The 144,179-nt window shown below is 37.7% G+C and overlaps 1 protein-coding gene across 5 annotated transcripts; it reads right to left on the bottom strand.

Annotated features, from left to right (window-relative positions):
• Nucleotides 1-26,881: 26,881 nt before the first annotated feature.
• On the bottom strand, nucleotides 26,882-141,568 carry MON2 (MON2 homolog, regulator of endosome-to-Golgi trafficking). Of its 5 annotated transcripts, none has more exons than XM_057704095.1 (35): nucleotides 141,150-141,567; nucleotides 127,803-127,866; nucleotides 118,988-119,115; nucleotides 117,852-117,983; nucleotides 113,218-113,347; nucleotides 111,255-111,352; nucleotides 110,037-110,162; nucleotides 105,734-105,928; nucleotides 96,386-96,510; nucleotides 95,883-96,019; nucleotides 94,960-95,113; nucleotides 89,417-89,652; nucleotides 86,916-86,997; nucleotides 86,160-86,344; nucleotides 85,263-85,375; nucleotides 84,805-84,909; nucleotides 84,374-84,454; nucleotides 84,222-84,295; nucleotides 84,042-84,132; nucleotides 77,642-77,743; nucleotides 76,413-76,523; nucleotides 74,516-74,691; nucleotides 72,198-72,360; nucleotides 68,694-68,987; nucleotides 65,202-65,400; nucleotides 58,170-58,801; nucleotides 53,451-53,594; nucleotides 52,834-52,851; nucleotides 52,412-52,540; nucleotides 49,467-49,657; nucleotides 47,356-47,416; nucleotides 46,092-46,215; nucleotides 42,809-43,016; nucleotides 40,673-40,755; nucleotides 26,882-27,574 (listed from the first exon to the last, which is right to left on the bottom strand). In XM_057704095.1, the coding sequence occupies exons 1-35, from the start codon at nucleotides 141,258-141,260 to the stop codon at nucleotides 27,411-27,413; spliced, it is 5,166 nt and encodes a 1,721-aa protein (XP_057560078.1). In that variant the 5' UTR covers nucleotides 141,261-141,567; the 3' UTR covers nucleotides 26,882-27,410. The 5 variants fall into 5 exon arrangements, with proteins under 5 accessions (XP_057560078.1, XP_057560081.1, XP_057560079.1 ...); XM_057704098.1 differs by lacking the exon at nucleotides 141,150-141,567 and adding an exon at nucleotides 122,321-122,402 and having other exon boundaries at nucleotides 127,803-127,847; XM_057704096.1 differs by lacking the exon at nucleotides 52,834-52,851.
• Nucleotides 141,569-144,179: the final 2,611 nt, after the last annotated feature.

Below are 144,179 nucleotides of genomic sequence, written 5' to 3'. Positions count from 1 at the left end.
GTATGGTAAATCAGAGCATCTCCCAGGCCTCACACAGTGCTCATGCCCAACTGTTGTTGAAACCAGTTCTTCAGAATAAGTGGTCTAATTTATCTTATCCCCATACAAGCTAGGATACTGGAGGAGTCACATAGTGATCCTCATTAATACTGGTTAAATAAACAAATGTGTATTTATGTAAACATATTCACTGACTCACAGAATTACACAAGCACATTTATTTTCCAAGGCAAAATAATTCAGGCAAAACTGCCCTCCTCTTTTCCAGGACCCCTTCTTTGAAAAATTCTCTTCCTTTTAGGTTTTCTTCTTCCACACTGCTATTGACTTTAATTTTAGTTAGATTAGAATCCTCTACAAAACGCTGGGGAAGAGGAGACAGAAGATACGTTTGACCTAGGCTCCAAGCTTCACAATGGTCCATAACATGGAGAAGAGCCGGACAGATGTTAGCACAGTGTTCCACACATATGACATCCCTAAAAGACGGCCACTCTAGTAGAAAAGAACATGCATGTCATGGCTTGAGTACCAACCTAAGGGTCCTTACCCAAAACAGACTCAGGTGGCCTACAAAAATGCTTGAAATTTCAGCTAACTGCGCAGGGTAAACACTGAAAGTTGCTATTGCAATCACCCAAGTAAAATGTTTGTGTTAACACTTCAGTATTGTTCATGTGAATTACCCAGTCAATCTCTGAGTCTTTGAAAGCGTAAGGTAGGCAAGTTCAGAGACTGGATGACGGTAAGATGCCAGGAGAGTCTGGAGTGTATGGAGAGGTTGGGGTGGAGGAGGGGGTGGAGGGGCAGAGAGCCCTGGTGAGGGAGAAAGCAGCCTGAGGGAGCAGGATGCCAGGAGTAAAGACAGTGTCACAGACAGGAAAGAGCGTGATAAAGGGAACGAGCATTTACAACAAATCACCACACACCAGGCAGGCTCTGTGTTTGGTGTTAGCATATATTAAAATATGAGATTCAAGGTGACAGAGAATTTTTGTGCTTATTTACAGTCATTCAAGCTACATTCAAATATATTTTCTGTTGTTTTATTATTTGATTTAAAATTACAAAAAAGGGGGGGGGGGAAGCAATGAGAATAGTACCTCTTCCTAGAGGAGAAGTACCGTTCCTCTCGGTCTAAACACCTGTGAACTAGAGAGACAAATTATCTGTCCCCTACACACCCAATACACGCGGTATGGCAGACAGGCAAAGGATGATCACTAGAAATCCTCCCGTTCAAAAAGGGAGAAAACAAAAGGCCCGCGGCCGTCTCTCACCTGCACATCCAACGGGGCACACGTGTTGCCACCGCCTTCATTAGGTTCACTTCTGTTGCCTGCAATGACTCTCCTCAGGTCTGGGCTCCGTCCTCTGAGTTTTCTTCCTACTCCATAAAACATTTTATAGACTATTTCAAGTTCAGTAGTTTGATGAGCCTGATGCCTGGCTGTACAAGTTCTAAGGTATTTCTACAATTTAATTTTCTTAAAAGCTTTCTGAGTTTCCTATGAATCTTATTGATCTCACTGGGGTTTACTGCATTAGACATACAGCAAATCTTGTCTACCTGGGGCTCCCTGTAAGGCATCACCTTAAATTTTTCTGTCTTAAAGCTAAGGATTAGACTGTGAAATTCTTTATTATCTCCACCATGAGAACTGTGAATTTGATTTTTGTCCTGAGGCCTTTCCTCACTTTGAGAATATTCTCCTGCAAGAGATGGGTCATCAGAAAAGAGTTTTCTTTTCTAACCCAGCAAGTCCTGACCTTTATATATTTCCTCAAAATTCTGCTTGAAAACTGAGTAATTTCTTCTCTAGCTCATTATTATCTGTATTTCATGACATCAGCTAAAAGAAACCAGTTGAAACTTTAAAACTTTAGCTTGAACACTGTTCAGGCTGATGCATCAGCTCATTAAGTGTTATTTTCTATTTCTACATTATCACAGGCAACACTTTTATTAACAAGAGCTTTTCCTTCCACTTTAATACTTTTTTCCCTCACTTTCCTTTAAGCCCTACTGACAGCTTCAAGATCCATCAGACGTCCGCTGCTAATCTCCTCAAGGCCCTTCCAACGTACGTGGGCAGCTCCGCTGCAAAGCCACTGCCACGTGTTTTAGGTTTTGTTACGGTAATAGTCCATTTCCAGATTCCAAAGCCATTTCCGGTTATCTACTGCTATGAAGCAAATTACCCCAAAAACTTTGGCTGAAAACAATAACCACAATTTTATTATTCTCTCTCATGGTTCTGGGGCTTTCCTGGACGTGCCTACGTGGTTCTTGCCTGGAGCGTGTCATGCGCTCGTGGCCGACGGTAGCTGGTACTGGAGTCACCTGGGACTTGCTCGTTCACACGCACGAGGCTTCGTTAGGGAAGACTTCACATCGCTCGGGGACGGGCGCAGCTGGGCTCTCCAGACATCTGCCCAGGTCTGCGTGCCTCCCCGTGGTCTCTTCAGCACGGAAACTCCAGGGTAGCTGTTCTAGCATGGCAGCTCGGAGCTCCAAAACAGGAGCAGGGAGAAGAGGTAGCGGGTGGGGAGAAGAAGGATCACCTTTTGTACTCCTGTTCTCAGAAGGCACACCGTGTCACTTCTGTCTTGCTGAGGCAGTTACAAACACCACCAGGGTCGAGAGAAGGGAACATAAGACTGTCGTCACAAATCTGAGTGAGGACGGTCAGAAGCAGATCAAGGGTCACAAACATTCAAACATTTTATTCTCCAAGAAAGACCTATTTCTTTCTTCACTTATTTGGGGCGGGGGGGAAACCACGTGTTCCACCAGGATAGCTACGTTCCAAAGCAGAGGTCAGCAGACTGTGGCCTGCAGGCTAAATCTGGCCTACAGCCTGTGAGCTGAGAATGATTTTACATTTTTATAGAGGGAGGAGAAGGAGAAGAAGGAAGAGGTGGAGGAGAAGAAACCAAAGGAGGAGAAGCAGTAGTGCAAGCAGTAGAGACCGTACATGACCCACAAAGCCTGAAATACTTAATACCTGGCCCTTTACAGGAAATGTTTTTGACCCCTATTCTAAAGCACTTTCAAATGTGTTTTCATATGTTACTGTAGATCAAACAGCAAACATATTGCTAAGATGGTTTTAACATATAAAGTTGCCTCACAAAAATAGATACAATAACAACACAGGATCTTGCCCGATCAATTATCCCTTTGCTATCATATATTCAATCCTGAATCTCCACATTCCCTCTCATTTTTCCTCTGTCCACCTATCAACATTCTCATCTCCTCAATAATAAGCAATCCTTCTTCCCCTACCACCTCCTTCAAGTTTTGTGTGTGCAATTTTCTATCCCCTTGTGTAACTTTTCTCCTCAAAAGACATAAATTTCTTGTTTCTAAAGAACAGTCAGAAAGGCAGCCTATGGAATGGGAGAAAACATTTGCAGATCTATATCTGAAACGGGGTTAGTATCCAAAATACATAAAGAACTCATACAGCTCATTAGCAAAAACAAACAATTCGATTAAAAAATGGGCAGAGGATCCAAATAGATATTTTTCCAGAGAAGACATACAGATGACATGAAACAGCACTCAACATCATCACGCATCAGGGAAACACAAATCAAAACCACAACAGTTTTCCCTGGTGGCGCAGTGGTTAAGAATCCATTTGCCAACATGGGTTCGAGCCCTGGTCTGGGAAGATACCACATGCCGCAGAGCAGCTAAGCTCATGCCCCACAACTACTGAGCCTGTGCTCTAGAGCCCATGAGCCACAATGACTGAGCCCATGCGCCGCAACTACCAAAGCCCACGCACCTAGAGCCCGTGCTCTGCAGCAAGAGAAGCCACCCTAATAAGAAGCCTGCACACTGCAATGAAGAGTAGCCCCCGCTCGCCGCATCTACAGAAAACCCACACACAGCAATGAAAACCCAATGCAGCCAATACATTAAATAAATAAACACCACCATGAAATATTACCTCACACCTGGTAGGATGGCTATTACCAAAAAGATAAGAAATAACAAGTGTTGGCTAGGATGCAGAGAAATGAAATCATTGTGCACTGTTGGTGGGAATGTAAGCAGATGCAGCCACTATGGAAAGCAGTATAGAAAAATTTTAAATAGAGCTATCAGTTCCAGCAATTCCACTGCTGGGTATTTATCTGAAAGAAATGAAAACATATACTCATAAAGATAATAGGAACTCCCATGTGCACTACAACATTATTTACAATAGCTAAGATATGGAAACAACCTAGGTCCTCATCGATGGATGAATGGATACAGAAAATGTGGTATATATAAATACAGTGCAATATTATGCAGCCACAAAAAAGAATGAACTCTCACCAGTTGTGACAAAATGGATGGAATTTGAGGGCATTATGCTAAGTGAAATAAGTCGGACAGAGAAAAACAAATACCATATGATATCACTTATATGTGGAATCAAAAAAATAAAATTAACAACTGAACTCATAAAAACAGAGAACAGATTGGTGGTTGACACAGGCAAGGGGTGGGTGGTAGCCGAAATGGGTTGAAGGTCGTCAAAAGGTATGTACAGACTTCCAGTTATAATTAAGACATGGGGATGTAATGTACGGCATGGTGATTAAAGTGAACAATACTGTATGCTACTATTTGACAGTTGCTAAGAGCATAGATCTTAAAAGTTCTCATCACAAGAAAGAAATTGTAACTGTGTGGTGATGGATGTTTACTAGACTTATTGTGGTGATCATTCTGCAATATACACATATACCAAATCATTATGTTGTACACAGCAAACTAATATAAAGTTATATGTCAATTACATCTCCAGTAAAAAAAAAAGAACGGTCAAAACCCTACTCTTGTAGGTCACTCTGTTTTCCAGCCTCTTTGTCTACACCACCATCTGCGCCTCTGGTCCCACATGCTAACATCTATATTAGACCATATGTTCCTTAAAATTCCATGCCTTTCCGTGTACTCATAACTTCTCCCATGTTGTTCTTATATCCAGAAATGCCTATTTCTTCTTTCCTATCATACTGAAAACACGCTTACTTCTCATGTCTCTCGTACTGACCCCCTGTCATGATCCTGATGGAAACTGACTGCTCAGTGTTCTGCACCCCCAATGGCATGCTGCTGTACCTGGATCCACAGAGCACTTGTTCTTTCTTGCTGTTTAGAGCACTTGTTTTATTCTGTTTTGTTATTTATATACATCTATTTCCTCAACTAGAAAAGCTCCACGAGGGCAGAAGCTATTTCTTATTCATCCTGATAGCTAGCAAATACACAAATTTAGTGAGTGAATGATTCCAGATCCTTTTTCAGTTTTCCTGAACAACCAGGCTTTTCCCAAAGTTCATTCAGGGGTGCACCCTCGTGCTCCAGTTGATCTCTTCCTGTTCTTGCTCTTACAGCTTTTCTATTCCCAGAGCTACTAAATTCTGGAAGAAATCAGCCACGTTCTTCCGAACAATTTTATGGCCCCAGTTTTACGATATCATTTTCTTAGTACTTCAAAACCCCATCTGTCCCCTGACGACTTTCCGCTTAGCCTCGCTCAGCTGCGTGTGTTTCATCATCAAAACGCCTTCCAACAGTTTCACACTACACAAGTCACATACACACCTATAGCATCACCACCTTATTTTTCTTGCTTTAGAAGAAGAAAAATTTTTTTACATTAAAAATATACAGAAGACCTGCCATCTTACTGCAATCACTTACCTTTATACTACATCCAACTAACTGTGACTTTTGGAGAGGTGGAATATTATTTTTTGCCAGAGTCACATAGAAATACATGGAAATTATTCTATTCATTGGGGGTAAAAAAAGAAAAAGAAAGAAAGAAAGAGGCACATGATAAGGAAAAAAGATGGATGTTGGACCAAAACACCCAGAGGTCATTTTGGAACTTGCACACTATCTTTTGGGATAACATGTTTTTTGGGTGTGTGACTTCCTGGGAATGGTGGAGTAAAGCTGGTGGAGGACATTTCTGCTTCTTGAATCCCTATTTAAGGTCGGACTTGACTATTGCTGAACGCCTAACTGGTGAAATGGTGGCTCTGATTCCTTAGCATAAAAATGGTAAGGACAAACTCAATTAACAAGGGGTCATAATGCAGAATCTGAAAGAATTTAAGGAATATTCAGTCAATTCAAGCAAAATGAACTCAACAGGGCTCACGGATAGTCACCAGAGCATACTAAAGATATTAGAAGTTGTAACATCTATAGAAATAGTAATTATCATTAATATAACTGAAGTCCCAGGATTAAAACAGAAAATGCCTATGTATGGAGTAGGTAAGATCATAGCTAAATTCGAAGTCTAGAGCTAATAAGTCCAGATACAGGTATTTCCCAATTTTTCAAGGTTCACTTTACCCCACTTTGCTTTTACCTAATGGTGGCCTAAATTAGTACCTGTTTTCACTAACCAAAAGAAATCTGAAACGGATTTTCGCTACAAAAAAGAAAATTGCTTTTTTGCTTTAAACCATTTTGGCTTATGAAAGGTTTCAAAGGGAAGCTCTATTTTTGTTTTGTTTTGAAGATCCAACAACTCTATTTCCTGAAGTTTGCAAAACAATATCCACTATGTTTTGGTCCTCTTCGAATCACATCTCACCATCAGTGATCTAAAATGGGGGAAGCTCTATGTTTGGATAGCAGGGGAAACCAGCAGTGGTTCAGTAAGTATGCTCAAAGTAAGAGGTACTAAATTAAAAAGCCATTAGTTTTTATTTTAAAGTATGCACCCTGTTTAACAGTGACGATATTTCTAATTTCAAAGACTCCATATCTGCAATAATGCTTTAATAAACTTCCCTTTGGTATTATTACATCATCCACATGCATGTGTACGTCCCGGCACACAGGAGGCATTCAGCAACACGAGGACTTCCGTGCCAGGAAAAGGGAAAATCACTGCTTTTCAAATACCACATGCTAACGCACATATATGGAATCTAAAAAAATGGTACTGATGAACCCAGGGACAGGGCAAGAATAAAGATGCAGACGTGGAGAACGGACTTGAGGACACGGGGTTGGGGGGGTGGCAAAGGGGAAGCGGGGACGAAGTGAGAGAGGAGCACAGACATAGACACACTACCAACTGTGAAATAGATGGCTAGTGGGAAGCTGCTGTGTAACACAGGGAGATCAACTTGATGATGCGTGATGACTTAGAGGGCTGGGATAGGGAAGGTAGGAGGGAGTCGCGGGAGGGAGGGGATATGGGGATATATGTATAAATGCAGCTGATTCACTGTGGTGTACCTCAAAAGCTGGTACAAGAGTGTAAAGCAATTATATTCCAAAAAAGAGCTTAAAAATCGTTTTTTTCAAATCTAAAGCAAATTACTGGGTTTTTAAAAAATTTTTGCAGTGTGCTAATATATCCAAATCAGGAACAGCCCTGTTAAATATTCAGATTATTAGATTAATAATAGTGCTAACTGCAGCAAAGGAAACCATAAACAAAATGAAAAGACAACCTCCTGCATGGGAGAAAATACTTGCAGATGATGTGACTGACCAGGGCTTAATCTCCAAAATATACAGACAATTCATACAACTCAATAACAAAAAAACAACCCCATCGAAAAATGGGCAGAAGACCTAAATAACACTTCTCCAGAGAAGACATACGGATGGCCAATAAACACATGAAAAGCTGCTCAACATCACTAATTATTAGAGAAAGGCAAGACAAAGCCGCAATGAGGTGTCACCTCACACGGGTCAGAATGGCCACCATCAAAAAGTCTACAAGTAACAAATGCTGGAGAGGGTGTGGAGAAAGGGAAGCCTCCTACACTGCTGGTGGGAATGCAAGTTGGTGCAGCCACTGTGGAAAACAGTATGGAAGTTCCCCAGAAAACTAAAAATAGAATTACCATATGATCCAGCAATCCCACTCCTGGGCATATATCCAGACAAAACTATAATTCAAAAAGATACATGCATCCCCTATGTTCACTGCAGCACTATTTACAATAGCCAAGGCATGGAAATAACCTAAATGTCCACTGACAGATGAATGGATAAAGAAGATGTGGTACATATATACACAATGGAATATTACTCAGTTATCAAAAAGAATGAAATAACGCCATTTGCAGCAACATGGATGGACCTAGAGATGATCATGCTGAGCAAACTAAGCCAGAAACAGAAAGACAAACACCACATGATATCACTTCCATGCAGAACCTAAAATACAACACAAATGAACATAGCTACGAAATAGAAACAGACTCACAGATAAAGAGAACAGACTTGTGGTTGCCAAGGGGGCAGGGGGTGGGGCAGGGAAGGACTGGGAGTTTGCGGTTAGCAGATGCAAACTCATACAGGATGGATAAACAACAAGGTCCTCCTGTGTAGCACATGGAACTATATTCAACATCCTGTGATAAACTGTAATGGAAAAGAATATATATATATGTAATATAAATATATATATCTGAATTACTGCTGTACAGCAGAAATTAACACGACATTGTAAATCAACTATACTTCAATAAAATTAAAAAAAAATAGTGCTATATGTAGAAACACAATCAACTAATTGCTAAGAGTTAAACATATATTAGTAGGAACAAGGTATTCTACACTGATAAAATATACAGGCTGTGATTGTTAAGAAAAAACTAAGAAATAATTTTTTGAATAAAAAAACAATGCCAGAAGAATTATTACAGCTAATCATTTAAAATGAAAAATACAACTAAGCTTATTGAAAGTAGTTCAAGCCAAAACGTAATTTTTTCAGTAAATTTCTTTAGCTTAGAATACTTATTTTAAGAATTTTTTTTAAAAAGTATGCTATTAACAAGGCATACTTCTAAGAAAAAACTATGGAACTGGCAAAATACCAATATTTAAACTGGAAGGTTATTAATAATTAGAATAACATTAAAGCAAGTATTTTACAAAGTACTTAACAGTGCCGGTTCTAAATACATCCCTTTTAACTTCTATCATAATTATTAGGTTTGATTATAATAGTTTATTTAAACAATGGTATCCCTGTTGTGGGCATGTGTGAACTTCCATTGTATTACTCAACAAATCTCATCGAGATATCAAGGAAAACAGATTGACGTGCAAAAGAGTTCAAGGAGGTATTTCAGTAGCGGTCTGGGTGGACACCCTAAGAACACTTGTTTACCCCATCAACCTCTGTGTGATTTTGTATGGGTTCTCATTCTTCCCTTTGGTTCTCTCTCACCCTTTGGTTTCTCTTGTTTTATTTGCTTATTGCTTTTAGTTTCTATCGTGGAACATTCTAAATGTACACAAAAGTAGACCAGTATAAAGAGCCTCCCTGTACCCATCACCCAGGTTCAACAAATACCAACACAAGGTCAGTCTTCGCCCACACTTCCACCCATAACATAAAGCAAATTCTATACATCACATCTTTTTATTGGCAAATTCTTCAGTATGCGTATGCTAAGGATTAAAAAAAAACCACAATACCATTATCAAAAATTAACAATTCTTTAACTTCAAATATTCGGTCAGTATTTAAATTACTCCAGTTGTCTCACAAATATTTTTGCAGTTGGCTTTGATCACATCAGGATCCAAACAAGTTGTATACTTTGCAATTAACTGCTCAATCTATTTAAGCATTTTAATGAAAATGAAAACACTAACTCAAAAAGATACATGCATGCCACGTATATACCATGTTCACTGCAGCTTTATTTACAGTAGATGAGATATGAGGGACTTTCCTGGTGGTCCAGTGGTATAGAATCTGCGTTGCAAAGCAGGGGGCGCGCGTGGGTTCAATCCCTGCGTGGGGAACTAAGATCCCACATGCCGCGGGGCAACTAAGCCTTTGTACCACAACTACTGAGCCACAGCGCCTCAACAAGAGAGCCCACGTGCTGCAAACTACAGAGCCCACACATCACAACTAGAGAAGAGAAAACCCGCATGCCACAACTAGAGAGAAGGTTGCACACTACAACCAAGAGTCCATGCGCCACAACAAAACATCCTGCATGCCTCAATGAAGATCCTATGTGCCGCAACCAAGACCCGACGCAGCCAAAAAAAAATTAAAAAAAAAGATATGAGAACAATCCGTGTCCACTGATGAATGAATGGATAAAGAGGCGATCTATGTATATACAATGGAATATTATTCAGCCATAAAAAAAGAACGCAATCTTGCCATTTGCAACAACATGAACGGACCTCGAGGGCATTATGTTAAGTGAAATAAGACAGAGAAAGACAAATATCATATGTTCTCACTTATACGCGGAATCTAAAAAAAAAAAAGGGGGCAAAAAACAGAAACAAGCTCACAGTTACAGAGAAGAGGTCAGTGGTTGCCAGAGGCAGGAGGTGGGAGGTGGACAAAATGGAAGAAGAGAGTCCAAAAGTATAAACTTCCATTTACAAAATCAATAAGTAATGGGGATGTAATATGCAGTACATTGACTATAATTAATAATACTGTACTGCATATTTGACAGTTGCTAAGAAAGAAACTATTAAAAGTTCTCATCACAAGAAAACAAAATTTGGTAACTACATACGGTGATGGATGTTAACTAGGTTTATTGTGGTGATCACTTCGCAGTACACACAAATAGCAGATCACTTTGTTGAACACCTGAAACTAATATGTCAATTACATTAAGTGTGAAAAAGCAAAGAATGGATTGAGTATGCAAGGGGTACCTGAGCTAACAAGAGGACAGAGAAAAACGGAAGAGTCATAACTGGGGAGCAATTAATTAAGAAAAAGATACGGGAGGGAGGTTGGAAACTGCCCCAAAGGGTCCACTAGGTACGGATCCGAGTCCAGAACATCCTGGGTGCTATCCAGAGGGCTGTCAGTTACCGCTGTGAAGGAATTAGATGCTGACACCAGTCATCACTTCATACGCAACATTTTGAAGACATGTCCCTTAACTCACAGAAGTTTTTCCTTAAACTATAGAGTATGTCTGTGTGGATACACAGGGACCAGAAGAAAAGCATCAGAGAATAATAAAAAGTACATAAAAGCTCATTACTCTCCTGTCCATTCAAGATCTTCTTGGTTTTAATGTGATGTTCCTACTCATCTATACCCTATGTTGTATGTCTATTACAGAGCTATAACGAATTACTACAAGAGCTGTGATTGTTTTTAAAGTCCACGTTAATCTATAAATTCTCCTCCCTTTTTTCTTGCAATTTACTTAAAAAAAAAAATCAGGTCATCTGTCTTGCAGAATTTTCCAGTGTGGATTTTGCCAACTGCATCCTGTGGTGGTTTAACACGTTTCTGTGTATTTTAAATCTCTTATAACTAGCTGTCAGATCTAGAAGTTTGAGGAGAGTCAAGGTCAATTATTTGAACCTCACGGATGGTGTTCTGCTCTTCTGTGGCGTCACCTCAGCAGGCCCAGAATGTTTAGTTGTCTGTTCCTGTAATGTTAAGATTGTCAGTGGTTTCAGGTGTTGTCAGCCTGATCCTTGCATTAACTCACTCCCCACCCAGCATTCACTGAGTAGTTTAAACGGCCACGGAGGAGCCCCCGAGTTTATCTCACTAGCTGTCGCAAAACGCTGATGTCCTATTTCTACCATCCTGTTTGTATTTTTAAGCCGGAATTATTTTATAATGAGAAAACCTCCCTCCCAACTATGTAGTTACCCTGAGGTATAGTTTGTAGGAGGCAGGATAAGTATTTGACTCTTTCCTGTACTCCGTCCTGGCAAGGCTCATAACTGGCTCTCTGCTGCCTGTGGCATTAAAAGAACCCCACACTTCTGCTCTAGAGAGGAAAGATGTGTGAGGGCAACGCAACGCCAGACTCACAGTGCATGCCTGCTTCTTTGAACTCTCACAACACTGAGGATGTACATCCCCAAATGTAATGCCTGGCTATCTCGTGGAGAAACCTAAAGGCTGCACAACCAGACATTACAGCTGGTGATACTCTACTGGCACTAAACCATTACGATTGTTTTTTATAACAAAAAGCAACGGGAAAATGCCTTACAACACATACACACCACCACGATGCCACAAGCGGTCCTGGAGCAAGGGTCTAGAGTAGGCGCCTGAGGGGAACCCGAGTCTGAGAGCAGCCCCAGTGGCCTGTGGGTGTCGTTCGTTCCGTGTGCGTTATTACCACGGACAGATGTGCTCCCCTTTGAATACACGCTCCACGAAGAGCGGAGACTTGCCCACTTCGTCTGCCTGTGTATCTCCAGCGCCCGCTACACAGTAGGTACTCAATATGCTTGTTACAGAAATAAAATGAATAAAATGGGTTTATCTGCAACATACTGATTCTGCATGAGTTTCAGTCACTAAAAAAAGAAAAGGCATATATATATATATATATATATATAGGATTCTTATTCTCATTGACAATTAACCTAGTCTTATTAAACAAACATAAACTTAAAAAAATAGGAAACTATGTTTCCATTTGCTTCTGTATTTGTGTTTAGAGTTTAGTCAGCTCTTTCTGCCATCGTTTGGGGGCAACATTAAGTCAGTGTTACTGCTACTATGATTAGCCTGTGCCCCGCATTTACACACTAATGCTTTGCTGTTTAATAAGGGCTTTAAAGTATACTGTGTGCAGAATACGGAAACAGCAGCTTCTAAGTCTTAATATTTTTTTATTCAAGTTCAAAAGTGGTATGAAACACACATAACTGTAGTTTGTTACTCAACCACAGAGCAATTAGAGATTTTTTCATTTACAACAGAAAACAGTGTTACAACTACACGGATGATCTAAACTGCCAGGGTCTGTAGACACTTTTTAGTTCCTAGCTTACTTTTTTGTGACATTTGACACTCTTTGGCCTTCTGAAAAGCCTTGACCTTCACGATAAAACACTTTCAATTATATCATAATGGAACTAACACTCTCAGTTACATTCGAAACCTGGCTAAAGGCAAACTGTATATTTTCAGAAAGTGTTGTTTGGGGTGGAATAAGAAGAAAGAACTGGAAACTTACCCTGTAAAATCAACACAAGACTCCTATCTTAGGTTTGTTTGTTCATAACCAAATCTGCACTGCTGGGTGTCAAGGGTGCCGTTTAAAAGGATCCTATTCACACATTTAGTGCCCAAAGTCTGTGTGGGCACAACTCCATCACATGTGAACAAAACAGCGCTTTTAAAGAAAGGTAACTGTAAAATGAAAATCTAACAACAACAACAAATAACTCTCAATTTCAGATAAAAAAGCACACTCTATTCCATGTAAAATAGTATTTTTCTTAAATTCAGAAAACACCTCAACATACTACAGTGGATAATACAAAGCTATCACGTAAGCCAGCCAGAGTACGACTGAACATCAACCACAACTGCAATGCTCATCTCCAAGACTCCAATTCCGCTTTTAGAATGACCACTGGAGGCTACGGCCATACCACCCTGAACGTGCCCCATCTCCTCTGATCTTGGAAGCTAAGCAGGGTCGGGCCTGGTTAGTACTTGGATGGGAGACCGTTTTTAGAATGACCGCTGGAGGCAACAAACATCAAGACATCTCAGTCACAAGATCTATTCTAAGTGTTCCACACTTCCCTCCTCTCAGCTCTTTCACTCACTTTTTCTTCTGCCAGGTCTCAAAGGCAACCTAGGTCACTAATGCTCTTCTTACCTGTCCACACTGTGATTCCTAGGCAGATGAGGCTTTATCTTTCCTAACTGCACTGACCGTTGGGGCACTGACCTAGCTTATACAATTATTCTGCTTTCCCCATGGTACCTAACAGGGATATGTTAACAAAAACACTTAGTAAATTGTGTTAGACATTCAGACGACTTTAATATCTGTGCCTGAATTATCCAGATATCAGTGGCTCCAATGACTTTTTTGATTTTATGACAATGGTCATAATTCTCCTCTTGGGTATTATCAACCTGGCCTAATTCACTTTTGAAAGTGACTGTCCTATTTTCCATTTGTTGCAGAAATTATAAAAGGAGTGTTCAGTGAAGGAAATAAAGCAGTACCTCTCTTGTCGGTCCCCCCCCCCCCCCCCGACTATGGAGGGGGTGAGGTGTAACATACAAAAGGGAGAAAGAATGGGTAGTTATGAAGAAATCTCAGCCTTCTTGGCACCTAGTTTCCAAACACTGAAAAGCTAATCTCCGCTGTCAGACTCCTCTGGCAAGAATTCTTTGGGGACCACGTCACAAGACACAGTGTCTTGAGTATATCCTGGCCCACCTACCAAAAGGCAATTTTATGTTTAAATAGCTGATAAACAAAGTTTTTATACGTAAGATTAACAATCAGGAATTCTGACTTTGGGGCATGAAACAAAAACTGTTCCTCAAGAATCTTCTCCAGCTGTCCCATACACAAAATTAACATCTGTATTTCCAATAACTGAGGATGACATTTACTAAAATGTTATTACCGTAACTCAGCTTTCCTTTGCTGCGGTGCTTATTGAGGACATCCAAAATACTGACTTATCCTTTCCCATCAGTGGCTTTTTGCTAATACAAATAACCTAAATGATTCACAACAGAGCAACAAAAAAGTTAACTGGGCCAAGTAAATGTCAAAAGCATTAAGATTGGAAAGTTGCACTTTTGATACCGCAAACTCATCTTGTAGGAAGCTGTCAACAGTAAAAACGTTCAGTAGGTAATTTTGATTGGTGTACAGATATGTAAAAGTGAAATTCAAAAGTGAAAGGCTAATTTTTAATATTAGAGTAGAAATGTAACTATGATGCTAAAAATAAGTTGGCTGGGGGCAGTACTTTCTCTTGTAATTTAGCAAACGAGAATATAACGTATGAAAAGTAACTTCATATCCAACAACTCAAGATGTTCCTGCTATGTGGGCAATATATAGTTTGGGATGAAATTTACTTTAAAAGCAGAGGATAAACTATGAATAGTTTATCTGTATACTTCAGCTTCCTATCTGCGGACCCTTTAATGTTCAATGAATTACTGGCAGAATCTGTAATACTTTAGGGTACAAATTAACAACTGTTGATCCTCTATAAAATGTTAAACAGTGTTGTGGTAAAGATGACCGGTCGGATGAGGATTAGCAATGGGTGGCTGAATGGAGTGTCTTGGAAAATGAACATTGTTATATAACTACAGTTAGAATTTTATTAGTTTCTCCATAATCAAGATTGACATAGCACCCAGAGAATTTCAGCATTTAAAAGAACTGGCACTTAATAAAGTCCTTAATTTACTTTGCTCTTTGGCATCAAGAACTCAAACCCAAAGGGTCCGTGTTCAAATATTTTATGCATTTTAAGATTCAGCATAAGGTTCTACACTGTCCTTCCCACAATGAGGCACCTCCATCCAGATGAGATCAGATCAGGGTTCTCTCTCAACGCTAAACCAAACCAGACCAAGGCACAGTTACTAGATCTCTTTTGAATTATGAAAAGCATCAAACTCCTACTGAAGGGGACAAAAAGAATTCAGTTGGCTTTACAGTTTTTTTCCTGCTTACATGTGCCTTTTTCTTAGTAAAGAACTGCCTTTTTTTCAAGTATGCATCAAAAATTAAACCACAGCACGTCTGTGATTACATCACGTTTGAAATTACTCTGCGCAAATCAAAACCAGATCAGTTTTCTAAGAAAAGTACTAAAACTTACCCCCGATTTTTCTCAGTGAAATTAAAATTTTAAATATACAATCCTCTTTTCCGCCCAGACGTCAGGGTATTTACAATATCAAGTGATTTCATTCGTTTTCCAAGATACATGTTCTTGACGGAAACGGTATCTTCCTATTCGGAGCCGTGGTCCCTCACACATCCAAACGGGCAGTGTTAGGTTCACACTCCACGTACCCAAAAACCACACTCTGAGCTCCCACCCAGGTCCTTTCCCCCCCCCAGTGACGTCAGGATGTAAACGACTGCAAAACACCAGGCGGAGCACAGACTGAAACACCCCACCCCACCGGCAGCAGAACCTCAGCCCCCGAAGTCAAACTAAAAGAAAGAAAAAAACCAGCACGACAACCACAGCACACCGTATACAGAATTTATTGGCCTCACACATGAAAAAACATCTCCACAGCGCATGTCCCTACCCACTCAACCTTCTCACGCGAGGACCCGCACACAAAGTTTACCCGGGAACTTTCCACGGCCTGGGGTCGCCCGCTGGAGACGCGTGGCCCGCCCGCGGTCACACGGCAGCGAGCGGACCCGCAGCGCGACGGCCAGACCCCCGCGGGCCCGCAGCCGCCCGCCGCCCGCCCCGCGCGCCCCCGCCCCGCCGCGGCTCCGGACGGCGGCGCCCGCGGCGTCTCGGCGGCCGCGTCCCGTCCCGTCCCGTCCCGCCGCAGGCTTCCCGCGCGGCCCGGCGCACACGGGCGCGGCCCGGCCGTCGTCGCGGCGGCGCTGAGCGTCACCGGCACTAGCAAGGCAGTAGCTTGCGCAGTTATCTCCACAGCGGGCAGTGTCACAGCCCGACCAACAGCACAAACTACTACCTCAGCCAGGGCCGGGGTGTCGGGCCGGCGCCGCGCGGCTCCGGCGCTCCTCCGCGCTCCCTCGGCCGCCGACGCCGCGGCCCTTCCCCGCCGGCCGCGCCCGCAGCCCCCGCCCAGCGCCGCGCCCCGGAGCTCCCGGCGTCCCAGCGGCGCCGGAAGAGAGGAGGCGCAGGGCGGCCCCGGCGGCCGCGCCCCCCGCCGCGCTGAGGGGACGCCGTCCCGCGGGCCGCTCGGAAGCCGAAAGCGGGCGGCAGAGGCGCGGCGGGCGCCCGCGGGAGCCGGACAGTCCCCGAGAGGCCGCCGCCTCCCGCCACGTCTCCGCGCCGTGCCGTCCGCGCCCCTCCCGGCCCCCGGCGGCGCCGCGCCCTCCTCGCGAGGCCGGCTCTCGGCGCGGGAGGACGCCCGGGCGCTTCCCCACAGGCGGACGGCGGCCCGGGCCGCCCGCTCCCACCCGCCGAGGGGAGAGCCCGCGCCCCTTGGCAGGAGGCGAGAATGAAACAAAAGCCCCGTAAGAACGGGCGCCGGGCCGCGCGGCGGCAGCGGCGGCGGCCTGGCGCGCGCTCCGCGGCTCCAGTGTGCCGGGCGAACCATAGAGCTCCCTTAAGGAGGCTCGCGCGCTGCTCCCGACCACGTGACCGCCCGCCAAGCCGCCCCCCCCCTCCCCGCGCGCCGCCATCTTACATCCGGGGCCGAGGCGGCGGCCCCCCTCCCCGCCTCGGCGGAACTCGACGTGTGACGAGAAGACCGCCTCCGCCGGGGGCCCCCGGTTCCACGTCCCCGGAGCGCGGGGGCCGCGGGCCGCGTCCCGCCGTCCGCTTACCGGGGCAGAGGGGAACCCCTGAGGTCCCCGGGCCTCTGCCCCCGAAGAACATGGCGGCGCGGAGCGCCGTCTGAGCGGACACGTCGCGCTCGGGCCGGGCTTTCAAGGTCCCGGCGCCCCCTCCGCCTCCGGCAGGGACGCCGCCGCCCGCGCTCCGCCTCGCGGCGCTCAGGCCGCGCTGAGGCGGCGCTGCGGCGGCGGGAGAGCGGCGCGCGCGCGCGCGGGGAGGCGGGCTTGCGGGCGGTGCGCCTGCGGGGGCTTCAGGGGCCGCGTGCGGGAGGAGGCCGCCCGCCGCCAGCCTCGCCCGCCCTGGGCCGGGCCGCTTCCCTCCTGCCCCCGCGGCGAGCTTCTCCGTGACGTGGAGTCGCTGTGCAGTTAGACACGGACGTTTAGTGAGACGCGAGCTTCAGCCCAACGAGTGGCTTCTTAGTGTGGGTCGGTCCCCCGTGCGCGCACACAGCACTGTTTATTTGAACGTCCAGTCTGCGGGCGTCCTGTAGCTGCATCTGCTGAATCTGGCATGACTGCAGACTACACCCATTGCGCGGCGTGCGCGCGGCGAGTTGGGTTTCTTTGGGGGCAAGGTGAGGACCGGGGCCGGGGCGCCCGCACCCCGGGGCGCCCTGAGAAGCAGCTGGGGGGGCGGGGAGGAGCGGTGTACGCCTGTTCGTGGTAAAGGAGAAGCCCGTGCCTCACGCTCAGTTTCGGTAGCGGGTTTCTGCTAGTCCCGGGGAGCAGACGGCACCACAGAGGGACGCAGCGCTACTGTAGATCCGAGGTCACGGGAGGGTTGGGCTCCGAGAATCAGCTCCCGGGAACACCCGTCGGAAGGCCTGTTCCGCCCATCCTCCCAAGCACAGAGGGCCTCCTTGCCGGTCTCCACCCTGAACTCCCTGCAGGGGCAGCTGCACGTGTGCTTTACTCCTCGTGGTAGAGGTAGGTGGCAAGTACCCATGGCAACTGCCAGTTTACAGTTGACAACTGTCAGTCATCCTGTCCCTGGAAATTCAGACCAGGTAAGGAAAGTAAGCGACGGAGGAACTGAAGAGTGTGTTCAGACTTGACACGGATCGCACGCGGAGACTTCGATCCCTTCATGAAGGCCGGAGGGCTGAGGTCCAGACTCCAGACCACGCACAAGGGACATCCATGTATAACTGCTTTTTGGAAAGTAAGTTTTCTGTTATTTAAACCAGCACAATCTAATTTTGATAACACCGTCCCAGCCAAACAATCTCATTGCAAATTAAAGATGACGTGACACTGGGTTTTCATTTCTATCCTATATAGTATTGGTGATGGGACACAATTTCTCGAACAGATTTTCAAAATAAAAAGCATCCTGGCTGACGTGTTCCAAAATAAAAGTTGTAATATGCGAATTAAAAAAATAAACTGCACTTGGTTTGTTTGGGGCTTTTCTTTTGGCGGTACCGCTCAGCTTGTGGGCTCTTAGCTCCCTGACCAGGGATGGGCACCGCCCCCCAGCACCCACCCACAGCCCTGGGCAGTGAAAGCACGGAGTCCTAAGCACGGGACCATCAGGGAGTTTGTTCCAATATACTTGGGTATGCTCACTAGCTGGCCGATCTCAATGTCATGCTTGTTGTAGGCATTTTAAAGCAACTGCTAAAGGTAGTTTGCCTGTGATGTCCAATCTGAACTACTTCCAATTAACAACATATGTATTTTTGTATATAGCAAACATACTTGCAATTAAGTGCCTTACTTGACAAAGTATAAAACTGACTGCATCCCAGTGATGCTCAGCACAAAGTCTGTGGAAACGTCACGAACAGTTCCATTATGATTCATACCAGCTTGTTGCGATAAGCAGTGATTGGGCTACCACGGCCATCATTCGCCGCTCCTCATTCACTGTGCCGTGGGCCGTGTTATCCTCCACCACAGCAAATGTCATTCGTCATAATAGTACAGATAGTCAAATGGCCTGCAGTATGCATACATTTTATTTCAGCAGCAATAAAATAAATTTAGTCATTACACTAATTGTATCAGATTCCTTTCCACAATTAACCTGTTTTTGACAGTGTCGACACCAATGTGTCATTCAACTTTCTTTTCCTTCATCTGTAAGATCTAGAATCATCCTCCTTTCCGAATGCGAGCACACTGTTCGTCCATCCTTCACCATGACCGCACAGCAGAAAAATTGCAACAGCTTCCTACCTTAGCTTTCCCTACTCTATATTCCTTCCACTTCATCCTGCTTACAACTGCAAGTTTATCTTCCTTAGTTTCATAATATACGCCTAAAAATAATCACTCCAAACTCCTGCCACCTCAAACCTAAATTACTCTGCTTGGCTTTCAAGGAATTTCATGAACAGGCCTCAATCCCTTACTGCCAACCTTGTTTCATACAACACATCAAAGTACACATCAGTTTCCTTATTGCCTCACAGATCTGCCTTGCTCACATTATGTGTCTTTATCTGAAACACCCTCCAATGTCCTTTGGACCCATCCAAAACCTACCTAGCCACCAACGCCCATTTTAAGTTCTGTCTCTACCACTGAGCTTTTTCATTTCTTCTGAATACTAACTGCAATAATATCCTGAACCACAGAAGACTAGCTAAGGTTCCTGATATTAATCTGTACCAGTCTTTCAAAGTATTCTGCACACTTGTTAAAGGTTTGTATTCCCTGCAAAACTGTAAACTCCATGAGGGCAGAGACTAATCTGATGCCTAACACGTTATGGGAGCTAAAATGTTAATGACACATGAGTACATATAGTCTTGCATTTAGTATTATTTTATGTATGGGGTTTCCTCAACTAGCTATACACCCCCGAGAGCCTCCAATGACTTCTGTCCATAGGCAAGGACACAGTTATAAACACACACACAGTAGATTCTTAATATGCTGTGGTTGTCCAGTAAAAGGCAAAAACCCAATCCCTTTGTGCGAAGGTATAGGTTTTCTGCCCATTCCTTGAATGACTACCAAAAGTTTTTTGGTTGTTTGTTTGGTTTGGTTTTCTTTTGTTTATGTTTATCCACCAGTTACCATATGCCTGGGACAGTTCTTTACAACACTCCTATTTAAAATCCTAATAAACAACCCTATTGAGTTAAACACTGCTATGAACTCTATGTTATAGATGAGGAAACCAAAACAGGTTTATTAACCCAAGGTCACACATCTAGTTTTAACTAACAGTGCTAGAATTTGAATCTAGGAAGTCTAGCCCCAAACTCTGGGCTCTTAACCACTAAGCTGTTGGTTATATATAACCTCTTATAACAAACTATAAATTAAAGAGATGTTTTAAACTCTCCTGGACCAAATAAAAAACCAGTGCAGCTCTGGAGGTCACAGTCATTAAAAAAATATTTTTTTCACAGTATTCCAAAGTTCTCTGTTAAGCTCAAGTGTTTTTGCCCCAATGCTTATTCAAAGAAATAGTAATTGTCTAAAAAGCATTTTCAGTTTATTTCAGTAAAGCCTGGATTTTGACGAGTGCAGATCTTTTTTGTAAAATGTGAATCTAGCATGGTGTGGAAAAAAATGCTTTTCAAATGAGATGCTTTATTCACGGACTTCAGCTGTGTGACTCTAAGTCAGTCACTTCACCTGCTAAACCTTGACTTCCCCCTCTGTAAAATCAGTATAATTAATACCTTCCTTGCAGGAATTGCTGTGAGACTAACAGGAATAATATAGGCAAAGCCCTGGCAGACACATACTAGGTCCTCCAGAAATGACTAGAAGTTAGAAAAATTATTATAACTACACCCGACTTCTTTAAAGACTATGGAGGAATCTTTCAGTATCATACATTTATTACACAAGCCAGGTTTTCAAAAAATAAATTTTAAAACAAACTATTTGTCTTTGAGAGGAGGAGGGATGGTCTGGCATTGCTATAGGTAGGCAGTTTCAAAATTAGCCTAAGTTAAAAATAAATAGGAGTGATCATAAAACAAAAGAGGTAATTAAGAGAGTCTAATCCAGATGAGTATTATGTTTTTTCCTTGACCTAAAATTTTAACACAAAGTTGTGAATCATCTTTCCTCCTAAACTGCTGAGGGATAGTTCATAATGTGCTTCTGACTGGATATTCTTTTCTCCTTTTTATATATTAACAGCTTCAACAAAGGTCTCAAACACACATCTCCATTATATTTTATGAGTGTTTCCAAGTTCATGCAAATGTTTGAATCACTTATGAAGTCTTTAAACAGAGTCAGTGACATGGGATGTCACTGAAGTGTTGAACCTCGTGGGGATGAGGGTGCAAAGTATATGAAAGGAAAAAAAATAATTTCTCAGATCTGAAAGTAAATTCTCAAAGTGGTTATGAATTCAAGTTATACTGAGAAAACTAGTACTGCTGGAACATAATTAAAAACCTAGAATCATGCTGAGTGGTAACTGTAAAGCAAATTAAGGATCTATGTAATCACAGCTATAACTATGCAGTTTTTGTGAAATATCTATGCTAGGCCACAAAGAAAATTTGGGTTTGAGGCCAAGAGTCTTTCATGATTATAATACATAACTGATACATCTCAACAACATAAAAATTGCAAGGAGAAAGCGTAACAGCAGCAGCATTACTTTCAAGAACTGTGTCGGGAGCTAAAAAAGAATCTCACAAAATTAGATAAATATATCCAGTCTGACATAAACACCATATGGTAACTGCCTTAAGAGACAGGAGTTGTATGTTATGTGTTAAAATTATGACACAGAGGTAGTAAAAGCTGGAAAGCAAATGCAATTTGCACAGTTGGGTCTGAAGCCTAATATTTTATTTTTCTAGATAAAGAGAATAAAAGTGCAATATTATAGCTGTGGAATTTTTCTCCCATCCAGTAAAGTTTCAGTGAAAGGAGCAGTTGGTATTATGTTGCAATAGTTTCCCAAATAGTGGCCTGGTTTAGCAGATCTTCCCGGTTGCACTATTTATTGAATGTTTAAAATAAAATTTAATATAAGCACATTTGCAGCAACTGAAAATGGTCTCAAAATTCAAGGGTAAAATAACTTTCTTTTTTCTGAGGGGTTAGAATCAATCCCACAGTATAATTAAGAATGTTTCAACTGACCTCTGTAAGCATCAAACATATGGATACCAAATACACCCAAGAAAGACTTGGAGATGATTGCTGTAACATTCCAGGTCTTCTATCAAAGAATACTTCTTTCAACAGAAAAATAGAGCTGAAGTATATGGGCAATATACTGCCTTAAGTCCTCCTTGAAAGTAGGCACTGTGCAACTATTATAAATCAACAAATAATGCTTAGATAATATGAATATAAAACAGTTCAAAGTATTTGCCTCCAAAAACAAATAAAAAGCGCCCCCGCGAAAAAAAAGACAAGAAAACAAAAACTCATGTAAACAGATTTTAAAGACTCCCTTTTGAGAAAGTGGTATAATCTATTTACATAAGTTATTGTTCCCAGTTTAGCTGCTGAATTCATCATATGTATAGCAATCTCATTTTGTGAGCATCCTGGCTGCCGCATCCTGTAGATTCTGAAAGATCCTAGGAGCTATAGCTACAAATTATTTTAACTTGTTCAGCTATTCTGAAATGGAAGGGGGGCTTCACCTTTGCAAAAAAAGCAACAGTGGCGAAAGTAGAAGGTATTTCCAGAGTTTCATTTGATAGAAAGGTGGTTGGCAGTGGTTCTACTACTATTAGCTCTGTTTCTTCTGAACAGATATAGGTGAAATCAGAAGAAAGGCTGGAAGAAAAGAGGCAGAGAATGAAAGAGAAATGAAAAGAAGAAAAAGAGAAAGATTAGGGGAGGTATAAGAAAGGAGATAAGGTAAACGGCACTTATAAAAGGAGAAAAGGGGAGGAAAATATATAGTCAAAGATCTCAATTAATAGTACCGTAATAAATTTATCGAACAACTACACTAAGAATGTCATTACCAAATCAACTCAAAATTCAAAATACATAGTTTTCTCTAAAGAGTAAGTAACTCATTGATTATCATCTCTGTCTTAGAGATAAGAAAACAGAGGCTTTGAAAAGTTAACATGCTTGAAAAATAAGAGGCAGTCTCAGCTCATCACTGCCTTACAATTAGTTAGGATTACTAAGAAAAGGAACACAATAGCTCCTTTAAAGAGAGCCAGCACTGCTAGTGCATTCAAAATTACTAAGTTTGTAAGAAGTTGATATTTATCTAAATCCTCTGAAATAGTTTTTATATATAAGATAGACATGACAACTTTCTTTCCCTATCTATAAAAACCCTTCAAATTGAAAGCACTACTCTACTTACCAGAGATTTAAAAAAAAAAAAATTTAATTCAAGTGATTCTGAAGCATTAAAAATTGCTTTCCCATAATATATAAATTGGTACCACACCATGCAGTATGAACTCCTGGTTCTTCTCATGAATGGTTAAAACAAACAAACAAACACAAGAGCAAAATTTACTCTAATACTGTAGATAAATACACCCCTGGCAACACTAAGCACAGTAAAACATGGTGCTTCACACAAGATGAGCGTATCTGCTCAAAAGGCCAAACCTGGTAAGCAGACATCTGGAGAGCACACTAGGCTGCTGTCCGTGCTTTCATGAGACCATTTCTGTCTACATCTGTGGTAGTTTTCCATTAAAAAAACAAACAAACAACAGTAATCAACAATACTCTCGGCCTGGACATGGATTAATTCTAGAGGCTTCTAAATCTCCACGATTAGTTTCTACAGCATCGCTTCTCGGCCTTTTGGCTAAGATCAAGTGTAGTTTCTACAGCAATCACAGGGAGATGGGCTCCTGAAAGCGCTGTGCTCGGGCCAGCCAGATGCCACGTCGCCTACGGCAGATGCCTGAGGAGCTGGTTGCTTGTCTGAAAGAGTCTACGTTTGGGAAGAACATACTAGTCATTATCCAATAACTACACTGTCACCCATGAACACAAGCGTGAGAGGGACCCCCACGGACACTCCTGAGCTGGCGCTCAGACCCAGCGGCTGCCGAGGACCGGAGGCGCCCCCGGCGGTGATGAGCAGCCGCTCCGTGACAGCGGGAGGGCGAGCGGGCCGCTGGCCCGCCACAGAATCACATCAGGTGAGCATCATTCATCAGAGAAAACTACACATGCTGAACTGGTCACCGCTTCCTTCTGGTACTACCCGTGATTTAAGGAATACAGCAAGCAGTGAATCGATAATCATACGGGGAAAAATAAGCAAGAAATAACATAGCCGTTAATATGATAAAATTTAAAATGAAAGCAAGTGAAAAGTAGGTCTCTCTAGGCCAGACGTTTATGCACCTACCAGGCTCCTAATAAATGACTGTTACAAAAGCATGCAGTGAAACTAACAAAACTTTATCACTAGTTTTTATAAAGAAACACTAAATAAGAAAATTACAATACGACCTAATTCTCTTCCTCTTCAGCATTAAGGAAACTAAAAAGTTATTCAGGTTGAAAATTAGTTTGTTTCCTTTTTAATGGAAAAAATAGTCAGAAAAGGACTCTAATCCAATTGCTGGCATGTGCCAGTTGTCCAGCAACCTATACAAGATTGGCCACTGTCAGCCACAAAGAGTGATCACGTGAGGCTTAAAACTCACTGTATTTATAATATGTATCCCAAAGGACATTATTACTACTGTTTCAAGGACTAGTCATAGCCTCAAGTGTGCTATAAAATGGTCTTAGCTTTGGGAGCTTCCTTTTTGAATCTCCTAGCATCTACTGTAGTAATCTCACTCAGCCCAGTTCTTCTAGTAACTAAAGAATGCAATTCATGCCAACAAGACAAAGGCAATGTGGTAACCCAGGGATCAGGGTATTTTAAAAAATGCAGCCTTGACTCAAGGGAATGAACACCTAGTAGTGATTCAGGGGGTGGCAAGAGATGTTCTGGGAGGAAAGACCTGTCAAATTGTACCACGAAGCGGGCAGGCCACTTTGCTTGTCTCTAAGACTGGGATGATTACCACACTACACGGTATTTACAAATTCAGCATATTTATGCCTTTTTTTCTTTCTTTTTTATCTGTAGGGCATGGTCCTAGTATTGAAAACTAATACAATGTTAGCTAAAACTACTCAGTTTATATAAATATATGCTGCATATCCCTGACTCACATTTAACTTTCAATAGAAAATAATTATTTTGATTGCAATTGACCTGTTATTTTTCAAGAATAGACATTTTTACTTCATGTAAATTCATGGCAATATTTTTAACATGTTACTGAATTGGAACACTACCCTTCTTACTCTATTTCAATACTTTATCAGTGATGTGCAGATTTTTCTAATTCCCAGTTTAACATATACAAATACAGAAAATAAACTAAATACACAGATTGAACTTTTTTTTAAACAATTTTCTTTAAAGAAATGTTGAAGATAGAATCTAGGAAATACCATATTTTACCTTAATTTTTGATGAAGTTATGAAATAGAAATTCATTAATTAATGTAAAGAAAAATAACATCGCCTCAAAAAAAAAAGACCTTTTTACACGTTTACAGATAATAGTGCAAATTAAATATACAATTACAACAGCCTCAAAACTGTATCTAATTCATTACTCAATTCTAACATCCTCTCATATTTTATAATTATTCTGGAGAGGCTGAAATTTATAAATTCTATTAAAATCAAAGGCCTTCCAGAACACTAAAATAATACTAAGACCATTATAATTTCTCGTGAATAACCATTTTTTAAACATCTTTGAGTCTTCACGTAGATAACTATGAAAATGTAACTCAGAAGAAAAATATACCATAATCCATTAAAGAAAAACTACAGTGAGCTGGTTCAGTCAGGTTTTTAAGAAATAATTAAGTTAGTGTGTTCAAGAGCACTTTTTTTCTTTACTAAGATAGGAAAGTGAAACAAAATTAGCATTTTACTCCATGACAGAAAGTTTACTGTGCTTCTGAATGCCTCACTATCTCCAAAAATACACTTCTCGTTGGTTTAGAATACACACGTATTTTATATTTGTGGGTTAGCATAGTTATTTTCTTCTTGATAAGATATTACAAAATGAAGCGCTCAAATGAACAAAACCTCACAGCAAAATTTTAGGAAATCTAAAATCATCTTGCCTGGGTCATATTTCAAAGACAGTGATCAATGTTGTTAGTCAGTGGGGGAAAAAAAATCAGTAGAAATACAAAATACAAAAAATCTTTAAAATCCAGACATCAAATATAAAAAGAGACTGACAAGTGAAATCTGGGAGAGATATTTAAAGAAATGAGGTATGATGGAATCATAGTGCTACAATTTATCTCAATATATTAAGTTTTAATAATAAACTATACTTCAAAATTGCAAAATCAGCAAATCATAAACTATCTGCTGCTGTGTTTCCATGACCTTTCTAGTCAGATGTTTAATAGTCACTAGTAAATACATTTAAATTAAGCATTAAGCTAACTACATGATCATATATGGTAAGCAGATCTGCCACTTAATAAGGCAAATAATAAGTAAAAATGTAAGCAAACAATTTGTATTAATAATAAATACAGCTTCAAGCATTTAACATTATCAATATTTAAAAAATTTAAACAATAAATGCAACCATTTTATACAGAACTGTACCATTTATTATACACACAAGTATATCAGTTCCCTTTGTTTACAAAGGCTGGTTATAGACAATATGGAATGTTACAGTACCATCTTGCATAAAATTTTAGTACAGTTTTGTACTAGAAAAAGGGTGCAAAAACACCAGCCAAATAAATCTTGACTAAATGAAATATCTTTTCTTTCTTTTTAAAAAGTACATCATTAACACATACACCACAAACTGTACATAAGCTCACTTTTAAATCACCAATTGAAGGTATGGTAGCAGGTATGTTATAGTATTAACCATCTCTCCCATCAGTTTAACTTATTAAAGGCTTGCACTGCTACTCATTCAGGAGCCTTTGTTGACAAGTAAGCTTGTAATGTGAATTACTTAACTCAGGTAAATACAACTTAAAGGAGGCCAACAACAGCTGCCAAGAGTTAATTTTAGTAAGAAATGTCCTTCTCACAGAAAATTCACTGAGGAGCGAAGCATTTTTCATATATCATCCTTCTTTAAACTTATTGTAGCTGGTCAAGATTCTCCATTTTGAACTTTGGATGCTGGTGGTTGCATGAAATCCTTAAAAGGAACTAGAGCCTCTTTAAGTGCAGAGCAGACTTCTGAAGATGAGCAGGTGATACATTCTACTAAAGTTGGGTATAAGGCAATCACTTGTGCCCAGGTATTTCCATCAACTGTAACAGAAAAAGTATAAAACTTCAAAAAAGAGTGGATGGAAATAGCAGATTATCCAGTTAGCATAAACACAATTCTTTAAATACAATGCAAAAAAAAAAAAAAAAAAAAAAAAGAAAAGAAAAATGGAGATTTCACAAGCTTATACCTTTTCTTTCTTTAAACTCTGGAAGACTTCTTGCAATATTTAATAAGGTATGAGGGGAAAATATAGGATTAGTTTGCACAATCATCAATACCACCAAATGTTATAAAGTACATTTTAAATGATACTTCAATTTGTGAAGGTCTTGGAAGCTCACAAAACAACTTAGAATAATTCAAACTTTTGTCATTTTCAGTGTAACAGCCAGAGAAGAAAGTGTACTTTTCAAAAACAATTAGAAAACAATTCAATTTTTTGTGCAGTTGTATGCTAAAATGTATATATATCTTAAATTATTTTCCTAGTGATGTCCTTAATAGTGATTTTAACTTCAAATGACCACACACAGATCCACTCTCATACTGCTTGCAGATCTCTGCTGCACGCGACTAGATTTCAGCCAGTGCAGGGAGGGGCACGCCTGCCTTCCTCATTACTGCCATGAGCAACTAGTACAGGTAAATGCTATTTGGTGAGTGGACAGAAGTGCTATACACCACAATTACTCTGTGATTTCCTTATACTCTGAGATCACATACGACATTCCTATTTTCCTATAAGTACTGTGCATACTGTTGAGAGTGCAATACACAATAAAACCTGAAGACAGATTTGTCTCAGACAGTATATCGGAGGCAGTGCAGGATAAAAGAAAAAACACACATAACGAGCTTTGGTTCTGTTTTTCACTCCAATTTACTGAGTGTCAACTAAGAGTTAAAAACCGTTCTGAAATAAGGTAGTGCTGGCTATCCTTGAACAAGTCATATAATTTCTCATATTTCAACATTCACTATAGAATAAAGGAATGAGGTTCTCAGACTAGTATTCTTCAAATTACCTCTTAAAAATTGTGATGGTCAAGTAAGTTTGACAAATGTACGTATTACCTTCCGTATGGGGGATTCATAATTCACATGAATTTATTAAAGTCTACAGTAATAGAATAGGTTTAACTTTTATCCAATCCAGGCTTTCCAAAATTAATTTGATTATGGAATTTTTTCCCATTCAGTATCTACTGACATTCCTCATCATTAATATTCATTCCTTAGTATATATCTTGGGAAATGCTCAACTGTTCATTTAAACTCTTCTCCACCCAAACAAGGGCTTCCTCAGAGTGGATGTGGGAGGAGGAAAAGGGGGTGGGGCTGATGAACACTGTTGAGGGAGGGACTGTCAGGCCGGAGCTGTTCTGCTTTTATCTGTTTCACATGCTGGAAATGCATATCGGATTTCATCTGTGAAAAGAATTTTGCTGCTTAACAACAACAACAAAAAAGAAACATTAAAAAAACCAGTGGGGACTTCCCTGGTGGTCCAGTGCTTAAGAATCTGCCTTCCAACTCAGGGGACACGGTGGGTCTGCTCTCTGGTGGGGGAACTAAAATCCCACATGCCGCAGGGCAACTAAGCCCACACGCCTAAACTACTGAGCCGGTGCACTCTGGAGCCTGCGCGCCACAGCTAGAGAGAAGCCCACACACCACAATGAAAATCCCACGTGCTGCAACAAAGACCCCGACACAGCCAAATAAATATTAAGAAAAAAAAAAACCCCAACAGCCTAAGTACTTTAAAGTCTGCTCCAGCTATTGTCTATAAAACTTTCCACTAATCACTTAACACAAGATTACAGAGAGAATTCTGGGAAATGGCAAAGTATTAAGTACCTGTCCACCCACCTAGACAATCTGTCTACCCACCTAGGTGGGTATCTTCTACCTAGACAGCAAACAAACTGGCAGAATCTGATGCAACTGTTCTGGAACTTTGGAGTCTACTAAAGGCTTGCAACTTCCAGAGGAAGACTCCGATAGTACATTGCAGTTAATTTCTGTCCATCTAAGGCTTTAGCACAGTAGCAGCTACCCATCCCCCACTCTAGCCATGAGGTAAGCAGCTGTGCAGGTGTTCCTGTAGCAGCAGGCTAGGGTGGGAAAATAGGACCCTACACTCCAAGTATCAGGGATCTCTGTTCTAATTGCTACTTATGATTACAGAGGTGCAAAGAGGCTTCAAGAACAAAAGAAAAAACAAATAATTCAGAAGTGGGAAAAGGACTTGACTAGACATTTCTCCAAAGAAGATATACGAATGGTCTATAAAGCGCATGAAAAGATGCTCAACATCATTAATCACTAGGAAAATGCAAATCAAAACAACGAGATACCACCTCATGCTTAGCAGAATGGCTACTATAAAAACCAACAGAAAACAAGTGTAGGTGAGGATGTGGACAAAACAGAACACTTGTTCACTACTGGTGGGAATGCAAAATGGTACAGCCATGGTGGGAAGCAATTTGGTGATTCCTCAAAAAATAAAAAATAGAATTTACCATATGATCCAGCAATTCCACTTCTGGGCGTACACTCAAAAGAACTAAAAGCTGGGTCTCAAAGAGATATCTGTACACACATGTTCACAGCAGCACTCTTCACAACAGCTAACACAAGGAAGCAACCCAAGCGTCCCCCAACGTATGAAAGGATATATAAGGATATACACAAAAACAATGAAATATTATTCGGTCTCAAAAAAAGAAGGAAATCTGCAAGATATTAAAACATGGATGAACCTTAACAACATTAGCTAAGTGAAATAAGCCAGTCACAAAAAGGCAAATACTGTATGTTTCAACTTAGATGAGGTACTCCGAGCAGTCAAGAGCACAGAGGTGAAAAGCAGAATGGTGATGACTAGGGCCTAGGAGAAGTGGGGAGTGGGGAGTTATTGTTGAACGAGTACAGAGTTTCAGTTACAAAATGAAAAGTGTTATGGCCATGGAGAGCGGTGATGGCTGCCAACACTGTGAATGTATTTAATGCCACTGGAAAAACGGTCACCATGGTAAGTTCTGTTACATGTATTTTACTGTGATAAAAGAATTTGGGAGGGAGAAAGAAAAGTTGCCTAGGTTGGCAGCCATCTAGATTGGCCCAGACAGTCAACTGACCAAATTTATTCTTGGTTTATTACCGGAATATACAAAACTACATTATTTAAGATAACATCTTAAACTCAGGGGAAGCTACTCAAATTTCTTAAATTAAAACATGTTTTAAAAACTAACCATAGAGCTTCATGGGCACTTTGGACTTAACTATCAAAAACAATGAAAAAGCTGTATGTATTGATATGGAAGAATCTCCATGATATTTTATGAAGCGGGAAAAATGAAGAGTGTTCAAAACAGCAGGTAAAACATGGGGCTACTATGCATCTTTATTCGTGTTAAAAACTGGGGGCGTATTGGAGCATAGCAGACTTCTGAACAGCACAGGTTTGAACTGTGTGGACCCACTCACACACAGTAAACACGACAGTGCTACGCAATCCCCGGTTGGTTGAATCCAAGGATGCAGGACCCCGGATATGGAAGAACCATCTAAGTCATCCATGGATTTCTGACTGCTTAGGAGGTCAGCACCCCTAACTCCTGCATTGTTCAAGGGCCGACTATATATGTATTTTGTATTTACATAATAAAACTTATAGAAGGATCCACAAACTAATAAAAATGGTTGACTATGGTAATGTAAGAGCTGGGCAGAACCAGGGAAAGACCACTGTTCCCTGTTCCTCTTTCAATATTTTTGAATTTTTGAACCATGTATATATTTACTACCTATTCAAATTTTTAATTAAAGATCAAGTAAGATGCTAAATAAGTCCAACAAATGCCTCCATTCCCACTAGAAAACCCTAAAACAAATAACAAATGTTCTAAACAAATGTTGGGTGAACACTAGTCCCAAACCTTGTAGCCATCCCCTTGAATTAATTTTGGACTGGCTAAGAGCAGTCCAACATATTTCTGCTGGGAAGGCCTGGCTTTCTCTAAGTTAGCTTCTTTTTTTCTGTTTCTTAATGAAGCTTATCATATGATTTTAATATGTTATTATATCATCATCATTTATGGTTATATTTAATTTAAATCTTCACTTAATATGCCCAGAGGCATAATTCAAACTCTCTTAAACAATTTTTAACATTAATTAAGTAGATCATCTATCATTACTACACTGCCCTACCCATGGCCCATTGACTTTGTTGTTAAAAAAAAAAAAAAAAGAGGTTACTGAGTTTTCCTTTTCCTTCCCTTTTCCTCCTTTATACAAAATTCTGGTTACATTCTTGACAACTATCTAAAGATCATAAAAAATAATGCAAGTACTATGCACTGAAATACATTTGCTGTAATTAACACATCTATAGCAATAACAAGAAAAATCCAGAATTTCCTATTTCTTAAGTATTACATATTCCTAAGAATCAAATTCTATCCTGTGACATAATAAAGATTTTACTGGTCTCCAGGAAGTCAATGCATGGTTTCCCTCTCTGAAAAATCAACCAGAACATTTTATTAAGATAACTCAAATTTGAACTTGATGGGATAAATTAAGGACATTGTTCCAGAATTTTTCTTAGAAATTCTACCACTTCTTTTGAGTTGAATATACACAAGTCTACACCTCTTAATATTTAGCATAATACACTTTCTAGGCCAAAGTAACAGTCAGTGAACTGTGAAAACAGAGAAATATGTATTTAATGATAATAACAAGTGATGGGAACAAATATCCTGGGACTTATTTACTAGGCATTTATTAGGAACCTACTTTTTTTCCTGGGTATTAAAAGCAATGCTACTTAAAGCGTCAATCTGCTAAGGTGCTTGTGCCAGAATGTAAATAAACACACTTCCTTCTGTAACAAAGTCTTGTATAAAAAGTCAGCTGAACCACAGTGCTCAGTGACACAACTGACATATACTCTGATGTCAGCTCTTTATCTTGTCCTGGACCAGTGACAAGCTCTTAAGACCAGTGGCTGGTCCAAAAACAAAAACAAAAACAATCAAAAAACCCCACACACTTTGAGCAGCAGTGTTGTAAAGGATTCAATATAGAATAAAACATGGTTCAAAAAGCCTGTCAAGAAGTTCACACTTTTAAGATGATAAATCAGTACAAATGCAGAATAGAAGCCTCCTACCACCCAAAAAGGTCAGTTCTACATTAAAAATATATAAAATATAAATTATCTACATTCAGATCAATTTACTTTAAAATAAAACCCAACCAGACTGTGACGTGAGTATCATAGCAGTGTGAGAAGCTCCCTTTGTCTCTTCCCTTCAATCTATAACTAGTAAAACATCCATAACTCAATAAAACTGTCTGTGCAATATACCAGGATTGCAGAGAATTCCACACATCTGCACAACTGTACATAAGAGTGGATGGACTGGGAATTCCCTAGTGGTCCAGTGGTTAGGACTCCATGCTCTCACTGCCAAGGGCCTGGGTTCAACTCCCGGTCAGGGAACTAAGACCCCACAAGCAGCGTGGCCAGAGGAGGCTGGACCAGGGAAACAGTGGAGGTGGTGCCTGCAATCAGAGATGCCCAGCCACAGCAGCTAAGCCCGCAGCCTCAGAAAACCCAGTAGTGGCAGGGCAGGTGACACACATCACTCTGGCTTCTCGGCCACAACCGTGGCTAAGGCTTTGCAGAACTAGGCAACAACAGGGCCTGAGATGTCACCCCTCTCGTCACGCAGGCACATGTGCCTCTGGCCCCACAGCAGCAGCGTCCCTGAAACTGATAACCCTGGACGTGGCAAAAGCACCCAAGACCTCAGCTCCTGACCCCATCCACCCTCTCTCCCCACTGCAGTGGAGCCAGGAGCATGGACCCACCAGATCCCAGATGTGGTGGAGACACCTGCTATCCCAGTGCCCTAGGCAGCGATACCAGTGACAACAGTGACACCAGCAGCAGCAAGGTACCAGCAACCCCAGAAGCATAAACAGTGACAACAAGGGCACCAGACAGCACCTCTAGCAGAGGCAGTGGAGGGTGCAAAGTGCCAATTCTCAAATATAACCACTGGCAACTCAAGTAAGAGAAACCCAAAACTTGTACTATAGTGCCACCTAGTGAAAAACAAAAGAAAGGCCTCTAATTACTAACGTTAAACTGTTAGAATCAAATAAAATAGAACTTTACTAAAGAAACAATGTATATGTTACTTCAAATATACCAGAGGAACAACTCATCAAGCACCATGAAAAACCAGAGCAACATGGCATTACAAAAGAAAATGACAGTTCTCCAGAAACCAAACTTAAAATTAAACAATACTGCAATCTAAATGAAAGAATTCAAACTAGCTGTCGTAAAGAAATTAAAGAAGCTACAAGAAAACTCAGAAAGGTAGTTCGATGAGCTTAGGAATAAAATTAACGAACAGAAGAAATATGTTACCAAAGAGACTGAAACTCTAAAAAAGAACCAAACAAATTCTGGAGCTGAAAAACTCAATAAACCAGATGAAGAATGCATAAATAAGAACATATGGGAAATAAAGCAGACCATATGGAAGAGAGAATTAGCTAGCTCAAAGGTAGAAATCGAGAAATGATACAGGTAGAAGAGGAAAGAGAACTAAGATCTAAAATCATGAATAAATTCTATAAAAACTATCCAACTCTATTAGGAAAGGTAACATCAGAATAATGGGTATCCCAGGAGAAGGGGGTAGAGAGTTTATTTAAAGAAATAATAGCTGAGACCTTCCCAAACCTGGGGGAGGAACTGGATATACAAGTCCATGAAGCTAAGAGAACAGCTAATTACCTCAATGCAAAAAGACCTTCTCCAAGACACACTATATTAAAACTGAAAAACCAATGACAAAGGAAAAATTTTAAAAGCATCCAGGGAAAAAAGAATGGTAACCTACCATTAGGTAACTCATTAGACTATCAGCATATTTCTCAGCAGAGAGACTGGAATGACATACTCAAAATGTCAAAAGATTAAAAACTATCAGCAGAAAAAGAAATATTTAATCTATGAGACATTTCATACAGACATCAAGGTAAACACAAAATATAAATCTAGAGCAGAGATACAAAACGCAAAAAAGGAGAAAACAGAAAAATGTCATAAAAACTCAACAAACTAAAATGGCAGAAACACAAGGAAAAAGAAACAATGGAGGACTTCCTAGGTGGCGCAGTGGTAAAGAATCCGCCTGCCAATGCAGGGGACACGGGTTCAAGCCCTGCCCTGGGAAGATTCCACATGCCATGGAGCAACTAAGCCCGTGCGCCTAAAAAAAAAAAAAAGGAAGAAGAAACAATGAAGATATAGGCCAACCAGAAAACAAAAGATAAAATGGCAGTATTCAGTCCCCATCCATCAATAATCACCCTAAATGTAAATGGGTTGAATTCACCAATCAAAAGACAAAGAGTGGCTGGATGGATTAAAAAACAAGACCCAAGCACATGCTGCCTCCAGGAGACTCACATCAGCTCTAAAGACAAACAGGTTCAAAGGGAAGGGATGGAAGATGCTGCTCCGAGCATGTGGCAGCCAAAAGAAAGTGGATGTAGCCATACTCATATCAGACAGAGCACACTTCAAGCCAAAAGGGTAACAAGAGACAAAGATGAACACTATATAATGATAAAAGGGAAAACTCATCAAGAAGACACAACAATTATTCATGTACATGTACCTAACACAGAAGCACCAAGATATATAAAGCAATTATTAATAGATCTAAAGGGAGAAACTGACAGCAACACAGTAATAGTAGGTGACTTTAACACTCTACTTACAGCAATGGATAGATCACTCAGACTGAAAGTCAACAAAGAAATAGTGGCCTTCAGTGAAACATTAGACCAGAAGGGCTTGATAGATTTATATAGCACATGCCACACAAATGTACCAGAATACACATTCTTCTCAAGTGCACATGGAACATTATTAAGAAGAGACCATATGTTGGAGCAAGTCTCAATAAATTTAAGAAGACTGAAACCATATCAAACATCTTTTCCAATCACAATGGTATGACACTAGAGATCAACTACAAAAGAAAGCTGGAAAAAAAATCACAAATATGTGGAAACTAAAACACATGTTACTGAACAACAATTGGGTCAATGAAGAAATCAAAGCATATATTTCAAAAATATCTGAAGACAAATGGAAACAAAAATACAACATTCCAAAATCTATGGGATGCAGCAAAGGTGGTACTTACAGGGAAGTTTATAGCAGTATCAGCCTACCTCAAGAAACAAGAAAAATCTCAAAAAGTCTCACCTTACACCTAAAGGAATTAGAAAAGAAGGACAAATGAAGCCCAAGGTCAGTGGAAGAAAGGAAATAATAAAGAGCAGAGCAGAAATAAACAGAGGCTAAAAAGACAACAGGAAAGATCAATGAAACTAAGAGCTGCTTCTTAAAAGAGATCAAAACTGAGACACCTTTAGCTAGACTCACTAAGGGAAAAAGAGAAGGCGCAGATGACTAAAATCAAAGACAGAAGAGGAGAGGGGCTTCCCTGGTGGTCCAGTGGTTAAACCTCTGTATACTAACACATATATATGGAGTCTGAAGAAATGGTACTGATGAATCCAGTGACAGGCAAGAGTGGAGACACAGAAGTAGAGAATGGACTGGAGGACACGGGGCTGGGGTGGGGGGGCGAAGGGGAAGCTGGGACGAAGTGAGAGAGTAGCACAGACACAGACACACTACCAACTGTAAAATAGATAGCTAGTGGGAAGTTGCCGTATAACAAAGGGAGATCAACTTGATGATGGGTGATGCCTTAGAGGGCCGGGACGGGGAGAGTGGGGGGGGAGTCACGGGGGGGAGTCACGGGAGGGAGGGGATATGGGGATATATGTATGAATACAGCTGATTCACTTTGGTGTACCTCAAAAACTGGTGCAAGAGTGTAAAGCAAATATATTCCAATAAAGAGCTAAAAGAAAAAAAAAAAAACAACACTCTGTACTTCCACTGCAGGGGGCGCAGTTTCAATCCTGTTTGGGGACCTAAGATCCCGCATGCCACAGCATAGCCAAAAAATTAAAAATTAAAAAAAGAGGGGAAATGACAACAGATATCACAAAAATAGAAAATATTATAAGAGAATACTATGAACAGCTATATGCCAACAAAATGGACAACCTAGATGAAATGGATAAATTCTTAGAATCATTCAATCGTCCAAGACTGAATCATGAAGAAATAGGAAATCTGAATAGACTGATCACTAGCAAGGGGACTGAATCAGTAATAAAAAAACCTCATAAAAAACAAAAACCCAGGACCAGATGGCTTCACAGGTGAAATTCTACCAAACATTCAAAGAAAATTTAATATTAATCCTTCCCAAACTCTTCCAAAAAATAGAAGGGGAGGGAATACTTCCTAACTCATTTTACGAGGCCAACATCAACACACCAAAGTCAAACAAGGACAACAAAGAAAAAGAGACTTACGTGTCAACATGTCTGCTGAACATAAATGCAAACACTGTCAACAAAATATAAGCAAACTGAATGCAGTACATTGAAAGGATCATACACAATGGCTAAGTGGGATCTGATCCAGGGATACAAATTAATTTCAACAAATGCACATTAATCAACATGATACAGCACATTAACAAAATGGATGAAAACCTAATGATCATCTCAACAGATGCAGAAAAAGCATTTGACAAGATTCAACACCTCTTTTTCTGATAAAAACTCTCAATAAAATGGGTTTAGAGGACTGTACCTCAAAATAATAAAGGCTATATGACACACCCACAGCTAACATCATACTCAATGGTGAAAAACTGAAAGCTATCTCTCTAAGATCATGAAAAGGACAAGGATGCCCACTCTCACCACTCTCATTCAACATGGTATTGGAAGTACTAACCAGAGCAATTAGGCAAGAGAAAGAAATAAAAGGCATCAAAACTGGAAAGGAAGACGTAAAACTATCACCATTTGTGGATGACATGATTTTATATACAGAAAATCCTAAAGACTCCACCAAAAAACTGTTAGGAATAAATAATGACTATAGTAAAGCTGCAGGGTACAAAATAAACACACAAATCTGTTGCATTCTATACACTAATAACAAACTATCAGAAACAGAAATTAAGAAAACAGTCCCATTTACAATCACAACAAAAAGAATAAAACATCTAGGAACAAATTTAACCAAGGAGGTTAAAGACCTGTACGCTGAAAACTATAAGACACTGGTGAAAGAAACTGAAGAAGATGCAAAGAAATAGAAAGATATTCCAAACCCATGGACTGGAAGAATTAACATTGTTAAAATGTCCATATTACCTAAAGCAACCTACAGAGTCAATATAATCACTATCAAAATCCCAATGATATTTTTCACAGAAATAGAACAAAAAAAAATCCTAAAATTTATATGGAACCATAAAAGACCCCAAAGAGCAAAGCAATCCTAAGAATAAAAGTACAAAGCTGGAGGTATCACACTCCCTGTTTTCAAATTATACTACAAAACTGTGGCAATCAAAACAGCATGGTATTGCCAGCAAAACAGACACACAGATCAATGGAATTCAATTCAGAGCCTAGAAATAAACACATATATATGGATATTTAACTTACATCAAAGGAACAAAGACCATAAATGGAGAAAGGATAGCCTCTTCAATAAAAGGTGTTGGGCAAACTGGACAGCCACACGCAAAAGAATACAATTAGACCACTATCTTACTTATCTTACACCAGACACAAAAATCAACTCAAAATGGATTAAAGACTGAAACCATAAAAATCCTAGACAAAAACACAGGCAGTACATACACTCTTCCACACTGGTCTTAGCAACATCTTTCTGGATATATCTCCACAGGCAAGGGAAAGAAAAGCAAAAATAAATAACTTGACAGTGTATCAGACTAAAAAGCTTCTGCACAGCAAAGGAAACTACCAACAAAATGAAAAGATAACCTATCAAATGGAAGAAGATATCTGCAAATCATTATATCTGATAAGGGGTTAATATCCAAAATACATAAAGAACTCGTACAACTCAAAAACAAAAAGACAAACAACCCTATTTAAAAATGGGCAGAGGATCTGAACAGACATTTTTCCAAAAAAGACATAGCCAGATGGCCAAAAGGCACATGAAAAGATTCTCAACATGATTAATCATTAGGGAGATGCAAATCAAAACCACACTAAGATATAATCTCATGCCTGTCAGAATGATTATTATCGAAAAGGCAAGAAAATAACAAATGTCCGAGAGGATGTGGAGGGGAAAGGGAACCCTCATACAATGTCGATGAAAATGTAAATTTGTGTAGCCACTATGGAAAACAGTATGGAGGTTCCACAAAAAATTAAGAACAGAACTACCATGTGATCCAGCAATTCCACTTCTGGATATTTATCCAAAGAATACAAAAGTACTAATCCGAAAAGATACATGCATCCCATGTTCATCAAAGCATTATTCACAATAGCCAAGATATGGAAACATCAATGGATTAATGGCTAAAGGCGATGAGATACACACACACAATGGGATACTACTACTAGCCATAAAAAAGAAGGAAATCTTGCCATTTGCAACAACATGAATGGACTTTGAGTGTATTATGCTAAGCAAAATAAGTCAGATGGAGAAAGACAAATAGTGTACAATTTCACTCATATGTGGAATATTTTTTAAAAAAAATAATAAACAAACAAACCAAACCAAAACAAAACAAACGCACAGATACAGAGAACAGAGTAGTCGTTACCAGAAGGGAAGGGAGATGGGGAAAGGGTGAAATGGATAAAGGGGGCCAACTGTATGGTGACGGGCAAAAACTAAACTTTTGGTGGCGAGCACACTACTGCAAGTGTATACACAAGTAAAAATATAATGCTGTACACATGAAACATATGTTATAAACCAATGGTACCTCAATAAATAAAGTAATAATAATAAACCACAATGAGGTATCACCTCAAACCTGTTAGAATGGTGTTGTCAAAAAAAGAAGAAATATTAAGTGTTAGCAGGGATGTGGAGAAAAGGGAACCCTTGTGCCCTGTGCATGGGAATGTGATTTAGTACAACCACCATGAAAAACTGTATGGAGGATCCTCAAAAAATTAAAAATAGAACTACCATATGATCCAGCAACTCCACTTCTAGGCGTATGTCCCCAAAAAAGGTAAACAGGATATCAAAGAGATAGCTGCACGCCCATGTTCACTGCAGCATTACTCACAATAGCCAAGACACAGAGACAACCTAAGTGTCCACCAGTGGGCAGATGGATAATGACGTGGTATGTATGTGTATGTATATTTATATACATTTGCAAACACACACACACAGCAAAATATTATTCAACCATGATGAAGAAGAGAATCCTGCCATCTGCCACACTGGGACGGACCTGAGGGCCTCATGCTAAGTGAAATGTCACACAGAGACAGACAAATACTTTACGACGTTGCTTATATGTGGAATCTGAAAAAGCTGAACTCACAGAAACAGAGGGTAAACTGGTGGTTGCCAAGGACTAGGAGGGTCAGGGAAATGGGGATATTGCTCAAAGGGTACAAACTTCCAGGTAAAAAATGAATAAGTTCTGGGGATTTAATATACAGCATGGTGATTACAGTTAATAATACTGTATTATATACCTGCACGTTGCTGAGAGGGTAAATCTTAAATGTTCTCACCACAGGAAAAGAAATGGTAATTATGTGACATGATGGAGGTGTTAGCTAACACTAGCGGTAACGTACTGCAATAGAAGTGTACCAAGTCAACAAGCTGTGTACCATCAACTTAATACACTGCTGTATGTCAACTACAGCTCAGAGCTGGGGCGGTGGGGGCGGTGGGGGTCAGCAAAACCCGTTTAAAATAAAGGAAAGATGACAAAGTAATTTCATTCAGTTGACAATCCTAATGGACTTGCTGCTCTGCTGTCATAAGGCCTAGAGAAAAAAAAACCCTTATAGCTGCTATGCTCCTAAAATTCATTTAACTTAATAGTCGTACAAAAATACAACACAAATAGAACATAAATATTATGTTTAGAATAACTGAGTTTCTAAGCACTTACCATTCTCAGGCTGAGTTTTTTTAAGTGAATCAATGAGAGTACTGACTGCTTTTAAAACGAATATGATTTCTGTTACTTGCTGCCTGAAAGAAAGATGGGAAATTATTTCCATTAAGATTTTAAGATTTATGGTTATTCTAAGTTATCAACATTAAAATGGGGGGAAGGCAATCTACTCATGCAAATCTAAATTTATTTGTAAGATATTTCATGTTTAACTACTTAAAATTAAAACACTGTATAAGATATGTTTTTAAAACTTCTACAAAAGTTTTCCTTTTAACTAATTAGTACAAAAAGGGATTTGCCAAAGCTTAAAGGGAAATAAAGATCACTATTGCCCACTGCACATATTTTATCATGCTGTTAAAAGTATCTTTAAAATTACAATAGTACTTATTTAACTTTCTAAAACAACAAATAAGAAATATGCTCAAAATCAACCCCAAGGTGACATTTTTTGGAGATAATAGCAATGAAGAATGAACTTGGAGTAAAGGACCAACAAGAGTAGTTTGATTTCTTTCTCCCCGCAGAAATATAGCTCTTCTGCTCTACAGTCCTCTCCTACATCCTTCTCCTGGTATGAATCTATAAGATTTCCCTAATACTATGACAGGGTACTATTTCAAGCCTCCCTTTGTAAGTATACAAGTATTTTACTGTGTCACAGTGTAGCTTTTTAGAAAATAATGTAATGATACTGCATCAAACACAGGATGATACAATATAACAACTATAAATAAGACAATTTAAAGCAATAAACACTTAAAACACAAAAAAATGGACAGTTGCTTTCTGAAGTCAAATAATATCTTATACACTAAAAAAAAAATTCCAATCAAGGCAAGTCTATTACTGCTTTTCCAAGTATACTTCAGAGGTCAATTTTAATAAATCAATTTTCAATCATGACAATAATCAAATTACTAACATCTGTCTTCGGAATGTTTTTGTATAAAATCTATTAGGAGGTATAATTTATGTTCTAGAATTCAAAATACAGTGGACCCTAAAAGTAGAAATACAAATGGCAAATAAACATTGGTAATTAAAAAAAGAAAAGAAAAATTTTTTTAAAAGCAAACTACTATGTGGCTATTTTTTCATTCATCAAATTTTAAAAAGATAAAATAAGTGATAAAATCCCAAATAATTTCAAACTGCTAAAAATTGAGGAAAAAGAGTCATGTACTCCTGGGAGAATGTAAACTGATAGATGTCTCTGACAGGCAAATTGTAATACATATCAAAACCTTTCAAAATGTCTGTATCTTTTGACAGGTCAAGCCCAGCTCTGGAGATTTATTCTAAGTAAATGAGAATGTACACAGAGACTCAGGGTTAGTGACCTACCTCTCCAATGCAGCCTTACAAGATGGGACCCACAATGACTTTCCTAACTCTTTCTGACTTTGACGACTTTGTCTTCCACTATTATTTCATGTTTGCTTCATTTGCTTTGCCGTCAATTCTAACTTACACATTAAAAAATAGATTGGTAACACAACCACAATTTATGACTATTTTTTGATGAATTCTGATATATACCCCAACTTTGATTAGCCTTGGCTTAGCAGAAGGACCTAGAGCCCCTTCAACTGGCATGGCCTGACTAAATGAGAAGCAGATCAGTTTAGGTACAAGGGCTTAATTAAGCAAATTAGATGAAAAGAAGATCTAAGACATGACTAGATGACTTACAGAGAAACCTAGAAATGAGTGTAAAACAAACTAGGAAATTCATAAAGTATGATTAATCTATTATTTTCTCTTAGGGAGATTCACAATCATGTGTTCATACAGACCCACAGGTCCTTACCCAGAAATCCTTGAAAAGATATATTTTAGAATTCATTTTTTTTCAAATTCAAATAAGTAATTTGGTATATATATATCATATATTACTTAACCTTTATGTGTAGTCTGAAAAAGCACCCTGTGATAAAACACATGAATATATCTGCAGCAAAACTTATGAATATTTACATTGTATGGAATAAATAAAATTATACACAGCCTCAGGCTAAGTTCAGGTCACTTATGAAAACACTTGATTTCCAGAGCTTTTAAAAATTATTAACTACGACTGTATTTCCTTCTTTAATTAAAAAAAATATATATATACACATATACCTTGGAAGGGGGCATTTACCACTTAATCTTTCATCTTCTATATAACGATGTAGTACATCTTGAGACCTCTTTAGGAGCACTGAGAGTGCCATTCGTGAGATGTAGCCTTCTTGAGGTGTTGTGACTTTGTTACTGAAGGAAAACTGTAGCAGTGTTTCAAAGCACATTTTAGAAAATTCTTCTCTCAGACGAATATCAATCTCTGCTTCTGTAGAATTAATAAGGTTTGATGGTTAATACAAGGTTAAATAAATACACCTTAATGACACAATTCATAGCAAACTAGGAACAGAAGGAAATTCCTTAACTGATAAAGAGTACCTATGAAAAATGGAGAGAGAGAGAGAGAGAACAATTTTCTCCCTTTCAGGGTCAAAAACAAGGCAAGACCACCCACTCTCATCACTTCAACATTTTTCTTGTCTTGGTCTTTTTATACACTTAAACAGCACTATAGAATACCTCTCAATAGTCTTCCACATGGTCAAACTTGAAATAATCCGTTTGTCTGTTTCTTTCTTTTTTTCTCTCGGCAACATCTTCCCTGGACCCTGACCTCTGTTCCACTCTGGACTAGTTGCTCTCTGGACATGCTGTCCAGTTATACCCTGGAACTAGTCTTTGGCCTAACCCTGCGAGAGTTTTTATTCTCTCTTGTGTTATAGCTTACTTTTCTAGACCTCACGCTTTCCCTTTTCTTGATTTACTCCTTTGTTTTCACAGGGCATTTTCTCAGTACCTGAGAGAAAGTGAATGGGAAGTAAAAATTTTGAGACTTTCATTTCTGAAAATGTCACTTTACTGTGGTACTCAAAGTATGGTTCCTAGCAACATCAGCTTCTCCAGAGAACTGGTTAGAAATGCAAATCCTCACGCCTCATCCCAGACCCAGTGAATCAGAACGTCTGGGGTTAGAGCCCAGCAATGACTTCCCTCCAGGTGAGGACAATGCACACTAACATTTGAAAATTACCATTCTACATTTCTCACTTGGCCAACAGTGGGCCGAGGTATAAAACTCCACGTTAAAAACCTTTTCCACTTATGACTCTGAAACCACAGTCTCAATGTCTTTGAGCAGCCAGTGTTGCGACTGAGAATTCCAATGTCCTTTTGATACAACTCTCTTGTGTTTGAATTCTTTTTTTTTTTTAATCTTATAGCATCTTTGTTTCTATTATTCTAGTATTTCATGATGACATGCCTTATTTGTGAATCTTTTTTCTTTCACTATTCTGGGTACTGAGAGACCCCTTTTAATCTGCAGATTTATATCTTCAGTTTGTTTCTTTGATAGTTTCCTCTCCTAGCTTCTCTCTATCCTCTCTTTCTGGAAGACCTATTGTCAGATCTTAGATCCCTTAGATCCATTTTATTTCTTTCTTCTCATATTATCCACTTGTTTGTCTTTGCTTTACTTCTGGGTTATATTTTCTTAATGTTTTCTTCCAGCCCTTCATTGAACAAATTTTAGCTATTATATTTTTAGTTTCTTTGAGCTCGTTTGTATTCTGATTGTTCCATTTTAATAGCACTTTTCTTGTTTCATGAATGTAAAATCTTCCATCTCCCTGAGCATCCTAACTATATATATATATATATATATATATTTTTTTTTTTTTTTTTAAATAAATGTTTTCTATGGCTCTGCATTTTATCTCTTTCCTCTCAGTTTCTTTCACCTTTGCTTCATTTGTTTTGGTCTTTCCCTTTCGTGTTGGAAGATTTCCTCAAACATATGTGAGCTTTGGCTGTCAGATCATACTTAAAGAGCAGGGGACCAAAAAAAATAATCACTGGAACCTCTGTGTTTATAGGTTGGTCTTGTTTATCAGCAAGAAAGACTTTGTATGTATATGTTTAAAGAAAACTCCAAGTTAAAGCTCGGAAATTTGTGTCCGATGGTCAAGTCACTGGAAGAATGTACATGTACCTTCTTTATCTTGGTGCATTTAATATTATAAATGGCAAGAGGTATCATCAGAAAACTGCTAAAAAAAGTATACGTGGTCACTCGGTAGTCCCTGTTTTTTTTTTTTTTTAAATTCATTTATTTATTATTTTTGGGGGGGAGGGGTACACCAGGTTCAATCATCTGTTTTTATACACATATCCCCGTATTCCCTCCCTCCCTTCGGTAGTCCTTGTTTAGCTTAGAATACTTACATATAATTATAAATATGGTTCTTAAAATGTATTTTATAAAACATGTATCTATAATTTTTTAATATTCTTAATAAAATGTTGACTACATTATGATACGTGGACTTCAAAATTTTTTCTGTGAGGCTCTAATATTTTTAAACCTGCACTTTACCATATTAATTTTTAAAACTGTCTGGGCTAGGAGAAAGAACCAGTTTGCAAAGTAAGCAGTATCTAGTGCTCAAACTGTACATATAAAAGCTCTTTAAAGTGTTAACCATGGTTTAGTACAATTTAGTCACAGCTCCAGCAAATTCTGAGGTCTAAGGATATACATGGCACAATTTAGAACTTTTTAATCACCTCATCAAAAAAATAACATCATAATGCCACAATTACATTTAACACTTGAGCACAGGTTTTAAGAAAAGAAATAACAGCAAAAAGCAACTTACATCTTATTTCCCAATAAGGTGGCATCAAAAGAAACATGTGGTTCTTTTTAAGGATGAACTTTGGTCTCCAGCCTTAAGATTGTGGGCAATTTTTTTCAACCCATTTCCCCTCTGTAATACAGTAGAACCTACCCTCACAGAAATGTTGTGAGGAATGAGATTAATATTCTAGCATAATACCCTGCACATTGTGGTCACTCACTAAATCTTAGTTCCCTTAACAAATGTTAAGGCTTTTAAAAAAAAATTTTTAATGGACTAACTGCAATTTATAGTCCTGAGAGGTTGGTATTAATATCTTTATTTTACAGATGACAAAACTGACACTTAACCAACTACTAAGTTAACCAACAAATTAACCAACTACTAAGTGGCAGAATACACACACACACTCATTACATCCCAATAATCCACGACTTCACAAAACTGGCAATTTATGTCAGCCAGCAATGATTTACGTGGATTCCGTAAGCGCTTTGCAACTTAACTCACCACACACAATTCACAGAACACTTACCACATTCTCCCCTCCTAAAGCTTAATGTTCCACATCATATTCTTAACCATTCTCCTGTTTACATTTACCACAATTGTAGGAGTGAACATTTCTAGTAGAAATCAGCTTCTTCAAAATACTTCAATACTTATTAACATATAAAAAAAAAATCACTGAAATAACATACCTGTAAATGAAGATGACTGAGAATGTATTGATCCCTTATTAAGCATAGTCATTATCTGACCAACAAATTCCTTAGGAATAAAATTGGCATAAGGTAGTATCTCGGTGCTGATAAGCTGAACTACCTAAAACAAAAAAGGCAAATTCAAAGGCTTTTTTTTTTTCTTGAAAGAGACTGACTCAAATGATAATTTCTAGAATAAAATTTAAATTTTATTTTAAAAGAAAATCAGTTAAAGAATCTTTCTTAATAGAAGTATACAAGCATTTTAATGTTAATACGCAGGATAATTAGTGTTTCCCTCATTTGCCTTTATTACAAAATGCTCAATACTATAAACTGTTTCTTATACGACAACTTTAATAAATTTTGATCTTCAACATGATAAGTGCAAAGAGAGCTCTGGAGAAAAAAATCAGCATATGAAATATATTCATGTTAGCATAAAATATCTAAAACAGGATTAAGAACAAGATTTAAATCACCTTTTAGAACCATAAAAATGAGCTATTAGAAAGTAAAGTTATATTCATTTTTATTAAACAGCTTATTTCTAACATATAATGTGTTTTTTGCCTTTTGATGAAAAAGAAGAAAAATTTAAAGAAGAGTTTTACAAGAATTAGAGCAGTGGGACAAAAGGTAATGTTCTGCATCTACACATCAATATGATGCCTGTGCTTTCTATGTAATTTATTTGATTTGATATATTTAAAAGCTCCCCTATCCCACTTAAAGGGAAAAAATAAAAACCCCCCCAACAAAAAAATCCATAACCAAAAACTACTTTTTTAAATTCCATTTGTAATCAGCAAAATATATTCTTTAAAAAAAATTATTTGCTTCTTCAGCTGGTTACAAATAGAAAAATCTGAGCAACATACTGATGAATTTAAATACAAACATCTGATTTGTCAAACTATAAAGTAAGCTCTCGAATACATGCTCACTGACTGACTTGTTTTACTAAATCAACTGCTTTTTAAATTATTAAATGCACACCACTAAGTATCTAGTCAACATGCACACAGCACAAAGCTAACAAATATAAGGAAGTAATTTTTTAAATGTCACTGCTTTAAAAAGTAAACTTTAACCTCTGTGAGAGTTTTAACGCTTTTAGGTTCAAGCTCAACCTATCCCTTTATTGATTGATTGATTGATTGATTGATTGATTGATTTTTAGCAATTTTACAGTTTCAACATTTCTACTATTTGGTTTTCATAAATGGTCACAGGAGAATGTGTTAAATAGCTTTCTTACCTCAACATCAATGCTTTCATTTCTTTGAAATTCTTGAATAGAGAGGTTATCTGGAGGTACACTAAAAAAATAAATGAAAGATTTGATTTTTAAAGGTAAACTATTTCCCGAAAATACAAACAGAAAATAAATGAACAGAATTTGAGTATCAAAAAGATATATTTTCTCACCCAAGTTAGAACATTATCATTTATTTAAAAGAATAGTATTTGTAATTAAAGTAATTAGTATAAATGACTAAGCTAATTACAAACATGAAATTCTAGCTACAAAAATAATTGGTCCAATCTTGAACTAAACAAAACCTGTAGAACTAAACTTCTTTTAGCACTATGAATGAAAAACTAGAAGTAAAGATACCATCAGCTGGAGTTAACAGCAAAAATTACCACTGTGAATTCACTTATATTGCCATTGATCATTAATTTGTAATAAATACTATATACTAAATATCTTTACAGTAAAGGAGAACATCTGAAAAGAAGAGGATTGATTCAGACTTTCTAAAGCAGAAAACTGTTCCAACAAGATGAGAATAAATCAACAGTTCTGAGAGAACCAAAGCAAATTCTAGACCCTGTGGCTCAATAAGAATGAGCAGTAAAGTTCTATTAAACTTATGAAACAATGAAATATTAAGCACTTAAAAACAGCTGAGAATAGGATGGTAATGATTATTACAATAATAATGACAGCAAAAATTAGAGAGCCAGCCACTGTACTAAAGAGCTTATTTATATTACCTCCTATGTTGCAAAGTAACCACATGTATTATCATGAAATTGACAGAAGAGGAAACTGAAGTTTCCAATGGCTAGTAATATGACCAAGAACACACAGTAAATAAATGACAGGCCACAATTTGAACCTAGATCTACATGATATTTGAACCTAAGTTCTTCTCTTTTATAAAAGTTATATATGTAAAAATAGTATTATCATATTTAAATTTAGAGGTACAGTATAGAGCTTTGTATCTAGGGCTATTTTTGCTCTATTTGGTGTTATCTGGTTTCTCTAATTACAGGTATTAAAATACACACACACGCAGACAAATACTGATTGGCTAGCTATTGTACCAATAAAGAAAAGCTTTTCAGGAACATATTATTGGGATCACATATCAGAAACACTGAACTGTATTTTTAAAATGCCTTATAATGAGGGAAGGGAGTAGTACACAAAGTTGAAAGGTTCACTCCTCCTAACCCTAAGGATCAATAAAATCAGGAATTTATTCAATTGTGCACAGCTTGAATATTCTGATCTCAGAACTCCTTGTTTATTTATTTTAATTTATAGTTAGTATCCTTACTAGATATTGTGAGCAGAGCAAAAAACTTTGGTTGAGCTTTTAAAAACACAGATGATTAACAGAATTTACCCATAAATTATAAAGGGTACAGCACTACAGCAACCACTAGCCACCCATGGCAATGTTGAAACGTGGTTAGTGGGACCAAAGAACTGAATTTTCAATGTGACTTAGTTAATTAAAATTTTAAGTTAATTGTAGTTAGTGACTGCTGTATTAGATAGTACAGCTCTAGACAGACTGCAGCAGATTCCTCATTCAAAACATTACATATTCCAATTATCCTATTCTCATTCAACGAGGGGTCGAAATAGCATCCTTAAGATACACCCTCGTTTGGAGAGTATACAATGAAAATTCCATTCTTCTTTGCAAAACTTAAACATCTTAAAGAGCTGTTCATTACTATCAATGATCTTATTTATTCCAAAAAAACCCCCCTGAGTTTCTGAAACTGTTTTTCTCTTGTAATGCTAAATGGGCATCAGATTTTTAAAATGGATCTTTTTAGCTTCAACAAATTAAAACCATGGCTCCTTAATTACGATGCATTCATGTGATCTTATATATAGACTTCTGTCTTACAACCAACAACACTGTAAAGAGCAAACATCTCCACTGCTCACAGATAACGTACCCAGTGGATAAACGCCTAATCCATTTGTTCTTTGTACATAACCCAGCAATCTTAAGTCAATTACCTTGTTAATGAATAATGAGAAATACTGTTTTTAGAGCAATTACAGGTATAATCTTCTTGAAAGACTCTCTTAACTGTAAAAATAAGTAAGCAGACCTTTTAGTAAAGAGAAAGTCTTCAAACGTGTGGGCTAGTTCTGGCCACATACTGTCAAATTTTCCAGAAGAAGCATGCTGCCGGGCAACAGGTAGCCCAATAGAAAGGACTTTGAGGAGAGAAGATACTGCTAGTTTCCATGTGCTCTCAGAAGGGCAGGAGTACTTCAAACTGAGAGGAACTCTAAGAGTCTGTGAAAATAAAGACAGTTTAAGATAAGTACTAATTAAAACAAATACACACAATTTTAATTACTTAAAAAAAACTATAGCTGAGAGTATCAAATAACAACATAGGTATTTTCATTTTAAATAGGATGTTATTTTCTAGAAAGACCAATTCTCAGACATGGTCCTCACATCATATTGCCTACAAAAAGATCCTTCTTTTTTTTTTTTTTTTTTTGGGCCACCCTGAAGCATATAGGATCTTAGTTCCATCACCAAGGATCGAACCAGCACCCTGGGCACTGAAAGCATGGAGTCCTAATCACTGGACCACCAGGGAATTCCCCAGAAAGATATGCTTATAAGTCCTACATCCATTTTACAAACAATGACCCTGAATAAGAACTGAATAATAACCTTTCTGAACCTTAGTTTCTCATCATAAAAAATAGGGATGTTTTCTGAAAAGTTAAGAGTAGGAAACTCACAATTTTGCAGCTTCTCTAACATGATGTTATAAAATTAGAGCACTCTGCCATAGTTCGCCTAGCAGAAAATAATTGACTGATGGTGTTTCTCCCATCCAAGACAGATCAATTCTGCTCATATTATTTCACTAATGGTTAGTTAGGTAAACATGGCCTAGAGCATCGTTACGTTGAAGTCTTATGCTTTATCTTGAAAATCTTTGAATTTTATATTCTATACACTAACATTTTAATGTATTTTTTTTCCTTTTCCAAATAATTGAGAAAAACTGATAATTCAAAGAACGTGGTTTATTTTCTCTTTAACCCTTGACACAGCACAGCATCTGAACTAGGTAGTGACTAAAATATTGAGACTTACTTTTTAATTGGTCAACTTCTGAAACAGGTTGCTGTTAATCATTAAAGACCTAATTTGGTGGTTCAGAATGAATTTCTCTGGTCATAGTACTATCGAAAAACTAGAAGGCTAGACTGACCAAGCTATCACAGTGAGGCATCGCAGAGCACCACCAATACATAGTTTCAGCACCCCATCTGATAATGTGCCTTGGGGTGAAAATTCTGCTTTCATATAAAAATTCTAGTCTGAGAATGATAAAGAATAGAAGAGATACACGTTCGTATTTTAATGTTATAGAGTGAACATAAAACCTGATCTCATCATCCTCCACACAAATTGTTAACTGAAGACTCACTCACACAGTGAACACGTGAACCACTACATATCAGCATAAAACGGGCCTCCACTAACAGATAATCAGCATACCCAGAATCTCTTTATCCCTTTCCCCTCCCCACATCTGACTGGAAACTAAGGTAAAGAGATGATTAGTTTATTAAGCCAATCAATCTACTCCATTTCTCTGGCCATAATCACTGGTTCAAGAGTGGGCATGGGCCTAAAGCTGGTTCACTTAATTTTAGTAACTTAAGAAGAAGAATCTGATACACACACACACCTGCTAATGACATGTAATCCTACAGCTATGAGGAGAAACATAGTTATAACACAGTCAACCTCTTGGACAGCAGAACAGGGAGAAAAAAATTTGGTTTTTGATGACAGTACTGAACCACTGGATCAACCAATCCTAAAGCCCTCTCTCTATCTCTGGATTTTCCAACTAAGCATGCCCCGTTATTGTTAAAGCTAGTCAGGGCCTGAACTTCTGTCACATGCTAAATTACACACCAGCCACTCTGAATTAACATGTGATAACTCAAGGTGAGATAAATGAAAAGTATGATTTACTACTAGATTAATATTTTACCGATGCCAAAGGAATGTTAAGCACAGCAGATACATTTGACATATATTTTTTAAATATTTAAGCAACTAATACAGAGACTGGCATATAGTATACACTCGGCGAATGCATGTGGAACTGGAAAATTCAGTTCTTGCTGTCACGAAGCTCATGATTTTTGAGGAAGTAAGAGCCTTGTCCAATTAACCACAATACAATGTAGTAAGTGGCATCGAGAACATGTTCAGGAGTACAGAAAAGCGATTATTTAATTCCTTTAAAAATACAAACTGATTCGTGTCACTCCTCCATGTTCAACTCTTCGATGGTTAAAGAATAAAGTCTGACTCTTTATGATGCCTTATAAGACCCATAGCCACCTTTTCAGACCTATTTCAGGCCTTGTCACCTCCCTAAGTGGGATTTCTCAACATTGCTTTAAAATTTTTTTTTATATTTATCTTTTGTTTTGTTTAATTGATCCATATCTCCTCCACTTTGCTGGGTCCTCCTTTTTCAAATGTTACTTGTGTTGATCCTTGCCAAGGTCCCCTAGGCAGTTTAGTAATTTCCTTGTCTACTGATGGAAGGGGAAACCTAACTTTTTATGCAACACTGACTACTTGGCAAGTATCATTAAATGCCATGTATCAACTGAATCTCTTAATGGTTTAGCCATAAAATTCTGTATTGATATTATCCTTCTACTACAGATGAGAAACACTCTCAGGTTCACTGGCCCCAAAATCATAGAGTATCCTGTCCTAAGAAATAAGATGCCTACTGTCTTGTGTGGCAACATTTAAGAATCATAAAAAAATCTAATGCATACTTTAAAATATTTTTCATTAAAAAAACCTTCTCATTTTAGAAAAACGGCTTCCTAAATAATGTCCATGAATGTTGAAGAAAAGTCACTATAAATAATAACAAATTATATTTTCCATTTATCTTAATATGTGATACTATATTATTACCTAAAGAGAAATTTCAATAATACTGTCATCATTAAATGAAAGTACAGAAATTTAAAAAAATACCTTAATAATATTCTGGAGTACTTTCTCATTCACCACTGCTTTGTGACAGGCTGTTTTTTGGTATAAATCCACAACTACTTCTAAAGACCTTTCAGCAAATGGTACGTAATTCAAGGCTACCCATTCCGCCTAGAAAGTAATATTTTCACATAGAGTTAAAATAAAAATGAGATTAAATGATATCATATTGTTTTCAAAGCGAAAGCTTCTTTGTCTTAAAGTTCAGGCCTTGGTTTTAGGTCAGATTATATTACATGCAAAGTTTTCAAAGAGAGATGTACTTCATGAAAGAATAATTTTCCAGCCAGGCAAAAATTAATACTATCAGAAAAAGTACATAGAGCATTCTACCAAACACTGGGAAAGATGTACTTTATTTGTTGCCAATAGGTTAGGACAATTTTAGGAAATGTGTAACTCACCGGTGCAAATAGTTGGATCTATTGTGATTCCATTGTGTTGCAAGACAAATAGAATGAGAAAAGTTAATACACATTAAAACTACTTTTCGGACCATGTAAAATTGTAATTTTATGTTGAGTGAACAAAATCAGCATGTGCATGCAATCAGAAATTTACTTTTCCCCTAAGCCAAAACAAAGTTAGAATCTGCCAACTGTGGCTATAAAAGTCTTTTGTGTAAAATCCAACTACATTTCACACCAGTAGTAGACAACTTCGTATTTAGCACACACGGATTTCTTCATCTTGTATTGCAGGTATCTCTTTTAGATACGATTAGGCTTAGGGATTTAGAAGCCATTTTATAGTGGGATGAAGACACCAAGAAAGGAACTTTGAAGAAAGTAACATGAAACGCCAAACTTTCTGGAGAACCACTTGGGAAAAAAAAGCAATAAACAATTAAAAAAAAAAAAGGGAACACAGAAAAGGTCTTTCAAATAGTGTTTCACTGTTAACAGACATATGAAAGTTTATTTGTGAATGAAAACTTCCAAGATAATCAAAGTCCATCTTCAGTGGAACTGACTATAAGCCATGAAATCTTACAGAGTAAATATAATTTATAGCAAATTACCTGATTATATTTTGCATTTGCAATGTGTTTTGTTTCCAGCTGTCCATACTGTGGAGGTTTACAGGAAAATTCTACAAATGCCAGTAACTGGTCGAATATAGCTGGATACATTATCTGCATGTTTTCTGGTCCTATACAGATGGCCTATAAAAACAATATATGAAGAGCAGAATGCATAATCTTACCTCCATTAAGTTGTTTACTGTATATGCTTTTGTTTAACCGAAGAATCTTAAAGACTGTCCTTTTTTACATTAAGTATTATACAATTTTTTATAAGTCCTGAAGGACATTTAAACAATTTTAAACTACTACTGAATAAAGTGTAGGCTAAATGTATTAATCAGCTAAAAGAACATTTTTTCATTAAGAGTGTGACTTACTACTTGGCAGACTAAACAAAGGGCAAGCACTTAAAGAGAAGTCCCAGGCAGTTCTGAGGTTCCACAATCTGATCATTTGTTCAGTAATATACCCATCAGACCATTTACAGTGCTTCACCGCCCAAGATGACCTTGACTTTTACTTAAGTGATGACATTAATTCATTGAAATGACAGCTGATTCCTGCATCATGCCTGGTCCACAGACTTTAACAAATAATCACGTTCATTACAGTGGGGAAAATAAGTCATGAATGAAAATGTGTTTCTAAAAGAAATGTGTAAAGATTATTAATTTTTTTAACATGGCAGTGTATATTTAGTGTATAATGTATCTGAATATATGGACGATTTAAAACAAGAAAATTTTTAAAATTTAATAGAAATTAAACAATGCTACAAATAATTTCATAAAACAGAGAATAAAATACATATTCTGACACTGCAGATTTTAATTACTTCAAATATGTTGAAAGTACTTAAAATAAATCTTAGTTTTTATTTTTTCTAGAAACAAAAGTGTTTTCTCCTCCCATCCTTTCACATTTTCCTGCTTTAGTGTTCGTTTTTCTCTGTGGGAAAAATATTTAATGATATAAGTTATGGAATATCTAAAATATATTTGTGCTTTACAAAAGAAAAGGCATGATCATTCTACAGCTGAGGTACCTTCAAAATACAAAATCAAAATTCAAAGCATTTCAAAATTTTAAGGAATTTCTTTAAAAAGATATGCGCAAAATTTATATTTTCATGCCATCATGGCTTTTTCAGTCTGTCATATGATAGACTAGTTTTATTTTCCCTCAGAGAAGAGGCATCCATTTAGCTTTCACTGAAGTTCTAGATAAAACTATCCTGAGATACAAAGTATATGAGCAAAGCGCTGCCCGTATGTACGTTAGACTATCTTACAGTTACAGCGTGAAAAACGCAGAATACAGATATCTAACGCCATCTTTCACTACTTGGTTCCTTTTCTCAGAAACAGTGAATGGAAACTTAAAAGGTATGCAGCCTAAAAAACTGTCTCTACTAACAACTTCTAATAGGTTCATAGTCTTCTTTATTACCTCTTGCTGAGTCTTAACTCTCAGAAGTTAACAAGTAGTAATTACTGTGGAAAAGATATAATTATCCTAAATGAGTTCTTTTACTTTCAGTGACAAAGAAGCAAAGAAGGGAGGGAAGGAGGGAGGAAGGAAAAGTCTGTGTGGAGACCTCAGAAAACTAAGGATCAAAATTCTTCTAGAAATATTTTAGCACCAAATAATGACCTAGATTAAAAGTTTCGATTTTCGGTGGTCCGTATAAAAAAATAAAACAAAAAATACTAATAGTGTTACAGTTGAATTCTTGGGTCTTAATATGCATAATACGGAACCAATTTTTTAATTTCTTTGTAACAAACTTCATTTAAGAAAAAGTTATTATTGGCTTTTCTTTAGTATTCTGAAGTTGATCAGAAAAGTCTACAGCATAAATCTGGTGACAGATTTTAGTCCAAAAGCTAAGAATCAATAAGCAATCTGGACAACAGTTTCTACTAGTCCTTGAAAACTGTGTATGTGAAAACAAGAAAAGAAACTGGACATCTAACCTCTGACATGGTTCAAGGTTTCTCTTATTAAGTTATTTAAAATAATTCAGTCCATGCTTACCAAGTTCTAAGGCCTTTGCTAGAGAGTTGGATAATGAAGATGGCGACAGCCAACGTTTATTGAATGTTTAACTGTGCCAGGCACTAAATGCCTTACAAATACTATCCCACTTGATAGGAAAAAAGTTGTAGACTTATTTTCCTTTTATAGACGAGGAAGCTGAAGTACAGAGAGATTCAGAAACTTGTCCCTATTAAGCAGAAGGCACCATTCACATAGGAGACAGTGTCTCCTGAAGTACCACTCCAGCAGCCTTCATCACGGAGGCAGATATGGTATCCAGCCATCTGATTTTAGGAAGTTTAGCAATAAATAAGACAGACGCAGTTTCATGATCTCAGAACTTAGGGAAAGCAGATAATCAAATTCTCAGGTCCCCCATGTATGCCAAAATATCTTGGCCAAAAAAAAAAATTTAGCCTACATGACTAAATCATTTTGGTTGGGAACTAGTGATTTGAAAACCAAAAGGAAAAGACTATGACCCTGAAAACCCCAAACAACATGAGGCTGAACATGAAATTAGAAATGAGTTCTTCCTTTATGAAGGAAAACAGCTTTTAATCAGTAAAACGTTTTACAGAATAGCTTATTAATTTTAGAATAAAGTCCCAAAGCAAGTAAATTTTGCTTGTGAAAAAATTTTCTGACACCTGTGGGGGAAAATGTGAAAACACTCTTACTAATAACGAAATACGTTTTCTGTTAGGAAATATTAAAGACCCCATATGTTTGAATCACATTCAAATGTGAAACATCATTTAGATAATCACATAAGTAATAAACAGTGGCTAGAGTGAAAATCAGTAATGTGAAATGATATGAATTGATATAAATAAAACTTCCTAAGTTTCCAACAATAAAACTTCCTAAGTTTCCAACTGAAGGTATATATTGCTTTCAAAGCCATCAAAAGTTCAAAGCTCTGAACAAATCCTAGTAGTTGGGATGAATGATTCTATTTGTTCTCGTTACTAAAGCAGAGCTTTTTTTTCCTTCTCAAAATTAATTAATTAATTAATTAATTTATTCACTGTGTTGGGTCTTTGTTGCTGCACCCGGACTTTCTCTAGTTGTGGCAAGCGGGGGCTACTCTTTGTTGTGGTGTGCAGGCTCACTGCCATGGCTTCTCTTGTTGCGGAGCATGGGCTCTGGGCACTAGGGCTTCAATAGTTGCAGCACATGGGCTCAATAGCTGTGGCTCACGGGCTCTAAAGCACAGGCTCAATAGTTGTGGCACACAGGCTTAGTTGCTCCGCGGCATGTGGGATCTTCCCGGAGCAGGGATCGAACCCATGTCCCTTGCATTGGCAGGCGAATTCTCAACCACTGCACCACCGAGGAAGCCCCAGAGCTTTTTTTTCTAAATAAAATTATATACTTTTTCCCTAGAAAAAAATTTGGGGGGTTGTTGTTTCTTCTTTGTTTACTATCCTCTACACACACATAAAAACTTGAATTAAACATCTAAGAGTTCTAGATTATGGGCATCCACAAGGCCTACGCTCTCCTTTTCTAATAGAATAATTTTTCTATTCCCTCTGAGGCAGTCTATAAGCGACTTATGTTCACAGTCGGTCAGGAAGAAAAGTTATTATTGACAGGATACTTTTCTTCCCCCCACTGCAAATAAAAGCAGCTCTTCTGATTTCAATTATGGAAAACTATATCCCTACAATAAAGTTTTTAAAATGCCACATTCTCTTACATTTTAAGTTTCTACACAATTTCCTTCTCTATGTGTGTAACTAGGGGTAAAGAGATTGAGGAATTGCTGCTCAGCTAGACTTCCTCCAGAGTCAATCAAGGCTTATTATGGTGTAGCAAAAACCACCATTCTTACTGTGAAAGTTTTCACCAGTCCACTTGGACATAATGCAATCATTTAATTAGAAAAATGATCTGCAGTACACAAATGGCTACTAATACCACATGTGTAATGAGAGTCTAATACTTTCATTCTAATTTTGTTAGAATGTCATAGCTACATTGTTGGAATTGCTGGCTCTTCAGCTGGTATTTTTTTTGTCTAGCATTTTGGTTGCTGTGAATTGTGCTTACAATTACCTTGATAGTTTAAAGAATTCTTTGATTTTGATCTGGTCTTGCTTGCTAATTGGGATTTGCTCAATAATTCTTAGGCCTGTTTTAATTTTTTTTTTTTTGCAGTAACAAAACACATAGGTTAAAATATATCTTTAAAATTTCTGTGAGAAAAATACTTTATAAATTTATTCTTACTTCTTTTTTAAAAAATATAGGTTCCAACAATTCCAGGCCTAAATTTAAGTACAGATGGAAAAAACCAAAATATAATCCCACTGTGCTTATTAATTTTCTAATTATAGAAATACTTTACTAAAGTTGTCATTCCAAAAGCATATCCTCTTGTGAAGAGCTGCATGAACAAACCAAAAATGCTAGTGAATATAAACAAAAGAATGTAGACAGTTTCTTGAAGGCTCTCAGAATAAACCTGAATTACCTTTTAAAATATATTAGAAAAATACAAGTTTTAAAAATAACTGGATCTTTACAATCTTGAACTCATCTCAAAGCATACATACACAACAATCTTGATGATCCAGAATTTATCCCCAAAAATATACAGTAAAGTAAAAAAATTCCAGAGAACCACATGCATTACTGCTTAGATAGCCACTAAAATTCTGTTACCTTTTGGAGGACATCTAGAGCTGTAAGTACAGCTTCCTGTAAACTTGTCAAAACTGCTTCAGTATAAGATGGAAGAATGAAAGGGGATGCATCTGAGCTTATTGGGACTGAAACGGCACTGTGTAATATGACTCCCAACTTCTGCAAGTCATCCATGTTGAAACCAGTTTTTATGTGTTGGTAGAGAGCTGGAAATATCTGAATTAAAGCTGTGAGAAAAGGCTGGCTGGGAATGAAAGTTAGTTTATCAAAAGTAATAGGAGGTTTAGTGCTTTCAGATCCAATTCTATACCAGGTATTCCATGCAGCCCACCAGAGATTCAAATCTTCAAGCTCATCAGTAACTATGGGTGGCTCAGAGCTGCTATATCTTCCAAGTCTTTCTCCAACGGAATCTGTTCTTACAAATGGCCGGTTCAGGCCAGGGCCTGATATCGACCCTAAATTAAGGACAGGCACAGGGACATTAACTGCAGGCGGTGTCTCAGGCTTATCTGAGTCTCTGACAGGAGAGACAATCTGTAAAATTTCCTGGAAGCTCTTCAGTGCAGCCAGAGATACTTCATTGTTCTTGCTGAGTGCTGCTGATTGTATATGGTCAAGAAGAACATCCCACGCTCTTGAAAAATCTCCTATATTAGATAGAGGGGAAAAAAATCATCACCATAAAAGTGATCAAATTTTCTCTTAGTATTAGAGACTTTAAACTTTATTTGCTTTATTTTTCCGCTTAAATTCCTACAAAGCTAGAAAAAATATGCTTAGGTACGAACAATGTGAATTAAAATCATTACAACCCAAAAATCCAGTACAAAATTTTTGTCAGGTACAGGAACAAGCAGCACCAAGAAGAGGATAATGAGTACAGCAAACAAAGTTTTGTTCTTAAAAACAAGACTCTGTAAATGCATGTATACGTGCTTTTATCCTAGTACTTCCGCCTAAGGAGAACAGAATAAAAACTTAAGAAGATGAAAACAAAAACTCTTCAGCAACATCTTCAATCTATCCACCTACCTGTGTTAATCATTAAGTAAGATGTTCCCATTCTTAAGCATATTGGAAAAGTTATAACAGTATCTAAATGTTTAAAATAAACTGTAAGTCAGACTCCATTAAAATCTTAGCTTTACACTTTGATTTTCATATTTAAATAATTTTATAGCTACAGAATTGTCTTAAACACCCTCCCCCACACCAGTGAGCTGCCAGCGGGGAGACCACATCGTCAAGGCCACGCTGCCCTCTCACGACAAGCCCGCCGTCACTGCTCCCACGTGAAGCCAAGCTGGCTGATGCAGCATCCGCAGAGCACGGGCTGAAAGGCGGCTGCTGCTTCCGCTCGACAGTTCACTCTCTCGCTCCACTCCTGTGACCAGCTAAGCCACCTTCACAATGAAACTCTCTACGGCCAGCTGTGGTTTACTCCTATAAAGCCCAGCAAAAAACGATCTTGTTCCTATGGACATCCAGCCCAGTGGCTTTGTTCATAGCATGGATTACTACCCACCTATCTGTATTTAAGTAATGCTAAAATCAGAGGAATTGACATTTTGCGAAGGATAACATTAGCAGCCTATGAAACACCGAGATAACCAAGGTTTAAAGACTTTCACTTCACAAAAGCCATCAAAGACTAGAGTTTTTCCAAGAAGGAATAAACCCACATGACTGAGGGGGGGAGCATTCAGTTAATCGGAAAGCTAGAACTAAGTCTGGTATAAAACAGTAAGTACTGCTTTGCCTTTATAGGATAAACTATAACCCTTGCCCAGTTATATGCCTCTTCCTCCCCATACCTTGTTTTTTTTATTAAAAATTGAAGTATAATTTACATACAAAAAAATCCACAGATTTTTCAGTAAACTGTTCAGAGTTTTAACAAATTTCATTTAAAAACTATCAAAAGAGCAAAATAAAATATTTTGTTGCTATCCCAGTTCAAAAGTCAGATGAAACATTACATTGCCCCACCAGAATGATGATCTAGTCTCAGATTTAGAATGTTCCATGCCACAGGAAGGAAAAAACCCTGCAATTCTTCCATTAATATATTCTATGTCTAGGAAGAAGTCCTCTTCCTAAAAGACTAGGTATAATTATATATTGCACAGTTACATTAAAAATATTAACCTCATTATTTAAAATTAAAAAAAATTTTTTATACAATTTTTAAAGGTTACACTCTCTTTACAATTATTACAAAATACTGGCTATATTTCCAGTGTTTGTAAAATACATCCTTCTAGCCTATCTTACACCCAACATTCTTCAGCTCCCAGTCCCCCACACCTATACTGCCCCACTTCCCCCTTCTCCCCACTGGTAACCATTAGTTTGTTTTTCTGTGAGTCTGCTTCTTTTTTTTTATATTCACTAGTTTGTTGTAGTTTTTAGATGCTACACAGAAGTGATATCATGCAGTATTTGTCTTTCTCTGTCTGACTTCTTTCACTTAGCATAATGCCCTGCAAGTCCAACCATGTTGCTGCAAATGGCTAAATTTTTAACTACAAGAAAAAAAACTACAAAAAACACAAACAAGTGGAGACTAAACAATATGCTACTAAACAGCCAATGGAGGATTTCCCTGGTGGCGCAGTGGTTGAGAATCTGCCTGCCAATGCAGGGGACACAGGTTCAATCCCTGGGCCAGGAAGATCCCACATGCCGCAGAGCAACTAAACCCATGAGCGCCACAACTACTAAGCCTATGCTCTAGAGCCAGTGAGCCACAACTACTGAAGTTTGTGCACCCTAGAGTCTGCATACCACAGCTACTGAGCTCACACATCACAACTACTAAAGCCCTGAACCCTAGGGCCCACATGCCATAATTACTGAGCACCTGTGCTGCAACTACTGAAGCCTGTGTGCCTAGAGCCTGTGCTCCATAACAAGAGAAGCTGCCGCAATGAGAATCCTATGCACTGCAACGAAGAGTAGCCCCTGCTCACCACGACTAGAGAAAGCCCACGTGTAGCAATGAAGACTCAGTGTGCCAAAAATAAAAAAATTAAAAAAAAAAAAAAAAGCCAATGGATGACTGAAGATATCAAAGAGGAAATCAAAAAACACCTAAAGACAAATGAAAATGAAAACACAACGATCCAAAATCTATGGGACACCAGCAAAAGCAGTTCTAATAGGAAAGTTTATAGCAACACAACCTTACCTCAGGGAACAAGAAAAATCTCAAATAAACAACCTAACGTCACACCAAAAGGAACTAGAGAATAAAGAACTAAACCCAAAGTAAGCGGAAGGAAAGAAATCATAAAGATCAGAGCAGAAATAAATGAGACTAAAACAACAACAGAGGGGCTTCCTTGGTGGTGCAGTGGGTTAAGAATCCGCCTACCAATGCAGGGGACATGGGTTCGATCCCTAGTCTGGGAAGATCCCACATGCCGTGGAGCAACTAAGCTCGTGCACCACAACTCCTGAGCCTGCACTCTAGAGCCTGTGAGCCACAGGCCTATTGAGCCCATGCGCCTAAAGCCTGTGGTCCACAACAAGAGAAGCTGCTGCGATGAGAAGTCCACGCACCACAATGAAGAGTAGCCCCCACTGTCTGCAACTAGAGAAAGCCTGTGCACAGCAATGAAGACCCAACATAGCCAGTAAATAAATACATAAATTTATTTTAAAAAAATAGAAAAGATCAATGAAACTAAAAGCTGGTTCTTTGAAAAGATCAGCCAAATTGAAAAACCGTTAACCAGACTCATCAAGAAAAAAAGGGAGGGCCCAAATCAATAAAATCAGCAATGAAAAACGAGACGTTACAACTGACACCACAGAAATACAGAGGATCATAAGAGACCACTATGAACAACTACACACCAATGAGATGGACAACCTAGAAGAAATGGACCAATTCTTAGAAAGAATCTCTCAAGGCTGAACCAGGAAGAAACAGAATACATGAACAGCTGTCAGTAATGAAATTTAATCAGTGATTTAAAAACTCCCAACAAACAAAAGTCCAGGACCAGACGGCTACACAGGTGAATTCTACCAAACATTTAGAAGAGTTAACACCTATCCTTCTCAAAACTACTCAAAAAAACTGCAGAGGAAGGAACACTTCCAAACTCATTCTGTGAGCATCACCCTGATACCATAATCTTATTCTAAAATAATAATAAGAACCATTTCCTAGTGTTCTAATTATAAAAAATTATCAAAGCCACAAGAACTGCATCAAGTCTTCATTTTAAAAAATCTAAATCTGTATCTATTAGTTCTTAGCTTTTAAGATAAAATAACTATCATGGAGGTATTAAAAATGATGCTTACTACCAGAAAACTACTTGAGCTAATCAATGAATCTGGTAAAGTTGCAGGATACAAAATTAACACACAGAAATCTCTTGCATTTCTATACACTAACAATGAAAGATCAGAAAGAGAAAGTAAGGAAACAATCCCATTCACCACTGCAACAAAAAGAATAAAATACCTAGGAATAAACCTAACCAAGGAGGTAAAAGACCTGTACTCGGAAAACTACAAGACACTAATGAAAGAAATCAAAGATGACACAAACAGATGGAGGGACATACCATGTTCTTGGATTGGAAGAATCAACATTGTGAAAATGACTATATTACTGAAAGCAATTTACAGATTCAATGCAATCTCGATCAAATTACCAATGGCATTTTTCACAGAACGAGAACAAGAAATTTTATGATTTGTATGGAAACACAAAAGACCCCGAATAGCCAAAGCAATCTTGAGAAGGAAAGACAGAGTTGGTGGAATCAGGCTTCCTGACTTCAGGCTATACTACAAGGCTACAGTGATCAAGATAGTATGGTACTGGCAAAAAACAGAAATATAGATCAATGGAATAGGATAGAAAGCCCAGAGATAAACTACGGTCAACTAATCTATGACAAAGGAGGCAAGGATATACAGTGGAGAAAAGGCAGCCCCTTCAATAAGTGGTGCTGGGTGTGGAGAAAAGGGAATGCTCTTGCATTGCTGGTGGGAATGTAAATTGATACAGCCACTATGGAGAACAGTATGGAGGTTCCTTGCAAAACTAAAAATAGAACTACCATATGACCCAGCAATCCCACTCCTGGGCATATACCCAGAGAACACCATAATCCAAAAAGACACATGCACTCCCATGTTCATTGCAGCACTATTTACAATAGCCAGGACATGGAAGCAACCTAAATGTCCATCAACTGATGAATGGATAAAGAAGATGTGGTACATACACACAATGGAATATTACTCAGCTGTAAAAAGCAATGGAACTGGGACATTTTTAGAGACATGGATGGACCTAGAGACTGTTATACAGAGTGAAGTGAGTCAGAAAGAGAAAAACAAATATTGTATATTAACACATATATGTGGACTACAGAAAAATGGTACAAATCAACCAGTTTGCAAGGTAGAAATAGAGACACAGATGTAGAGAACAAACATATGGACACCAAGTGGGGAAAGCGGGGAGGGTTGGGGGGGGGGGAATGAATTGGGAGATTGGGACACCAAATTGTACACTCTAAATATATGCAGTTCGTTGTAAAAAATAAAAAAATTAAAAAATTTAAAAAAAAAAGATGCTTACTTATCAAAACTCAGCAAACATACAGTTAAGACTGGCGCATTTCACTGTATGTAAATTTTACATGAAAACAAAAAACTAAGATTTAAAATGTATATGTATATACATTTTGTGTGTGTGTGTGTGTATGTATGTGTATATACAGAATAGAGAGAGCCCTAAAGTGCACATGATGAACACCACACAAAAATGCCTACGGAAAGAGTAAATATGCTTATGCTTTAACATAATGAGGGGGAAAAAAGCCAAACATAAAATAAAAAATTAAAAAAATAATATGTACAGTTTGCTCACAATTATGTACAAAAGTATTTCTGTTCCCTTTTCTCAACCACTCCCCTACCTACCACCAGAATGGAAGGTATTATAATCTACACCAGGGTTTCCCAACCTCAACAGCACTGACATGCTGGGTTGGATAATTCTTGGTTGTAGGGCTACCCTATGCATTGTAAGATGTGTAGCACCACCCCTGCTTCTCTCCCCCCAGAAGCCAGTAATGCATGTCCCTCCCCAGTTGTGACAACCAAAAACATCTCCAGACATTGTCAAATATCCTGTGGAGGGAGGGAGGAGGTTGGGCAAAATTGGCCCAGGTGGAGAAGCACTGATCTACACCACCAACAGTTTCCTAACAGGTCTAATAGGATCCTACCATTCTTCTTTGTGGCCATTCCATTTCACACATGCCATCTAAAGTGGTCTTTCTGAACTGCATATCTCATCATATCACAGCACGGATTAAAATCTCTTTCAGTGGTTCTCAGTGCTCTCAGGATGAAGTCAACTTCTGACCATAACCTACAAAGTTTTTCATGGTCTGGCCTCTCTGTACCACTACAACCTCATCTGGAAATACACTTTTCCGTGTTCTCTTTACTCCAAACCTTCAAATGTGCCAGGGTCCTCACCATCCCCATCTCCTCAATCTTCTCCCACCTCTTTTACATGGTCTCTCTGCCTGTAAGGCTTTTCCCAGTTCATCCTATCCTTTCCTGATGAACGACTGCTCAGATAAAATGCTGCTTTCTCAGGGAAGCCTGTATCTACATCAGTGCCCTGGTCAAATACCTATTATAAGCACACAATCTATTGTACGCTCCTTTGCAGCGCCGATCACTAGCAATTCTGCATTTGTTGATGCAGTGACAGCCCCTCCCTCGCAGCCACGACACAGCAAGGAGAGCGGGCGTTCGGCTCGTCACGGTGGCCCCAGAGACGTGCCTGCAGCAGGTGCACACTATACATTCTTTCAGTGAAGCGAATGAAAACATGCATGCTCATGACACACCCCACAGAACACAAAGACTGGCCGTTAATGAAGATGGATTGCTCTTGGAAAACAGGATGGTATACGAACTTTAAAAAATCTTCTGTATTTTCCAAATTTCTTCTAACATTAATTACTTGTACACTCAGAAAAAAAAATGTATATCTACCTAAAGGTTGCAGTAAATATCTTCTAGTGTTGAAGATTCTTGCTACTCCGGCCAATGTTAAAACCCATGTCTCAGCCCACTGCTTCTCTGCTGTATCCCTTGAATGATGAATGAGAATATTGCCACCTCCGGACTCAATCTTTTCTTTGTCTGCAGTAGTAGAAGATTCTCGAACTCGGTCCAATAGATGGAATAGAACCTGAATATTTATAACAATGCATATAAACAGTATTGGTAATACAGCGTGAGTAACAGCACAGGAAACTAGGCATTGTTACGAAGAATTATACCTGACATTCTGATCACTCCCCATATGTTAGAGGAAACTGACCAACAGAGGTATCCTTATATTCTTAAGTTCATCCTTAAGGTTGTGGAATATGAAAAACTAAAATAAATTGGATAGACTACTGTCTAAGACCTGTTGAGCTGAGGTGCCAATGGAGCATCCAGAGGGTAATGTACAAAAAGGAAATGAAGCTAAGGGGAGCGGTCCAGGCAAAAATATAACTATGAGCAACATCTGGATATAGGTTACGACTGAAACTTCAGGACTGGATGAGGGTGCTCGAAAAAAAATCAAGCAGGAAGCAGTTGGGATTTGGGGAATGTTTACATTTAAAATGTAGACTCAGGGGAAGGAGTAGGGGCAAAGAAAAAAAAAATTAAATACAGAAGAATATGCATGCTGTGGAACAGAAGCCAAAGGAAGAGAAATTTCAAGGAGAAAAGAGTCAATAGTATTAAATGCTACAAAAAAATGAGTAGGATAAGGACTGAGCATAGGGCAAGAGATTTGCCAATTAGAAGACTACCTGTAGAGCCTATGAACAATTTCTATGGTCCTAAAAATCTGGTCTCAGAACCAGCAGCATCAGCATCACCCAGGAGCTTCATGGACACGCAAATTCTCAGTCCCCATGCCAGGGGAAAGAAGTCAGAAACTCTAGGGGGTTGGGGACAGTGGCTCAGCAATTTGTTCTTTAACAAGTCCTCTTAAGAGACGAATGAAAGAAATCAAAGACGACACAAACAGATGGAGAGATATACCATGTTCTTGGACTGGAAGGATCAACATTGTGAAAATGACTATACTACCCAAAGCAATCTACAGATTCAATGTAATCCCTATCAAATTACCAATGGTATTTTTCACAGAACTAGAACAAAAAATCCTAGAATTTGTATGGAGACACAAAAGACCCTCAATAGCCAAAGCAATCTTGAGGGAAAAAAACAGAGCTGGAGGAATCAGACTCCTTGACTTCAGACTATACTACAAAGCTACAATAATCAAGACAATATGGTACAGGCACAAAAACAGAAATATAGATCAATGGAACAGGATAGAAAACCCAGAGATAAACTATGGTCAACTAATCTATGGCAAAGGAAGGCAAGGATATACAATGGAGAAAAGGCAGCCTCTTCAATAAGTGGTGCTGGGAAAACTGGACAGCTACATGTAAAAGGATGAAATTAGAACACTTCCTAACACCACACACAAAAATAAACTCCAAATGGATTAAAGACCTAAATGTAAGGCCAGACACTATAAAACTCCTAGAGAAAAACATAGGAAGAACACTCTTTGACATAAATCACAGCAAGATCTTTTCTGACCCATCTCCTAGAGTAATGAAAATAAAAACAAAAATAAATAAGTGGGACCTAACGAAACTTCAAAGCTTCTGCACAGCAAAGGAAACTATAAGCAAGATGAAAAGACAACCCTCAGAATAGGAGAAATATTTGCAAACGAATCAACAGACAAAGGATTAATCTCCAAAATATATAAACAGTCATCCAGCTCAATATCAAAAAAACAAACAACCCAATTAAAAAATGGGCAGAAGACCTAAATAGGCATTTCTCCAAAGAAGACATACGGATGGCCAAGAGGCACATGAAAAGCTGCTCCACATCACTAATAATTAGAGAAATGCAAATCAAAACTTCAATGAGGTATCACCTCACACCAGTTAGAATGGGCATCATCAGAAAATCTACAAAGTAAATGCTGGAGAGGGTGTGGAGAAAAGGGAATGCTCTTGCACTGTTGGTGGGAATGTAAATTGATACAGCCACTATGGAGAACAGGATGGAGGTTCCTTAAAAAACTAAAAATAGAGTTACCATATGACCCGGCAATCCCACTCTTGGGCACATACCCAGAGAAAACCATAATTCAGAAAGACACATGCACTCCAGTGTTCACTGCAGCACTATTAACAATAGCCAGGACATGGAGTCAACCTAAAAGTCCATCAACAGATGAATGGATAAAGAAGATGTGGTACATATATACAATGGAATATTACTCAGCCGTAAAAAGGAACGAAATTGGGACATTTGTAGAGACATGCATGGACCTAGAGCCTGTCATACAGAGTGAAGTCAGAAAGAGAAAAACAAATATATTAATGCATATATGCAGAATACAGAAAAATGGTACAGATCAACCTGTTTGCAAGGCAGAAATAGAGACACAGATGTAGAGAACAAACATACGGACACCAAGGAGAGAAAGTGGGGGGTGGGGTGGGATGAACTGGGAGATTGGGAATGCCATATATACATTACTAATAAGAAAAAAATATATCAAACTGTACACTTTAAAAAAAAAAAAAGTCCTCTAGGAGATTCTTACATGCTAACATTTAAGATACTGTGAAGTAGAATAATCTGGATATCAAATTACAACAGGTAAGGGAATGCAGGGGAAGCGAGAAAGAAAAAAATTACTGAGATTAACAATGAAGCTATTTGAAAAGATAACAGGAATCAGAGAAAATATCAGTTTGTTTTTTAAAACACTAAAGGACTCAAGCATGTTTGTGATCTGAGAAGCCAGGGGATGGAGCTGAAACAGAAGATGCAGGAGGGAGCAGGGTTTTGAATTATTTTTATTAGGGAACATACATTATTAATTTCTTAAGAAGACATTTTAGGGTCTTTTTATTAAACTGAAAACACTGTTAAATACAATTAAGGTTTACCATATTGTATCATGTGAAACTTACTAATTTCAAAAATTCACAAAAGCAGTGAAAGAATTATAAATAGAATTTTATTAAAATGGAAAAGATTAAATAAAGAGAGCCTTTTAGCAAAGAGAGGATGCTCACCAATAAGCTGCTGACTTCAGAGGGGGCTTTTAATATTTAACTTGTTCTATGTGAGGTGCAATTAAAAATATGACAAAGGCAACATTTTCTGTTTTGCCAAATGCCCAAATGGATGGAAATTCTTCTTTAAAAATTAACAGGAACAAAAAGAATACATACATATACATATACATATACATATATATAAAACTGAATCAATTTCCAGTATACCTGAAACTAACACATTTTAAACCAACTAGACTTCAATTAAAAAAACCAAAAAAATTATTTTTTATTTTTTTAAATTAATAGGAGCAAGTTTAATTGCAGAAGTATATAAGCATGTCTCAATTAAAAACTGATAACTCAAGCTATTTTACATTACCTTCCAAATAACAGTGTGCCACGTTGAATGCTGTAATAAAGTTCCATGTGCACCAATTGTTGAAAACAGAGTTTGTCCTGCACTCTTCCTGACAGCAGGGCGGGGGTCCACACATAGTTCACCCAATTTTGCATAAAGACACAACCACAAGCAATCAAACGGTGGTGCAGGGTGGAACGGCCGATTTAAAACCACTCCTTTCTCTTCTGCCTGCTTTTGCTGTGCTGCCTCTTCTTTATTTAATTCCTTTTCAATAGTTTCTCCTCTTTGGAAAAAATAATCTGAAATATTCCACTAAAAAGCAAAGGCAAATATATCAATTCATTCATAGATTTTATTTTAAACACATAGATATGCAACACATAGTTTTTCAGAATAAAACTTAAAAACAAATACTTCAGAAACTCTTTTTCTAGTAGAATGGATTTAATGACAATATCTCTTCCTCTGTCAAGTGTCTTTACCTGATTTCAGAATCTGAGAGACCAATCTTGTGCTAACATTAATATTTTTAAAAATCTGGTGCAGCCAATGTGGAAAACAGTATGGAGGTTCCTCAAAAAACTAAAAATAGAACTACCATATGACCCAGCAATTTCACTGCTGGATATATATTTGGGAAAAAAGAAAACACTAATTGGAAAAGATACATGCACCCCAATGTTCAGAGCAGCACTATTTATAATAGCCAAGATATGGAAGCAACTTAAGTGTCCATCAACAGATAAGCAGATAAAGAAGATGTGGAGGCTAGACAGGTAAACAGATAAACAGACATACTGTATATATTGCATATATATGTCTTTCTATATCTGTCTGTCTGTCTGTCTGTCTGTCTATCTACCTATCCATCCATCCATCCATCCACATACACACCCACAATGGAATACTACTCTGCCATAAAAAGGAATGAAATTTTGCCTTTTGCAACAACATGGATGCTTAGTGAAGTAAGTCAGACACACAAATACTGTATGTTATCATTTATATGTAGAGTCTAAGATGATTCAAACAAATGAATATAACAGAACAGAAAGAGACTCACAGATACAGAGAACAAACTAGCAGGGAGATGAAAGGGGCGAGGGACAATATGGGGTAGGAGATTAAGGGGTATAAATTATTATGTATAAAATAAATAAGCTACAAGGATATATTGTAATATAGCCAATATTTTATAACTTTAAGTGAAGTATAATCATCAAAACTTTGAATATCTATGTTGTACACCTGAAACTAAGATAAATCAACTATACCTCAATAAATAAAAGAAAAAAAGAAAACAAGTTGGCATTACCTAGAAAGTTGAACACGCACAAAGACCCAGCAATTCCAATGTAGGCTATGTGCCCTCAAAAAAAATCCTTGTACAAGTGCAAGAATCTTTATGGCAGCATTGTTCATAATTGCAAAGTCCAAGAAACAATTCAAGTGTCCACAAAAAGTAGACTGGATCATTAAACTGTGGTATAATCATACAATGAAATACTGCATGATTGCATCAACATGGATGAATCTCAGGAATAAATGCCAAACAAAGAAACAATAAAAGATTAAAGTATGATTCTACTTATTCTGTTTCATAAGCAGGCAACTAAACGATATATTGTTTAAGGTTAAAAGGATAAGGTGACAAAAACTACAGAGAGAAACAGGGAAGCAAGTAACAGAAATTTTAGGATAGAAATGACTCTGACAGAGGAGACCGGTGCAATCTGAGAGGCGCAAATGAAGGGTCTTAAGTAGGGTGATGTGCCATTTCCTGCTTGGGCGATAGGTACAGAGGTGTTTGGGTGTATTCTTACTTCACAGTAAAAATTAAAAGAAATGAAGGATGATAAAAAAGAAAAAAAATGTTTAACATGAAAAATTTCAAGAATATAAAGAAAAACAGGGAGAATATGTCAATATACTAATATAACCAACATCTAGATATAACTAACATTTTATCATATTTACTTCATGCTTACGTTTTATAACCTCTACTAGAAAAGGCTTAAAAAAAACATAACCATGATACCATTATTACCCTAACAAAATTATTAACAGTCCCTTATTATCATTTAATAATATTTTGTAATTTCATACAAGAGTAATTAATACTGTCAAACATGTCTTATGACTTCACTGTCAACCACAGTAAGGTATGTGAATTAATGAGAATTATGTCAATGGTAAAAATGTAAATATAATACCCATGGACATAAATGTAAAATAAAGGAGGTGATACCCAGCAGTAATTTAATCAACACAATTAACCAACCACTCTTTGGAAGCAATTAAATACTCAACATGCCTATGTTTTCCCCCATGATTACATTTTTAATTGTAAAATATTAACTTATCTAGCCTGTGAGGAACATTTAAGTTTGACTTTAAAAACTTCTGAATTATAATATACATTTAAAAGAGTCTAAATAATTGCCTTTAAATAAATGTATACTGTTTACTTCTCTATATGTTTACTTAATGTAATATTAACAATACCCTAACATGGATTTCATTATGCCTATACTCAAGATCAGTAAAATGAGGCTCAAGAAGTCAATAGTTTAACAATGAACAAGAGCCAGACAGAGTTAAAACAGTGCATGTGTATCTGTTTCTACAGCCTAGGCTCTCCCACTATTATATGCTATCTCCTAACCATCTAACTAAGCAGTGTTGACACAATACACGACTATGCAAGTGGTAAAGTCTTTACTGAGGCTTTACTTACTAATTAAGTAGTACATAAAAATGTTACTACTGTCAGAAAGAGAAAGACAAACACCGTATGATATCACTTATATGTGGAATCTAAAATATGACACAAATGAACCTATCTACGAAATAGAAACAGACTCACACACATAAAAAACAGACTTGTGGTTGCCGGGGGGTGGGGGTGGGGTTGAGGATGGCTGGATTAGGAGTTTGGGGTTAGCAGATGAAAACTATTCTATACAGAATGGGTAAACAACAAGGTCCTACTGTACAGCACAGGGAACTATACCCAATATCCTATGATAAACCATAATGGAAAAGAATATAAAAGACAATGTGTATATATATATACGTATAACTGAATCACTTTGCTGTACAGCAGAAATTAACACAACATTGTAAATCAACTATACTTCAATTTTAAAAAATGTTCCTACCAAAATAATGTTAAAAATCAATTACGCTTCACATTAGAGTCAACTGAACATCTCTTGTATCTACTATTGTTTACTAAATCCTCCCACAGCAAACCTTACAAAAGCCAAATTTCAGCTCAATATGTCAAAATTATTCCAAATATTCTGCTCTTAAAGAATTATTTCTTAAATGAGTTTAAGAAATTCAAAAAATTTCTTAAATATTTCTTAACTATTATTTAACCCTTCATACAAGGTATAAGTTTGGTACTTAAAAGTCACTTAAATGACTTCTATAGAGTCAAAAGCATACTTGCTTAGCATTCACTCTCAACTGCCAACAATGATTTCTAGATTCTATAATGAAGGCAATGATACTTACCAATAAACCTATTGAAGTTAAACTAATATTAAGTTCTTGGTTATGAAGTCCAAAGCTACCTGCAACATCTACAACTATCTGCAGGCAAGAACAAGGCATTGTTGGTAGAAAATCTGTCACAACCAACTGAAGACACTGGAATGCAGTTCGTATCAAGGATTCTCTGAAAATACAAAAGAAAAGAAACATACTCATGTATTTAACAGCAATGCAAGGGAAAATACATACTTTACAATAATTTGAACAAAGCAAAATTATATTTTAAAATTGGAACAAGAAAATATTCCCTAACATAGATCATACAGTACTTCAACATTTATATAAATGTAAAAAAAGATACGCTTACTTAAAAATAATTAAAAAGAAGGAAGCTTACAGGAATAAGAAACAAAAACAGTAAACTAAAAAAAAAGAAAATATGTATTAATGCCATATTACTTCTATTTTGCATCAACTAGCCAAACAAAACAGACATTGAATGAGAAAGAGAAACTGGATACAGCTACTTTCTCACCACTGTATCCTCAATATGTAGCATGGTGCCTAGCACGGGAAAATACACAAAATTCACTCACTGGATGCAAATGAGTTCCTTATTCTTTTATATCTATATTTTATTTAAAATTCTATATCCAGTGTGTAAAAGTAAAGAGTAATTTTGTATTTCAAATGAAGACAATAAGAAGTATATGGTTTGGGAAAAAAATTCTGGTTGTGAAAAGAACAATGAAAACAGGGCTTCCTAGGTGGCACAGTGGTTGAGAATCTGTCTGCCAATGCAGGGGACATGGGTTCGAGCCCTGCTCCAGGAAGATCCCACATGCCGCGGAGCAACTAAGCCCGTGCGCCACAACTTTTGAGCCCATGTGCCTCAACTACTGAAGCCCACGTGCCTAGAGTCCGTGCTCCACAACAAGAGAAGCCACGGCAATGAGAAGCCCACACACCACAACGAAGAGCAGTCCCACTAACCGCAACTAAAGAAAGCCCGCGTGCATCAACAAAGACCCAACACAGCCAATAAATAAAGAAATAAATAAAATTTTTTTAAAAAATGAAAACACATTAAAATAGCTAACAAATTGAGCATTTATTATATCATGTGCTTTCTAAGTGTTTTACATGTATTAATTAATTTCACCCTTACAACACACTCTATTTTATAACTGCATTGTAAGCTGGGAAAAGAAACTTCAGCTTGATCTAGGCTTTGGCTGATATCTTTCCACTTTAATCATCTCATATTTTATAGTATATAAGGAAATTTGTTATTACAAATAAATAAGAAAAATTAATTTTCCATAACAGTCTGAGGCATCTCAGTCATGTAAAACTCCTAAAATGGTCATCAAAACAAGATATTATGAGTCCTGCCGCAGAATTACAAATATATCTAAATGTTTGCTAAATCTCTCCACTGCAATGTTCTACCTTAAATTAAACAAGTCCATACATTTCCTCCAAATGTGCTCTTCTGTATTCCCTATTTAGTTAAGAATACCACCGTCCACTAAGCTGCCTAAGTCACAAATCTGGGAGTCATCCCTGATTCTGTTTGCTATTTCTCCCTTCACTCCAACAGTCAATCTATTAAGTAGCTCAAATCCATCTCTCCCTCTCTGTATCTCTAGAGAGCACTGCAGGATTTCCCACTTAGCCCTCAATGCTACTGACATAGTGATGTATCTCAAATGCATATCCGATCACATCATTCCTCTGCTTAAAATCCTAACATGCCTCCCAAATGTACTGAAGAGAAATCCAAATAATTTATAAAAGCATATAAGGTCCTTTTCAGTTTTGGCTCTGCCCCACTCCACAGGCATATACCCCTCCCACTGGAGTCCTATTCTTTTGCAGCATAACAAACTACGCTCTTACTGGGATCCTAGGCCCTGTTCCTTTTCCACAGGTTTCTACTTTTAGAGCAGGAACTATTTATCCACGTAATCAGACTAACTAGCAAGTACAGTATATGCAGAGAGGTCAAACACTAAATGCTCATTCACATCTTACCAAATTATTTAACAAAAGGAAACAACCATTGGATGTGTTTCAGAGTTTGTTAGTTTGATGCATTTTTCTTATTGTAAGTAAGAACTTTGTATTCATGTATAAATGGCAAAGAAATAGCAATTTTTCCATCCTCCCAAAACAAATGTGAGCCATAATAGCCCTGTAGCCACTGGTAAGAAAAACTATTCTAGATCTTAAACTTAAGCAGGAAGGGCAAACATAAAAAATTAACCATCATCTCAAGATTTTAGGAGGGATTCCCTTTTCCTATCACTTTTTGGATGTTAATTTTAAATACTTACCCTTGATCATTTCTGATTGCTCCCATAACTCCAAGCACTAATGGCCATCCAGGCCCAAGACTGTCTCCCTGACTCTGCAGAATCTGCAACACACATTCTAATTGCTTGAGTCGGATATCTGGATGGTTAATATTGGACATCTCCTTTAATGGGTTCAGTAAAAGCAACTGCAGCCTCTGAAAAGAAGGCAAGAAGCTAATTAGAAAGATAAGTCCCAGAACATGGAAAGGCTCTGCTATTGCCTTTCAAGTTTAAATTCACCTCCACTCAGACTGTAATGGTAAAGATAAGTTTTTTTAAGTAAAATAAACATTGAAAATAATTTCTCTGACAGTAATCATTAGGATTATTTTGTCACCTGTGTTTTGTTTTTTTTTTTTAGTAAGAGAAAATAAAAACCTTTAAGATGCTACATTTCAGGATAAATAAGGAGTGACTTTATGTTAAAAGGTATTAATTATAAGATAGCTAGTGGGAAGCTGCTGCATAGCACAGGGAGATCAGCTTGATGCTTTGTGATGACCTAGAGGGGTGGGAGAGGGAGGGTGGGAGAGGGAGGGTGGGAGGGAGGCTCAAGAGGGAGGGGATATGGGGATATACGTGTACATAGAGCTGATTCACTTCGTTGTACAGCAGAAACACAATACAGTAAAGCAATTATAAGGGTTAAAAAAAATGGTTTTAATTATATAGACCCATACAGAAATGAATCTCACTACAGGAAATATACCTATATATATCTAGCTCTATTTGGAAAGAAGAAAATTCCCAATTTCTAAAATTACCTTTCATTTACTCTATTAAGGCATACCACATTTATTTAACTTTAAAAGTCTCAATACTCCTAAAAATGAACAAGTACGGTAGACAAAGATGACATAAAACCACAAAATTTTTTTATTGTCGGAAAGTGAAAAAAGCACTATTCCTTTCAGCATTTGAAAGCACTTGCTTCATTTTTAACTTTTTTCTCTCCAAGGATTCATTTATATGGTTCATTGACTGAACATTTATTAAGCTCTCACCAGGTGCCAGGTATTAAGCTGGATGCTGAGGATATATACACGAACAGGGCTTTCTTTACAAAAAACTTAAATTGTAGTAGGAAAAAGTATGAAATCACTAAGATGTGAGCTCTATAAAAATGAAAATCTTTTTCTGTCTTATTCATCATTCTACTCTAAGAGCTAAAATACTGCCTGGTATAGTATGCACTCAATAATTATTTGTTGAGGAAATCTGTAGATTATAACTCATATAATATAGTAAGACAATAAAGGCAATGGGAATGGCTATTAAATGCCTCATTCCTACCCAATCTTCAAATAATAAAACTTCAGTGGGCTTTTTAAAAACTGTATAAAATATATGTGAATGGTTATGGGAGTCAGGACAAAGGATTCATGACAAAAGTAAGTTCTGAAAGTATAAAATAACCTCTAAAAGCATTTAAAAATAAAAATCTATTTTATTGTGCTTGCTTCTTTTGCCACTTGTTCCTCCCATGTAAGGGTAATGAGCGGGAAAAACAAAAACAGAGACGGGTACGGCCCAAAGGAAACGAGGCTGACAAAGCATGGCCCCAAAATGAAGCCTTGGCATTGCACAAGGAGGGAAACTTCCAGACTGGGAGACCAATTCCAGGTAATTTATTAACTTATGTCTGTGTCATTAACAAGAAAATTTTTTACAAATTCAGTATAGATAATCCTAAAATTCCAGGCATATCAACCTTCTGTAACAGATCCATGGCCTACAAATAAAATAGAATATTAAGCAACAAGACCCACTTTTAGACTATCATCTATTTGATAAATTAGGAAAAGTTAAAGTTACACATGGGAGAGGATGATTTTACATTAAGTACTTTTTAAAAAGAGGTAAGTTTTTTTTTTACCTGGTTTTGTGAAAGTGGAGGATCATGGTTAAATGTTAATCCTGCTTTAATAAGTGAAGTTAAAGCTTCTGCTCCCCATTCTCTCATTCGAGAGTTTGGATGCTGGCACACCTAAGGGTACACATGTTGAACAAAACTTAATATTTAACTTATATACTTAAGCTATGCGTCACACATCAATTTGAGAAAAGAAAAATTAAAACATCACATTTTCTATGCTTTCATATTTAAAAAATTATACCAAATGTTCATCAATAAGCTTAAAGAATATGTGAAAATATCCAAAATGTAAGTAAGCTTACCTTCTGAATAAGAGGCAAGAGGAAGCAATAGAGAGACAGAAGATAAAAGATGAAACTAAACAAGTTACAGAAAAGAAAGGATTTCATGAAAGTAAATGATGTCATCAGAATAAACAGAAGAAGTAGGTAAGGTTCCTAATCAGGTCTACCTTCATAATCAAATACTGATCTAAAACTTTAAAAACTTATTTTTTGCCATTTGATGAGAATTCCATAATGAAGAAATCTGCACGTATTCTTTAATAGCTCATAAAAGTAATCCCAATAAAATGGAGGGAAAAAAAGAAAGAGAAGAAAAGACAAGCACGATTCTTTTCCTATTAAGAACAACACCGTTCTCAGATTACTAAAATAACGTGAAACAGCCATGGCAGCCTAAGCTGCACGTAAACATGTATTCAATAGAAGCTGCTGTTATTAAGCAGCAGCTAATTATTCGGATTCACCCCAATCTGAATACAAGAGAATACAAATCCAGATAAAATTCCCTGCCACTATCTGTAATTAGTGATACCAAATAGGTTTCTTTTCCCTTTGTAGAAAAGCTACCTCATAATCACAGGAAAGGCTGTAACGGAGCAGTGTTTATTACTAAGTCTCAGTCCTAATTGCCTTCAAGTTTTAGAACTAGCTGAAGCTGAGGGGATCAAAAGATAATATAAGAAAGCGGTCCCAAGCTAACAGCTGAAGAAGACTTGAGAGATTTCATTGATATATCACCCATTTTCAGCCAAAAAAGTCAACTTATTTCTTCACCAAAATGATTAACGATAAAACTTTAGTCCCTGATAAAATACACAGATAGAAGTACAAGGAAAAAAAATGTTAATGCTGATTCTTCCTATGGTTATCCAGAATCTTTAACTCACTGTGTATGTCTCTATTCTAAACAAAAAGTAAATACAATAATTAAGAAAAAGAGGTTACCTCAAGTAGATGGCCAGTTAGAGGTCTCCACAGAATTTCTATTCGGTGCATGTTAACTAGACCAGTTTCTAACAATTTGGCAACAGCAAAAAGAGATGGTTCCTAGAAAGAAAACATCATACGTTTTTATATTATGAGGAGAATTTGAGTATATCAAACATAAATAAAACTGAGAATAGTGTGAAAAGCAAAACTATACCTAATGTATGATTAATTAGCAATGAATACAACAAAACCTCAGTTACCGTAAGATAAGCCTTTCTGCCCACCCTCAAGGATCCAGAATAGCTCCTCATCAGAAAATTTGGTTGGGAAGAGAATGCTTTCGTGGGAAAAGACTGAAAATTCAAAAATTGTACCAGACACACAGACCCGAAGGAAAGCATTCTGCGATGGACTGAACTGTGACCCCGCCCCACTGAACTTCAGATGCTGAAACGCTAGCCCCTAGTGTGCTCTTACCTGCAGGGTTTATAAAGAGGTAATTCAGGGTAAGTGAGGTCATACGGGTGGGGCCCCAGAAGGTAAGATTAATGTGCTTATGAGAAGAAACACCAAAGAGCTTGAGAGCTCATCCGTGCTCCTTCTCCTTCTTCCTCTCCCTCTTCCCTCTCCCTCTCTCCCCGCCATGGGCGGACACCGTGAGAAGGCAGCCACCTTTCAATCCAGAAAGAGCGTCCACACCAGAACGGATCATGCTGAAACTGAATTTGGACTTCCAGCTTCCAGAACTATGAGAAAATTAATTTCTATAGTTTAAGTTATCCAGTCTATAGTATTTTTTGTGGCAGGCTGAGCTGACTAACAGACATTTTTATTCGTGAAATCTTCAAATGCTCAGGTTTTGTGTGTGAATATCAGGAAATATGAAAAACAACAACAACAACAACAAAACAACAGAAAGAAGGCAACGGAGATCAGGGGAAAGAAGCATGGTGTCAAGAAGAGGCAGAAACAAGGGCCGTCAGTTTAGACACTAACAGAACGGTTGCAGAGACAGTCTCCGGCATTTCAACAACAGAAAGGGAGGCAGTGTACCCCATAAGTGGCAAAACTAGAGTACTCCGCCCATGCATTCTAGGAACAGTTTCAATAAAAAAATCAAAGGACCACTATCTCTAATCCAATCTTAACAGAGGTAGTAAAATATACTTAAATGCAAACTAAGCTGACTCAAACCATGAGAATTTTTGGATGAGTGGCTGCGGCACTTCAAATGGAGACAATGCATTAGGAAAAACAAAAGGCAACTGAAATTTAAAAGCAAATTATGATCATAATGATTTTATAATTTTTACGAAAAAAGATTTTGTAATTATTTTATACCCAACATTTTTACAGTGCTGATAAAAATCTAACATGGAAACAAGTGATATTTATTTTTCTTTCCTAGTAAAAGCCACTGAACAAAGTACCCTGGGGTTTTAAGACAAATATGGTCAGGTTGACCCTTCCTGCGTATGCCAACGCTGTAGGTATCCTAAAAATTTTTGTGGTAGAAAAATTCATCATTCTAGAGACAATATGATACAGTCGTTAAGACTGATGCCTATGAACTTTTAAGATCTCAACAGTACCACTTAATAGCTATGTAACCTTCAGTAATTTAATCTTTTTATTGAGATATAGTTGATTTATGATATTAGTTTAAGGTGTACAATACAGTGATTCAAAATTTTTATAGATTATATTCCATTCATAGTTATTATAAAATATTGGCTATATTCCCTGTGCCATTCGATATATCCTTACTGCTTTTTTTTTTTTTTTTTTGGCTGCATTGAGTCTTTGTTGCAGTGTGCAGGCTTCTCAGTGCGGTAGCTTCTCTTATTGCAGAACATGGGCTCTAAGCGTGCAGGCTTCAGTAGTTGCATCATGCAGGCTCAGTAGTTGTGGCTCACAGGCCCTAGAGCGTGCAGGCTTCAGTAGCTGTGGTGCACGGGCTTAGTTGCTCCACAGCATGTGGGATCTTTCCAGACCAGGGATAGAACCCGTGTCCCCTGCATTGGCAGGCGGACTCTTAACCACTGCGCCACCGGGGAAGTCCTGCTAATTTATTTTATACATAATAGTTTGTACCTCTTAATTCCCTTACCCTGTTTTGCCCCTTCCTCCTTTTCTCTCTCCACTGGTAACTATTAGTCTGTTCTCTACATCTGTAGGTCTGTTTCTTTTTTTTATTATACTCACTAGATTTTGTTTTGGGCTTTCTGTTTGTTTTTGTTTGTTTGTTTTAGACTCCACATATAAGTGATAACATACAGTATTTGTCTTTCTTTGTCTGATTTATTTCACTAAGCATAATACTCTCAGGTTCCATCCATGTTGTTGCAATGGTAAAATTTCATTCTTTTTAATAGCTACTGAATTTTTTTAATCTATAAAATGGAGATAATAATATACAGAAATGACCTCACATTAGAAAGTGCCTGGCACATAATAAGTCCGCATAAATGTTGCCTCGTATTACTTCCTCCTTTTCCTCCTCCTTCTTATTCTAATAAGGACATACAGAGGAATCATGTAGCATTTAAAAGAATGTTTATGTACAGACCTCATACCCAAAGATTCTTATATTCATGAAGCCTAGAATGTGCCCTGACTTCTGCATTTTTAAAAAAATGCCATACCTGACTCTGATGCACATAAAAGTTAGAGCCACAAGTGAAGTGGTTAAGAATGGAGCTCTGGAATGAGACATATGTGGGTTCAAACCCAAGCTCTACCAATTACTAAATAGGTGACCCCAGGCAGGCTATTTAAGCTATTTTTATATTTCATCTGTAAAAAGCGGTTACTACTACTGAACATGACAGAGTTGTTTTAAATGATTAAATAAAAATATGGAAGTTAGTACCTGACATACAGTAAACAAAGAATAACAGCCCTTTTATTATTTTTGTTGTTATACAGACTTTGGTGATATGCTTGCTTAAGCATCAGCAACACTGCCCCTTTCTAAGAAAGAATCTTCAAGCTTTACCATCAGCTACCTCCTCAACACATCAGCACAAATTCCTGAAATGGGGACCACACATGAGATGACGGCTCACTTTACAGCCGCACCTAAAGGACAATGATGTATACATTTTACTCCCTAGGGTATTAAACTCACAACAGCTGACACGGATACATCTTAAAAAAATACAAAAGTTACTACTTATTTTAACATCTGAATATTTATAAAATTTTTATGGAAAGCACAAATGAATAATACTGTTTTACACCTCCATAAAAATAACTTTTATAAAGTTTATACTTGAATAGTTTTAAAAACTTTTATTTCCATTCCATATTCACCATATCACTTTACAAAATTAAATCCTAAAATGGAGAGATGTGACCCCATTCTCAAGGAAGTCACCTCTATTCCAGTGTGTCCATTTTCTCAACATCTGTTCCCTCCAAGCCTGCCTGAAATATCACATTTACTCCTACAACTCTCTTGAAATTGTACTCTTCAAGGTGGATAATAAACTAATAATACTCAAATCTTTTATTTTTTTCTCAATCCTCATTGATCTTGACTTCTGGTAACACTGTTCTCTTCTGACTTCCATGAACCTACCCTTTCCTACATATATATTTCCTACCATTCCTTCAGTATTCAGCTCCAATCACACTAATTTATCTCGATTAGTTTTGTTTTAGTAAAAATAGGTACTAAAAACATCTTATGTAACAAGTCAATAAGAATTCAGAAAACAGGTCTCATATCACTTAATATCTACACTATTTATTTAGACAGACTTTCTTACCAGCTTAACTGCCACTTATCCATGAGCCAAGTGATTTATACGCTCTTTAAACTAGAAATACTATATTTCCTTTATATTTTCTAGCAGAGTGTCATGTACACAATAAACATACTGTACTTGTTGAGTGAATACATAAATTCTCAAGCCATTACCATATAAATTTGCTTAGATTTCATTAAGGTACTCTATTAAAAATATTATAGTTTTGTGTTAAGAATTAATCTTAAGGATGAATTGGGAGATTAGGATTGCCATATATACATAAGAAAAAAAAATGTCAGGGAGGGAGGGGATACGGGGATATGTGTATAAATACAGATGACTGACCTTGGTGTACCTCAAAAACTGGTACAAGAGTGTAAAGCAATCAGGAATTTGATTACTTCACTGTATTTTATATTATCCTTGTCTTGCTTTGGAGTAAATTATAATATATACTTTCAAACACTTGCATACTTATGTAACTCTCTATGTGCTATAATATACAAAACTTTGCTCTAATAAGATCTTACTGGCAGACTTCCTAGATGGCGCAGTGGTTAAGAATTCGCTTGCCAATATAGGGGACATGGGTTCAATCCCTGCCCCAGGAAGACCCCACATGCCATGGAGCAACTAAGCCCGTGTGCCACAACTATTGAGCCTGCACTCTAGAGCCCATGGGCCACAACTATTGAGCCTGAGTGCCGCAACCACTGAAGCCCACGTGCCTAGAGCCCGTGTTCCACAACAAGAGAAGCCATCACAATGAGGAGTCCGTGCACCACAATGAAGAGTAGCCCCCGCTCACTGCAACTAGAGAAAGCCTATGTGCAGCAATGAATACCCAACGCAGCCAATTAATTAATTAATTAATTTTTAAAAAAGACAAAGGATTAATCTCCAAAATATACAAGCAGCTCATGCAGCTTAATACCAAAAAAGCAAATAACGCAATCCGAAAATTGGCAGAAGACCTAAACAGACATTTCTCCAAAGAAGACATACAGATGGCCAACAAACACATGAAAAGATGCTCAACATCACTAATCATCAGAGAAATGCAAGTCAAAGCCACAATGAGGCATCACCTCACACCAGTCAGAATGGTCATCATCAAAAAATCTAGAAACAGGAAATGCTGGAGAGGGTGTGGAGAAAAGGGAACCCTCCTGCACTGTTGGTGGGAATGTAAATTGATACAGCCACAATGGAGAACAGTATGGAGATTCCTCAAAAAACTAAAAATAGAACTACCATATGACCCAATAATCCCACTACTGGGGATATACCCTGAGAAAACCATAATCCAAAAAGAAACGTGTACCACAATATTCATTGCAGCAATATTTACAATAGCCAGGACAGGGAAGCAACCTAAATGCCCATCAACAGATGAATGGATAAAGAAGATGTGGCACATATATACAGTGGAATATTACTCAGCCATAAAAAGGAATGAAATTGAGTTATTTGTAGTGAGGTGGATGGACCTAGAGTCTGTCATACAGAGTGAAGTAAGCCAGAAAGAGAAAAACAAATACCGTATGCTAACTCATGTATATGGAATCTAAAAAATGGTACTGATGAACCCAGTGACAGGGCAAGAATAAAGATGCAGATGTAGTGAACGGACTTGAGGACACGGGGTGGGAGGGATGAAGGGGAAGCTGGGACGAGGTGAGACAGTAGCGTCCACATATATACACTACCAAATGTAAAATAGATAGCTAGTGGGAAGCTACTGCATAACACAGGGAGATCAACTCGATGATGGGTGATGACTTAGAGGGCTGGGATAGGGAGGGTGGGAGGGAGGGAGTCGCGGGAGGGAAGGGATATGGGGATATATGTATAAATACAGCTGATTCACTTCATTGTACAGCAAAAACTGGCACAACAGTGTAAAGCAATTATATTCCAATAAAAAGCTTAAAAAAAAAGATCTTATTGGCTAATCTTTAAATGAATCACATGAGCCAAGATGACAAGCTACAGTACACAAAATTATAATTAAGGACTAGGCAGACAACATCATTTTGGATCCTATAGTTGGATATTAAATAAACAACAAGCCGTATTCTCTGCTTTTCTAATCATTTTCTGGGTGTCTTCATTTATTTGTAAATGATCCAAGTACTATATTTACTCATTTTAAAATGAAGAAAGCATTTTATTTTAAATAATTCCTAAGGTATAAATAAACCCAAATATTCCTGTGCTTTCCAAGTTTAAAAGAAAATATTTTGAGTATAGAAAGAAATGTTCTCATAAGTAAGAGATATATATTCCTTGATTTAAAACTTATATTGTCCTAATCATAAACTGTAATCATCAGATTATTGTGACATTTTGCAGAACACATTTGTAAATGTGGTGTTGAATTATTCTTTACAGAAATATTTTTTTTAAATATCCAGTACATAAGAGAAACAGACACAATTTAAAATAATAATACATACTGGCATATACCATAAGCCAAAAAATGTCCTCTTCACCCCTCTTTTTAACAAATAACAACCATAAATGTAAAAACCCAACAGAGCAGGGCTAGCCTCCAAGGTATTAGTCCCACTTGTAAAACACTAAGATCAAATGAGTATACACCTTACTTAACAAAACAAATGTACCATATTTAACACAGAAAAAGTAGAATATCATACCTTATTAGTCCCATAGGCCATATCCATTGCTTCTAGAGATAAGGAGCAAAGCGCATTTATTAAATGATGCAATGATACGTCATCAAGATACCTAAAATAAAAATGAAGAAATAAGACATTCTGATCTAAAATGTACAGCTAACAATAATGTCTCTATCAATGAAAAAAACTGACTCTTACTGTGAGCTTTCAAACAATCTTGAAAGTATATTTGAAATAACTGGTAAATCTGTCATCACTGCTGTTGTTAGAACCTAAGAGAAGAATAAAACTACATGTAACATACAAACATTTTATGAAGTACTAACTGAGTAAGAATAACTAGAGCTTACTGTACTGGGTCCTTCTACAGCTCTCCCAGGTTTCAAGGCACCACCACTACTAGGCTTTAATCCCAGAATCCATACAAGATGCTGTGAAATTAAAAAAAAAAAAATCAAAACAAAGAAATCTGTAAACTTACAAAAATTCTAGTAACTAAAATTAAAATCAGTAGCATGTATTTAATAACTAAGTTTAAATTAGTAATTAATAGTCATACAAAATACTTATTACACCAAGCATAGGCAAAAGAACAGGGCATTATGAGAAATAGCCCATCACTTCATACAATATGAGCCATGTCTTTTTTCTGACTTCTCCTTTTTTCATACTTACTGTCTATTCAGGCCTGCCCAAAGCACCGACAGGCACTGGTGAGTTTAACTGTTAGCACTTAGATATAAAAACAATACTGGCCTCCGCCCCAGAGACTACAACATACCTGTAGAGTTGCCAAGACAAGCTGCCATGATGTTCCAAGAACAGCCCCATGGCAATGTGCCAAGTTAAGTAAAGTCCTCATACACTGGATATTTTTGGAAGTTAGCTAAATTAAAAAAAGACATATTTGCAAGAACTGTTATATATTCTCGAAAATCATAAGCTTATAAAGAAGTATTATCATAGTTGAATATTTTTAAATAAAAAACAAAAATCTAAGAAAATAGGCTTAGATGGTTTTGTACAGAACAAATTCATTTGCCTAAAAGTTGTGGTATCATAGTTGGCTGTAATAATGTCACTCCACATTTATCTAGTTTCTTCTAGAGTATCTTTCAGATAAAGGAAAGTAAGTAAGTATAATGACAAATTTTGAGAAATACACAGAAAGGGTACAACACATTTCCTTGATAATTTATCGGTATTAACTGGTTACCAAGAAAAGAAAAAGTGCTTTACCATTACTGTCCCTTGAGGCTGGACTGCTAGAGGTTGACCCACTGCCACAACTTGCTGATGAGATTCGCTTGATGGACTGATCATCGTCACACTTTGGCCCTGGATGGAATATGCTAGAACACAAAGGAAAACCTAACTAAAATATACTTTTCATGTTGTACTCTAAGTAATGTTATATTTTAAAACATTAATTTCATTAAGTTCACCTATGACATTTATTTAGTTACCTATTATCTATATGTAAACATTTTGAAAACTCAGGAGGTGCAAAAACAAAGACAAGTTAAGCAACTATTAAGTAAGTTTATATATAACTTTAACAAATTATAAAACTTTGGTAGATTTCTTCACAAGCAAAAGAGAATTTAGGACACTTAGTATTTTAAACATGTAGTCCCAGTAAACTTTTCTACTTAAAGTTAGAGATCAATACTCACATTTTCAGTTTGAAAACTGAACATCATATTGAAATTTATTTATATTGCACGTAACAAACTAGAATGTTTTCAAAGTATTCAACAAGGAAAAAATTTTTTTGAATGTGAACTAAATCTAAGTGGTGGCAAACATTACTGCTCTACTGGTTCTGTTAAAAAAAAAAACCAAAAAACCAGCCACTCCCATTTCAATAGTATGCTAGAGTATACAAAGGACTTCCAGATTTATCTTCTTTTATCCTCAAAGTTATCGTTTAAAATTGGTATGATTCTCCCCTACTCCCACCTTCGTTGTTTTAAAAAAGACGGAAGAACCTGAGGCTCAGGGACGTTAACGTCTCACAGAGGTCACAGCGTCAGTGGGTAAACAAGCAGAGGCTTGAAGAGATTTCTACAGTCTCTTCTCTACGCCATGTCACCCCACTGGATGCAGAGCGGTCTGAGGAAGCTGGAATCTTACATTTGTTGGAAAGTGTGGCGGCAGTGGTGGTGTTCAGCACAGTAAGAGCATAATGGGGAGGCAGGGAGCCTTTGCATATCGCTGTTATAAAGGCATCTCTCGAAGTTACAAGGCCCAGTCTTCCACAAAGAGCAGCCATCGTCAGTTCGGCTTTTAAAATATTCTCAGTGGCAGCTTCATCTGTGCTGAAAAGATAAAGCATTTTATTTAGTATGAAAATAATTAATAATTACAGTGCCAAATATGATGTGGAATTAGGCAGTCAGTAAAGTTTTAAGAAAATCTACTTTAAAAATTGTCAAAATCAATCTACTTAAGAAGGAATTTTAACTAATACACATCTGAAACTCTGCACTGGGTAAAAGCAATTTACGACACATGTTCATTATTGAAGAAAATGGTTAAGAACTCAAAGATACAACTTTAAAATGTCAAACATTTTAAAATCAGTGAATTCTATGATTCTGAAGAAAAACATCAAAGAAATTGAATAGTATAATCACCATCATTGTAAAAGTAGTAGTAAAACTTAAAATGAAAAAGGCATTCTGTAATTTTAGGACTGAATTTTCCATTGTAACATGTGATAATAGGATGGGGGAGGAGGATGGCAGAAAAATAATAATATTCTATGAATATAAAAAACTAATATTAGGAAATAATTCTCAGGATAAATTTAAGTAAACCATTTAAATGGCTTGTTGTTGTTGTTTTTTAACTGCTGCATGTAATATAAAACTTACAAAGACATAATACCTGGCATCAAGAAGGAGTGAGAGTGCAGCAAGTAGACCACACCAGCAGGCATTCACCATTTCTTCCCAAACAGCTCTACTAACTTAAAGGAAAAACATACAATATTTAATGATAATTATAGATGTCATAGCACTTGACAATATGTCAAATTCTAAAATCCTCCTCATCACTTGATAACATAGCAAATATTCCAAAAACAACTAGATTATTAAATACTAAAGCTCTAACATTTAATATATATCTGAATAAATGAAAATTTAAAAACCATACCATAGATTCAGGGTTCAAGAAGTCTTAAAACTACGTTGTTTTAACATATCAATGGTAAGATCTTTCTGTACACAAGTTAACTAACTGATATCTCTAAAACATAAAATGTGTGTGTGTGTGTGTGTGTGTGTGTGTGTGTGTGTGTATGTTATATAAAAATAAAACATCAGTTCCTATTCCCTTCCATTTCATTGGGCCAAACTTTTGGGCTGTGTTACCAGCTGGCAGTGAGACACTATAAGCAGACTCAGCTATGAGACTGGTTACATACATCGGAGATCATGCAAATAAGCGAATACATTGAGTAAAACAGGATCAAGTTTCTCACTGTTGGAGAAGGAAGTTACAAATATGGAAAGTTAAAAGTAAATACTGTGCTATTAAACTGGAATTGGAAAAACTGGTGTGACCTCATGGTACTCCATAAAGAGAGATATTTTTTAAATGTAGATAAATGTGTGCTCATGTTTATGTGTATTTCTATTCAAGTACCAAGAAACATACCTAATGCCCATATGCTAGTTTCTAAATACTATTCTCCACCCACTAAAAGGAACTAGGGCTCCTTGGAAAAATAACTGACTCCTGAGTTAGGCAAGAAAAATCCAAGATGACAAATGCTGGAGAGGGTGTGGAGAAAAGGGAACTCTCTTGCACTGTTGGTGGGAATGTAAATTGACACAGCCACTATGGAGAACAGTATGGAGGTTCCTTAAAAAATTAAATATAGAACTACCATATGACCCAGCAATCCCACTACTGGGCATGTACCCAGAGAAAACCATAATCCAAAAAGACACATGCACCCCAATGTTCAGTGCAGCACTGTTTACAACAGCCAGGACATGGAAGCAACCTAAATGTCCATCAACAGATGAATGGATAAAGAAGATGTGGTACCTATATACAATGGAATATTACTCAGCCATAAAAAGGAACAAAATTGGGACATTTGTAGAGACGTGGATGGACCTAGAGACTGTCAGACAGAGTGAAGTAAGTCAGAAAGAGAAAAACAAATATTGTATATTAACACATATATGCAGAATATAGAAAAATGGTACAGATCAACCGGTTTGCAAGGCAGAAAGAGAGACACAGATGTAGAAAACAAACATGTGGACACCAAGGGGGGAAAACCGGGGTGGGGTGGGGGGGGATGAATTGGGAGATTGGGACTGCCATATATACATTACTAATAAGAAAAAAATATCAAACTGTACGCTTTAAATATATGCTGCTCACTGTATGTCAATTATATCTCAATAAAAGTTCTTAAAAAAAAAAATCCAAGATAAGCTTAGAACATTCTGCTGTACCAGATAGTAAGGTAGTGCTCAGAAAATGACAAAAGGACATGGGGTGATAAAAGGACACACAGGCCAGCCTGAAAGGGGTCCCAGCTGGCCATGTCAGGGACAATGACTGTCAAACCAAATAACAATAATCACAGACTGTAACTCTTTGAATAAAACAGGAATCCAAGAGTCGGATACAAATAAATAAATGAAACAAAATAAATGAGGAAGGGAAAGCTCTGTTTTATAGAGGATGTCTCAAAGTATTTCTCCACAAAAAGTTAATAATTAACTTTATACAAAAGAAACAAGGCAGATATCATATTAACCAAATGATAAAAGTTAACACCACCAGCATACAGCACAGCAAGATTTCTACGATAGCTGGGCCAAAAATGAACATATTGAATCTAATTATGAGGAAACAAAAACGAGCCCAAGTTAACTGGCCTGTTCTCTTCAAAAATGTCAAGGTCATATAAGACATGGAAAAATTAAGGAATCGTTCCAGACTGAAGGCGAGTACAGAGACATGCAACTGAACTCAACATGTTAATCCTATACCATAAAGGGCATCACTGGGGCAAATGGCAGAATCTGAAGGACACCTGGGATTCCATGATATATTGAAATAATGCTAAATTTCTATGGTGACTATACTGTGGTTATACAGGAAAACGTTCTTATTTTTAGAAAATATACTTTAAAGTATTAAGGGGTAATGGAGCAGCACATCTGTAACTTATTCTCAAATAGTTCAGAAAAAAAGGACAGTAACATACATACAACAGAATGATTAATGCAAACATGGTAGTGTTAACAATCAGGATATCGTGGTGAAGGATGTATGGAAACTATTATTTTTGTAATTTCTCTGTATATTTAAAATTACTTCAAAATAAAAATTAAAAATACAGAATCATAATAATATACCTATTTCCTTATCCATTTGGTCTGATGTTGACCGTAATTCTTGCTGTTCTGATGACTGTGTTGGTGAAGAAATGGCTTCAGTGGCAGCAGTCTGACATTCTGTCTCAACCTCTCCTAACTCTCCTTCAATCATACTAGTGATCCCACGTACCAGGTCTAGCAAACAATGGAATGCCACGGACATAGCATAACCTTCTGGTATAGTCGGGGGCTCAACTTTGTCCAACATCTCTAGGCTGAAATTATGAAAAAATCAGACGCTTAATGAGAAGCCACAATGATGAAAAAATATATATAACTATTTCCATAATTTGTAGATTACAGAAATTAAGATTAATAGAATAGCAAAAGTAAATGAACACTACTGGGTTTGCTTCCTTTGGAGGACAGATCCCTTCATGGTATTCTAAGAAACTGATTAGAAAAATTAAGGTCTGACCTGTGTGATACCTGATTATTTTAATAATTTACTTTTTGCCTCTTCCCCAAGTTGTGCCAGTATTTTCATTAACTGTAGATATCAGAAATATAAGACTTACATACAAAATAGAAAAAGACAAACAGATTATAAGTTGCTATATAAAACAGGTAAACAGAAAGGACCTACTATACAGCACAGGGAACTATACTCAATATCTTGTAATAACCTGTAATGGAAAAGAATCTGAAAAAGAATATATATATATATGTATAACTAAATCACTTTGCTATGCACTTGAAACTAAGACTACATTGTAAATTAAATATAATTTTAAAAAGGTAACAAATAAACAAATAAATAAGGTGCTATAAAATATCAATCCTATAAAAAAGGAAAAGATGCTTTCATACTAGGGAAAAGTATTACTGTGAGATATCCTGCTCATCTATCATCCTATCATCTCAGATACAATCTTCCAACAGGTTAAGATAATACTTAAAGCATCAGTGTGTCATGTTCAAATTTTAGAGCAAGTTATACTCCATAATTAGGACACAGCTTTCAGAAGGAAAGACAACAAATCTCCTATTTTAAATCATGACAAACAGGCTTTAAATTCCTTAAAATTGAAATCTGTCAAGATAATTCAATGGAGAAAGAATAATTCAATGGGGAAAGAACTAATGGATATTCACATGTAAAAGAGTGATGTTACCTCATACCATATACAAAAATTAACTTGAAATGAATCAATAACCCAAATGTAAGATCTAAAACTAAAAACTCTCAGAAGAAAACACAGGCAAAAATCTTTACGACCTCAAATTATGAAATGGTTTTTTAGGTATGATATCAAAATGCATAAGCAACAAAAGAAAAAACAGATAAACTGAATTCATCAAAATTAAAAACTATTGTGCTTCAAAGGACACTATCAAGAAAATGAGGGCTTCCTAGGTGGCGCAGTGGTTGAGAATCCGCCTGCCAATGTGGGGGACACAGGTTCGATCCCTGCTCCAGGAAGATCCCACATGCCTCGGAGCAACTAAGCCCGTGTGCCAAAAAAAAAAAAAAAAAAAAAAGAAGAAAATGAGAAGACAACCCACAGAAGGCGAGAAAATTTTTGCAAATCATGTATCTGACTAGATCTTGAGAGAAAATTTTTGCAAATCACGTATCTGACTAGATCTTGAATATGTAAGAACTTTTACAACTCAACAATAAAAAGACAACCCAATTAAAAAGAAGCAAAAGGGGCTTCCCTGGTGGCACAGTGGTTAAGAATCCTCCTACCAATGCTGGGGACACAGGTTCGAACCCTGGTCCGGGAAGATCCCACATGCCGCGGAGCCACTAAGCCCGTGAGCCACAACGACTGAGCCCATGTGCCATAACTACTGAAGCCTGTGCACCTAAAGCCAGTGCTCTAGAAGAGAAGCCACCACAATGAGCCCACACACCACAGCAAAGAATAGCCCCCGCTCACCATAACTAGAGAAAAGCGGGCGCACAGCAACGAAGACCCAACGCAGCCAAAAATAAAATAAATAAATAAATATATAAATTTAAAAAAAAAAAGATACAAAGGATTTGGATATTTCTCCCAAGATGATACATAAATGGCCAATAAGCACACGAATGAGATGCTTACTGTCTCGTTAAAGAAATACAAATTTGAAACATAGTAAGATACCACTTATCCACTAAAAAGGCTATAATCAAAAGACAATAACAAGTATTGCTGAGGATGTGGAGAAATTTGAACCCTCATACACTGTTGGTGAAAATGTAAAATGGTGTGATCCCTGGGAAAATAGTTTGACAGTTCATCAGAAAGTTAAACGTAGAGTAACTATATGACCCAGCAATTCTGCTCCTAGGTATATACCCAAGAGAAATGAAAACATGTGTCTATGCATAAAGTTGTAGCTCATAGCAGCATTATTTATCGCCAACAAGTAGTAACAACCCAAATGCCCATCAACTGACAACAAGATAAACAAAATGTGGCATAACCATATGGCGGAATAGTATTCAGCCACAAAGTACTGCTACAACCCGCAACATGGATGCACCCTCAGAACATTATGCTGAGTAAAAGAAGCCTGACACAAAAGAATATTGTTTGATTCCATTCATGTGAAATATCCAGAATAAGCAAATCAATAGAGACAGACAGTAGATTAGTAGTTGCTAAGGGGTAGGGAAAGGAAGATTGGAGAATGACTGCTTATGAACACAGGGCTTTTTTTTTCTGGGGTGATGAAAAAGTTCTGAAATTAGGTGGTGTTTGTGGCTGCCTAACTTTCTAATACAATAAAACCATGAACTGTACACCGGATTAAAAGGGCAAATTTTATCCGATGTTACTCATATCTCAAAAACAAAACTGAAATTACTAAAGATCACCACAAGAAAAGCTAACAAAAGTAATTTTTCATAAGAAAAATTCCAAAAGTCTCAATCGTAAACAATATAAGGTAGGAAATTCATAAAGATGTAAAACTCAAAATAAACAATAAAACACCTATGTATACCCATCATTTATTCAGCAAGTACTCTCAGTCTGGGACAATAAGGGTTTTTTTTCATGTATGTCATTTAACTCTTCACAAAAACCGTAAGAAATACAGATGATGAAAATGTGAATTAAGGTGACAGTTATTAGCCAGCAGTTTTTAACCCAAGTTTGACTCTAAAGCACATCAATTTAACCTCTATGGGCCAACTCTGAGTATTTTAAACTTTAGGTAATCAATACAAATATATTTATATTATTCATCAAGATATTTAAGCTCAAATGGGGAAGTAAAGTGTATGGGTTTAATCTCTGCCAGGCCAATTAGCCTTAAAGCACCACATACTAAACCAATCAGTGCCAAGCATCTTGTTAGACAAATCTCTGTTCTCAAAGAACAGACCATCTATTGGGAAAATGCATCCAAAACAGACAAAACACTCCTAAACATAACAAACTCGAATTCTCAAATTCTATGGTACAGACTTTAAGCACTAGAATTGTTAATAGAAAAGATAATTTATATCTATTTTTATTTATACTGCAAACCTAAACAAAGCCCACACTTTCTTACCTGTTTCAGTGCTATTTTATAACTACTACACAAATCCCACTTTTAGATAAAATATAACCCAACTTAAGTATTTTAAAGTTATGGTCAAGGTGCAAAAACTGTCACAAGCCCATCTTTGAAGGGAGCCACAGTGTAATAAATCTGAAAGAATATATTGTCGACATGTCAAAATTACCTGTCTATGTGTCACTTAAGTTTTCAAATCATTACACACTTAAGAAGTCAATAAAAGAACCGAATACACAATTAAGATTTACATGTATGTCTTCAAAGAAAACAGTGAAATCATACACTTAAACCTCACAACGCATGAATTAAAGACACCAATGCAATAGGCAAGCTGCAATGCGAACACAGTAACCCATCGACAAAACACCCCCGATACTTTCTGGCTACTTACAATTTCAGAAGTGAGTAATCGCAGTATCTACAGCACTAAAAAAAAGCAAAACAAAACGAAAACAAAAACAAAAAAACCTATTTATATGCTCCTTTAGAGACTGTCCTAACCTTGTCTTAAAGATAAGAAAATTAAGATCAAGTGAAATATAGTGCCCTACTCAAAATCATAGTATTTAGTAGCAGCACTAGTTAAAATCGAAGTCTCAAACGATGAGGATTAAATAATCAACAAACAAGTTGTTTTAGACTTTTCTTAATAAAAAAGCAATTCTACAAGTTGGCCAAGTATTTACTGTCCTGTTACTTTTTGTTTTCCTCCCTCAATCACATATCTTCACTCTTTCCTTTTAGTTATGTCTTTGCTTAATCTTATTTCCTCAGATATATCCTTTCTGCTCCTGTTTTCACTATGGTCACTCTCTATGCCCTTATAATTTGCTTTTTCTTCAAACAGTTAACCACTACCCAAGGTGATAATATATGTTTATTTGTGTCTTTATCAACTCTCTCTCTCTCTCACTAAAACATAAGGTCCACAAGAGCAGCAATTTTGTTCTGTGTTAGGATTGTTTCAATTTAAAAAATGAGGTGGGGAAATGAATAAGATAATTATTAATGTCTCCCTCAGCGCTAGAAATCTGGCTCTTTTACAACTTGATACTCTAGTACACTCAAGTCACTAGTCTTTGTAGCAAGGCAAAGCCCGTATGAGACAGTAACTTTAACCTTTTAAGTGACTAAGAATAACACTATTTCAGTCCTCCATGACTCTTTTACAATTTTGGGCAAAATAAACAGCTGTAGTAAAATATCACTGTGATGATACAATGCAGGCTGACATACCATACAAATTCATGTTTAAACTAGTCAGAGATTCTGCTTCACACGTTAAGTCTTGATTTACTGTCACTGGAATAGTGTTTTAATTATGTATATTAATTACTCAAAATATATTAACTGCCTCACAACTGTGGCAATGTTAAACACGTAGTATTGGTTGCTTTATTCTCTGTAACCATTACAGTTCACTAAGACTTAAGAAAAATCAATAATACACTGCTGAATATGTAGTTGTTACACTGAAATTGCCAATGACAAATTTTTAAATAATACCTGTGGAACCCATTAAATATTTTATTTAATTAAACTAAAAGTTCCATGTATTACACCCTAAAAATGTGATCAGCTAAACACTTAACTTTTCACATACAGAATCCTGAAAGGTAGATATATCACTACTCCCATTTTACAGTTGAGGACATTGAGATTTTTAAATAGGTAAACTAATTTGCTGAAGGTAACTCAGTATCAGAAGACCTAAGTCCACAAGGCCTGAAATCAAGCCACATACTTAAATCAAAAAGCCATATACGACAAGTGAATAGGTCCTCAGGTAAAGAAATCACATTCTGTTTTATAATGCTGTTAATAGTCCTCAAGTAGCACAAAAGAAAACAAAATCCAGTCCTAGATAAAATTTTCAAAATGTGACAAACAAAAATTAGTTCTTAAATATGTCAGAAATAGTAGGTCTAAAATTTTAAATGTAATGCAGAGAGAAACATTTTAGTATAAAATATAAACCCCAACAATACCATTCCTTACAAAGTAGTGCTACTGCTACTTACTAGGTTGCTTTAGCACTGCCCTGTACTGTTACAGTCAGAATAGGAATCCACGTTCCTCTATATTCAAACGCTGGTAGCAAAGTAACGCCTCCACCAATCCCCAACATTCCTGAGTTAGCTGGTGCAGAGACAGGGCCACCTGAATTACTGTTTCCTGTTAGATGAGGGAAAGCAAGCAAAGATACCAACTTACTACTTAATCACAATTCCATAACATTCAAACACCTGGTCAATTTTTTAAATTATACTATAGGAGTGGATATTGCGCAAATAAATATATCAATCCTATTTTGGCTACTAGAGAGTCTCCCTGTTTCCCCAAAACACCATTTCCTTCTTCATATAAAAGGTACTAGTAAGTAAAAATATTGACAAACTTTGTAACATGTCTTTTGTTCAATCACTTTTTATCAGAGATGGGAATAAAGAATAAAAAAAGATCACTAATCAGAAAGTTAAAAATGAAGAGAAAGTTAAAGGGAACAGGAGGCTATACATTGACTCCCAAGCTTAAATCATGTTCACCTGTTTTGTTAAAAGAAAGACTAACAGACCTCCTTAGTCACAACCTTAGTAGCAACCACACTCTTTAAAAAGAGGCACCAAAGGAAGATTCTTCTAAAATGAAAATTAGCATCTAAGCTTTTGTTCTTATGTGATGAGAGGAACTGAAAGTATATCAGAGATGAAAATTTATCCTCGAAAAAAATAAAGTTACCATAGTGAGATCAAATTATTGTCTTTACACTTACATATAAAATACAAAATATTATAAAGAAACAATAAAATATCATAAAGTAAATGTATACATTTAGGGAACCACAATTTCTCTAGTCACAAGATTTCTATAAATATACTCTCAGAACAGTGAATACTGTGAATTATGGCAGAATATAAAAATCAAAATACGACTAAGCCTTTACCAGCTTGGTTTGCTGTAGCAGGATTTCCAGTAGGAGGGACAAGAAACAAGGACTGGATAAAAGATCCCAGTGCATTCACAATATCACGAAAAACCTTGGTAGAATGCTGTTTCATATCATAGGACTGACAAAACGACCTGTAAAATAATTTTAAATGTTTCTGGAGAAAATTTTTTTACATTTTTTAACAGCAAATAATGTTGATAAATCAGTCTCAACGCTATACTTAAAACTTCATCACACCTGAGTGTTTCTAACTCTGGACAAAGGTTCAGAATGAGGTCAGTGTTCTAAAATAATTATCCTGGCCATATTAACTCAGTAAATTCAGTTGATGGCAATCCCCAACCACACTTCTTGCCCACACCTTCACCCCTCCATATACATACAGTACATAATTTTCTTTGTTTAGAAATCAATATTATTTGAAATAAATATTTAAACTCTTCCTACTACCATAAATATTAACTTATCCATTTAACAAAATACTGCTGAGGTTTTACCTCAATAGTTGAGGCTGCACACAGAGTCTGTGTATTGATTCCACTGCAACAGCTCGTAGCCACTGTGGTTTATCTGCATCCAGAAATTTCACCAGAAGTGACAGAAATATTTCACATTCAGTTACCTAAAAAATATAAGATTTTTAATAATATTTCTTTAAATCTAAGAATTATAAATTACATTCTTCTTAACTTAGTCCTATGGACAAACCAATAAAATCTTTTAATTTTAAGTAAATTATGATCCTTAATGGGGAGTGGAGAAAAAGAAAAGACGGGAAAAGTAGTTATATATGGAAAAGATAACAGTATAAATAATCAGTGTCTAAATACATCATCGAAAACTCTCACTAATGACCTGCTAACGTGGTTAATCTTCTACACCTGTTCTTTAGAAAGTGCTATGCACCATCACGCCATCCTCATTCCTGGAAGGCAGCATGTACCATGTACACTCATGTACCCTTCAGAATATCACAACACTTTCTCCGTATGTTCTTATGCTGCTTAAGAAACAGAGGCAATAAGCCAAAGAATGTTTAGCATAAAATTTTTCAGTAGGAAGACAAGAAGGAACCTGTAGCAGTTGACAGATGTAAGATATATAAAGTACTCAGAACAAGGCTTGGTTCATAGTTTTGCTTAATTAACTATTAGTTATTACCTTTGGTATTAACATAAACCATCTCCTCTGCAAGCTCTTTGTAAATAAATATTTAAAGCATATTCTTGACATTATTCATTAAATGTCTGATAACTGAATGGATGAACAAACAAAAAGTAACCAGTTTACTCAAAGGTTAATGGATTATTTCTGTTAAATATTTGTTGAGGATATCTCTGGAAGGTAAAAATTAACCTCACATTGTGACTGCTAGGCCAAACTGAATCATACTTGTACACCAAGGATAGCATGTTATTGGACATTTTAGCTGGGGGTGCTCCAAAATGAGTGAGAATAACATGGGGCCAGGAATTTCAAGAATACAACAGCCCTCAGGATTTTAGCGCAAAGTCTTAGCAGTTGGTATTTCCTAACGCCTTTTAGGTAGATGCTCAAAAATAGGACATAATCATGAGGATAAAGTAGGAGGGATAACTAAAAACAGTTTTATCCTTAGACTGCTATGACTGGGGAAGTCATAAGGCAGAGCTCTGTCACTGTCCTAAACTCGATATGGTTGAAAAGCACTAGATCAGAAATCACAGGGCTCAGCTTCTTGTGTAGATAACAACAAGCTAGGTAACCTTCTTATAAATAAAGGATAAAAGTACCTGCACCTTTCTGAGAACTCAAATGAGAAAAATATAAGAGTAAAAACACCTCCTAAACATGACAAAGGACATGCAAATGCACAGCGCTTATTATTTTTTCTAAAAAAAAATTACCCCTTTTTAGTAAAGAACTGAAAAAGAATCATGCTTGTGACTCGCTGGGCAACAGTTGTATACTGAAGAGTCTTAACACAAGTAGGTCCTTCAAAACGTGTACTATCTGCTTCAGAGTAAAGGTGGAATTTAAACATGGTGGTAGAATTGAAGCTCACCTGGTACGGTTTTCAAGCCAGAAAATAAAAGGCTCTCAGAAACGTCAGGTATGTCACAACCAAAGGAATTATTGATGTTACAAAACTTGCCTTGAAGAGTTTCCTTTTACTGCCTCTCCTATGAAAAAGTGACTACAGTACAAATCAAACAATCACTCAATTTTAAGCTACAGCCACTAAAATGTTGTGATTTGGACAAGAGAGTCTCTCTCCTGAGGTCTGCAGCTTTGCTCTTGCTTCCTCCCTCCTTGCCAAGTGTGAAACTCTGATCAGAGAACCAGTGGCTGAGGACACTGAACTGTTCTCAAGGGTATCAATGGAAGGTGCCTATTGTGAATCCAAGTTAAACCTTTCCCCCAAGAGACTGCACTCACATGAAACAGGTATCTATGGCCTACGTCCAATTCTTGTGGCACAAAGGTATTTCATGAACACCATTATACTAGTATGAAGGGTGATGAATGTTTCTGAATTCCTATAGTACTCTGGTACCATATGAAAGTCAAGAGAGACAACTAATGTTTCAGATGAATCAAAGTCATCCTGGTGGACAGTCTCATCAAAATATCACACAGATGTCTGACAAGGGATCACGTACATAAGATAACTGCTTGCTTAGGAGACCACGAAGGAAGTCTTGTAGAATATTTAAATGAAGGAGTCTATTTCTCAGGGGCTGTTTAGTGTCAACAACCTTACAGCTAGTAGATTTGTTAGTGATAGGATTCTTTGTGACAGAAATATGCATAAAGAAGTGGAAACTTAAGTTGCACAAGTCAATTTAGTCCATTCGCTCCTTTTTAAAAGCAGTAAGTCAAAGGCAGAGGAGAGATATGCTAGCCACTTACGACAAAGTTTCGTAAACTCCTTAAAGGTATCTTCCTAGAAAAGAAATCTGGGCACGGAGCCTAAGTGCATCAGAGGGCAGAAGAGCACCTAGCTCAGGTGACGGAAAGAATGTAGTGTACTAGCTATATAACATCTGAACCTGAGTGACTGTAGCATTCTAGCTTCTTCTAATCACTCCAGATACATCAACAGAAGATTAGTCATCTTCACCCCCACCCCAGCTACTTGACAGAATGAGATCAGCTGGTTAATACTGGGGGAAAACACTGATTCTCCAGTGCAGTGCCCCAAAGTGTGGTCCATGGGCCCCAGGGGTCCCTCAGACCATTTCAGGACACCTGTAACATCACACTATTTTCATAATAATACTAAGATATTACTTGCCATTTTTAATGTACTGACATTCGTACTGGATTCAAAACAATGGTGCGTAAAAGAGCTGGTGCCTTGGCAAGAATCAAGGCAGGAGCACCAAACTGGACTAGTGTCACTGTGTTACTCACCATTGCACACAATTAAGGAAAATAAAAGGGTCTATTTCACTTAAGGACCACAATCACAATGAATAAAAATAAAATAACAAATAAAATACGATTATTGATTTTATCAAATCTGACCCATATGTTCGTGTCTTTGTAATTTTCTGCGTGACAAAATAGGAACTACGTATGAAGTACTTCTGCTGCGTTGCAAAGTACAATGGTTGTCTGAAGGAAGAGCACAGCTGGGAACTGACCTAGTCACTTTTTCTCTCCTAAGGAAACCATTTTAACTAAAAGATTATATGGCAAACTATGACTATTTAGACTTGTGTATACTGCAGGCATTTTCTCAAAAATTAACAAAGTAAACCTGTCACTTTTGGGGAAACAACTGACAGTATTTGTCAATGATAAGATTCAAGCTTTCAAACAAAAATTAGAATTCTGGAAAACTTGTATCTGCTGTTGCGACTCTGACAGCTTTTTAATAACAGAAGACTTTTCTGAAAAAAGGTTGCTGATATTAACATGTGTGACTTCCGGCACTGTAAAAAGTGTGAACATTTAGAACATTTGCTCAACCATAATAAATGACGCATGGGTAAAGGATACAACTGAAGCACCAGATGAAATGAATTTTAATGCAACAGAGCATAAAAATGTCATTAATATGGTTTCATATTCTACACTTTTAGTAAAGTGTCACCAGTTCAGTTTGGTATAACATCAAAGAAGAATATATACTACTACCTGAAAATGCCATTAAAATAATTCTGCCTTTTCCAACTACATATCATTGTGAGGACAGATTTTCTTTTTTGCTTTGACTGAAACAACATATCACAAAATAATGAAAATAGAAGGTATGAGAATTCAGCTATCTTCTATTAAGCCAGACAAAGAGATTTGCAAAAAATATAAAACAATGCTTTTTTGTTCTTTGAAAAATATAGGTATCTTTCACAAAAATAAATTTTTATGTTAACATGTAATGGGTTTTAGTATCATCTCAGACTTAATTTTTAATACAGTAAATAATTAAATTATTTCTAAATTATTTTAGAAATAATCCACATAAATGAAAGCTCCTCAGTATTCTTAAAGAGTATAAAGGGGCCCTACAACCAAAAACTAAGAATTACTACTCTAGTATGTCCTTTAGCTGTTATCATTTCCAGGTTTAAATAAAGAAAACACAAGAGAAATAAGAGAGAAGCGTTCCACATCAATCACGTATTTCACCCCACAACAACCACACTTCTAACTTCTGCCCTTGGAGAAACTAGAATGCCTGAACTGTCCCACATGAATGAGTCAAGGCTCAATGGAACAAATTATAACACTGAGGAATTAATGTCTTATCTGAAGAATTTATCTTTGCAACACGCCCTAGAGCTGCCTTGTTGCGAAGGGAAGTTTTACCAGTTGGTCATCACTCCCAATTGATGAGTGAAGGATAGAAGTAGGTCTTTTCTCTTCCTTCAGGCAGCAACATTCAATCTACTATAGCTGGCTGTGCTGTTATCTCTCCCCATTCTGCCTCCCAAATCGAGGAGACTAAGGTCAAAATAAAGAGAATGGTAGAGGAGCAGTACAGGAAACTTGGCACTGACAGTGCTGGAGAGAGGAAGAAATGAGAACTAAGAAAACAGAGAAGTATAAAACGCAGTGGGATTAAGAGTGTGCGTTTTGGGGGTGTAAAAGAATTACTTTTACATCCCAGCTCTGCAGCCTATAAACTGGATGATCTCAGGCGAACTATATAAATATCCCGAGCCTCATTTTTTCAGCTGTAAAACAGAAATACGAATGCCTGCTGTATAGTGTTGTAGTAAAGTCTAAATGAATTAATGAATGTAAAGTACTCTGTAATATCCAGAATATATGCACTCAGTAACAGCAATTTCATCCAAAACTGAAATTTCTAAGGAATAAGATCTCCGTAGCTCTCAAACAGTCACTGGATGAACTGCTAGATAACAGAACTGGTGGACAGAAACCAAATATCTCAGTTTGTTTGAGCTGCTGTAACAAAACACCACAGACTGGGTGGCTCAGATAACAGAAGTTTATTTCTCACAGTTCTAGAGGCTGGAAGTCTGAGATCAGGGTGCAAGCATGGTTGGGATCTGGTGAGAGCTCTCTTTCTGGCTTGCAGATGGCTGCTTTACTACTGTGTCCTCACATGGCAAAGAGAGAGAGAGGGAGAGAGACAGCACACACATGCTCTCCAGTACTTCTTTGTATAAAGTCACTAACTGTCTCACGGGAGCCCTAACTTCTTGACCTCATCTAAACCTAATTATCTCCCAAAGATCTGATCTCCAAATACCGTCACAGAAGGGGGTTAGGACTACGACATATAAATTCCGAAAGGATACAATTCAGCACCAAATTTTATAAAAATAAAAGATAATTAAGTTGGTAATTCTTGATTTGGGAACAGAAACACAATGTGAATTCTGCATTTTTTATGGTGAAGACAGATGTAAGCATGTTGCATTATTGTGGAGAACAGAAAAAAGACTGGGTTCTCCATTACTGACTAGTGGATATGAAAAGGAAAAGGAGAAATGTCTTGTCCTCCTATAGCCTTATCTTAATTTAAGTAAACATGCATTTTAGAGAGGGAAGAGAAAGAAGCCCTCCTAAGACAACTCTGATAATATTTAGGGAATAAATAGTGAAGTGATGTATATTTGGCTTAGTCACAGGTAATAAACTCGGTTTTTGCTCATCAGGGAGAGACTTCATTTCTCCTTCAGTTTTGAAGGAAAGTTTTGCTGGATATAGTACTCTTGATTGACAGTTTTTTCTTTCAGGAGTTTGAATATATATCATCCCATTCCTTTCTGGCTGGCAAGGTTTCTGCTGAGAAGTCTGCTGAAAATCTTATGAAAGCTCCCTTGCACATGAAGAGTCACTTTTCTTTTTCTGCTTTAAAGATGTTTCCTTTGTCCATGATTTTTGACAGCTTTATTATAACGTGTCTCGGTTTAGGTCTCTTTAATTAATCCCAGTTGGAATTCTTTGACCTTCATGAATTTATATGTCCACTTGCTTCTTCAAATTTGGGGAGTTTCAGCCATTACTTCTTCCAATAGACTCTCTGCCCCTTTCTCTCCTCATCTAAGACTCCCATAATGCATTGTGAAATAGGAAATATACATATGTTGGTCTCCACCCCTGATTTTAAGAGAGCTTCTAAAACCCTTGTAAATAGCGGTGGCTAGGAGCATCTTTTGTTCTAATAATTGATTTCTGACCCTGGTTCTTGACACACATCTCCTAAAACCCCTGTAATTTCCTAAGTAATAGGAGCATCTAACACAGAACTCCTAAATCCCTTGGAATTTCCTGGGTAATAGGAGTATCTTTTGTTTTAATGAGGCTACTTTCAGTGGACTCTGAGATAGGGGTTGGTTACCAGAAAAACCAAGCCATGATTAGTAGCTCGGTACTTTCAGCCCCACTCTCCATTCTCCAGAGTGGGGAGAGGGGTAGAAATTGAGTTAATAATCAATCACGCCTACATGATGAAACCTCTCTAAAAATCCCCAAATTATGGAGTTTGGGGAACTTCCAGGTTAGTGAACATATTCACATGCCACAAGGGTGGCATACCCCAACTTCACCGGGACAGAAGCTCCTGCTCTCAGGACCCTTCCAGACTTCACCCTATGTATCTCTTCATCTGCCTGTTTATTGGTACCCCTTAAAATATTCTTTGTAGTAAATTGGCAGAAGTAAAATGTTTTCCTGGGTTCTGTGAGTCACTGTATCAAGTTATTGAGCCCCAAGAGGGGGTCAGGGGAACCTCCAATTTGTAGTCAAGTTAGAAGTTGTTGGTAACCTGGGGATCCACTATTTGGGATTGGCATCTAAAATAGGGGACAGTCTCATGGGACTGATCCCTTAACCCGTGGGGCCTGTGGTAACTCTGGTAGATGCTGGAATTTAATCAAAACGCAGGACACCTGGCTGTCAGAAAATTGGTCAGTGTGGGGGAAATATCCATACATTTGGTTACAGAGGTATTGTGAGTGTGAAAGTAAAACAGCACATTTTTCCTAGACATGTGTATACTGGTCTACTTGACAGTGTCCCACAGGGTCTCCTCGTACTTTTTTTCTTTTTGCTCCTCTGACTTGATAATTTTAAATAACCTGTCTTTCAACTTTGCTGATTCTTTCTTCTGCTTGATCCAGTCTGCTATCTATCTCCTCTAGTGAATTTCTTCAATTCAGTTATCGCATTCTTCAGCTTCAGAATTTCTGTTTGGTTCTTTTTTATAGTTTCTTCTCTTTTTATTGATATTCTCATTTCATTCATATACCATTTTCCTGAGTAGTTGTCTGTGTTCTCTTTTGGCTCTTTGAGCATCTTTATGATGGTTATTTTGAATTCTTTGTAGGGTAACTCACTGATCTCCAGTTCTTTAGGGACAGTTTCTGGAGATTTATTTTGCTCCTTTGACTGGGCCATGTTTGCCTGGTTATTTGTATGCATTCTTATTTTCTGTTGAAATGTGGGCATCTGAAAAAAACAGCCAACTCTCTGAGTCTTCATGGACTGGCTCTGTGTCGGGAAAGACCTCTACCAACCAGCCCAGCTAGAGGTTCTGGGGCCCTCTCCTGCCTTGTCTGTTGGGGTGGTCCCTCTGGGCCTGAGTGTGTGAGTCCGCAGCCAGAGGTTTGCCTAGCCCTGCTCAGCAGCGGCCCCTGGTGTCTCTATATAGTACTGCGTCTGCGGTGCTACGTGAAATCAACCTGCCGGTGCTTCCTCTGCGGTCTGTCTGTGTTACCATAATCTCCCTGGTGCTGTAGCAAGTCACAGGGCTTGAGTTTGTTCTCAGCAGGCCCCCGGGCATCCAAGTAGGTTGTTGCCTTTCTTGTAAGTGTCCAAGAGTCAGATGAGACGAAAATCAGTCCCTTGGGCAGTACCCCCAAAAGTCAATATACTGCTTGCACATTTCACCCTTCTTTTCCACCTGAAGGAGAAGCCATAACTTGGGAATTTTCTCTTGATCAGACCATGCTGGGCTGTGCCAGGAGTAGGATGAGGTATGGCAGGTAAGTGCAATGGGCTTTCCTACCCACTCTAATGAAACTTTTCTTGGCCTTGGACTTGCCTGGGGTACCGTAATTTCTAAGCTGGTTTCTAAAGTTCTCACAAGGGCAGTCTGTTCTGTATATTAAGCTGGTGTCTCCATGGGGGACAGAGTGCCTGCAGCTTCCTATTCTATCAACTTGTCACTCTGGTTTACATTTTTTAAAAGTTTCTTTGTGGACTGAAACAGACTATAAATAAACACAATACAGAAAATAAAACAGCTGACAGGTAAAAGCTTTCCATCTTTAAAGAAACTAATCTACCTTTTATTTTCAGCAAATGCCAAATGACCTTTCCAAATTTCTAAAAGTTAATCAGTATAAAGACTCACAAAATTTCCCTCCATTTTAATTGTATACAATTAGACAACAATCTACTGGTTTACCAATTAAATATAATTACTGGAAATTATATCAATTCCTTACATGTTGTGGGGAACACTGTAATTTTTTAAAAGTTAGAACAAAAGAAGTCCGAGCCAACAATTATAAGTATTCCAAAAGACTCTTAAACCCTTGGCACCAAACCCTGATAGTTTACAGTTCCCTAAATAGTAACATATTGTGAAATGACTTGATTTCCTACAGTATTTCCAAACAATGTATTAAATACATTACAGCTATATCTCATCCGGGCAGAAATAATTATAAGTACAGTGCTTATAAAGGTTATTTCTAAATAACTTTTACATAAAGGGACTTGGAAAATGAAAAGAAAATCTATGCCAAGTGTACCACAGATATAGAAAAAACCTTTTCTTTTAAAAGGGCGCCACAGAATTTCGCTTAAACTACCTGCACTACCTGACAGGTTGTGATGTTGTTGGCTACTCCTAACATTTAGCATACTGACTTTTCACAGCAGACGGAAAGTCTTTCACAGTTACTTTTGTCATTAAAAATAAGGTAATTAATTAAATGCTGAATTTGACAACATAAAATTAAAAATATACCATAATATATCACTTTCTCTGAGAAATATTATTTGAATACTTAAGAGTCAATCATTACACTGAAAGAATTATGATCAGGAGTATCACAACATATCCTGCATCCAAAAATTGATGCAATAGAGATACAATATTGGACTGAAAGTAAAAATTGATTTCTAATGCTGGAATTCACCAAATCTGGTAACAGCCCATGACTCTTCTTGACATACATTAAAAATACCACACAAAGAAAGATTCAAGAAAGGAAAGAATGAACTTTCAGGTACTTAAGAGAGCACCTATGGGTATTCAAAAAAAAAAAAAAGTTTGCTTAACTGAAGTGAAAAAGCTAAATACATTATAATAGATCATCTCTGAAGAGACTTCATGAGATTACACACACAAACACGTGAAAATCAGCACTTACCAAAAGACTGTAAAACTGCTTAATCAGAACAGATACTACTCTCAGCAAACGCATGCAGATAGGAAAATACGGTTTCTCAACTGGTGCTGGAGAAGATGAAGTGCTGGAACCTTGTCTGAACTTTATATTTGGAGAAAAGAGCTTTATCACAAGAGGACATACCCTTTCTTTGAGGAGGAAACTAAATTCTTGATGCTATTTGCAAAGATTAAAAAAAAGAAAAAAAGATTTAACTTAGTTTGTACTTAATGTTTATAAAACAGCCTCACAGTTAATAACAATCTTTAATAATCAGTATGAATAATTCAGCTTTATTATGTTTATATAGTTCATTATTTCACAGTTTACACACAATTCTGAAATCACTATTGTTCGTTGAGAATATAAGATCAAATAATATTTCAAAAATTTTAAAAAGAATCCAAATTAAAAAGGAACATTTAATAATTTTGGAATTAAAATGATGTTTACGACTAGGAATTTTCATTTTAGTAGGACACTAGCAATTAAAAACATAAAGAACAGAAGAAAGAAAACAGATAACACAAATTCAAACAGATAAAGCATTTAAATAGGCAGCTGAGGAGAGAAAATTTGATTCGTAACGTATAATAAATTATATAATTTACAGATTTCATTTTGCAAAGATAATTCTATTCATGCATAGAAGATTTACTAAGTTAACATTCTGTTCTACTTAGATCACTTGAACAGAACACAATGAGCTGATAAAAACACAATAACAAGCATAATTATTTTAAAGTCTGGGAATCTTGCAAAAAATTCTTAAATTTTACTTACAATTATGGCATATTATGCAGAAAACCTCCCTTAACCTGTTAACTTCCTAACTATATTAGCCAAAAGTAGTCCCATTATACTGACAATACAAGCTCCAGTCTACATTTAATGTCTAACCTCAAAAATATATTATTCTGTTGTCTTAAGCATCCCAATTTCATTGAAGTCAAGAACAAAGAAACTAATAAAAATCTACCAATCTAATCCTTTAATCTTACAAAAAAAAGAAAAAATAAAGCATAGAGCAGTTATTTGTTCAGAATCACAAAATATGTAAAATGTATTTTTTAAAAAATTAGATTCATTGAAGAAAAAAATCAGCTTCACTAGAGGAAAAAAAAAAAGAAAACATAGGTAAGCAAAAGGATAAAAATAAAAGCTTTGCTTCATCTCACCTCCCAGAGATAAATTAGTGAGTCATTGCTGACTCCAAATATATATCCTTCTAGTCGTTTATACCCATTTTAATATACTTTTAATTCTTCCCCCCCAAAAATGGGGTCTTAAGTGATCTGAAATTCTACCCTGACATCTACAGTAGTTTCACTGACTGACAAAACGACAAGCATAGTTAAGTCGATTTTCACACTTTACTAAATAATCTTAGGTATTGGTTAATTCATAAATATTGCAGACAACTCTCAAACATTTTATCTATTCACTTTTCTCCTCACTATTCAACTAACTACCCAATGGGTTTCCTCCACAACCCCCATCAACCACGCCACCTCCACTAAAACAACTCTCTTTACACTCCTCATGACTCTGTGGTCAAAGCAAACGTTGTCTTTTCAGCCTTACCAAATGTCTTTGAAGCACCTGACATAACTGATTACTTGGTTTATATTGAAGCTTTCTCTGCTTTTGCCCTTTATCACGCTGCCCTCTCTCAGCTGCATCCCTACCTTTCCGCCCCCATGCGCTTGGTCTCTTTTGTTTGCTCATCCCCGCACACCCAACCAGTTAACAGTGAGGCCCCCAGAGCTCCAGAGTACCAGGTCCTCACTCCTGTATGTTATCACCTAGATGATCCCCCACATCTTCAATTAGCAACTAAATGCCAGTGAACTTTAGCCCAAAACCTTACTTCTGAGCTCAAGATACATAAATTAACCTACCATTTTGTGTACACTCAAGTACCTCAAAATGAGTAAGTTCAAATTGAATAAATCATCCTTTCTAGCAAAAGTTCTGCCCACAAAGTATTCCATCTTAATCACAAGCAACACACTGCTCAAGCCAGAAAGCCAGAAGTTACCTTTGATTAATAAAGTATAATTAGTTCCATAATTCACTGAGTTTATTTTGAAGAGGCTAAAAGACTGCCTTTTTCCTCACAACATTTCACTGATTTATTTAGCATTTACTTGCTGACTGTTTAATAATTACCAGGCACTGTGCTAGGGGAAGGAATTCAGGGTTAAGGTCAATTTTGCCCCTGCCCTTACAGAGCTTTTTTTCTAAGAGAGAAGACAGATCCTTTCTTAGAGTCACTGCTCTGGAATATTCTTTTCCTATGCTACCTGTTTCTCCCAACTAACTACTCTTTATCTTTCAGGTAAAAGCATCATAGCCTTCTTTCATCACCAACTCTCCAGCAGGTCTGGTGCCTATGTTACTCATTTCCACAGCACTTTTTATACTTTTCCCTCAAGGTACTCACCACAGCTTATCATTCAATTAATGTTTTTCTTCCAATTAGATTGGTAAGTGCCGTAAGGGCAGGAATTTTATCCGTCTTACTTAAATTCTGTATCCTTGACACTGAACACATAGATGAGCACATTGTAAGGGACTGGTAATTTTGATTGGATGAGTGAATAGTGAGAGAGTGAAAACGAATATTTATCTCTTGAAGAAAACTTTGTAGGAGTAAATTTTAGGATCTTACACAGAATAATATTTTTTTCTCCTCTGCATTATAGCAAGAAGGAAAAAGTAGAATAGATTTATTTTGGGCACAATAAATCTAGATACATTTTTTCAAACCTTTTCCTACAAAATTAGAAAATGTAATCCAAACAATAAAAATTACTAATTCAAATTCATTTGCCAATTCATCCACTCATTCACTCAAATATTTATCAAACACCTGCCACATGCCAGGCACTATTATAGGCACCTACACAACAGTGAACTAAGTCCCTGCCTCCTGGAGCTTACTTTCCTGTAAGGGAAGAGAAAAGATCAACTAGTGTACAAATACACAGTCAGGAGGCAGTAAGTGCTGTAAAGAAAAGTAACAAGGGGTAAAGAAAGACAAGGGTGCTGCCATGAGAAAAAGCCGCCACTTTTACATAAAGTGGCGGGGAGCCTGACCATCGAGTAAAACCTCAAAAGAGTAAGAACAAGTAAGAGTACAAGCCACATGGGAGAAAAGCACTCCAGGTTCAGCAAGCAGGACGTGCAAAGGCCCCGAAGTTCCCAGGAGTACACCTGGGTCATTTAGGAGCAACAAGAATGACAGTGTGGCGAAAGGGTGAGGGCACTTACAAACTATGAAACCTTAGACAAATTATTTAACCCTCTTAAAGTCTTAGCTTCCTCCTGTGTAAAGTAGGAATAATTGGTACTTCTCAGGCATTTATGAAGATTAAAGAGAATATGATATAAAAGGAATTTAGCAAAGTCACAGCACGGAGCAGGCAGTCAAAAGTGGTAGCTGATACAACTATCAGTTTATATAAGACTATCAGTCAAGTTATATCTAAACTTATCCTATACTAATACAAGAAAGGGAATCATCAGTTAATAGTGTTCATTATAACTGAAAGCACTGAACAGTTGTCTAACATGGACCAAAAAATTATGAACCATGTAGTAAAAATTTCAGTCCCAACTCCTGGGCTAAAGGACCTTCCACTTTTTTAGCACTTGATTCATATGTTTTGTAGGTAAGAGCAAGGATAAAATAGATGACTTAGGGAGGGGTGACATGGTAGGGAAAGGAGCTACAGTAGTAGCTAAAAGCTCTAAATTTTAGTTCAAGATCTGCTAATAACTAAAGAATTCCATGTAAATCACTGAATCACTTTTGAATTCAAAATGAAAAGTTTGGGTTCTTTCTCACTTTTTCCCCTATTAACCTTCTGTTTTCAAATATTCTGTATTCTGCACATTACATTTATTAAGCAATGGCGACTTCTTTTTTCCACCTAAATTATGTAAAAACACACAGCTGCATATAAACAAGTAAAAATAAGTAACAATTTTTTAAGGCTTTTAAATGTCATAAAAATAGCTCACATACCATATTCCTTTACATACCCTTAGATTGGGAAATGCTTGACTAGACAGACTCTAGGAATTCCTAGAGTTAAAATTTCAGAATGCTTGGGCACAACAAAAATTAAGATAACAGCAAATTATTTTATGTCTAAAGTCTGAGGCTATAACTTTTTGCATTTTTAATGTGGGGGAAAAATACATGTTGCTCTCCTGAAAAATATCTGTGAAAAAAACTGAAGATTAATTTTGTTGAAAGATACTACAAATGGCTTACCTGTAAAAAGACTTGTGGAAAATCATTCAGGACTGACTCGAGTAATTCAAGGCCAAATGTTCGGGTCATTTCTGTCATGCCTACTAGCCAGTAAGGGGCATCAGCGTTAACCAACTGGCAAAGGTCCTGGGAAAAGAGATCAAACAATGAATAAAAAATACAATACTTCACGTGCTGGAATGAAATGTCCTTTCATTTCATAGTTCATAAAATTTTTGTAAAAGTATCTCTTCTTATATAGTAGGTTTTACTCCTTAGAAACTAAGTACTGGTAATTCAAATTTTGATTAATTATATAGTTGATTATATAAGTAAACAATATACAGACTGCACAGATAAATGGTTTTTCTAACATTGTTTTAATGAAAAAACACTTAACTCTTTAATCAAAATTAATAAAATCTTCAGTGCAGGTTAATCTTATTTTATTCATGACAAGTAATGTGAAAATGAAGTATCTGTGTATCAAATTACATCAGGTAGAACAGAAGTTTAATACTTTAATTTTTCCATTAAAGAAAGTATTTTATATGACTAGTCATCCCTAATATATCTAGTTCAGGGTTTAATTCATTTTATTTCCTTAAAGTGAAACATAACATTTTATCATCTTAATTAGCTACAGATGCTCTGTAACGTTTTATAATTCTTTTTAAATACAGGTGTCACAGGCTTCTCAAAGTTCATTTTACCACTTAGCTTTTACAAAAGACCTACATTAGCACCTGTTTTCTCTAACCAAAAGAAATCTGAAGAGGATTTCCACTTTTACAGAAAAAAAAGGCACAAGTGAAAACCGTGTCAGCATTTGTTTTGCAGCAAGCCCATAAGAGAGGTAGCACACACCCCGGGCAGCAAGTGTGGTACCGCCAAGCTCTTTCCCCGGGAACCACACTCAGCATCTGAGTATCAAGTTGTCACAGCTTTAAACTTTATCTGTGAGCATCTGTGCTTTATCTTGATTTATTCTGTGCATTCATTAGATAATTGTGTCCTAAGGTAATTGCTTTTTCACTTTAGGCCATTTTGGCTTATGAAAGGTTTCACAGAAATGTGCCACTGTTAGATAGTGGGGGAAACCTGTACCTCTTGGCACTTTAAAATTGGACAATTAAAAAAATGACACTTAAAAAATTAAATCAGATACAAAATTCCAAAATCAAAACTTCACACAAAACTATATTCTATAATAAAAATTATTCTTGTCAACTGAAATACCTGGAAAAGCATATATGCATCTTTAGCACAAGGTTTGAGGGTACTGACAGATCTTCTGTTACTATTTCCTTGGACTAGTACCGGTTGTTCTATAACATCTGCAATCAAAATTACAGGGATTTTAGGAGTTCATAATGACCTTTAATAAATCATATAACTGTCTAAAAGATGTTTAAAATAAATATTTATTTATAGAATTATAAACTTTAATTATACGTTCAGAACCATGCCTTCAAAATGGAAAGAAAAATTGGGAATCCCATTTTTATACAAAATGCCATAAAAATCACTCTTCACACTCTTATATTCATTTTAATAAACTTAGCATCTTTATTCATACACTTAGTTCTTCCAGTACCCCCTTCTCCAGTCCCTTTATTTCATGGATTTGAAATCCACATGACCTTTCAATGTACCTTTAAATATCAAACATATAAATATTTATCACGTGGTTAATTCCTCTATCATCTCACCATCTTCAAGAGAATTAACTGCTTGATCTGCCACAAGTAGTGTGTCAGCTACAGGTAATGACTAGCTAAGAGTCAACTAGAATGGGGCTTCCCAATTTCTTTGAATACTAAGAAGATATCATTCTCTATAAGTATGACAGTCTGTTTTGAATAAATGTTGACTTAATGACTGCTTGAAAAAAAGGTGTTCTAAGTATTTTCTACCTTATTAGAATGTATTAAATGAGATATTACTCTTTAGAGACACACAGCCAAAACTATCAATCCAGAAATTATATTGAGATTATGAATACACAAACATTCAAACTGGAGAACTGCCTTGTTTTATCCCCTAAGTATAATTCCTAAATATTTCAAACTGCCAGAATTCCATCTGCATTTCCTCTAGGAAAAGTAAGATCAAAGTCAGTGGGAATATTCTAATAAACGAACAGATTAAATGCCTGAAACTGAATGTGAAAAATCTGACCAATGGTTAATCTCAGGAAAAGTGAAGTAATTACTAGAGTAGGCAGCATTACCACTACTTACTACTACTGCCATTTTTTACCAGTATTACCAAAAGAACACCAAATGATATGAAAGATTTCATAATATCAAGAGTTCAAAGGGAAACAAAATTAAAAGGAAAAAGAGTTTAATCTTTTGTTTCTTGACTCTATAAAACAGAGGTTGCTCTTGGTAACACCTTATAATCTTTTCAACTAATCATGGGAAAAAATTTACTTTTCATCCAATACAGGTAACAAATGAAAAAAAAATTAAAAGTTATCAAATCATAAAAATTATAACAGAAACAGAGTATCTGTAAGCTCTGTGACAGGCTACATTTTTAAGCTTTTAGGAAATGTTTTAAATTACAAAGAAGGATGTTAAAAAATACAATAAAAGTATCTGACGAAAATATGATAAGATTAAGCTTTACATTATATAAATATTCTTGATTAATACATGTTAACAGGCAGAGACAAAGATACACAGGAGGGAAGATCACTCTTGGGAATTTACCCTAAAGAAATAATTCAAATGGAAATATATATGCAGGAAGACACTCAATACTAAACTACCGAACACAGGGAGCTCATTAAATTATAGAATAGCCACAAAATATAAAGCAACCATTAAAATTTCAGTTACAAAAATAAAAAAGTAACATGAAAAATTCCCATAATGTAATGTCTAGCTAAAAATACTTACAATGCAACATTTGGTGTAAAATGTGAAATCATTTCTTCAATGTGAAATTATGAATATATAAGAAATAAACACGGAAAATAGAGTCCACTTCTTAGGGTTATAAAACTATGGAGGAATTTATCTTTTGAATTGCCATTATCAGTAATAATGAGGTTAAAATAAATACACTTTCTAAAGTGTTCTAATTTTTAGGTAGCCTAAGTTCATAGGAGAATGGCTGACAATCAATGAAAGAGAAAGCATGGATGTTAGCACCAGCCATTGTCAAAAGGAAACCACTTTTTTCACTTTACCTCTGTGCCGTTCATCTTCAGCAACCATCCTCTCAAAAACAACAGTAACAACTTGTCGCACTGTAGCAGCAGCCGTATTATTTGTAATATTATCTTTTGTGAAGTGCAGTCGAAAACAAAGAACAATTGCCTAAAAAAAAATTTTCATTTAGTGTGAAATAAGATTGAGGAACATGGTTATTATCTTTATTTTATCTGATGTAACCCAAAATTAAATAATTTGTTTCACTGCTTCAATCACCTACACTAAAAGTCCCACCCTTTTATACAATAAAACTACAAAAAGCTCAGGATTTTGAAATAATTCAAACTCTCAGTAAATACAGACACGCAAGATTAGCTAAGGTAATGTGAAACATGTCTTTTACAATTCATTTTATTTTATTTTATTTTATTTATTTATTATTTTTGGGGGGGTACACCAAGTTCAATCATCTGTTTTTATACACATATCCTCGTATTCCCTCCCTCCCTCGACTCCCCCCCCATCCTCCCTCGAGTCCCCCCCACCCTCCCCGTCCCAGTCCTCTAAGGCATCTTCCATCCTCGAGTTGACCTCCCTTTGTTATACAACAACTTCCCACTGGCTATCTCTTTTACAGTTGGTAGTATATATATGTCTGTGCTACTCTCTCGCTTCGTCTCAGCTTCCCCTTCACCCTCCACCCCCTCCCATACCTCGAGTTCTCCAGTCCATTCTCTGCATCTGCGTCCTTGTTCTTGTCACTGAGTTCATCAGTACCATTTTTAGATTCCGTATATGTGAGTTAGCATACAATATTTGTCTTTCTCTTTCTGACTTACTTCACTCTGTATGACAGACTGTAGTTCTATCCACCTCATGACATAGCTCCAGCTCATCCCTTTTTATAGCTGAGTAATATTCCATTGTATATATATGCCACATCTTCTTTATCCATTCATTTGTTGATGGGCATTTAGGTTGCTTCCATGTCCTGGCTATTGTAAATAGTGCTGCAATAAACATTATGGTACAAGTTTCTTTTGGGATTATGGTTTTCTTTGGGTATATGCCCAGGAGTGGGATGACTGGATCATATGGTAGTTCTATTTGTAGTTTTTTAAGGAACCTCCAAATTGTTTTCCATAGTGGCTGTACCAACTTACATTCCCACCAACAGTGCAGGAGACTTCCCTTTTCTCCACACCCTCTCCAACATTTGTTGTTTCCAGATTTTGTGATGATGGCCATTCTGATCAGTGTGAGGTGATACCTCATTGTGGCTTTGACTTGCGTTTCTCTGATGATGAGTGATGTTGAGCATCTTTTCATGTGTTTGTTGGCCACCTGTATGTCTTCTTTGGAGAAATGTCTATTTAGGTCTTCTGCCCATTTGTGGATTGGGTTATTTGCTTTTTTGGTATGAAGCTTCATGAGCTGCTTGTATATTTTGGAGGTTAATCCTTTGTCCATTGTTTCGTAGGCAACTATTTTTTCCCATTCTGAGGGCTGCCTTCTAGTCTTGTTTATGGTTTCTTTCGCTGTGCAAAAGCTTTTAAGTTTCATGAGGTCCCATTTGTTTATTCTTGATTTTATTTCCATGATTCTAGGAGGTGGGTCAAAAAGGATCTTGCTTTGATGGATGTCATAGTGTTCTGCCTATGTTTTCCTCTAGGAGTTTTATAGTGTCTGGCCTTACATGTAGGTCTTTAATCCATTTGGAGTTTATTTTTGTGTATGGTGTTAGGAAGTGTTCTAATTTCATTCTTTTACATGTTGCTGTCCAATTTTCCCCGCACCACTTATTGAAGAGGCTGTTCTTTTTCCACTGTATATTCGTGCCTCCTTTGTCAAAGATAAGGTGCTCATATGCGTTTGGGCTTACTTCTGAGTTCTCTATTCTATTCCATTTATAATTCAGTTCTTTTAACACGTATATAATAACGTGTTGTGTGTTTCTTTTCCCAGAACAACTTTTTTTTTTTTGCAAATAGCGAGTACTCAAACTTTGTTCTATCACTAAATTACCTAGAGAAATACTGTATAAACTTGCTAAGCATATAAATGAATAAAATTATAATTTTTTAAAAAGGAATAATTTTTTCTTTTTAAATTCAACCTTAAGGCATAATTTATATACAATGAACTGTATCCCTTTAAAGCATGAAGACTTCTGACAGTTATATTCACCTATGAAACTCTGCCACAATCCAGTATAAGACATTTCCACCATCCTAAAAGTTTGCTTGTGCTCTCGCAGTCCATTTTTCCCTCTGCCCTTGGCCCCAGGTAACCACCCATCTGCTTTTTTCACTATAAATTAGCTGGTATTTTCTACAAATAGGATTGTTCAACATGTGCTCTTCTCTGTCTGGTTTCTTTCACTTCTAATATTTGTGAAATCCATCCATGTTGTTCTTTGTATCAGTAATTTGCACTTTTTTATTCTATGGTATGAGTATACCACATTTGACTTATCCATTTACTTCCCGACAGACATCTGGGTTGTTCAGTTTTTGGCTACTGTACATAAAGCTGCTATGAATATTCACATACAAGTCTCAGTGAGGACAGGTATTTTCATTATACCTTGGGTATAAATACCTAGGAGTGAAATAGATGGATCACATAGTAAGTATAAGTTAAACTTTTAAAGAAAACTGTTAGTTTTCCAAAGTTGCTTTACAAGTTTATAGCCTTTGCCAGCACTATGTATTAGTTCAAAATTATTCCATGCAGAGAATGGACTGGCGAACTCGAGGTTTGGGAGGGGGCGGGGGGTGAAGGGGAAGCTGAGACGAAGCGAGAGAGTAGCACAGACATATATATACTACCAACTGTAAAACAGATAGCCAGTGGGAAGTTGTTGTATAACAAAGGGAGGTCAACTCGAGGATGGAAGATGCCTTAGAGCACTGGGACGGGGAGGGTGGGGGGGACTCGAGGGAGGGTGGGGGGGGGAGTCGAGGGAGAGAGGGAATACAGGGATATGTGTATAAAAACAGATGATTGAACTTGGTGTACCCCCCAAAAATAATAAATAAAGAAATAAAATTTAAAAAAAAATTATTCCATATTCTCAACACTTGATATGGTCAGCCTTTTTAAATCAACTATTCTAATGGGTGTGTAATGCTATCGCCTTGTAGTTTTCATTTCCTTTTCCCTGATGTCTAAAGATGCTGAGGCATTTTCCATGTGTTCATCAGTCATCTGAATATATTACTTTGTGAAGTGTCTGTTGAAATCATTTGTCCACCTTTTTATTGGGTGGTCTTATGAATGAGTTGTAAGAGCATTTTTAATAAATTCTAGATAAAAGTCCTTTGTCAGATATTTGTGAATATTTCTCCCCATCCTGTGGCTTCTTTGACAGTTCATGGATTTGTGCCCTACCTAAGAAGTCTCTACCTACCCCAAGGTCACAAAAATTTTCTCCTATGTGTTCTTCTAGAAGTTTTATAGTTTTAAAAGAAATCACTCTTAGAGAAAAACATAATAATGGTATTTTTAAATTCTATACCTTATCATATTAATGGCATTAAACATTTAAAAGAAAACAAGCCTTTGATATCACTAACACTTTTAAAATTTCAACATAAAGGAAAGGTACATGTTATGGAGAAGCTTTCCTATTACTCAACTTTATTTTTCATCCCCAAATATTACATTCCAAATTAACCAAAATACCAAAATAAATCCTATACTATTTATAAAACTATAATCAATTCTTATTGCTGGGGTAGGTCAAATGATAACCTTTTATAAAATTTTAAATGTATATATCAGAACAATAATTTGGTAGCTAGAAACCAAGAGGAACTACATACAACAAATGTATATATAAAATACATTAAATATTTTATAAAGCAGGTATGGGCTTAAAAGAATAAGCTACTTGCAATTAAGTAAAATCTCATTATACCCTAAGAACATCAAACAAATAACTAGAAAAGAGATGCATCATCCACCCTTAAAGGCACACAAATTATAACAGAACTATTATAGAAAGTCCAACAATTTCTCTAAACAGTAAACCGTTAATTAAAGACTTTTTAATATTACTCTCTGTACTTTCTGTTCTTTAGAAATATTTCATAATTAAAAAAAGCTTTTTAAAGAGTGAAACAAGTAACAGAACAGCTCTTATACGTTCCAGAGAGGGTGGGAAGGAGAAAGAAGTGAGAAACAGCTATCATACAGGCAGCCTTATCTAGTGTTAATGCCAAAGGGACATTTTTCCAGATACTTAAGAGACATTTAAACTATCTGGCTTACGTTATAACATACACATGCGAAATTACTTTTTAAAGGGGGAAAGGGAGAGCTATCAGGAATCCCCAAGGTAACTGTGGAGAACAGGGATACCTCAAAACACATTTTTTTTCTTCTTTCTTTATTCCTTTTCTTCTGCTACTTTTCTTTTTCCATATCCTATTCATAACTAAGCCTGCCGGCTATACCCAAGGGGCTCTGCTCAGTCACCCTAACCTGACCACCTCTAACCTGTGGAAAACCAGGCACCGATGGCTTTCAACATGCAATGGACATTATCACAGTAGCTACAGGCAAGCTGCTTCCGATTCAAACAGCACCAGGATTTTCTCTTTCAGTCAGCTTATTCAAATACCCTCTCAAAGCGCTAGCGAACTTTGACAAACAGGCTTCCTACCTTAGAGAGTGCCTCGTCATGAACTACTGTATTGGTTGTTAAAAGAACAAGAACCGTTTGAAGTAGCTTAAGTTCTTCAAGACTATTTTCCATTAGCTGCCAAAGCATGTTAATTATATTTCCAGCTGCAGTCTGTAAAACAATTACTTTAATTACTGTCAACAAATAAAATATAGGTGTTTTGGTCCCTAAATAAGAAAAGGTGTACAAATACTATCTCACCTGGAGAGAATTTCTTGATCACGTTAACAAAAAGCCATGTTTCTAAATCTATAGATCCAAACACATGTCTCTCAACTAATTTAAGAATTACAACCAATTTACTTCTCAAAAAAATAATTCTTTAAAATTTAAAACATACCAGTTGAATATATGCAAATAGCAGCATGTAGTTCCAAAACACCTAGCCAAAATCAAAGCTCATTTCTACAAGAATATGGGTATATTTCATTTGAACACTTATGAATATAAACATATACAAATTATGAGTCTGCTACTGTTTTTTATATATTATTCCACTGACAACAGAAAAAACAAATTATAGAAAAAAACAAAATGCAACTCAAATTAACAACACATTTATAAACTCAATTAAATCTGATATTGTTTAGAATGCTATATCAAAGGCAAAAGAATTTACCACTTCTATTAAAGTACCCTATGAAGTACAAAGTTAACAACATTACATTTGCAAGCAGGATGCAGATTCATAGTGATGAAATGTTTTTCCTTATTTTATCATCATAAAGTTAGATACAAACAATACACTTAAGTTAATGAACAACAAATTATCACTTCAGATAATCTAGGAAATCGTCATGATTTTCTTTCCTATCTTTTAAAAAATAATTTATGAATAATATTCCCTGTCAGTGATATTGAAAACTTGCTTGGTTCTCAAAATTATCACCTATATTACTAAACTATGACTTCTTAGATTACAAGTGACTTGACAGAATGGACTTCATCTTTATTCTGAGTGTTTCATAATGAGACAATTTGGTAATCTTTTAAGATTAAGCCAATGTCCTTCAAGCACTGTTTTACATTAAATATCAGGTATGTTTTATTCTCTGCTTATGAAAACTCCTGATTTGATTTGTAAGTGCAGAGTTCACATAAAACCTTCACATTACCTCAGACACAACTTCATGGGACATAAGTCTCTGAATGGCGGCCAAACATAGCTGAGTGATCTTCGGTTCCTTGGTTCCACAACCCATTAGAAAAGGCTGAACAACCTCTGAGCTGTTCTCCTTCAATGCTTTATTTAGAACAAATATAAAATAAAATTTTAAATACAATTCATAAATAAGAATTTTTATATAATTACAACCAGTAATGACAACCTTAATAAAAATCACAATGTAAAATAAATACCAAAATAAAAATCAAGCAGTAAGAGTTAAAATACTTAAGATAAATACTACAGACTCTGGATCTAAACTAGCCCCTCTTCAGTACAGCTTTCCCATGCCTTTGTCCTGACACTCCATCCTTTGGTTTTCCTCCATCTTCTTCTATAAACTCTTTAAGGGCAACTTCTCAAAAGTTCTATCCTGCCTCAGAAAAAGACTATGTCTTCAATAGTGCAGAGGGGAAACCAGGAATAAGAATTCACATTCTAGAGCATAAAAGTAATTTAAAATAGCACATACACCAACCCCACCACATTTCTGAATGAATATTCAGAAACGCCCTACAATTTTATTATATGCCTTGAATTCACTGGCTCTAATTTCTTCTTTAAGAAGTAAGCTCATTAAAAACAATAACAATAACATTACTCCTCTTATTACTGAAGTATTGCTTTAAATTAATTGGATCCATATGCTATAATTCTAAATCTTAAAATAACTCCTTCTATCAAGCCAATTCTTTCAGAAGTTTTAAAATGGCAACAAAAATTTAAAATATTAGAAAATACACAAACTGAATTATACATAATTAAGTTTACAAAATCAAATTAAATCAATACACACTTACTGAATGCCTACACAAAGATGAACAAGACAGGTTTGTCATCCTTAGAGAATTTGAAAAAATAACATAAAATTCCAAGTCAAGAGAACACTAAACTTATGTGTTTGGTATTTGCTTTCAAATGTACTACATCCATCAATTATTTTTTGAGGTTAAGAACTGTAATAAAGATACACAAATCTGAGTTTTAAAATGTTTTTCTGAAGAAATTGTGAGAAAGTCATCCAGAATCACCTTTAAAAGTGTAAAACTGTGTCGACATTAATTTTATCACTTAAATCTCCTTCTTTCTTCTCCCAAAGCTCCCTTTATGGTATGGCATTTCCTGCAGAATGCTTGGCAAAGTCCCTCAGTATGCCAGCAAAAATCGCTGCTTTAGCACAGCTAAGAGATGGCAAATATGACTGGCAAAGAACAGTGTTTCCAAAAAAGCTCCCCTGCTTTACTTCCTTGCTTTCTTGTGCATGAAGGTTTTGATCCAAAACCACAGACATAAAATCGCCACAACAATATCACAAAACATGTATATGAGTGATTAAAAGATGACAATAAAGCTCAGAAAATGCTATTCTGAAGCAGCAGATACCCTGCTATATCCAATTCTGCCAGAATCACTGAAGCACAAGGCCACCCCAAACTCTGAAGAACATTCCAAATTAAATCTTGTTCAGGCAAATATAAGTTTTCAATACTAACAAGCTGCATTTATAATTTTTGACAGCAGCATGTGTTTCTCATTTGAGTATCACAATACTCATGAAGAGTTTACAGGGCATGATCTGGTCCAAGTGACACAATAAGTAGGTGGTAAAACCAGAATCTGAAAATGTCTTCTAATCCCTGGTTCACTACTCTTCCCACATTATGCTGCCACTCTTTAAGGTAAACAGCAAATGGAAATTAAAAGAGTTAAAAGTGTCTAAGGGGAACCAATGAAACTTTCAAAGCTGTCTGCCTGAAGTTTTCAGAGGAAGGAGGGAGAGGAATTCCGTCTCCACAGGAGGAAAAACAACATACAAAAAATCGCTGAAGACACCGATTTTAAGGCACACGCACACCACCAGGAGGAAAACCAGTGTCAGCCACCTGTGCCAGTTAAACTACGATACTTTCTAATCACTTGTAATTTCCCTCATAAACTCATCCTCTAGGCCAAGAAGGCCACTGTTATTTCTTATCTTCTTGATGATAGCCGTTCTAACAGCTGTAAGGTGACATCCTCATTGCAGTTTTGATTTGCATTTCCCTAATGATTAATAATGTTGAACATCTTTTCATGTACTTGTTGGCCATCTGTATACCTTCTTTGGAAAAAAACATCTATTTAGATCTTCTGTCCATATTTTAACTGGATTGTCTGGGATGCCCCATTGCTTAAGAGTACTCCACTACTGTCTCTGAGATATTCTCCTAACCTAATGACACCCATTCTGCATGCACTGATGCTGGTGCTTTTTTGACCTTATCATAAGATGTTAACAGGAAGTTTCTGCACAACAACTAGGGTGACATTTCAAATAGCAATGAAACATACATGATACCAACAACGCACGTAACTCAACTAATGTGACAGTACGAACTACGAACAACGTCACACATGCACCGAAAGACAACCACGACACTATCTGGTCCATAGCGACTCTAAGATGCCATCAATTGTAAAATGCATACCAATTTGGGGAATATTAACATGTGAAACAATTGTGTATTTTAGAATGAATAAAATAAGGTGAGTTATACTGAAGTGTTGTATACATGGCACTGTTATCCAGAGGTATCAAGCTGAGTTAAACTTAAGGTAGTAATAAAAATAATTTTAATTGTATTTTACTGTAACTCAAAGGTATCCTTCCTACTTTTTTTCCCTCCCAGTTTATATGAGAATATAATTGTCAAAGGAAATTTCTATGTGATCCAGAACAGATGATCAACAACGACCAAAAAATAAAACCTATTGATCTATTCTGTTTTTTGACGCACAATGTGAAAAACAGAAACACATCTACCCTATCTAGGTCACAATGAAGAGGAAGATCATTTTTAAAAAGTTCCTAATGATTTTTCTCTTCTTTTAAATGTCATAATGGTCCCAAGAAGCAGAAATTAATCCTACTCTTCTAACTGAGCAATTGCTGCTCTCTCTTTATAAAGAATAATTGTAACTACATGCATTTAGGGTGGCCTTACATAAAAACCTTCCTATGGGTTTAGAGTTTAGAAATCACATTGAGGAAAAGGCTGTGCAGCAATATAGACATCCTGCTTTAACTATTTAAAAAAAAAATCATTCCAGGGAAAAAGGAGGAAAGGGTCAACTCTTTTTAATCAAAACTTGGCAGGGGGGTGGGGCAGGAAAAAAAGGTTGTTTTCTACGTAAGTCCCTTAAGAAGCACAACTCCTTTAATAGAATAACACTGTGTGTTTAATAAATATATTTTATTTCCAAATTTTATAACTGTGAGATCAAATGATGCACTTTCACACACCTGAAAGAGGTCCAGCAGGTCCCCATATCCTAAGGGTTTCCTTGCTCTGAGCAGTTTCACTGCAAAATTGCAGTTTTTAATCCTGGAAAAAAAGAATTAAACTAGGATACCCCACTATGAATCACACTAATAGGGATTAATAAAAGTTTTATTCAAATTTTAACGGTCATTAAATAACAAATTATAATTCTTGTGAAAGAAATAAAATGTGATGTAGACATGATTGCCAGCCTCAAAACCCTTAAAATGTAGTTATGGGAAAGGCTGATATTTCTAACATTCAAAAAATTTTGAATGGTTCAGAATGTCTGAAAATATTTTACATGATGCAATATGAGAACAAATGAAAGTATGAGCAGTTTCATCTTAAAAGTACATTACGGGAGGGACTTCCCTGGTGATAAGAGTGGATAAGACTCCGCGCTCCCAATGCAGGGGGCCCGGGTTCGATCGCTGGTCAGGGAACTAGATCCCACATGCATGCCACAACTAAAGATCCTGCCTGCTGCAACTAACATCCCATATAACCAAATAAATAAATAAATATTTAAAAAAAAAGTACATTACAGGAAAAGGAAGGATTATTCAACAAATGATGTTGGTACAATCAGTTAATAATTTTGCAAAAGAAAAAAAATCTAGGTCCTCATGTTACCCCACATATTACTAAGAAAAAAATCAAATCACAGGAAAACTGGAAGAAAATAAAAATGACTATCAACTACATGGAAGAAGAAGGACTGCCTAAGTGGAGAGCAACAAATCAGGAAAATTAGTTATATTATGTAAAAATAAAAAGCATCTAGACAGTTATATCATGTAAAAATAAAAAGCATCTAGATAAAAAATTAAAATGTAAATGATGCAGAAAATATGATATAAACATGATGAGAAGTTAGTATTTTTGCTATATAAATAGCTCAAACAACTTGATAAAGAAAACAAACTCCAAAAAAAGTAAAATGGAAAAAGAAAATAATTTAATATATTCAGAAGAAAATGTTCAATTAAAAAGAAATATCAATTAAAATGAGAAGTCATTTGCTTGTTCAATTACCAAAAAGATTTTTTAAAATAATAATAATCTGGCAAGGATGCTATAAAAATACACTCACATATTGTTGGCAAAGGCATAAACTTTTATCTTTTCAGAAAGCAGTGTGATGACAAATTCCAAGAACATGTTCATACCCTTTAATTTAACCATTTCATTCCTAGAAATGTATCTTAAAGAAATAATTCTAAATATTGAAACATGTCTAACATAAAGGAATTGTTAAATAAACTGCAATCATTAGCTGAAATATTATGAGGAACAATTTAAAAAATTAGAAAAGATGACATCAAAAAAAAGTATTTACAATGTACTAAAAGGCAGGATACAAATGAAAAATTTTTAGGTTTTTTTTTAAAAAGGGGGAAAAGAATAAATAAGAACACATTACATGGCAGAGAAATCTCTCTGACCCATTAGGTCAATTTGTCAGCAAGGCATTAAGCACAGCCTCCTGTCTCTTCTATCCTGGATTACAGGAATAGTCTACCAACAAACCTCTGCCTTACTGATGATATACTGAAATATACCTTTCACACTACTATCAGGGTAATGTACAGAGTATAACAATATTAATATGAATGTGTCATCTCCCTGATTCAAACTCTTTCTATCAAGCTGCTCAGGAAGTCACACAATGGCAGTGGTTGGATAGTGTATCCAAAGAGACCAAACTGTTTTATACCTCAAGTATTGAAGTAACTTCCCTTACTTATGGCTTCTATACCTTATTTGCCTGGCTAACTCCTTTTCAAGCATCAAGACTCAGCTTCAGATTCCCAGGTTGGGTTAGGAGCCTTCCCAGTGTTCTCATAACAAGCCTGTCTATACTTCCATCTTGGCATTTACCACAGAGCCTCAGAATTCTCCGTTTAGGGTCTGTCTCCTTCATTACTCTGTTAACTAGCTGCCGTGAACTAAATATGACAAAATTCATGTACTCAAATAATCATAACATATAAGATTAAAGAGAAGTAGAAAAATACACTAGAGACAGCACTCAGAGACTTACTTGCGTTTTGGAGGGACTATTAGCCTACATGTACAGAAGGTGTACTATTTCCCACGTAAGGTGCTAACTACTAGCAATACAAGGAAGAACAAGACATCCATCCTGGCCTCAGGAAGTAATGTCATCTGGAAGGGAAAATTTACAGCGAAGAACTCCAGAAAGTAAACAGAGGGGCACGTACGCTAAACAGAATGAATGGCACATACTTTTCAAATGTATTTCTTGTATTAAGATACAGATAGTAGGTGAATTATATTAACCATCTTTGTATCTCCCCTAGTGATTCTTACATAATTATTTCTTTACTAAGATTATGTTATAAGATATATTCTACAGATGTCTGTAAAATATCACAGATACAGGTACTGATAAAACAGAATATATTGAATAAAATCAGCAGATGAATTATCTTTTAATGTCAGAAAAAAAATTCCAAAGCATATTTACTCGTTGCTACTTAAATTAGAGATCTTTTAATAATAAGACTACGTAGATATGAAAAGGTTGAGGGAAACTGAGAGGAATGAACACAAATCACACATAATGACTGTGTAAAAATTCTCTACATATACTGACAGTAGTTGAAAGTAGTCGTGGGCAGATGTAACTGGTATGGTTTTGAGTTTCAGTTAAATATACAGTTTTAAAGGATATCACAACGTCACTGATCTCCTTGTTTCAAATATTTATTCAAATAGCAGATTCTTTGTTTATGTCATTTCTGTGTAACACAAGCGTTCTCAATCAATTTCAAGTATATTTATTTTAAGCTGGGATAATAAAAACAATTTGTAATATATGGTAGTCAAAAGTAAGATTAAGGCACTTGGCCTTGTAAATTTAAAACTTTACATTTTTCGCTCTCACTTGCAGTTTTATCTTTAAAGAAAAAGGCAATGTTGAGATAATGATCTGTTTATCTGTATCAATGCTGACAGTACCTGGTACAGCACTCCCACTTCTGTCGGCGCTCATGACAGCAGTGAAAGCAAAGAAAAATAAATACTAAAGGAGGATGCTTAAGAGGAGATGTAAAGCAAAGACTGACTCTGCAATGTAAATCAACTTCCGTTGGAAAATAAATCTAAGAAAACTAAAGTTGGTTAAAATCTACGCTAAGTACCATCTAATCAGACTAGTCGATCCTAATTAAGGGTTCTGATTTTTATAGCAACTTTTTACATTTTCTGAATATGCAGAGATATCTGTGAATTCAATATCCCATCTCATTTGAGACTCAACTGTCTGATATCTTTAACATTCATTACAGCACAAAAGTAGTGACCTACAGCCTTCAGAACTACAGAGAAGTAAACACTTCTCAGGAAATTTTTTAAAAAGTTAACTAAAAATTTTTCTCAATATTAACTATACCTTGAAATAAGTACTTCAGAAATGACATACTGACTAGCTTAAACTCTTTCCTTTTTCTTAGGAGCCTTTGACTTTTCAAGATGACAGTGGTCTAAAAATCTATAAATTTTTACTTATCAATTCCTATACACACTTGATTAAAATACCAGAAAAAAGTTTAAATGCTACTACAGCTCCTCCAGTACATGGTTCTGGACACTACGGATATTAAAGCATGAACGATTAATTGTACGTGCATAAAGATTTGTTCTAACTTGATTTGAATAAAGCTAACTGAATTAAAATGAAATTAACAGCCCACTTATAAACTAAACTCATACTGAGACTAAATTTTTCTTACTTGTCCTTCATATGAATTAGACATTTTACTTGGTACAGAACTCTGTAACAGACAGTGATCCTCTGAAGAAATCAGTCTTTTTAAAAAAATCTTTCATCAATTACAGACTCAATGAAAATTTCCATTATTGGAGACTGACTGACCATGACATCAGCAATGACAGTAGCAAAAGTAAATATTTGTAATGATATTCTAATATGATTGGCCTATGATATCTCCCCCTTAAAAATACCCAGGCCCATAATTTATGTTGAAACATTAATTTCCTCATAATAGCTAATCCACCTAACATACAGCTCCCAAACTGACTTGCCCATCCTCCCAATCCACCCACACATACCTCTGCCTTCACCCACCGTTTCACTACACCCCTTTTCTCAACATGCACACAGAATACTATCCAATGCTGTGAATAACGTTATAAAATTCTTTAGTGTTTCGTCAGAATATTCAAAATCAGAGAAGCTATGAGAAACAGATGCAACTTAGCAAGGCTAACCCTAAACTGACAAGTGCAATCCACTCTCACCTGTCACCCTTAAACTGCCCCCAAAAGTCTTCATTTCATTTTGTAACACTCCTTGAAATTCCACCATTTAGGGATTTACTGGTATCCTTCTTTAAAAAATGTAAAGAGACTTATTAAAGAGATTCGTTACTATTTGGACGTTGTGTAAATTAACTTAATAGGACTGCTTTTCTCCTATAACTAGCTGAGACCAATAGCACCACTGGAATTGGAAACGCAGACTGAAGAATCAGGGAAGGAAGCAATGGCTAAGTATCAACACTTGGGAGGGAGCAGCTAGTGTCCAAACCTGGTGCTGCGGGGGCCGCACGGCAGCAGGAGGAACACGGGCTCTGAACAGCCCTGGATGTGAGCGTGATTCCCCCACGTACCATGTGACCTTAGGCCAATAAAGGAAATCTCTCTGCATCTCAATTTGCTCTACTATTAAATAAGAATAATATTTCCCCAAAAGGCTGTCTTATATAAGACGGAGTGGCACAAATGTCTCACATGTAACAGATGCTCAAAAAAATGCCAGTTTCCTTCTTTTCCATGTTCATTATTGAGGCAAGAAGAGAAAGGCACCAAGGAAAAAGAAGCAGACTGAGTATCAAAAGGGTGCCAGAGAGAAACTCTTGAAAATTCCTCCCTGAAAACCAGCATCAATCAAGAGAATGTCAAGAAAATACTTTTCTCCGCCTCATCCCCATTTTTTCTTTATGACCATGCTTAGTCTCAGCACTCAAAACTTACATAGTACTACTAAATTTATAATGCTTTATGACCTGCTTATAAATTAAAGATAAAACAGATCTTGGAAGGTGGTCTGAGGACCAATCTTCCATTCAATTCAACAAATATTAATTGAATGCCTTTTATGAGTAAGGTGTATTTTAGGTGATTGACAAGAGGTGGAGGAGAATGCGAAGATGAGTTAGAAAAATCCTTGCCTTTAAGGAGCTAGTAGTTTTTAAGCTTTCTGATTTCAGAGAATCGAACAGCCTTCACCTCTGAGAAACCCAATTAGTTGATAAATTAGGGACTTTCACACGGTCCTTCTCATTATGGATAGATAGCATGTTGGGGCATAAGGAAGAGATGCTATAAAAAAAACTGATGAGTTTTAAGATTCTACTTTTACTATTAGTCAAATTTTCATTCATTGTTGAATTTTTAATGCAAAAAAATTACCTGCCAAAATTTCGGTGTTTCGTGCAGCTATTGTTTTAACTTTTATTATTCCTGATTCAGCAGCCTGAAAGAATAAAGATAATTAGAACATAAAACTTACTATCAACATGAATTATCTAGAGAAAAGAAATCATATATGATAAAATCTTGAGCACAATCACTATTATCTTTTTTATTTTCCAAACTTCAAATACTAAAGCCTAGTAGTGAAGCACACATTACATGTAAAAGAATATGATTAATTTGATCATTCACATGTAAACTATGCACTACAGCATGCTGCCTTTCTATGCCTTAAAAACGCATCTGGAATCCCTAATCCGTCACATTTAAATCTTCAGAAAATAAAAAATAATAAACAAGAAAAAACAAAGCCTAATGAAAACAATGAGGTTTCTCCTTCCTATTTCACACTTCTCTCTCAACCATAAAAAACTGCAAAACACTGCAAAATCAAGTAAAACTGTTTTGAATTAAAAGAGAATGGATAACCAAGCACTCTGTCATTACTCTCAGACTGCATTTTTTTAAACACCCATTCGGTTTTCATGAGGGTCAACACCACTCCAACATGAGTGTGTTGAGCTGGCAGCATGTGAGAGCCATGCGGCATTTTACACCGCGCCGCACGACGGTGCTGTCCAACACGGTAGCTACTGGCTCCAGGGGCTACTCAGCACTTTACATACAGCTAGTCTGGACTGAGCTGTGCTCTAAGTATAAAATATACACTAGATTTTGAAGACTTAGTATGAAAAAAAAAGAATGTCAACCATCCCTTAAATATTTACATGGATATAATGTCAAAATGATATTTTGAGCATATTGAGTTAAATATTATATATTATTAAAATTAAATGTGTTTCTTTTTACTTTTTTAATGCCACTTAAAATTACATATATGGATTGCATATGCAGCCCACCTTATACTCCCACTGGACACTGTTAACACACAATATTGACATATAACTTCCATTACAGGAACTCTGGTCATTTTTACTATCAAGAAACATGCCCATTTTTTACTTATACTGGTCTCCATACCTCCACAAATAATACATAAATACTCATACATCTTCAAGTTTTCCTATTAATTTGCTTGCTACTTATTCATTTATTTTGTTATCTCTTACTGTTTGCTAAGGGACAAATTAAAAATAATTATGGAAGAACCCAGTGTCCTATGGGTTAGTAGGTTGAGGATCAGTGGATTAATGCATAAAATAAACAACACCTTTTAGGCTATACGATGTACAGCAGACCTTTGTCATTTTGTTGGCTTCCAAGCATGTGAAGCCCTTGCCTGTGATCGAAGAATTCCCAACTTTATGAGTTTTGATGCAAGATAAGAGCCCATCTTCCACTATTAAAAATTAAAAATGCCAGATATTTGTTTTCCTACATACCCTGCCAGCCTACACTTATCCAAATAGGCATACCCACCAGGAATTCTGAATACGGAGACTAGTGGCACAGAAAAACAGAAACAAGATGGAATTCTGCCTGACAACAGCGACAGTGGAGGCAACATCTAGTTTCCAAGGACAGTGACAGCAGCAGAACCAGTGGTAGCACGGCGTGGCCAGCACAGCCAGTAGTACAATCTGAGGCACCCAGTCACTGTTCAGCAGAGACGACAGTAAAGGTCTCACTAGCAATCAGTTTTGCTGTGGTTCTCAGCTGTTAAGCCTCCCTTCCTTCCTGTCTTTTCTAAGGCTGGCTCCATCCAGCCTTCTACCAGTTTTGTGAGCCCCTCAGTAGTCTATCAGTAAACTTAATTTCTGCTTAAGTCAGCCTGAGTCAGCTTTCACTGCTCACAACTAAGAAGCCTAATGGATACACTACAACTTACTCCTACAACTTTAAGAAACGGAAATGTCCCAAATTAAATGAACATGGCTAATAGCAGAAAAATAAAGTCAAAATAAATTACTTCAGGGAAAAACTACTGATTTTCTGATTATCTGGGGGCAGTGCATATTAGAAACATCAGAAGCTATAAAAAAAAAAAAAAAAAAGCCTTGGGACTTCCTAGGTGATGCAGCAGTTAAGAATCTGCCTGCCAGTGCAGGGGACACGAGTTCGATCCCTGCTCCAGGAATATCCCACATGCTTTGGAGCAACTAAGCCCCATGCGCCACAACTACTGAGCCTGAGCTCTAGAGCCCATGAGCCACAACTATTGAGCCCATGTGCAACTACTGAAGCCCACGTGTCTGGAGCCCATGCTCCACAATGAAGAGTAGCCCCTGCTTGCCGCAACTAGAGAAAGCCCGCATGCAGCAACAAAGACCCAATGCAGCCAATAAATAAATTTAAATTAAAAAAAAAAGCCTGCCACCCAGATTGCAACGCAGTCCAATTAAATCAGAATGACTGCCAGTGGGAGTCAAGCACTGGTATTTTTAAAACTCTTCAGGTGATTCCAAGATGCAGCAAAATTTAAGAGGTTACTGTAATAATAAGCAAAAGATGACGGTGGATAGGCCTGCGGTGACAGTGACTGAGGTGGTAAGGAGTGGTCAGATTCTGGATACACTATGAAGAGGTACAAACCATAACAAATTTACTACTATAAAAATTCAGTAACAGTGAAATTATTATGTATACTTTATTGCACTCACACACCCCATCTCATATTCCCTTAGGTAATTTTCTTACTGAGCCAACTGAAACTAATCTGTGGTCACTGGGCTTTCTTCCAGCATCATTTTCAAATGTTCACATTCTCCCCCTCCTTACTATGGCCCTATGTATCCTGCATATGCTCGAATTCAATATTTCATTCTACTTCAGTATCAACAGTGACTGATCAAACTAAACCATCATAGATCCCATTGTAATCTGTCCTAACTTTCTGAATTCTAGTCAGTTTCCAAAATCAGTCCTGTAGCATACTGGATGCTAGATGTCAGCAAAGGATTTGAAATTTACCAGACACTATTTTGATTTCCTCAGATAAATAAGAACTGACCCATGTATGAATCATAAGTATAAATAAGTTACAAATAAGTGTAATATATTTTTAACAAATATTTTTGTAGGTACCCACAATAAGGAAAAAACTGAGTGCTTTTTTCTTAAGTAGTTTCAAAGTAACAATGTTTTGAAAGATATATAACCAGTATTTTCATTCAAAAACTCAAGAAATCACCAAAAAGACTGTTACCTCAGATATAATTAGACCTATCTCATACCTCCTAATTTTTTACATCCAAGTTTCTATTGTTGAACTTTGAAACTGTACCATCTTATTCTCATAGGTACCCTGTGTTGCTAGAAAGTTTCACTATCAGACTTCCCAGGTGATGCAATGGTTAAGAATCCACCTGCCAGTGCAGGGGACACGAGTTCAATCCCTGCTCCAGGAATATCCCACATGCTGCAGAGCAACTAAGCCCTGTGCGCCACAACTACTGAGCCTGATCTCTAGAGCCTGCGAGTCACAACTACTGAGGCCACGCACCGCAACTACTGAAGCCCGCACGCCTAGAGCCCGTGCTCCACAAGAGAATCCAGTGCACTGAGAAGTCCATGCTCTGCAACGAAGAGTAGCTCCCACTTGCCAGAACGAGAGAAAGCCTGCAAGCAAGCAGCAACAAAGACCCAATGTAACTAACTAAATACATAAATCTTAAAAAAAAAAATAAAGTTTCACTCTCAATGTTTATTGACACTTGTATATCATGGTCCCCCTAATCACTGCAGTGCTACTTCATACCTCAGCCTAGCCTACATCTTTAAGAGTGTCCTGTATAAATGCAAGTATTCAGACTCAGATTTCCTTCTATTTATCAAAGATTGTCTGTGTGAAGAAGAGTCTCTAACTTCTTGCTTTAAAAGTAACACCTGGGCTTCCCTGGTGGCGCAGTGGTTAAGAATCTGCCTGCCAATGCAGGGGACACAGGTTCGATCCCTGCTCCAGGAAGATCCCACATGCCATGGAGCAACTAAGCCCATGTGCCAAAAAAAAACAAACAAACAAACAAATAAAAGTAACACCTACTCTGATTAGATACTTATATATTCATAGGGGAACTACTCAATTGTAAATATAGTTAGTTTTTTCCCTGAATTGGACCTTATGGAAAAAAAAAAAAGTGCCAGTTCTGCAGACTTGAATAGGGATGATATAGGTTACAGTGGGTAGCCTAAAATCTCTATTCCCAAGGGTAATCTATGAGTTGCCAAACAAAGCTAAAAGTAGTAAATACACTGCTGCATTTAATATGTGTTAAGATTAATGTCTCTCAAGAAATACTTTTTTCTCTTTCTCAACATACTTTGTTTACCCAAATAGACACACCCACCAGGGAGACTCTGAATATGGAAGTTAGCAGTGCAGAAAAGCAGAGACAAGGGAGAATGCTGACTCCTCTTTCAAGAGCACATAGAATATTCTTGGCCTTATTCTCAATAAACTCTTCCTGGGCAATCTCAATCCTATGGTTTCAATTACTTTCTAAATGTTGACGAATCCTAAATTATATTCCTGTTCCTTAACTGTCTCCTAAACTATAGAATTAATTAACCTATAAATTTAAAAGGCACCTTAAATTGAAGATATTCAAAACAGACGTTATCATCTCACACACACACACCCCCAACTGCCATCTCAGTCCCAGAAAAACCCGTTTCCTCCTCCTATAATCTCTATTTTTCTGAACAGCAGCAACATCCAACCAGTCACTGACTAGCGTCTGGAGTTGCTCCCTCATCCCACAAATGCGGTCATCCACAGAGGCTGCACATGAACACACCTCGTACTCTTTTCTTCTCAAATGCCACTTCTTCACTTTAGTTCAAATTTCTCATTATCAACCCAAACTAAGAGATTTTTCCACTTAAAATCTTGTCCTCCACCCATCCACTGTCTCAACTCTTCAGTGGTCCCCAGAACCCACCTCTACTAGTGTTTCTCAAAATTGAGTAGTGTAAGGACATCTTTTAAAAGGAAAGAACAACCACCACCAAAAACTCATGGACCTAGCCAGTCACTGACAAATTTAAGTATGTATAAATAAAAGTAGGAATAAACTCCTGATTTTTATAGATCTTAAATTATACAGCCAACAAATTCACAATGAAGTGACCACTGATTTAATGGGACAAATAATGCTTTGCTGAAATTAAACCACTGCTAACAACATGAAGATGATGCAGGTTCTTCTGATTCTGGCACTCCTGCAGTACCACGAACCGTGACACAAATAATTCTTCCACCACCTTCTTTCTATGACAAGTACCAAAAAGCCGTTCCGTCTTTGTGGGCTGTCTACGGCTTGTACCTATGGTTAATCCCCTTCCTCCCATGACATGTCTGTTTCTCGACTCTAGCTGTAAGCCCCATGAGGACAAAAAATATGTATTTCATTCATCTCCCTATATTACCAATGCCTATCACAGTGCCTAGCATGTAGTGGCTATAAAATAAACATTTCTAAATATACAAATGAAAAGTTCTAAACACAGGGAGGGACTTTACTCATTGAAAAATCCAGTGGAAATTTGATCCAGAGATTCACAACGCCATCGGGACTGCAGGTTCACTCCTCCGCCGTTCTCCTGGTTCTATCCTGTTCCGTGGGGAGGTTCACTCTCAGGCTGCTCCCAATCTTGGCAATAAAATTAGTTCAAGCCATTCTACACCTCACAACCTCATATAACACTATCCAGAAATGCTGAGAGAAAAGGTCTCTTCCAGTAGCTCTTGAGGAAGAGAGAGGAAGCTCTCCCTCTCCAGGAGCGCGCACTGGCATTACGTGACTTGGGCAGAAATAGAAGTGGCGATGGGCAAGGTTAAATTAAACTAATCAAGGTATCCTGGAGCAAGGAATGAGATTAATTCATCTAAATCCAAAGGGTTGAAAATGAAGGAAGAGTGCAGCCCACCACTGAAGGAAGCAAGAAGAAATGAATGCTAGGAAGGCAATTAGCAAATGTCCACTACTAGAAATACATACAAATTTACAATAATAATAATAATAATACTGCATCTCTTCACCAAAGCACCTATGTTGTATTTTAAAAAACAAAATAAAAACTATATTTATTTTTACATTTATGAAAGTAGAACTTCAAAATTAGAACCAATTTACCAAAGGTCTAAATTAATTATTCACAGGATACAGCAAGAAACAAGAGCTAAAGAAGAAATGTGAAATTCATGTTAATAGCAACTTAAGATTAATGTACTCAAGAGACACTAAGGAGCTATGAAGCTGCCTGCAGACTTATGATTTCACATGTCAGGTAAAATCAAAAGACCTAAAGTCAAGTCCTAATTTGGGAATACCTAATAGATCTAGAACACTCCCTAGAGGACAATATGCTCATAAAACAATTACTATACTGAAACCAATAAGATTAGTCTAAAATCCCAAAACTCTGAAAAATATATACCTATATGGCAGCCTATTCAAAACCTCTGGACTAAAAAATAAAACAAAACAAAAAACCCTCTGGCTTCTAGGAAACAAATCTTCTTTAAGATAACACGTCAAATGAAAGACTGAAATGCAGGTCACATGTGGATAGCTAAAAATATATATGGATATGCCCATATGTATGGTATCCCTTTCTTTTTTCCTTCTTTAAAAATTTAATCTCCAACAAGTATCTAATTAGCACCTCTCAGATATACAAATGCTTTAAACTATGATGGACAGAAGGATAAACAAGATGCAAAACTGACCTTTAAGGAGCTATTTAGAAAAGAAAATACCACAGCAGAAGGTAAAACATAAGAGTTATAAGGAAATAACTTATAAAATAAACTTAAATGAAGGTTAAGAAAGCAGAGGAAAACATTAGCTGAAACGCCTGGGCAGGAGCTGCAACTGCGTTTGCTCCAGCAACCAGACAGTACGGCGCACAGCAGCTGTTCAAAAATTACTTCATGAACAAACGAGTGAATACATGAATGAGTGAATGAGGGAGGAACTGAGAACATTATCTGTAAAGTTGTTTCATTCATGCAACAAATAAACAGGCAACATGGGTTACATTAAAGGTAGGATTTTAACTTTAAAAAGATGGAAGGAGTGATTCCAGGCCAGCAAAAGGAACCTCAAAAGCCACAGCATGGAAAAGGGAAAGGAGTAGGGCACATCTGGAGAATGAACAGCAGGCAACAGAGTTTGACTGAAGTATAAACACATTTGAGGAAACGCTGAGGGTGATGAAGGAAGGTTGGGAAGATCAAGAAGGTCTTAAATGCTATGCTGAGGATTCTGTAAGTACAGAGTAGCCACTGAGAGTTTCTGAGCTGTTTAAGTACACTGCATTAACCTGGTGGCAACATACAGAGTGGTCTTTTGTGCCATTAATGTATATCAAAGGCCAGTCATAAGACTGAAACCCGGAGCTAGAATAACGGCTAGGAAAATAGAAAAGAGCGCTATGCCTGAAATCACAGAGCTGCAGGAAACATCCGACCAGGAGTACAACGTAAAGAGAGCCGAGGGAGAGAAGACAGCCAAGCACGACGAAGCTAAGCAACACTGCCAAACACCATCCTACCAGCACAAGCGAAACGTGGGGACAGCACAAACTTTAAGAAAAATAAGTTCAATCTGATGTATGTGAAAGACACTCCCGTAGATGTGTTTGAGAGATAGCTGGAAACACAGTAGAGAGCAGAGCTGATAAAGTAGATTTAGCAGTCATCAGCACTGTAGCAAGGCCAGAAGCAGCCGGAGCAGATGAGAGTGCAAAGGAGAGAGCACAGAGAAAGGAGAGGTCTCAGGACAGAACTTGGGATACACTTATATGTAAAGAAAAAGGGAAGGAATGCTGCGAGAGGAGAAATAGGAGAGTGTTACAAAAATCAAAATGAGAATGACAAATAGTAACAACAGCAAGGCAGACAAACGGGCAGCAAGATGAGATGCAGTAGTTAGAGATGGATGCACACAGACTCACATCCCAGTTCTTCCACCTTCTAGCGTCCCTACCTTATGCAAGTTACCTCTTTAAACCACAGTTTCCTTATATCTGTAAAACTGAAATGCCGGTGTTGCAACAGAGTCAATGGATGCAACATTCCTAGCCTAGTGGAAAGACAATATTTTACTCAACTCTGAGTTAACTTCAAGAAGATAAAGGCAGATATATGTCATACGTATATAAAACATGTTATAGACTAATCAAAAGCTTTTTTAAAAACCCTCATTGTAAAATGCTCCCAGAATATGGCAATAAGCTTGTAAAATTTTCCTAGATGTCCTGGTGAAAACGTTACTGCTTATATTATTCTTGAAGTTAACATCTAAAATATTTGTCAGAAGAAAATGAATTTAATAGGCCCTAGGAATCTAATGTACCCTTTCTGGAATAAAATCAACAGCAGCATAAGAAGCAAGCGCAGAGTCAAAATCAAAGATGACTAGCATGCCTACACGACGATGTAAACCTGCATTACACAGGAAAGTGAGTCTTGACCAAAATGACTGACAGCTTCTCACCACATGTGTCATACTGTTCTGACCAGTGTTGACACTTTTCTGAATAAACCATGAAAACTAATTTATTTCAGTATATAAAACATGGATTTCTTCTTTATGCTAATGAGGGAAAGAACACAACTGACTGCATCATAAGCAAATTTCTCTGACCAATGTCAAGAGGAAAAAAACTATAGCACGTTATAGGATACTAAACGAAAACAGCTCCCAATTAAACATGTAAACATGACCCAGCCCTCATTGTTCACTAAGCAATTCTACCACAGGAATCTTTGTTTTTTTAGGCAAAAGTCCCCGCCAACCAAAACTTAAATGCATAAGAAGAAACATAAAGTACATACTCTGGGAAGACTACTTGTACGTTATTATTTACACCCTTACTGATTCTACTTCATTTAAAAAGAGAGAAAAAAAATCCATCCAAAACCCTAATTCTGACCACCGCAAGTCAACTGACCTTCCCTCCCTCTCCTCTCCTATCACCCACTCTCTGGACTTCACCATCCTCTAGTGCAGCACCACTTGGCAATGTGAAATCCAATATCCCCACTTTTGTCCCTTTGTCCTTATCCTTCTAGCTCTCTCAGTCCCCAACACTACTGCTCTTGGATTAAATCGGTCCAATTCAATTAAATTGCTGCAGGTCCCTTAACCTTTCCATCTTTCAATCAATCAAAGTTGTCCTGGATTGCGTTCTTTGGGAATCCAACCTAGATCTCACGATCCATCATCACTTCAACCACTTTTCCTGCCAAGACTCTTAAGTGTTCCAAGTTAATTTCTCCTTCATCTCTACAAAGTGATTCACTGCTCCCCTCAAGCTTCCTACCCATCACCGCTTTCACCACTAGCTACTTGTAGCAACAAGCTTGTTTCCTATCGTACCAAGAAAACAGAGGCCATAGGCCAAACTGTCCACAACTTCCTATCCCTCCACTATGCCCCTCATTCAAATTTATCACATCAAATCCATATTTCCTCTTTCCCTTCATCTATCAGAAGATAAGTGTCCCTTTCAGATGGAAAGCCAGTTCATACACTTAAGCCCTTGAAACTCCAGCTTTCCAAGGGAACTTGCTCTCACCAAGTACTCCCTTTCTCTCCTATATCCTCAACCTTAGTCATCCCAGATGCTCTTTCCCTTTTTTTTTAAAGATTTATTTTTATTTATTTATTTAGGCTGCGCCGGTCTTAGCTGGGGCACACGGGATCTTTCAGTTGCCGCACACGGACTTCTTAGTTGCAGCATGCATGAGGGATCTAGTTCCCAGACGAGGGATGGAGCCCAGGCCCCCTGCACGTGGAGTCTTACCCACTGGACCACCAGGGAAGTCCCGCCTCTGTCCCTTTAATGCTGTTATTTCCCAAAGTTTCTTCTTTAGCCCTGATATTCTCATTCTACACACTCTTCCTGGACCATTTAATCTACTCCTATGGCTTCTACTAACATGCATAACTGATACTCCTAAGTCTAAAACTCCAGACCTCCCTCTTAAGTGCCAAACCATCATTTTCAAACACCTACTGATCAGTTCCACTTGGATGTCACACATAAATCTTAAACTTAATATTCATGACTACTCCTTTTCCCCAAAAACATTTCCTCCTCTTAGTGATGTACCCAGTTTCCCAAGCCAGAAACCTGGGAGGCATCACAGATTTCTCTTTCTACATTATAAAAAAGGTCCCTATGCCCTAGTAATTTTACTTGCTAAATCTCTCTAACCCATACTCACTCTTTCACCCACATCTGCCACAATGCAAGCAACTTTGTAACTCTGCTGCTACCTCAGTGCAATCATCTCTTTATAAAATTCGCTCTCTTTACCTCAACCCCTCTGATTCTTCCCTCCAGTGATGTTACTAAATGTAAATCTGATCATATTACTCTCTCTCTTGCAAAGGCACCTTCAGCACGACATTTCTTTTACATGGGATATAAACATGTGCTATTTCCTCTGCCTAGAATGACCCCCTTCTTCGCTTCTACTCCTCCTATGAAGACGCCGCTCAAGAATCACAAACTCACTCTGACCACACTTCTAGACTCAATTAGATCCCCCTCATCTGTTTCCACAGAATAGTGCCTGCAAACAGAAATGACCAAAAAGGTTTTATTCGTTAAATACATAAACACAAAACCTCAGAGTTTACTGCCTCTGAAGGCCACTGAATAAATATAAATTACACAGAAATGATTTTACAAACCTTTAAAGTAATTTTTAAGACGAAACAAAATTTATACAAATATTCCAGAACAAATGAGCTAGTACACTTGTGTTTTTTTTTTTTTTTTTTAAAAAGGTACACTGGGCTTCCTAGGTGGCACAGTGGTTAAGAATCCACCTGCCAATGCAGGGGAAACGGGTTCAATCCCTGCTCCAGGAAGATCCCACATGCCAAGGAGCAACTAAGCCTGTGCGCCACAACTACTGAGCCTCGGCTTTAGAGCTCGTGAGCCACAACTATTGAGCCCAGGCACCTAGAGCCCATGCTCTGCAACAAGAGAAGCCACCGCAATGAGAAGCCCGTGCACCACAATGAAGAGTAGCCCCCACTCACCGCAACTAAAAAGAAAGCTGGGGAAGGACACAACCCTTCCAAAGCTCATATGCAGTTAGCACTGTATTGTATTAAGTTCTTGAGTAGGCTGCTAAGTAGTTCAAAATGACTATTTTTCAGATACCGTTTGTGAAGATACTGGGAGAATGTTAACCAGCAAACCAGTATACAGATGGAAAAGATTCCTACACTTAGAAAGGCTCTGCCTTAGGGTCTACAAAGCACACCTCTCCCTGCCTCACTCCATCCCCCCACAAATATATAAATAAAACTAAAAACTTACCAGTTCTTTTAAGAACAAAAGCCAAAATACAGCATTACCAGGAAAATTTAATTCAACCAAAATATTTCTTGAAAGTCAAGCCTCCCTTCTAAAAAACCATCACTATTAGGCTAATTACTTCATTGTTGTTTTAAACATGCGACACAGTCAAGGTTATTTTTCAGTTCCTAAAGGACTGCCCTAAGCATATCAGAAGTGCCACTGGTTAAAGAGTCAAAGTTTTTAATGTCCAACAAAGTCTTGAGGAGCGTGTACTATACACAAAATTATGCATCAGAGATAATCACACCAAAAATTACTTTTGCCATAACCTCAAAGACTAGGTGCAATTACTAAATACCTCTTTAGCCAAGGTTCAAGTAAAAAAAGTTAATGAACTTTACTGAAAGTTCTTAGATTAAAAATGGACTGAGTTCTAGAACTTTGTAAATTGGCTGTTTGGAGCTCTGAATGCATTTTCCAACAGAAATAATGTAGTGAACAGCAATTAAATTAAAGCCAGCCCACAAAGGCCTATGATACAGAGGAATCCCTGTTTCTGTATGGATTATAAGAATCGGGAATAGCCAGTTGTATAAATAATTGTTGAAATTACAAAACAGGATTTGACATTCTCTAAATGAGAGCACTGCCTTACAATTAATGAGAACACGGTACTTCCTTAAAATTATTTAAAATGGCCAAATTCTTTAAAATTACTTTTTATAACTCTGAACAGACGCTCACATAGAAAAAATAATGAAAATCGATATCAAGACAAACTACTGACGATCCAAAATAAAACCTATCATAACAGTCATCTTTCCAAACGTGGTAAATCTGGTTGCCATCATTGGGCAGGTCATATTTTCTTACTTTATTAAAAAAAAATACTAGATGACTTTGTCGAAAAATCATGAGACCAAAGCACGCACAGAAAAGTTAAGCTTTCTCAGAAGTCTGAAGTTCAAACTGTCATGGGTAAGTTCTCATTGCGAAATGGGAGGTATACCCAACTACACTAAATGGGAATAAATATACAGTGACTGCTTTCACAAACACAGCACCGACATATCTCATTTCGGAAACGAGGAAAGCAGCTGGGCAGCAGCTTCAGAACGTCTAAGAGACACAAAAGGGCACCGCAAGGGAACAGGGCACCAGGCACGAGCGGCTAGCCGTCTCGGCTCAGGAAACACGTCCTCCGCGAGCATCGTCAGCCGCAGCCCGTGTGATAACGCGCCCGCTCCCCGCGGAGGCCTTCTCCTCACGACGTGACAGACCCGCTCTGCGACGCGGCCCTGCGCCTGAGGGAGCCCCGGGCCCCGAGGCTGCGCGGCGTCTCCGGCGCGGCCGGGTGGCCCCCGCGGACCCCTCCGGAGGCGGGCGCGCGGCCCGCGGGGTCAGCCCGGGCGTCAGGGGCGCAGACGGCCCCGCGGCGGCGGCGCGGACCCTTCGGCAGCCTCGCGGACACCAGCCCTGACCGCGCTCTGGCGGCTGCCACGCGCCGGGAAGGGGCGCTCGCTCCGCGGACGCGGCTCCTGCGCCCGGGGGCCAGGGCGGCGGCGACAGCGCGGCGCCTCGCCCCGCCGGAGGGACGCGCGCTCCCGCCCGAGCAGGGGGCGGCGGCCTGCGGGCCCGGACCCGCGGCCGGGGGGGGGGGGAGGGGGGCGCAGGGCCCGGAGGCCGCGAGGGGAGGGGAGGGAGGGGAGAGGAGAGGGGAGGGGGGAGGGAGGGGTGGAGAGAGGAGGGGGGAGGGAGGGAGGGCAGAGGGGGGAGGGGGAAAGAGGGAGGGGAGGGAAGGAGGGGAGGGAAAGAGGGAGAGGAGGGGAGAGGGGAGGGGGGAGGGAGGGGGGAGAGGGGAGGGGGGAGGGAGGGGAGGGAGGGGGGAAGAGGGGAGGGGGGAGGAGGGGGAGGGGGGGAGGGAGGGGGAGGGGGAGGGAGGGGAGGGAGGTGGAGGGGGGAGGAAGGGGGAGGGAGGAGGGGGGAGGGAGGAGGGGGGAGGGAGGGCAGGGGAGGGCCGCGCCCCCGGCGCCCGCCCCGCCGCCGCCCGCTCACCTCCTTGACCGGCGGGAATTTCTTCCTGCACTCCAGCGACAGGGCCCGCAGGTCGCCCTGCATGTTCTCCAGCAGCCTCTTGACCGCCTCGGGGCTGCTGGTGCCAGACATGGTCGGCCCCGCTCCCAGCCGACCCCCCAGCCGGCGTCTCGGGCCGCCCGCCCGCCTCGAGGGCTCCGCGGGGGCCCGGCCGGGCCTGGGCCGCGCGCCGAGCGCCCCGTAGCCTCCTCGCCGCTCCCCGGCTCTCCCCCGAGGGGCCCCCGCAGGCGCCGCGCCCCGCCCCGCGAGGCTCCGCCGGCCCCGACCGAGGAGCCCTGCAGGCGGGCAGGTCCCTCCCGCGGACGCAGGCCAGGCCACACCGGGGGTCGCCCGCCCAGCTGGCGAGCCGCTTCACCGCCGTCTCCCCCGGCCCCCCAGACTCGCCGACGCCATTCGCCGAGTCGCCCACAATTCCGAGCGCGGCCGGGACACGTCAGCGGCACTTCCGGGCACCGCGGCCACCACCTCCGCCGCGGCCAACCCGGGCGGCGCGCCGCGGGCGGGGCGGGGCCACACTTGGGGCGGGGCGGGGCCAAGCTCGGGCGGTGAAAGGGGCGGGGGGCGGGTCCAGGGGCGGGGCGGGCCCGGATCGGGGCGGGGAGCTCCCCGGGCCCCGCCCCCCCGGCGTCCCCTCCAGGCGTCCCAGCGGCTCGGGGCGCGAGGCGCCTCCACGGTCGCCCCCTTTTGGGTGACAGACTCTGAGCAGAGCACCGGCGCTCCTCGCGGCGTCTCCTCGCGCGCGCCTATGTGAGGCGGCGGCGTCCCGCTGTAGACGCTCGGCTGCCTTCCCCACGGCTCTCCGCGTGCCGCGTCCGCCGCGGGCTGTCGCCCCCGAACCGGGACCGCGAGCGCCGCACCCGGCGCGCTCACGGCCCCCGCCCGCCGGCGCGCCGTCGCCGGGGCCCCCGCCCGCGCGGCTCTGCCCGCGTCCTCCCGCGCGCGTCTGTGCGCGCCGTCAGGTGAGAGGCCCGGCAGCGTCGGGGAGCGTCGTCTTCTGGTTCCCCGTCTTGCCCCCGCTGCCTCTCCAGGTCTGGAGCGGTGCTGGGCACGGGGCGGCTGGTCAGTAGGTATCCGCGGACGTGGCGGGCACCCCACCGGAGACGGCGCGGCGGTGCGCGCGCGGGGAGCCCACGCGGAAGCCCTCCTTAGGCCTGGAGGCAGGCACCGCCGCGAGGCCGTCCAGGTCTGCGTCTGCCCGCGACGCTTCGCCGCCGAGGCGCAGGGAGCAGAGAAGGGCGCGGGGACAGCGCGGACCGGGGCGGGGCTGGGAGGTGGAGAAGCGAGCGCCTCAGACGGCCGGGCTCACGGCCCCTTCACGGGCCGGAGGACGGGCCTGTGAGACGCTGGGCCTGTGAGACGCTGGGCCTGTGAGACGCTGGGGTGGAGGCAGGGAGGTCCTAGAACAGCAGGTGGGATCCTTTGTGCCTGTTCCGCAGCTTCTGAGAAGCTTGATAGCTGTATTGGGAGACGTGAATTAGGAAAAAGATAAAAATAAAACCTTTGGCAGAATATGGGAATAGGTGGCCCACATTATCCTTGAGGCCCCGCGGAGCTTTTAAAAATGAGCCTCTAATAACGGGCCCCGTCATCTAGGATCGAGATCCTGTCCCAGTGCCTTTTCCTTTGTAGCCAGTGTTTCTATTGAAATTTAATTTTGTTTATTATTAGTAACTTTGGCATGATTGACTCAAAATCAATCTTCCGAGAGTCTTTTACACCTCTTATATATAGCTAAGGGAATGCAACTGGAATTCATTAGTCAAAAGCAACACAAAATGATTTGAAAAGCCAAAATTTTCTTCATGTGCAACAATTACCTGTATCTAGTATTCTGTGATTTCTTAAAAAAAAAACCCGAAAACAGACAGTTTTCACATACATACGTGCAGAGAGGCTGTACTGCCCTGGGAACGAGGCATGGCTTTATGCCAACACCAAGCAAGTTAGCAGAGGGAAAAATAATTTTTGGTTTCATTAAGTTAAGAAGTCAGATAAACTCAGGAGTTAGCATTCTGAAAACAGAATCCTTTCTCTTTTAGTACCAAAAACAGATTATTCAAATATGTATTATTTTTTTCAAATATCTCAAGAAGTACTTTTAAAATTGTAGCATGCATGTAAATGTTAGTATGAGAGTAATATGCCTACAAAATCTGTCTTCATTGAAAACTACGCTACTAAATGCCTGATAAATCTAACCCTTTATTACCACAAGTAATGCTTTCACAGCATTATCAAGTAGTAGCTAAGCTTCAGGCTCTCAAGTCAAAAAGCCCTCCACTTGATGGATTAAAGACCTAAATATAAGGCCATACACTATAAAACTCCTAGAGGAGAACATAGGAAGAACACGCTTCGACGTAAATAACATCAAGATCTTTTTTGATCCACCTCCTAGAATAATGGAAATAAGAACAAAAATAAATAAGTGGGACCTAATGAAACTTCAAATCTTCTGCACAGCAAAGGAAACTATAAGCAAGACAAAAAGACAACCCTCAGAATGGGAGAAAAGATTTGCAAACAAATCAACAGACAAAGGATTAATCTCCAAAGTATATAAACAGTTTATCCAGCTCAATATAAAAAAAAAAAAACAACCCAATCAAAAAACGGGCAGTAGACCTAAATAGGCATATGTCTCCGAAGAAGACATACGGATGGCCAAGAGGCACATGAAAAGCTGCTCAACATCACTAATTCTTAGAGAAATGCAAATCAAAACTGCAATGAGGTATCACCTCACACCGGTTAGAATGGGCATCATCAGAAAATCTACAAACAGTAAATGCTGGAGAGGGTGTGGAGAAAAGGGAGCGCTCTTGCACTGTTGGTGGGAATGTAAATTGATACAGCCAGTATGGAGAACAGTATGGAGGTTCCTTGCAAAACTAAAAATAGAACTACCATATGACCCAACAATCCCACTACTGGGCATATACCCAGAGAACACCATAATTCCAAAAGACACATGCACTCCAATGTTCACTG

Source organism: Hippopotamus amphibius, chromosome 12 (assembly GCF_030028045.1).
Source record: "Hippopotamus amphibius kiboko isolate mHipAmp2 chromosome 12, mHipAmp2.hap2, whole genome shotgun sequence".
NCBI classification, from domain to species: Eukaryota; Metazoa; Chordata; class Mammalia; order Artiodactyla; family Hippopotamidae; genus Hippopotamus; species Hippopotamus amphibius.
Note: the sequence above shows the minus strand (reverse complement) of the source record. Positions and strands in the feature narration are given on the sequence as shown.

What these genes read in the sequence shown, in the direction of transcription:
- MON2 (XM_057704095.1), bottom strand. Translation starts at nt 141,260, where the DNA reads ATGTCTGGCACCAGCAGCCCCGAGGCGGTCAAGAGGCTGCTGGAGAAC. An exon ending in AATTCCCGCCGGTCAAGGAG is followed by an intron (nt 127,867 to 141,149) that starts GTGAGCGGGCGG and finishes TTATTCTTTCAG; the next exon opens with GCTGCTGAATCAGGAATAAT. An exon ending in GGCACACTGTTATTTGGAAG is followed by an intron (nt 65,401 to 68,693) that starts GTAATGTAAAAT and finishes ATAAATATTCAG; the next exon opens with GTTCTATTCCATCTATTGGA.